This window comes from Mustela nivalis (assembly GCF_964662115.1).
Source record: "Mustela nivalis genome assembly, chromosome: 3".
Classification (NCBI taxonomy): domain Eukaryota; kingdom Metazoa; phylum Chordata; class Mammalia; order Carnivora; family Mustelidae; genus Mustela; species Mustela nivalis.
The window spans coordinates 35,654,583-35,798,761 of record NC_139022.1 but is presented as its reverse complement, the minus strand read 5'-3'; the positions used below and the strand labels follow the sequence as shown (position 1 = coordinate 35,798,761).

The 144,179-nt window shown below is 39.9% G+C and overlaps 3 protein-coding genes and 1 pseudogene across 10 annotated transcripts in view; 3 read left to right on the top strand and 1 right to left on the bottom strand.

Moving 5' to 3' along the window:
- The first annotated feature begins 8,780 nt into the window (after positions 1 to 8,780).
- On the top strand, positions 8,781 to 10,545 carry LOC309861335 (keratin, type II cytoskeletal 8 pseudogene; annotated as a pseudogene). The gene has a single exon. The product of its transcript is annotated as a keratin, type II cytoskeletal 8 pseudogene (transcript).
- A 23,769-nt stretch (positions 10,546 to 34,314) lies between these two features.
- On the bottom strand, positions 34,315 to 112,487 carry AP3S1 (adaptor related protein complex 3 subunit sigma 1). 5 transcript variants are annotated; one of them, XM_082725068.1, is made up of 7 exons: positions 112,278 to 112,484; positions 87,654 to 87,745; positions 83,865 to 83,976; positions 60,976 to 61,047; positions 43,963 to 44,070; positions 40,836 to 40,876; positions 34,315 to 35,031 (listed from the first exon to the last, which is right to left on the bottom strand). In XM_082725068.1, exons 1-6 carry the CDS (start codon positions 112,344 to 112,346, stop codon positions 40,841 to 40,843), a joined length of 489 nt encoding a protein of 162 aa, XP_082581194.1. In that variant the 5' UTR covers positions 112,347 to 112,484; the 3' UTR covers positions 34,315 to 35,031; positions 40,836 to 40,840. The 5 variants fall into 5 exon arrangements, with proteins under 5 accessions (XP_082581194.1, XP_082581192.1, XP_082581193.1 ...); XM_082725069.1 differs by lacking the exon at positions 34,315 to 35,031 and adding an exon at positions 36,318 to 36,334; XM_082725066.1 differs by lacking the exon at positions 40,836 to 40,876 and having other exon boundaries at positions 112,278 to 112,487.
- Positions 112,488 to 112,509: 22 nt separating this feature from the next.
- ATG12 (autophagy related 12) lies at positions 112,510 to 124,844 on the top strand (the record flags this gene model as incomplete). 2 transcript variants are annotated; one of them, XM_082725071.1, is made up of 4 exons in its annotated part: positions 112,510 to 112,998; positions 116,582 to 116,718; positions 123,029 to 123,091; positions 123,714 to 124,844. In XM_082725071.1, the coding sequence occupies exons 1-4, from the start codon at positions 112,836 to 112,838 to the stop codon at positions 123,771 to 123,773; spliced, it is 423 nt and encodes a 140-aa protein (XP_082581197.1). In that variant the 5' UTR covers positions 112,510 to 112,835. The 2 variants fall into 2 exon arrangements, with proteins under 2 accessions (XP_082581197.1, XP_082581198.1); XM_082725072.1 differs by lacking the exons at positions 116,582 to 116,718; positions 123,714 to 124,844 and having other exon boundaries at positions 112,545 to 112,998; positions 123,029 to 123,090.
- Positions 124,845 to 132,450: 7,606 nt separating this feature from the next.
- CDO1 (cysteine dioxygenase type 1) overlaps positions 132,451 to 144,179 on the top strand; it is a 13,249-nt gene continuing 1,520 nt past the window's right edge. Inside the window, exons 1-4 of one of the 2 annotated variants that reach the window (XM_082725064.1) lie at positions 132,459 to 133,053; positions 136,486 to 136,563; positions 138,482 to 138,636; positions 143,752 to 143,921. In XM_082725064.1, coding sequence (XP_082581190.1) covers positions 132,884 to 133,053; positions 136,486 to 136,563; positions 138,482 to 138,636; positions 143,752 to 143,921 — 573 coding nt within the window. In that variant the 5' untranslated portion in view covers positions 132,459 to 132,883. Of the gene's footprint in view, positions 133,054 to 136,485; positions 136,564 to 138,481; positions 138,637 to 143,751; positions 143,922 to 144,179 lie in introns of both variants that reach the window. The other variant, XM_082725065.1, reaches the window with a different exon arrangement.

Here is a 144,179-nt window from a genome sequence, read left to right as displayed (position 1 = left end):
GGGTGGAGCTGGGCCAAATGAAAACTGAAGTCTATTGTACCAAGTAGTACAGTTCGCAATTCCAAACAGATTATTCCCAGACCGATGTGATGCACCGAGCCTCTTGGCCTCTTGGCAATGGGGCTTACTTTCGAGAGTCATTCATAGTTCGGCAGTCGGTGGGCACCGACATAAAGGATAACGTAGCTAAATCACCTGCTAGAGATGAAGGGTATCTTTTCTCCCTCTTTGAGACCCTGGGAGCCTCTCCCTCTGAAAGGAGAAGTGCTGGAGTAGCTGACCTTGGAATTGGGCTAGGGTTCCGTCAACCTCAAATAGCCAGGAGGCAAAAATAAAGCAAACGTGTTTGTTTGAGATCAAAGAATTGCAATTCAGGGTCTACAGACTTGGGCAGCAACCCAGATAGTGTCCCCCAGGGGAGCAAAAGTCAGTGGTTTTTAAAGACAGAAAAAGGAATGCTTGTATAGTTGTTTACAAAGAATTCTGATTGGTGTTAGCAGAAGAAAACTCATCGTGGCCAAGCAGAATCGATTGCTCAGGCTCTCACCACATGAAAGTCTGCTTCTGCAGCAACTGGCAGGTGTTCTTGCAGAGTCCTTGGGGTATTTGTGGTTTGGCCCAGTTCAAAAGTTCACGGTTCCACCCCATGAAAGCATGTGGAAGGCTCATGTCTTTAGCAGCCTCCTGGCTCTGTTTTAAACCCCCTAACATAAGTGACTCCATTTTATTTCACCTTGTCATGGTGTATTGGAAAGGAGAGTAGGATCAGCGTTTGGGTGTCCAATGTTGTTACACTACAGAACTACCCCCAGCCCACCCCAGATACCATGAGCCCTTGAGGCACCGGGACAGCTGGGGTTGATCAGAGCCTCTGGCAACCTTCAGCCGGAAGGAGCTGGGACCCAAGAGAAAGAGGGCAGCCCTCACGAGGACAGCCTCCAGCTACGGAAGCCATAAGCTCTTGCAATTTCCCTGTTTCCTTCCGCTTTGCCCTCCAACCCTCCAACAGGACGGAAACAGAAGCCTCAGCACAGACAGCAGCATGGGGCTCTGCAGAGGTAACACAAGATGAAGAGAGCTTGCCAAAACCTGAGGCCGTCTTTTGCACTGAGCCCGAGACAGCTGTCCAGATGTTCACACTCAGATGTTTCCTGACTGGGGGCTCTGCATGCTCTCTTCTCCTGGGGCCACAGCTCCTTTCAGGATTCTGCGAACAGGGACTTTATTTTGAAAGGACTTTTTTTTTTTTTTTTTCAATCCCAAGGAGTGGGAGAAATAAAGTAAGAGGAGGACCAGCTTCGTTGGAATGGAACATTGAGTGTGCGGGGGCAAGAGCTTCAGGCTGAGACAGGGGCCACTTAAATCCAGGCTGACCTCGGGAAAGGGAGACAACTGTGGGCACCCCAGTAAGGCCCAAACTCCTCGGACTGTGGAGTTCTAAGCTCCAAGAAGGAGGGTGTTTGCCTCTATCGGACATATTCGAACTCATTTGTTGTATAGCATAGCGCTCTTTACTCAAAACAGATTTTTTTAAAAAAGGAGTAGACGGAAGGAAACTGCAGTTGTTGGACTTGGAAAGGAGACAACTGAAAACGGACGGCCTAAAAGATTGCTGATGGCCCGGACTGAAAATGCCCAAGGGTACTCCTCCCTTCTGCCCTGTACCTCCTCCTCCCATCCTCACAGATGGTGTTTTGTCCACCAGGCAGCATACAGCCAACTCCAGTGATTGTTAAATTTGCAAAGTGATAGTCAAACATTGGCATGGTTATTCTGTTTTGGCAGATGAAAAATGATCTGTGCCACGCTTTGTGACAGCTGGTTGTAAATGTGGCCACGAAGGAAGGGAAAATCCTGGATAAACAGGAGGAGAAAAAATGTGTTGAGGAATGGTGTACCAGGGTGTGTATATCCCGACTTTGCATAGGAGGAAAGGAGAACCCTACATATGGCTCTGTAGTTGGGATCCTCAGTGTGGTCAAGGTTTGGAGAGTTACCAAGGACGTCTCTGGTCTGCAAGATAGGTCTTCAGCCCCTTGCTGGTCTTCCTTCTATCATTAAAGACATCATCATTCCACCATGACTCATCCCAACAGATCATGGATTCAGAAACTCCCGCGGCTGGATGTCAGTAGCTTCCAAGGGTCTGGTTTTCCTCAGACACTGGAGACTCCATTGGGTAGATCCATTGGGTGCTCCTGATTCACCAGCTGGTAAAATATGAAGGTGGAGTTTCTAAGCATGCAGCTGACACAGAACCACTAACATATAAATCTGTAGCATTCCTGCTATTATCCAAATGTGGAACAAAAATGTTCTATGTAAATGCCTCTCAGGAATCAGTCAACCTATCGGCACTGAATGAACTTCATGGGAGCAACGTAACATTCAAAATATTTACCAAGTGCTCTGTCACATGAATGGACAAATCAGCATGGATGAGGGGACTGGAGGGCACCCTGGAGACCTCCTGTTTGGCCAAGTTGGTAGATGATGTTACGGTAGGATTGTCTGTCCCTCCCTCCAACTCATATGTTGAAATCATGGCTCCTAGTACCTCAGATGTGACCTTATCTGGAAGAGGATTGCCACTGTGGATGTACTTAAGACAGGGTCATACTGGAGGGGCCCCTCCCATCCAAATGACTCTTGTGCTTATAAAAAAGCGGGCATTTGCACCCAGACCTCTCCCAGGAAGAACACCGTGCGATCATGAAGACAGGGATCAGGGTGACAATCTCCGATCAGGTGACAAGCCAATGAACACCAAAGATTATCAACAAATGACCAGGAGCTAGGGGAGAGGCCTGGAATCAATCCTTCCCGAAAAGCACCTTCAGAGGGAACACCTGGGTCTCGGACATCTAGCCTCAGAATTGTAAGACAATACCTTTCTGTTACATGAGCCACCTTCCAGTCGGTTTGACCGTACCATGGCACACGAGCCGATCATTAGGCCTGATTGGAAGATCGGGGGGTGCTCATGGTCTCTCACCTCCTTGGATGCACAAAAAGGGGGAGAGAAGCATCTTTTCTGGAGAGTGAAGGAATGTGCCTGTTTTAACAGGAGGGATGGAGGGTGCCTGGGTGGCTCAGTGGGTTAAAGCCTCTGCCTTTGGCTCAGGTCATGATCTCAGGGTCCTGGGATTGAGGCTCATATCGGGCTCTCTGCTCAGCAGGAGCCTGCCTCCCCCTCTCTCCCTCTGCCTGCGTCTCTGCCTGCTTGTGATCTCTGTCTGTCAAATAAATAAATAAAATCTATTTTTAAAAAATAGGAGGGGATGGAGAAGGTTTTCACTCGGGGCGATTTTAGCTCTGTGAGTGACCAGCCCAGTTCTGTATTGTGAACCTACTACCAACGGCTCAGGCGGGCTGGGCGCTGACAGAGGGTGCAGAAGTCCAACACTCAACCTCTGATTTCCTGCAACTTGCGGTCTATTTGCAAAGATAAGATTATGTCATTTGCAAGAGAAGTTTTAGAAAGCGATGGAAACTTCAGAGCAAAATGACTCATATTAAGCTGTTGTTTGAAGAACCAGCTCAGGAGACTAACCTTGGATTAAAGATTCCCATCAGTCCTGGCTCATGGACAGCCATGAAACACTCAGGCTGACAATTCACATCTTCTGCTCCTCTTTCTCCCACTCGAGTTTGCAGGTTGCTCAGAATATTTGTATGTGAGCATCTCTCACATTGTGGACCCCTTCTAAAAGAACTGGAACAGGGGCACTTGGATGGCTCAGTTGGTTAAGCATTTGCCTTTGGCTCAGATCATGATCCCGGGGTCCTGGAATGGAGCCCCACGTGGAGCTCAGCGGGAAGTCTGCTTGTCTCCCTCTCTTGACCACTTCCCCTGCTCATGCTCTCTCTTTCTCTCTCTCTCAAATCAATAAATAAAATCTTTTTTTTTTTTTTTTAATTAAAAAACTGGAACAAATCGCTATGCTTCCACTTGGGCTGTCAATGTTCTTCTCACAATTTTTTTTTTTAAGTCTCAATCTGGACATTTTAATTCAGTTTACATTTTCATTTCATTTTCTGAGAGCCCTTCCCACTTAGGGTGGTTAGTTTGTGTTCCATTAACTTCCGCTCAAGTCGGTCAAGGTTTCTCTTGGGCTGAGGGCATGTGGATATGGGCCAGACCCATAAATGTTGGCTGTGCACTGACCCTTTCTAGCAAATGCTGCTGGGGAGTTCTCCCTGCGGCCAGGCAGGTCTGACTGACAGGAAGGGGAGGGAGTAGGCGAGGCTGAACCATAGGCAGCAACAGTCTTCCCAGAAGTGGCAGAGTTTACCAAGGGACATATGGGGACACAGGGCCTGCCAAGAACACAGTGCACTTTGTAGCTCCATTCACACCCAGGCTTGGAATTACCGCCTCTGAGTGTGAACGTGCATGACCTGGGAGGGCAGGGACATGTTCCCATCCCTCCGAGTGAACACCTGACTTGCTGTAATCAGATGCTCGTGGGCTCTGGGACTGGCACGCAGGAAAGCAACGATGGATAGAGAGAAATGAGAAGGAGGACGGAGGCACCGAAAAAAGGGAGTGACCACGGTTTTTGTTGCTTGTAGCTGGACTCTGATGATTTCTGGAAACCATTACAGCCTGTTTTGACTGTTTCCTGCGGGGCGTCAGTTTCCAGGATAAAGGACGTTTTCTTCAAGGTCATATATCACTTCTCGGTGGAGCTGGGGTCCGTTTGGACCATGCCCAGGGTGCCTCACACAAAGCTTTGCACACAGACATTCTAGGGATGTGGATCTGCTAAATTTAGAGGGATTCCTAAAGGTCGTGTGATTGAATTCCATTCTTATACGTTGGATCACACTTTCAAAGCATCTGGGGAGCACATTTCAAGGAATAATGGCCCTGGCTCATTTTGTCAAATTAATACCCACTTGCTGATTTAGTTGTTTTCTAAGCAGAACTGGGATTATGTGGGTTCCTTAAAACGGAGCATGCGGAAACTTTGTTTCCCGCCTTGGGGATTTTGGAAATTCCTTCCCGTGCTAGAATTTTACAGTTTTAGAATCCACTTCCAGTTAACCTAGAATTTTATGAATTGAGGACCCTGGCCACCTTTTCTGCTTTGAGAGATAGGGAGAAAAAAAAGTGGAGGGATGCTTCATAAGTCCTGTCCCCGTTCCATTCGTTCATAAGCAAGCCCACACTGCAGTTCCTTCCACCTGAAAGGTCAGAAAGCCACGCCCATTTCTCCCTCGGGGTAGAGCTCTACTCTGCATTAGATTCAAGGCTTGCTTTTTCACCTGCTTTCTTGGTTGCAAAAAACCAAGTTCTGCTGCTGGATCGTGGCGGGAACCACTCAATGTTCTTACTCCTTGCAGCAGCTGTAAAAGATGGTTATGTATCTTATCAGCAAAATCACACAGTTAGTCAAGATCTTGGGTGCGGGGGAGAGAGTTCTCACCAAAAAAAAAAAAAAAAAGAACAAACAAAAAAATCCAGGGAAAAAAATTAAGAATGTTTTTTTCTTTTTTTTAAGATTTTATTCATTTATTAGAGAGAGAGAGAGCACGAGTGGAAACAAAGGGAGCATGAGAAGCAGGCTCCCTGCTGAACATGGAGCCTATGCAGGACTGGATCCTGGGACCCCGAGATCAAGACCTGAGCTGAAGGCAGATGCTTAACTGCCTGAGCCACCCAGGTGCTCCTACCCTGCCAATCCTTAAGAAATGAAACAGTGTGTTGGTCCCTATCATACCTAGAATATTATCAAGGTAGGAAGTTCCTGATGACTGGCACTTGTCTCCCCAACTCCCTCACTGAAAAACCTAGTGACCTCAATGCTTGGAAATACTGAAATAACATGATTATTACAAATAACTCAAGCAGCTTAGAAAGCCCCCATAAATTCCACCCGTCAAGTACAGTAGTCTGTATGTGGTGGACAGCATTACAAGCATCTCTATACGTGTGTATCCCGAGACAAGAATTGCAGGAAGGACAAACGGACGTATGGGGGATGGGAAGAAAATCATACTACATGCTTTTGGATTTTTTTTTCCTTGCTTACATCTTTATTGTGTATTTCTTTTTTTAAATTAATTTATTTATTTTCAGCATAACAGTATGCATTATTTTTTCACCACACCCACTGCTCCATGCAATCCGTGCCCTCTATCATACCCACCACCTGGTACCCCAACCTCCCACACCCCCGCCACTTCAAACCCCTCAGATTGTTTTTCAGAGTCCATAGTCTCTCATGGTTCACCTCCCCTTCCAATTTACCCCAAATCCCTTCTCCTCTCTAACTCCCCATGTCCTCCATGCTATTTGTTATGCTCCACAAATAAGTGAAACCATATGATAATTGACTCTCTCTACTTGACTTATTTTACTCAGCATAATCTCTTCCAGTCCCGTCCATGTTGCTACAAAAGTTGGGTATTCATCCTTTCTGATGGAGGCATAATATTCCATAGTGTATATGGACCACTTATTCCTTGTCCATTCATCCATTGAAGGGCATCTTGGTTCTTTCCATAGTTTGGTGACCGTGGCCATTGCTGCTATAAGCATTGGGGTATAGATGGCCCTTCTTTTCATGACATCTGTATCTTTGGGGTAAATACCCAGGAGTGCAATTGCAGGGTCATAGAGAAGTTCTATTTTTAATTTCTTGAGAAATCTCCACACTGTTCTCCAAAGTGGCTGCACCAACTTGCATTCCCACCAACAGTGGAAGAGGGTTCCCCTTTCTCCACATCCTCTCCAACACACGTTGTTTCCTGTCTTGCTAATTTTGGCCATTCTAACTGGTGTAAGGTGATATCTCAATGTGGTTTTAATTTGAATCTCCCTGAGGGCTAGTGATGATGAACATTTTTTCATGTGTCTGATAGCCATTTGTATGTCTTCATTTGAGAAGTGTCTGTTCATATCTTCTGCCCATTTTTTGATATGATTGCCTCTTTTGTGTGTGTTGAGTTTGAGGAGTTCATTATAGATCCTGGATATCAACCTTTTGTCTGTACTGTCATTTGCAAATATCTTCTCCCATTCCGTGGGTTGCCTCTTTGTTTTTGTGTTTTTGTTTTTTGTTTTTTGTTTTTTTTTACTGTTTCCTTTGCTGTGCAGAAGCTTTTGATTTTGGTAAAGTCCCAAAAGTTTATTTTCACTTTTGTTTCCTTTGCCTTTGGAGACATATCTTGAAAGAAGTTACTGTGGCTGATATCGAAGAGATTACTGCCTATGTTCTCCTCTAGGATTCTGATGGATTCCTGTCTCACATTGAGGTCTTTTATCCATTTTGAGTTGATCTTTGTGTATGGTGTAAGAGAATGGTCGAGTTTCATTCTTCTACATATAGCTGTCCAGTTTTCCCAGCACCATTTATTGAAGAGACTGTCTTTTTTCCACTGTATATTTTTTCCTGTTTTGTCGAAGATTAATTGACCATAGAGTTGAGGATCCATATATGGGCTCTCTACTCTATTACACTGGTCTATGTGTCTGTTTTTATGCCAGTACCATGCTGTCTTGGTGATCACAGCTTTGTAATAAAGCTTAAAATCAGGTAACGTGATGCCCCCAGTTTTATTTTTGTTTTGCAACATTTCCTTAGCAATTCGGGGGCTCTTCTGATTCCATACAAATTTTTGGATTATTTGCTCCAGCTCTTTGAAGAATACCAGTGGAATTTTGATCGGAATGGCATTAAAAGTATAGATTGCTCTAGGCAGTATAGACATTTAGAAGGGAAATCATCAAGATTAGAGCTGAGATCAATGAGGTAGAAACCAGAGATACAGTAGAACGTATCAATGAAACTAGAAGCTGTTTTTTTTTAAAGAATCAATACGATCGATAAACCATTGGCCACACTAATCCAAAAGAAAAGAGAGAAAGCCCAAATTCATAAAATTATGAATGAAAAGGGAGAGATCACAACTAACACCAAGGAAGTAAAAACAATCATCAGAAGTTATTATCAACAGTTATATGCCAATAAGCTTAGCAACCTAGATGAAATGGATGCATTCCTGGAAAACTATATACTCCCAATATTGAACCAGGAAGAAATTGACAACCCGAATAGACCGATATCTAGTAACAAGAAGCAGTGATCAAAAACCTCCCAAAACACAAGAGCCCAGGACCTGATGGATTCCCTGGGGAATTCTACCAAACTTTCAAAGAAGAAATAACACCTATTCTCCTGAAGCTGTTTCAAAAAATTGAAGCAGAAGGAAAACTTCCAGACTCTTTCTATGAAGCCAGCATTACCCTGATCCCCAAACCAGGCAAAGACCCTACCAAAAAGGAGAATTTCAGACCAATATCACTGATGAATATGGATGCTAAGATTCTCAACATGATCCTAGCAAACAGGATCCAATAGCACATTAAAAGATTATCCACCATGACCAGGTGGGATTCATCCCTGGGTTACAAGGATGGTTCAACATTCGCAAATCAATCAATGTGATACAACAAATTAATATGAGAAGAGAGAAGAACCACATGGTCCTCTCAATTGATGCAGAAAAAGCATTCAACAGAATCCAGCATCCGTTCCTGATTAAAACGCTTCAAAGTATAAGGATAGAGGGAACATTCCTGAACTTCATCATATCTATCTATGAAAGACCCACAGCAAATATCATCCTCAATGGGAAAAAGCTTGTAGCCTTCCCGTTGAGATCAGGAACAAGACAAGGATGCCCACTTTCACCACTCTTGTTCAACATAGTATTAGAAGTCCTAGCAACAGACCTAGAAGCAGCTTCTTGGCCCCTTGTAGAACCTCTGTCAGGTTCAGCCTACTCGCCTCTACTCCAGCTTCCACTCCAGCCTCCACCATGTCCATCAGGGTGACCCAGAAGTCCTACAAGGTGTCCACCTCCGGCCCCCAGGCCTTCAGCAGCCGCTCCTACACCAGCAGGTCTGGCTCCCGCATCAGCTCGTCCGCCTTCTCCCGGGTGAGCGGCAGCTTCCAGGGGGGCCTGAACAGCAGCATGAGGGTGGTCGGGGGCTACGGCGGCGGGGCCAGGGGTATGGGGGGCATCACAGCCGTCTCAGTGAACCAGAGCCTGCTGGGCCCCCTTAAGCTGGAAGTGGATCCCAACATCCAAGCTGTGCACACCCAGGAGAAGGAGCAGATCAAGACCCTCAACAACAAATTAGCCTCCTTCATCGACAAGGTGAGGCACCTGGAGCAGCAGAACAAAGTTCTGGAGACCAAGTGGAGCCTCCTACAGCAGCAGAAGACTGTGCGGAGCAACATAGACAACATGTTCGAGAGCTACATCAGCATCCTCCGGTGGCAGTTGGACACCCTGGGCCAGGAGAAGCTGAAGCTGGAGGTGGAGCTTGGCAACATGCAGGGGCTGGTGGAGGACTTCAAGAATAAATATGAGGAGGAGATCAAAGAGCGTGCAGACATGGAGAATGAATTTGTCCTCATCAAGAAGGATGTGGGCGAAGCTTACATGAACAAGGTAGAACTCGAGTCCCGCCTGGAAGGGCTGACCAATGAGATCAAACTTCTTAAGGCAGCTGTATGAAGAGGAGATCCGTGAGCTGCAGTCCCAGATCTTGGACACGTCTGTGGTCCTATCCATGGACAACAGCCGCTCCCTGGACCTGGATGGCATCATCTCCGAGGTCAAGGCCCAGTATGAGGACATCACCAACCATAGCCGGGCTGAAGCTGAGACCATGTACCAGATCAAATACAAGGAGCTACAGACATTGGCTGAGAAGCGTGGGAATGACCTCCGTCGCACGAAGATGGAGATTTCTGAGATGAATCAGAGCATCAGCCAACTCCAGGCTGAGATTGAGGCCCTCAAAAACCAGAGGGCTGCCCTGGAGGCTGCCATTGCCAATGCTGAGCAGCGCGGGGAGCTGGCCATTAAGGATGCCAATGGCAAGGTGGCCGAGCTGGAGGCCTCCCTGCAGCGAGCCAAGCAGGACATGGCCCAGCAGCTGCGTGAGTGCCAGGAGCTCATAAACGTCAAGTTGGCCCTGGACATTGAGATTGCCACCTACAGCAAGCTGCTGGAGGGCGAGGAGAGCCGGCTGGAGTCTGGGATGCAGAACATGAGTATCCATACTAAGACCACCAGTGGCTTCTCAGGTGGCCTGAGCTCAACCTATGGGGCCCTCCCAAGCCCTAGCCTCAACTATGGCCTGAGCTCCTTTCAGTCCAGCTTTGGCCCCTCTGGGTCCTTCAGCCATGGCAGCTCCTCCAAGGCTGTGGTGGTGAAGAAGATTGAGACCCGTGACGGGAAGCTGGTGTCCGAGTCGTCTGATGTCCTGTCCAAGTGAACAATCACTGTGGTCCCACCCAGCCTCCCTGCTCTCATGGCTGCCATAGAGCCCTTGGGCGAAGGAGCTGTGCAGGGAAGCATTGGGAACAGGAGACTCACCTAAGACTCACTCAGCCCCAGTCCTCAGCCTGCCCCTGGGGGCGGTTCTGCTGCCCTGGGTACCCCTTCTTGTCCATGCCTCCAACTAAAAGCCAATTTGAGTGTCTTGTCCCAAATAAAGTCTCAGCCGGCTCTGCCCATCCCCCCCCCCAAAAAGAAGTCCTAGCAACAGCAATCAGACAACAAAGAGAAATAAAAGGTATCCAAATTGGCAATGAAGAAGTCAAACTCTCTCTATTCACAGATGACATGATTCTTTATATGGAAAACCTTAAAGACTCCACTCCAAACTACTAGAACTCATACAGCAATTCAGCAACGTGGCAGGATACAAAGTCAATGTGCAGAAATCAGTGGCTTTCTTATACACTAACAATGCAAATACAGAAAGGGAAGTTAGAGAATCGATTCCATTTACTATAGCACCAAGAACCATAAGATACCTGGGAATAAACCTAACCAAAGAGGTAAAGGATGTGTACTTGAGGAACTACAGAACACTCATGGAAGAAATTAAAGAAGACACAAAAAGATGGAAGACCATTCCATGCTCTTAGATCGGAAGAATAAACATTGTTAAAATGTCTATACTTCCCAGAGCAATCTATACTTTTAATGCCATGCTTTTGGATTTTTAAAATGTGTTTTAAAATATTTTTCAACTTTAGAGAGGTGTCTGAGGGACAGAAGGGTTCAAAAGACAAGCCTAGGGAGCCACCTTCTCTACAGAGGCTAAGCCTGATGATGATGGCTGCAGTATTGGGCCAGCGAGTTCTCGACTTCAGCCTCCCCTCCTGGCCAGCTTCGGTGAACCATTAGGGTAAAGAGCTCTAAATCAGGAGTCTGTAATTCTTTCCAAGTTGCTTAATTTTAAACCCGACGTTTAAATTTGTACAGAGGAGAAGTCATAGTCTGTGATGTACAGTTCCAGCCTTTGAGAAATGTATAGAGATCTGCGTCTACCACCATGGTCATCATACGGAACCATTCGCTGGCCCCCCAGATGTTGTCCCATTGCCCTGTGCTGTCAACTGTCCCCCCAACCTTGGTCAACCACCGACCTAGTCTTCATCCCTATAGTTCTATCTTCTCCAAAATGTCATACAAGTGGACTCACACAGTATGCATCCTTTTGGGTCTGGCTTATGTCACTTAGCAAAAATACATCTGAGATGCCTCTGTGTCATTGCACAAAATCACTTTCACTATTACCACCCAGGTACGACATCGACAGAGTTTGGGATTTTTGCGCTCGTGATTCCCTTGAATGCCTGGCTTAGTTTCCCATGGCTACAATAACAAGTTACCACAATCTTAGGCACTGAAGACAATACTGATTTATGAACACACAGTTTCTAAGGGTCTGGAGTCCAGGCACGTCTTGACCAAGTCTCCCATTCAGAGTCTCCCCAGGTTGTAATCAACGTCTCATCTGTTGTCTCCTCTGAGGCTTATAATCTTCTTGTAAGTTCATGGGTTGTTGGCAGAACTCAGGTCCTTGCAGTTAGCTATAGGATAGAGGGCCTGCCCCTGTCCACACTGACTCCAGGGCAGTGAAACAGATTTTGGATTTCTGACCTCTGGAACTGTAAGACAATAAAGTGGTATGTTTTAAGTCACGAAGTTCGTGGTCATTTGTGATAGCAGCAATGAGAAATGAATACATTGATGTAAACGTTCATAGGCTATGTTAAAACAGAACAGGGATTCTCAAACTCTTTTGCTTGTCAACTCTTGGCAAGAAAAACAGTTTACCTCAATATCCAGTATGAACAAATGCACATAGCTATATGTACAGGAATACGTAATTCAAAGTTTTGCAAGTCAATTAATTTACAAAGTATACTGTGGTTATTTTTTTTTTAAGATTTTATTTATTTATTTGACAGGCAGAGATCACACATAGGCAGAGAGGCAGGCAGAGAGAGAGGGGGAAACAAGCTCCCTGCTGAGCAGAGAGCCTGATGCAGGGCTCAATCCCAGGACCCTGGGATCATGACCTGAGCTGAAGGCAGAGGCTTAACCCACTGAGCCACCCAGGTGCCCCACTGTGGCTATTTTTTGTAATGTTTTATTCTATCCCATTCTTTCTTTAAAAAAAAAAAAAAAATGCCAGGATGTCTGGGTGGCTCAATGGGTTAAGCCTCTGCCTTCGGCTCAGGTCGTGATCCCAGGGTCCTGGGATAGAGTTCCGCATCGTGCTCTCTGCTCGGCAGGGAGTCTGATTCCACCTCTGCTTGCCTTTCCTTGGGCTGTGTTCACTCTTTCTCTCTCTGACAAATAAACAAAATCTTTAAAAAAAAAAATCTGGTTAGGACCCACTGAATTGATTTCATATAGTCTCCTAATGAGTATCTTGAAAAACAGTAGAGCTCAGGGAAGAGTCTAGGCCCAAAGGTGGACCAATAGGGACCCAATTGAGGTGGGATTTAAATGCCAGACTCTTTTTTAAAGGTTATATTTATGTATTTATTTGAGAGAGAAAGAGGTAGAGGGAGCATGAACCGGGGGACAGACGAAAAGAAAGGTAGTTTCCCTGCTGGGCAGGGAGCCTGAGACAGGGCTGGATCCCAGAACTGTGGGAGAAATCACGACCCAAGTCGAGGGCCGCTGCTTAACTGATTGAGCCGCCAGGGATCCCTAAAGACTTATTTCTTTATTTGAGAGACAGACAAAGGGAACGAGCGTGCAGGAGGGGGTTGGGAGGGGAGGGTGCAGAGAGAAACCGAAGCAGACTCCACGCTCAGTGCTGAACCCTATGCAGGGCTCAATCTCACAACCTGAGCCAAATCCAAGAGTCAGACACTGAACTGACTGCACCACCCAGGTGCCCCTAAACGTCAAACTCTTGACCATAGGGGACAAATGCTTCTTAGTGGCTCACAATTGTGGCACTGCCACCAGAAGCCTAAATGCATTAACAGACAGTGTGAAGTTTTTCTCCGAAACTGAATTCTCTGCTTCGCTGGTTCTCACCTGAGGGTGACTTTGCAGCCCAGGGGATGTTAAGCAGTATCTGGAAACCTTTTTGCTATTACAGCTGGGACACGGGCTGCTGCTGGGACGACCATGTACAGGCAAGAGGGACGTCCTAGGACGCGAGGGATTATCCAGCCGCAAATGTCACCAGGGCAGGGTGGACCAGCCAAGCTCTAGCTGCTGCTTCTCTTCATCAACTGTATCCAGACTGACTGGGTCGGTGTCTCCAGCTTGTCCTCCCTTACTACATCCTGGGGTCCAGAATCAGGCTTTTCCTACCTAGCACAGTGACAGTCACAAGCTCATGCGGGTTAGGTTTGTGTTGGAGTCCAAAGTTCCTTTCTCCCAGTTCTGGTGGCTGGAAGTCCAAGGCTGGGGTGCTGGTCCATGCAGGCACGTGGGGGCCCTCTTCTGGGCTCCAGACTTCTCGCGGCCTCCCATGGGAGGCCAAGGCTTGCAAGATAAAAAGCACTTATACGAAGCTCTTGTATAAAAGCAGGAATCGCATTCGTGAGGGCTGGACCCTCGGGCCTCTCACAACCTCACCATGGGGCGGGGCATTAGGTTTCAACACGTGACTTTGGGGAGGACACAAACATTCAGACCGTGGCAGCTCCTGATAAGTGACAGCTGCGTTTTTTTCAAAGTGTATTAATGAATCTGAGAGCGGTGACTGGTGCAAGCCTGGGAGAGATCCCCTCCACACGCCGCGGCTTTCTCTCAGGCCGCTGTTTCCAGGGAACTAACTCACGAGACCGGCAGATTGTTTCAAATTTCCACAGCCTCCTCTAGTCGTCTAAAATCTACTGCTTTGGGGGCACCTGGGTGGCTCAGTGGGTTAAGCCTCTGCCTTCAGCTCCGGTCATGATCCCAGGGTTCTGGGAAGGAGCCCCACATCGGGCTCCCTGCTCAACAGGGAGACTGCTTCCCCCCTTTTCTGCCTGCTGCTCCATCTCCTTGTGATCTCTCTCTCTCTGTGTTAAATAAATAAATAAAATCTTTAAAAACAAAATAAAGTTGCTTCGGAGCTTTCTTCACACACGCTTTTTTCACCAGTGTCCCTTATCCTATATGTTGCCTCGTAGGGCAGTAGAAAACCGCTTAAGGAATAGTCCATAACCAGCATCTGCTGTTTCTACAAATAACTGGTATAAAATATACCATGTATTTAGGAAATGACATCTAATTAGGGCCAACACAGGACAACTTTCTGAGGGAGGCCCGGGGCACATTCACAGGCCCAGCAGACAGGGGTATGGGTGGGTGATGGTTCCCTTAGTATCCAAGGGTAGAGTGTGAAAATAACCTATTTTAGTCTCCATATTTGGTGGTGGTGGTGGGGGGGGGGGGTGTTTGGAAAAGAAAGGTCACATGTATTGTTAATTGCAGAAGGAATGGTTTTGTGGTTTGGGTATTATTATCTCTTCTAGGTTCACAGGAACATGAAAGCACCTATAAATAAACTCCAGGAAGTGGAAGATACATTACAAAGTATCTTTGTAGGTTTTCAACGTAATAATTAGAATTCCTGCCTTCTGAATGGAGGGCGGCTTTACAGTGGAAAGGGCTCTGATCTTCATTTCTCTGTTGCCCTGTGTAGTCCCTCCCCCAGCCCAGGGTGGGCGGGGGTGGGGTAGGTTGGGGTAGTGGTGAGAGGAGGTCTTACCCAAACAAAACTTAGGAGCCTGAAGAGTGAAGGAGGGTTGTGTGAGAGGAGGGTTCCAGAAGGGCAATGTTCCAAGCAGAGCAAACCCTTGCAAGCAAAAAACATTCCTTACTAACCAGTCAGGCTCCTTCCGTATTTGTATGTAGTTCCCTCTGGAGCAAAGGCACAGAAATTAAAAAAAAAAAAAAAAAAGTGATGATTTCATTAAATGCTGACCTTGGGTTTGGCATGGTGTTAGGCACATCTCATAGATTAATTCATATAGTAACAGTAATTCAGTGAGGTAAGTCCCATTGGTATTCCCACTTACACATGGGAACACTAGGGCTTAGAGGGAGGGAGCATTTGGACTAACAAGGGGCCACTCAGGGATTAGAAATCGGACGATTTGACTCTAGAGGCTGTGCAGTTAATCATTCTGGAACTTGCAGCGCACGTGATTCTTTCCAGCCCTGTCCAAAGTGTATGTAACGGGCTCCAAGGGAAGACATTGGCCGGTTACAATAATGGGTGATGGACATGGGGATCTGTGAGTTTCTTTTTCCTTTTTCTGGCCCTATCTATTTAAAAAAAAAAAAAAATCGAAATATATTTGACCGATGTTATTGTGCAAAGTTAAGGTGTACTTGTTGACTTCATGCATTTACATAACGCAATATGATTGCCCTGGCAGTTGCCACCTCTGTCTCAATGCATAGCATTTGTTCTCTGTAGTGACAGGACAATTGTATAGTCCCACCAACAATACACACATTCCTTTTTTCTCTACCTCCTCAGCAGCACTTGTCGCCTTGATTGTAAGGGCCTATTTAGCCAGAGCGATCACAGCGGTGGAAGTTGAGGGCGTCGGGGTCTGGATTCGCGTAGGTCACGTCAAACGAGCCCAAGACAAAGACGCCCCCCAGAGATGGGGATACCGCTGCCGATGGACCCCGCGGATGGTGGACTAAAGCTAAGACTCAGAAACAGTGAGTTCCTTGAGTTCATTATTGCTTCTATTGTTAAAATATCGGTGGCAAATATAGACAATTAGGGCTTGACATACTATTGCTAAAATCAGGGGGCTCTGTGTAGCCCTAGGAGAGGAATGCTGTTTCTGGGTAAATCACACTGGAGTCATTAAAACAGTCTGGCAGCCGTTAAAAGGGGGGCATAGAACTGTCTAAAAGTCAAGGATTTGACTAATCTCCTAAGAAAAGGAGCCAGAGTGATTCCATCCGGTTAAACTACGACCTTGAATGACTTTGTTGTTTATACAGTAAAACCTAAACTGTCCCTGTCCCCCCTCCCCACTAGGGGACTTATTTAAAAACAAGTCCCGGAAACCAGTCCCAGGTAACAAAGCCCAAATACAAGGGTGGGTCAGGCCAGGTGGAGACATCCCATCAGTGGGGGGGCATACTGTCTCCCTAGCTACCAAGGAGTATGGGCCCCGCCTTTTGGGTGCCAATTCTGACCAAGGTGATAGGCTAGTTCAAATATCTACTATAGGGTAAATTGTAATTCAATTGATTCAGTTGATCACTTATGTGGGACCTAGCATGATTGTGCAGCTTTCTCTGTGTGTTACAATCTCATTGGCCACCTGTGCATGGCCAGGCCCAACCACATCGCCTTTGCCCTTAAAAGCTAGTCTGTAAGGCAGAGAGAGGTTACCTCCTTGCAAGAGACGGCCCTAGCCGGTCAGTTTGATTCTTGATGTTTGGGGAGAGATAAAGCTTTGCTTGACCTTCGCTTTGTATCAGTCTCGCTCCTTTGACCATGGACCCAACATTGATGATTGTCATTTTAACAAGTGTAAGGTGACTCTGCATTGTGGTTTTGATTTGCATTTCTCTGATGATTAGTAACATTGAGCATCTTTTCATGTTGGCCTTTTGGCTGTCTTCCTTAGAAAAATGTCTATTTAGTTCCAATGCCCCTTTTGAAATCTTTTTTTTTTTTTTTTTTTTTTTTTTGCTATTGAGTTGTGAGTTCTCTACGTTTTGAATATTAACCCCTTGTCTGGCATATGGTTTGCAAATATTTTCTCTTACTCTGTTGGTTGACTTTTTCATTTTGTTGATTGCTTCTTTTGCTATGGAGACACTTTTAAGTTTCACATAGTCCAACTTGTTGATTTTTGCCTTTGTTATTTGCGCTTTCAGCATCATATCCCCAAAATAATTGCCAATACATGTCAAGGAGTTCATCCCTCTGTTTTCCTGTAGGAATTTTATGGTATCAGGTCACATATTTAAGTCTATGATCCACTTGATTTTTTAAGTTTTAATGTAATTCCAGTTAATTTACATGCAGAGTAGTATTAGTTTCAGGTGTACAATATAGTGATTGGCACTTCCATACAATACCGGGTGCTCATCGCAAGTGCCCTCCACAATCCCCATCACCTGTTTCACCCCCCGCCCCGTAGCCATCAGTCTGTTCGCTGTAGTTAAGAGTCTGTTTCTCGATTTGCTGCTCTTCCCCCCGCCCCTTTGCTCATTTGTTTAGTTTCTTAAATTCCACATATGAGTGAAATCATATAGTATTGTCTTTCTCTGACTGACTTATTTTACTTAGCATAATACACTCTCGCATAATATACTCTGCAAATGGCAAGATTTCATTCTCTTTGATGACTAAGAAATATTCCATTGTATACATAGACCACATCTTCTCTATCCATTCATCAGTTGATGGACACTCAGGCTGTTTCCATAATTTGGCTATCGTAGACAATGCTTCTATAAACAATGGGATGCATGTATCCCTTTGAATTAGTCTTTTTTTTTTTAAGATTTTATTTATTTATTTGACAGAGAGAGATCACAAGTAGGCAGAGAGGCAGGCAGAGAGAGAGGAGGAAGCAGGTTCCCTGCTGAGCAGAGAGCCCGATTCGGGACTCCATCCCAGGACCCTGAGATCATGACCTGAGCCGAAGGCAGCGGCTCAACCCACTGAGCCACCCAGGCACCCTGAATTAGTCTTTTTTGTATCCTTTGGGTAAATACCTTGTACTGCAATGGCTGTGTCATAAGAAAGTTCTATTTTAAAATTTTGAGGAAGTTCCATATTGTTTTCAGAGTCACTTCAAGTTGATTTATGTGAGTGGTGTAAATTCCAGGGCCAAATTCATTTTTTGGCATGTGTTTATTCAGTTTTCCCAGCACCATTTGTTGAAAATGGTAACCATTTGTTGAAAACGTGGAAGAACATAACCCCATTATGTGTTCTTGGCTCCTAGTCAAATATTAGCTGACTATATATGCAAGGGTTTAATTCTGAGCTCTCTATGCTGTTCCATTGGTCCATGTATCTATTTTTATGCCCGTGCCATACTGTTTTAATTACTATAGCTTCATAGTATAATTTGAAACCTGAAAGTGTGATACCTCGGGCTTTGTTTTCTTTCTCATGATCGCTTCGGATACTTGGGACCTTTTGTGGTTCTATACAGATTTTAGGATTTTTTTTTCTCTTTCTGTGAAGAATGTCATTGGAGTTTTGCCAGGGATTGTATTGAATCTCTAGATGGCTTTGGGTGGGATGATGTATTCCTTTTTCCTTTCCCCTTTTCTTTGCAACTAACTGGTCATTCATTTCATAATGAAACAGAAGTATCTCTGCACTTGACACCAGAGCACCCAGATCTCTACCAACTGTGATTTAGAAAGTAGGAGCATTGAAACCTAAAGGGTACTGTGGATTTAAGGGAGTCAGTGAGTCTGCCGCAGCCTCGCTTGACACAACAAGGGGGAAGCAAGGGGGGAAGCAACAAATGGAGAGTACCAAACAGCGCAGACATGCAAGGGACGTAGAACGTTTGTGGAGGTCTAGCCAGCCTGATGGAGAAGCAGGCAAGCCGTTGGAGCAGGACAGAGATGAGTTCGGAGACAGAGGAGAAGGAGGATCTCAAGGAGTCGGTCCCATTCCCCAGAGTGACACTGCAGGGCCCTGGGTTTTTTCCAGCAGCAGCAACAGTGACCTCCCACACAGGAGGTAGAAAACAGGTGTGGCTGATTGACCACGGGGCTCAGCAGGTCACAGATGGAGGAACCGCTTTCTTTCCAGCAGTATGGATTTCTGAGGATGGACCTCCATTACACGGGGAAGGAGAGGAGAGAGAAGGGAAAGACACAGACAAGATTAACCAAGACTTTGAAAGAGGGAGATACCCACTGTCTGCTTCAAGATTTCTGCAGAATGTCTGCCCATAAAACTCTGGGAGTACCCCCCAAGAGAATCCCCCCTTCAGGATTGGGCACCCACTAAGCTCCAGATGCTAAGTCCACACCCTTCCACACCCCCCCCACCCAACCACTTTTCTCTATACCAGCTTTTTTTTTTTTTTTTTTTTTTAGTATCAGCTTTTTAAAATGTGCCCTCCTCAGTGCTGCCCCACAGCCAGTTCAGGTAAAGATATCAAAAACTTGAGTTATACTGCCACCTTGTGGAAGACAAAAGTTTCTAACTGCTCTTCTGCTCAATCCTAATGTCAAGGTGAACCAAAACAGGTGTGTGCTATTTCAGGAGAGACAGCAGAGGCACAAGTCATCAGATGACACTACAAAAAATCACGGTAGTATGGTATCACAAAAAGAAAATGATAATTCCCCAGATTCCAAACCCAAAGACAGAATACTGTGATCTGTTAAAGGATTCAAGTAGCAGTTATGAAGAGATTCAACAACTCACAAGAAAAGTCAGAAAGGCAATGAAATAACTCAGGAATAAAGTCAGTGAGTTTTTTAGAGGAGTTGAAATTGAAAACTGGAAAATTGAAACAGAAATTGAAAACAGAGAAATCGAAAACTGGAAAAGAACCAGAGAGAAATTCTGGAGCTGAAGAATTCAACGAATCCAGCAAAGAATGCGTTGGAGCTTAAGAAAAAATTAGTGATCTGGAGGATAAGAATTTAGAAATAATTCAATTACAATAAGAGAGAGAGAACTAAGAGTTTAAAAAAGTGAAGATACCCTCTGAGAACTATCAGATATAATAAAAAATACAAATATAACAATAATGGTCTACCAGATGGAGAAGAGAGGGGAAAGGGAGCAGAAAGTATATTTAGAGAAATAATAGCAAGAGAACTTCCCAACCCTGGGGAAGGAATTGGACATACAAGTCTAATAACCTAATAGAACAGCTTATCTCAGTGCAAAAAGACCTTCTCCAAGACACATGACAATGGCAGTATCATAGTCAATAGAGTTTATCCAAGGCACGATTATTGCTAATTGAAAAATCAACGATAAAGAATCATAAAGGTAGCTAGAGGTAAAAAAAAAAAAAAAAAAAAAAAGGAACCTACAAAGAAACCCCTCCACTAGACCGTCAGCAAATTTCTCACAAGAATATGTTCCTCAAAATGAAATGAAAAGATGCTAATAACTTACAAAAAAGTAAGTGAAAGAGCACAATACTCTAGCAAAGAGGAAAATAAACAGTAGCGTAGTATGGGTAATGGGGCTTTGAGTAGTTTGGACATGTTAACTATATTAATTCTTACAATCTGTGAACACAAAATTTCTTTCCATTTGTTTGAGTCTTTTTTTATTTCTTTCAACAAAGTCCTACAGTTTTCATTGTTTAGTTCTTTCACTTCCTTAGTTAAATTTATTCTTAGGTATTTCATTGGTTTTGAGAATGGGATCTTTTTCTTTGCTTTTCCAGATGTTTCAGTTGCTACAAATCAGTCCGACGGATTTCTATATGTTGATTTTAAATCCTTCAACCTTACTAAATTTGTTAATTAAGGCCAGTAGTTTTTTGGTTGAGTCTTTGGGATTTTCTCAGTGTAAAATCATGTTGTCTGCAAATGACAGCAATTTTACTTCTTCCTTTTCACTTTTATTTATTAAATTATTTATTTGGTCTTGCTTTGTTACTCTAGCTAGAACTTCCGGCACCATGCTGAATAAGAATGGTGAGAGTGGGCATCCTTGCCTAGTTCTAGATCTTAGGGAAACAAGCTTTTGATTTTTCTCCATTGACTGTAAGGGGTTTCTTCGTCATATATGGCTTTTATGTATGTTATTTCTATACCCAATCTATTGAGGGTTTTTATTGTGAAAGAATATTGTATTTTGTCAAATGCTTTTTCTGCATCTATTGAGATGATCATGGGTTTTTCATCTTTCATTCTATTAATGTGGTGTAAATCACTTATGGATTTGGGTATGTTGAACCCTCCTCACATCCTATGGACAAATCCCACTCAATCACGATGTATAATGTTCCTGGATTCAGTTTGCTAACATTTTGTTGAGAATTTTTGCATCTGTGTTCATCAGGGATACTGATCTATGGTTCCTACAGTTCTCCTTTCTGGTGGTGTCCTTATCTGAGTTTGATAACCAGGATAATGCCAGCCTTGCCTAACAGGTTTATAAATATCCCCTCCTCTTCAGTTTTTGGAAAGATTTCAAGAAGGACAGGCATTCATCCTTCTTCAACTATTTGCTGCTATTACCCAGGAAAGCTGTCTAGTCCTTTGCATTGGGAAGTTTTGTTTGTTTGTTTGTTTGTTTGTTTGTTTTTTAAAGATTTTATTTATTTATTCGACAGTCAGAGATCACAAGTAGGCAGAGAGGCAGGCAGAGAGAGAGGAGGAAGCAGGCTCCCTGCTGAGCAGAGAGCCCGATGTGGGGCTCGATCCCAGGACCCTGAGATCATGACCTGAGCTGAAGGCAGAGGCTTAACCAACTGAGCCACCCAGGCGCCCCTGCATTGGGAAGTTTTTGATTACTTATTCTATCTCTTTTACTTATTGGTCAGTTCATATTTTCTATTTCTTCCTGATTCAGTGTTGTGTGTTTCTAGGAATTTATCTAGGTTGTCTTATTTCTTGGCATATGATTGTTGATAGGAGTCTCCTATTGATGAAGTCCCAGAACCTAAGTCAGGTTCGGTGGGGTGAGGTTCGGAGCTGACGACTAAAGAAAGAATTCTTAAGACGTCGCTGGTGCAAACGGTGGTTTATTAAAGCACAGGGACAGGACCCGTGGGCAGGAAGAGCTGCTGCCCCGGGTTGTGAGGGTAGGCATGTTATATACCTTGCGGTTGGGGGAAGGTGAGGGGATGGGAGGTTTCAACAGAGTTTTCACATGTTAAGGAGGGCCTACAAGGTGCGGGGAGCGGGGCGGAGGCCTTGCCCTTATGGCCTGATCAATGTCATCTTTAGGTCAAGCATTAACATCAAGATAATTGGGAGATTCTTGGTGGGGCATTATGATCTGGCTATCATTTACATTCCCTTCTACCTCAGTCTCCTCCAGTTTATGGTGGGAGGGGGACATTAGGGCTTCAGGAACCAAGAGTTATTTGCCTCTGGAAATTTGTGCTATTGATAAGGTAACCTCCCTGTTTAGGTCTCTAGGACATCTGTAGAGCAAGGGGGATTCCTGTTCTGCAGGATTGCGATCCCTGCAAGTTAACTATTTATCGTTTTATGGCAGTCAGGGGTGCCTGAGGAATGCTACACATATGGAGGGGAGCGGGTGAAGAGGGGGTGCAAGGTGCCAGCTTTTGCTTTGTCCTCAGCCAGCCTCCTGCTCCCTCATCACTATGATCCTGGATGTTTTTGCAGTTCAGTTGTAATGTGTCCTCTTTTGTTTCTGATTTGAGTGTTCTGTTTTTCCTTGGTTACTCTAACTAAAAGTTTGGACATTTTATCTCTTCAAAAAGCCAACTCAGTTTTGTTGGTCTTCCCTATTGTTTTTTCTTTCCTCTACTTCATTTATTTCTTCCCATTTTAAAGATTTAAAAATCTTTAAAAAAAGATTTTATTTCTTTATTTGTGAGAGAGAGAGCACGGGGGCAGGGGTAGGAGGCAGAGTGAGAGGGAGAAGCAGACTCCCCCCCTGAGCAGGGAGCCTGACTCTGGGCTCCATCCCACGACCCTGGAATCATGACCTGAGCTGAAGGCAGAGCTTAACCAGATGAACCACCCAGGCCCTTCCTTCTCTGGTCTTCATTATTTCCTTCTTTCTACTAATTTTGGGCTTAATTCTTCTTTTGCTAGCTCATTGCGATGTAAATTAGGTTGTTTGAAACCTTTCTAATTTTTCAATGGATGCATTTAACACTGTGAACTTCCTTCTTTGAACTGCTTTTGCATCATCCCATAGATTTGGGTATGTTGTGTTTCCATTTCCATTTGTTTTAAGACATTTTTAAATTTTCCCTTTTTTTTTTTTTTTGGACAGACAGAGATCACAAGTAGGCAGAGAGCAAGGGGGGAAGCAGGCTCCCTGCTGAGGTACTTACTATTGCCATCTTATCTATTGCTTTTTGGTTGTTTTGTATACCATTGTTTATTTTTCCCTCTGTTTATGCCTACCTTTTGTTCATGGATGGATGTCTAATTAGTTACTGTTATGTAAATTGGTGATCTATTAGGTTCATGAATTTGAGTCTTTCCCCAGGTTTAGAAAGTTTTCAGCTATCATTTCTTTAATTAAAAAAAAAAATTTTTTTTTAAGGATTTTATTTGTCAGAGAGAGGAAGAGGGAAAGCACAACAGGGGGAGAGGCAGGCAGAGGGAGTGGGAGAAACAGGCCCCCCACTGAGCAGGGAGCCCAATACAGGACAGGACTCGATCCCAGGACCCTGGGATCATGACCTGAGCCGAAAGCAGACACTTAACCAACACACCCGGGTGTCCTTATTATCTCTTTATACAAACACTTTTTCTCCTTCTCTTCTTCTGGCATCCCAGTTATTCTCATATTTGTCTTTTTGATTGAGTCCCATAGATCACTCAGGCTTTGTTCTTTTTTATTCCTTTTATTTCTTTTCCTTTGTTCACTGCTGAGTTATTTCTAAATTCCTGTCTTCTAACTCACTCATTCTATCTTCCAGCATGACTCTGCTGCAGATGGTACCATATTCATCATCTCACTCATTGAATTTTCCAGCTCCAGACTTTGTTTGGTTCTTTCCTATAATTTTTCTCTTCGGTGAGAGTTCAGTTTAGTTGTTCAGGTGTTTAGCTGGGTTTCCCCCACCCCCCATTATCATTGAACTGAGTTTTCTTGTAGTTCACTGGATTTCTTCCAAACAACCACCCTGAATTCTTTCTTTACCAGTCAAATCGCAGTCTGCTGCAGCTATACACTAAGTTGTTGGGAAATTATTTATATCTCTTTGGGGTGACATATTTTCTTGATTTTTCATGTTCCTTACATTGCTGTTTTCCCCTTTGAAGCACACACCTCCCTAAATCTTTATCGTGAACTTCAGATGAGGTAGTGATCATTGACCTGGCTACAACTGGGTTTTCCTCAGCTTTTGAATGGGTTGACCTGGCTCCACTATCCCTGCCCCCTCTTGTGGCAGAATTCTTAAGCTTTTCCATCTTTTCTGATGCTTTTCACTCACCAAGCCCGCTGTAGGAAACGGCTCTTTTGTTTTCCGGAAGATGACTTTACAGTTCCAGTTTGTGGTGCCTCTCTTGCCCACAGATCCATTTTTTCCTGAGAGCACTGTGAATACTGGACCTGTTTTCACGCCCCCTGACTTGGGAGCACTAACAAGGATCTAGCCACAGAGTCGGGGAGAGGTGTGGATGTAGCACTGGGGTGGAGGGGGTAAGCAGGATGCTCCAAAGGTTGCTTCACCAACTTCCTGGTGAAGTCCAGAAGCAGTCAGTAGGAACCGTGTCCCTTCAGTGTCCTTTGATACTCTTACCTGGTTCCTTCCATCTCTCCTCCCTCCCCCCACATGTGGATGTCCTGCCTCTGGGTGCTACTGGAGGGAAATGGGTTTCTTAGGCCATGACCTGCAAAACTGGGGCAGTGGGACACTCACAGCTTTCTGTCTTCTCCTCCACAGGAGAGGCTGCCACACGTGACAGCTTAGCCCCATGCGCTGTCACCCTGGGTGGCGAGGGCTATGGTGGAGCTTCTCCCTCTCCAGTGTGTACAAACTCATCCTTCCCGTTCCAAAGGTGTGCTGGAACCTCCCCACAAGCAGGCCGGAGTTCTACAAATTGTTTCTGGCCCCTGTGCATCTGAATAGGCTAGCACACTCCAGGTTTGGTTTTTTTTCCCCCCCTTACTGGGGTAAACAGGGGTCCACAGGACCACCTTAGATCCACAGCATTTTCCAGGTGTTGGTCCATTTATGGAAGCATAGGTGGGTACAAGTCATCCCTTGGTGTAGGGTGCTGGGTCCAGTAGCACCCAGTGAGGCACTTTTGTTCATGCTTAAATTTCTAATTTGTTGTTTAAAAAAAGTGTTGGTGGTGGGGGGCTAAAGGGGGGAGCAGGAGAACGAGGAGGAACATCCTACCCATCCAGGATGCTGACATCTCCCCCCATCAATTTTTAGGGAGCAACCTATTAAAGGTAGTGCTGACACAGAAATAATATCCAAATTCTATGTTACTGCATGGGCGGGGGCCTAATAGCTACCCTTACCTCTTCTTCACCTGCAACAATCAATTTCTCTCTCTTCCATTTGATATCTCCCCCTCTGTCTCCACATCCCTCCCCATAATATATTTTCACATCTAGTTTTGGAGTTGCATTGAGTGAGCCATGCTGTCAGCAGCTGGAAAGCCAACAGCAGGGTCCTAATGAAAGCGGACAGTCTCCCAAAACAGCCCTGGTTTTCACTAGATGAGGCATGACAGCTCTTACTTCTGGTGCTCCGAAAGGCTTTTTTGGTCAGATGTTAATGAGCTATGGAGGAGCGGTGGACATGGGACTCTTTTCTTTGCCCACTGGTTGTTTAATATGAGGATATGAGGAATGATTGGAGGCAGCTATAGATTAAAGCTTAAAAGACTCTTGCAGAAGGGTTTCCTTTTTGGGAACCAACAAGACCTCTATGTCCATAGAGCCTAGAGTTGTGAGAAGAGGAAGCAGAAATCCCCCTGGTGGGTCACTGGGAATGCTATGCTTACTTATACCCCTTGGTACCTGGACCCATGCAGTACACCTATTGAGAGCAGAGTACCATATAATGATTGTTGATTTAGAGTATACGTTACATCCTGAAGGACATTGTCCTGTCTTTGCGGGGTTATCATGTCCAACCTTGTTGCCTCAGGTGTGCCTTTAGGGGGAAAAAAAAAAAAGCGCTAATCCATCATTCTATCAGTCCAGTAGCTTCTGAGTTTGACAGCAAATGACAGGATCAGTCCATCTCATTGCCTCCTTTGCTGTATGGTAGATTCTTGTATATGTGGAATCCAAAGTAATGGACCAACCAAAACCCTTGTGAGTCCTTAGATAGTGATGTTGGTTGAGGCCATGGGGCTGAGAAAGGTAAACTCATACTCAGAACATGTGATAATTCTAGTCAGCATTAATTCACTGTTTTCCAAGATGGAAGGGGTCACAAGTCACTTGCCACCAAGCGGCCACCTGGTTTCCACAAAGGAGGTGCTGTTATCAGGGGCTCAGTGTTGGTCTGTTACTGGCAGAACACCTGACACAAAAGGTAGCTAAATCAGCCTTGGTGAGAACCTCCGCCTTCCCACTACTCTGTTCAACTTCCATGGTACCAACACTGTAGTGGCCAGGATCAGAAACACACTGACACTCTGCTGAGTCATTCTGTTTGGTAGTAGAGTGTCTCTTCTGTGATGGATGATCTCTGATAGATAACGCACGATCTACAGTCTTCATGTTTTCATGCTCATTCCTGTGGATCTAGTCACATGGCTTTTCCCCAAATGTCCTCATCCTTCATCTTCCAAGCTTTATCTTTTCAGGCCTTTGGCTAATCAGTCAAACCATCAGCTACTGCCTATGAATCCTTAGGCCACTTTTCACACAATGGATGTCCATGTATACAACCCAAAGCTCTGTGCACAGGGAAGATTTCTCTTCACCATTATCTTTCCGGGGAGCTAAAGGAGAAGCACTGGTCAATAGCAGAAAATGAAATTGGGGCGAGGGCTTATGCAGCTCCTCTCTGCCGTCTGGCCCCATCCTTTCCCATGGACCACTTGCATCTTCCTACACGTCGTTGCCAGACCCACCTAATTTAATGAATCTGTGGGTCTGGCAGATCCTACTTCCAATCTGGATGTATGATCATTTCCTAGATCAGATGCTTATCTCAACCAGGGCCCAGTAGCATTCAAGAACTGTGTTTCAGGGGCACCTGGGTGGCTCAGTGGGTTAAGCCTCTGCCTTCGGCTCAGGTCATGATCTCAGGGTCCTGGGATGGAGTCCTGTGGCTCTCTGCTCAGCAGGGGGCCTGCTTCCCTTCCTCTCTCTCTGCCTGCCTCTCTGCCTACTTGTGATCTCTCTCTGTCAAATAAATAAAATCTTAAAAAAAAAAAAAAAAAAGAACTGTGTTTGAACAGATGTGTAATTTTGCACTGCAGGAGACAAAGTATGGTTGCCGGACAAGGTATGGGATTTTATTGCAGGATCTTATCATCCTCATTGTTATCAGGAAGTTTATGTTGTAATTCTCTAGCTGGGTCATGTCACAGACTCACAAGCCATCTTTTTCCATCACTGACACCTCCTATATCATTGGGTCTGTCAGGCAGTGTGGTCCAAGAGGAAAGTTCACTTGTACTGCAACCTGGAGCTATGGCAGATCCCTCTTCTGTTCTGGGCCTCACTCAAAGTTAGCTCTTTGTGTAACTGGACAGAACAGTATTCCCAGTATGAAATATGCTTCCTCCACAGGCTGAAAGGTCTACCAATCTCTCTGGTTGGTAGAATGGGGGAGTTGTGAAGTACTTATGGGCTTTGAAAGGGATATCCGGAAATATCCTAGCTCACTGGATCCCTAAAAACGTTCCTGATTATGGTTGGCCCTTGATTCTTCATAGGCCACATCTATCACCATCCAGGGCATGTATTTTCAAGGCCTTTGATGTGCTTGCAACTCCCTGTTCATCCAGCTCAAGTAACACCATGTTATCGGTATATGAACCAATGTGGTATTAGGTCAGCTGATGATCCAGACCCTTCGTGACTATTATTATTGAGGGCAGCTGAGCTAACAACATTCATGGTACACTGTTGTGCCCCCATAACATCAACTTTCTGTCCCTCCTAACAGGGGTGGAAAAAAAGGCATTTACCAGATCAGTGGGCCTTGTTAACCTTCCCAAACAAGGATACCACATCAGGCACAGCAGCTACAATGGGAGCTACAACTTGGGTCAAGTTGTAGATCATCCTCCAAGATCCATTTGTAGGAAACAGACTAGACGATTCAGGGGATATGCAATGGAGACCACCATTCTTGCACCATTTAGGGTCTTCAAGTGTGGTGCCTAAACTTTCTCATCTACCCAAGATGTAATATTGTGATTTACTTCCTATCTTGGCTGAGAGTATAGAGGCAATTTCAAGGCTTCCCTGGAGACTTCCTTTCTATAGTAGCTCTTATTCCACAGATTAAGGAACCACTCGCAGTATTTTTTCCCCAAACACTGAGTTGATGCCAGTTAGATATATTCAGGGATGGGGAAAATGACCGCCAGGTGGGTCTTTGAACCCCATGGACGAGGAGCTAGATCTGGGACAGGACTGAATTTATTATCTAGCCCCATACGACCCTGCTGTAATGCGGGCAAGGGCACATGGTGTCTGATTCCTAGTTATCATTGTCACTTTGGAAACTGTGCCTGATACTACTCAGAATATTGGGTATTTTTCCATTTCCCAATGTATGGTTACCACTAAGTCCCTTTGGGGAAGCATACCATAGGCACATGCCATGGTAAGCAGGTCCCTCCCTCCTGGAGATTTGGTATTTGTCAATGAGTGAGATCTGGGTCTGAGAACTGGCTCAGGGTCGAATCTGGATAAGAGTTCGTGGCCTTTTTTTTTTTTTTTAAAGATTTTATTTATTTATTTGAAAGAGAGATCACAAGTAGGCAGAGAGGCAGAGAAAGAGAGGGAGAAGCAGACTCCTTGCTGAGCAGAGAGCCCGATATGGCGCTCAATCCCAGGACCCTGAGATCATAACCTGAGCCGAAGGCAAAGGCTTAACCCACTGAGCCACCCAGGTGCCCCGGTTCATGGCTTTTTATTGTGGTGGGTGCTCTTGGCCTCCTGATCATCCATTTTTAAAAATTTCTTTTGACTATATAGATTGGCCAGTGCCCTTACAAGCCAACCATCTATCTTGTACCTACTGAAGCTGTGTTCCCTTAACCATCTCTGCAGACAGATGGAACTGCTCTCTGCAAATCAGGACCTTTGGCTGTCAGCTACCCTGGCCTTGTAGTTCATTAAGATAATTTAACCAGATTGCTCCTGACAGTTAAGTGCCATAATATGGATCTATTAATGCAGGATCTCATCATCCTCATTGTTACCAGGGCTCAACTCTGTAACAGCTATTTCCTACCACCAGCCCTGGCTTTCAGAAGACAGCCTGTACTGAGCTTCTAAATGGTACCGTTCCTTTAAATAGAACATTCCTTGCTGCTTGGATATATGAAGGAATCTCTGTGTTGTCTTATATTACACAGTATTATTGAGTCTAATGTACACATGCCCTTGAGCTTCTTGGATCCCTCCTTCCCCATGTCTGCCTTGGAAGTTCTGTGATACTTAGCTGGGCCAAGCTAAGTGGCTAAGGCTTCTAAGAACTACCCTAGCTGTGTATCAGCGCTGTCTCCCTTTTATCATTGGAAAATCTTTTATCATTGGAAAGCACTTACATATAAATAAACTCTCTCTCATCCAACTTTATGTTCTTTCCCCCTTGGCCCAGAATCCTCAGGATCCAGGCTCATATGTACTCTCTCGGCTCCTCTGAGTTTATTTGGGTGAGGTTCTACGGCAACTCTGGCAGGCCCAGCACCTGACTGAGTTGTGCGTTGGGTCTTCTTCACTCTAGTTATTGGCTTAGTGTAGAGCAGGTGAGGCAATCCTGAGTGGGTATATGTTATCCTGTGATGCAGAAGTTAACGCATCGTCTTCAACAAGGGAAACGAAGGCAGTGAGTGGAAACTTAACAGCAAGAAGGGGGCTACTTCTGCAGGTCCATATCCAAGAGTTTTGGGTGCATGAACCCAGATGTCCTCATCTCAAGTTTCAGGTCCTACTTCTTTCCTACTGTGTCTCTGACCTTGGCTTAGCAGATATGATGGTGCTGTAATCCAATCTTCTCTTGAGCTCTGCCAATCTTAAATGCCAATCTGCCATGGTCCTCAGCACCTTCCATCTTCCAGCTGCATGAGATGAGAGGCTTTATAGGCTGTCAAGGAGGCCCTCTGGCTTTTCATACATAGCCTTTAATGGGTGATTAATCACCTTCAACATTTCTCGAATGCACTGACTGCCCCCAACAACCAACATCCAATTCCATACTCTTTGTAATTCTACTTCTCTTGAACTTCTCCGAGGCCTCAGACATTGACCCTACCAGAGCATTCCCAGTATCCCATTCCAGTTAAGCATCGATGAAAGTTTCAACAATTACATTGCCACGGTGGTGGTCCATGCTCCGTGTTCCACCGGTAACGGGATCCTCCATTGGCAACCTACCGGTGCATGATCTGGCTCCAAAGTCTCATGGCAGAATCTGCTTCCTGAGACCATTCTTGGCTATTGCTGCCTTAGATGGGCTTCCCTGGACAGACAGACTGAGACAGAGATTGGCATGCAAGACATCCACCATGGTATGCCATCGGACTCAAAACCTGTGTCTGTTGGCAGTACGATGAGGCAGACAAAAAAAGTAGCAGTGCAGTCACGACAAAGGCCTCAGCTGACCTCATGGGTAGCACTGGAGCTGGGAGGACCTTTCAGAGTTGTCCCACCTTAGGCGAGGGGGCTGGGCTTTTATAACCTGGATGTAGGATGTGTTTGGAGAAGAGTCGGGACTTAGGTGAATGAACAGTCTTCAGTTGATGGATATTCAAATAGCAACTCCGCTGAGTGTGCTCAGCCACCAACTCTGCCAGCAGCTGAGGGAATGCGTGCTTCAGTCCTAAAGGATGCACCCAAGAACCTTCTGAGAAGTCTAGTTTCTATTCCCAAATTTCTGCCCTGTTTCCTCCCTCTCACTATTGATAATATTTTAAAAAATATATAGTGTATCCTTCCCCCTTAAAAATATTAACAATACATGTACTTTTTTTTGTTTGTTTGTTTTGGGTAATTGGCAGCCTACTGTGATGGTTAATTTTGTGTGTTAACTTGACTGGGCACAGGGGTGCCCAGACATTTGCTTAAACATTGTGGATGTTCCTGTGAGGGTTTTTAGTTGAAATGAACATTTAAGTCAGTATACTGAGTAAAGCAGAGAGCTCTCCCCAGTGTGGGTGCGCCTCACCCAATCAGTCAAAGACACAAATCAAATAAAAAGGCTGACCCTCACCCAAGTAAGAGAGAATTCCTCCTGCATGTCTTCAAACTGGGACACTGGCTTTTTCCTCCCTTCAGAATCGAACTGACTTTTATAAGAAATCTCTCATGTTATTTTAAAAATATCACCAACACCATGGTTTTATTTAAGGAGATTTATTAAAAGCAATTGGCCCACATGATTACAAAGGCTGACAAGCCCCAAGATCCACAGAGTGAGTCAGCAATCTGAGATTTAAGAGAGCCGAAGATGAAGTTCCAGTCCAAGTCTAGGGGCCTGAGAGCCAGGAGAGCCGAATGGTGTAATTCCAGTCTAAAGGTTGGCAGGCCTAAGACCCGGGATAAACTGATGTGTCAGTTTTTCTGAAGGCAGGAAAAAGCTGATATTCCAATTTGAAGACAGGTAGAAGGAAATCTCTCTTATTTGGATGTGAATCTGCCCCTTTATTCTATTTAGGCCTTCAACGGACTGGACAAGGCCCACCTGCATTAGGAAGAACAATCCCCTTTACTCAGCCTATTGATTTAAAGGCTGTTAATCTTACTATACAGTAAGTTTCCGATGTACAATGGTACAACTTACAAATTTTCGACTTTATGATGGTGTGAAAGCAGTATGCATTCAGTAGCAACTGTACTTCCAGTTTTGAATGTTTATCTTTCCCCTAGCTAGCGATATGCAGTACAATACTCTCTTGTGTATCTGGGTAGGCAGCAGTGAGCCCAAGCTCCCAGTCGGCCATGCAATCACCAAAGTAAACCAACACATTTAGGACCATTCTATCCATATAACCATCCTGTCTTTCACACTCAGTGTTCAAGAAACTACATGAGACATTCAACAGTTTATTATAAAATTAGCTTTGTGTGAGCTAATTTTGCCCAACTTTAACATAACTAACATGATGTTGAGCACGTTTAAGGTAGGGTAGGCTAAGCTTTGATGTTCAGTAGGTTAGGTTTAACAAATGCATTTCTGACTTAGGATATTTCAGCTCCTGACTAGTTTATTGAGGAAGATCTATGAATATACAGTCATCCTATTGGCTATTTCTCTAGAGAAAACCTCAACTACTAATATAATACCGTATGTATGTTTTTCCATCTTGCTGTTTTCACTTAACAGTGTATTCTAGGGAATAAATCTGTAGCAATGTACACAGCTGTTTCTCATTTGGATAATTCCATAAGATTCCATATTGTGGATGTAAACTAGCTTTCCAACCAATCTCCTTCCAAAGGACATCTGGGCCATTCCAGTCTTTTGCTATGATTAGTATGATAGTTACCACAGTTTTACCAGTTCCTTACTGGTAGGTATTGAAGGTATCTCCAGTTTATAATTTTTTGCTTTATAAAAAACTGATGCAATAAATACCTTTGTGTATACAGAAACCAAGGATGCTAGAAGACTAGAGTCCCGAGAGTGGGTCATGGGTATATGTAAAATGTGTATTTTTATTTTTAAAAATTTTCACAAAGTTGGGGGTGCCTCAGTGTCTCAGTTGGTTGAGTGTCCGACTCTTGCTTTCCGACTCAGGTCATGACCTCATAGGTCATGAGATCGAAGCCCTACTGGGGTCCATGCTCAGTGCAAAATCTGCTTGGGACTCTTTCCCTTGTCCTCTCTCCCCTTCCCTACTCCTCCCTGCGCTCATGTGCTCTCTCTCCCTCAAGAATAAATCAATCTTAAAAAAAACTTTTTTTCACAAAGCTTGGCATATGCTTACAAAAAAAATGTTAACAATATATTACATTCCCACCAGCAATGACAGTTCTCATTCCTCATAACCTCTTCAGCATTGGATGTTGTCACCTGTCCTAATTTTTCTTATATGATGAGTGAAAGTAAAATCTAATTGTCCTTTTAACTTGCATTTCTGACTACTCATAAAATTAAGTATCTCTACCTATTCCTTGGTTAGTAAGAAATAAGTAAGATGACTTGCCTCTTCTCACCATTTGTACAATGTTTTGCTTTTCTTACTAGAATACAATGGGAGATGAAATCCTTTTGATTATTTCCTGAGGTAAAACTAGTAGCTGGCCCAGAAGTTTACCTAATTTTACCTAATTTTGGCACATCCTAATCAAGCCTGAACTTAATCTTCTCACAATTTTTCCCCCAAAACAAAGGGAAAAGAAAAAGGGCAGGGGGCGATCCTGCCAGGCACTATGTGGGGTACTGTTTATAGCTCCCTGAGAGATGGCACAGTAGGCATTTAAAACATATTTATCAAATGATCGAAGACCAGATCAAATTATAAATTCAGGTTGACCACCTGAATGTTCTGCTTTGCAGAGAACTTTCACCCATCTCTGAACTGATAGGAATCCCAAACAATTGCAGACTGAATATCGATGGCCTCAACAGAAACTCAGCATTAGATAAATATTATTTAGAAAAAATAAAGTGACTTTTCTTACATCCCAGAGCTCATGAAGTAAAATTCATACATGTCACAAATCTAAGGAAATGTGCCAAATAGAACTCATGGGGAGGACTAAAGCTGTAAAACAACAATAACAAAATACCACCTTGGTCTAACTGGAAGAGGAACTCCATTCATGGTTCAGAAGATAAGACCAAATAAGAAAATGTGGGACAATAATGGGAAATCAGAATAGGAGAGTGTTAAAACTTAAGAAAATGCTTTAGCTTCAATTTTGGGATAGAATAGTCAGGTGGAGCCCCATAGGGTTTTGTGTTCAAAAGTAACTAGATATTTGCCAAAATTATTTTTCATCAACTCAGCAAGAAGGGACCAGATGAAAAATTTACACCTATCTGTATAAAGTAGGTTTTGTGATTTCTCAATATGGATTTTAGAAAAAGATTTGTCATCTCCCACCTCACATCCGTACACAACGTATTACCCCATACATACCTCTTGACTTGTGAAATAACTGATTTTTAGAATAATTAGTGAGTTTTTGAATATTAAAAAAGTATGAATTAAATAAATCAACACCAGCAGCTGTTTAACAGTGATAAAATATACTTTTATTTACTTTGTTGAGTTAGAGGGTTGTAAAAAAATTATTGCTAAAGTAGATATCAGGCAAACAGAAAGGTGCTTTAGAAGTCCAGTTACCTTGGAGTTTATTTAAACTAAGAGGAAAAGGTCATAATGTTTTCATGCAATACATACTTGGTTCTTTAAATAACCATTGTGACAAATAACAGAAAGAATTATGGAATGCTGCACTTGTGATCCATACAAAACACCAACATTTTGGATTGTACATAATTTAAAGAAACGTCTCAAACACTTTTTGAAATACTGTAGTAGCCAATACACAGAGGCATGCCATAGGTGGGCACAGGAATGCAGTTTATAAAAGAAAGAGAAACATCACACTGGAACTACTCAATTTCTTCAAAATCACTGAGCAAGAAAAGCAACATTGAACTTCCATACCGATTTTACACAACTTTTATACAGTACCTTGACTTAAATCCAAGAGCAAAAGTTAAGACTCTCCTCTATTTTTTGGTAAACAACTGCATGGTAAACTTAGATGACTTTTCCCCCTGGATTTTACCTGGGAGTGGCCTTTTTAATTTTTTATTTAAAAGAGGGCAGGTTTGGCACTTTTATACTGATGTCACCAATGTTAATATTTCTTGGGATCTCAGGAAGATTCATATTCTTTACAGCTGATACAGCACGGGCTGGAGCTCCCGCTAAGCCAGCCTGTATACAGAAGCAAATAAAAGAAAAAGAAAATGTACAACTCAGGTGTAGCTCATCAAAAAACACTAAAAATGGAGGACAATGATAAAAGATTCATATAACAAGCTTAGAGACCAGATGGTAGTTTGAATTGGTATGGGATGGTTACTTTGAAACTCTAATCTATAAAGAGAAAACAGTTGACACATTAAAAAATACAGTGAATACATGCAATGATAAGAACGTAAAAATTTCGATACAAATTAGCCTGCACTACTTAGACATCACATCCACTATTCAAATGACAAAAACCAGGTCTTCCCCTGCACCATGGCTTACTGACTTATGATATAAGCATGAAGCATATTTTACATCAGTTTCCTTTTAAACATCTCTTGCAATAATCATGATAGATTTGGGGTTTGTTTTGTTTTGCTTTTAAAACAGCATTTATCATCAAAATGTGGTATAAAATAAAAACTTAAAGTAACAGATCATACTTGTCTAGTTTCTTTACTTAGGGCCAAACCCTTAAAGCATTTCAAAAGAACAAATTTTTTTAAAAAATTATTTTAATTGCGGAGGCTCTTCTCAATTTTTCTATGGAAGTTCTAGAACACTGAAGAAAAAAAAAATCAGGCTTTTAAAGTAAAGCCTCAGTCTAAAGAGAGCAGTTCTGCCTAAAAATGAAAATGCAACAGGAGGACTTTTCCAACCTTTGATGAGTTAGAAAAAAATATAATGATTAAAAATACTTTGTCACATAAAGTAGATCCAACAACATAGGTTCAGTTTACAATATACAAATTTGGAGAAAGAACAGCATAAATGCAAAAGGTATTATTTATGTAAATAAATGAATTTTAAAACATCTAGTAGCATTAGTGTACAGTATTTCACTTTTACCTTAGGGAAATTTATAATTTGTGAAATAATTTTGAAAGAAAATATGCTTAGAAGAAAAATGCATACATATCATCTTTTTCAAATAGCTTCAACAGTCTTGATACTTTTATGGTTTAAGTTAGATTTAGATTTCATCAATTTTTATTCAGGTGACACAATCAAGGCAACATACATCTGAATTCAGTGGCATACATCATCTTGACAAAAGCAGACAATTAGGTAACAAAAACAAATCTTCCATATATGAGACAACGTCTGTGTAATTAGAATTACTAGTTTTAATGTCCCTTTTGAAATTTTAGGGTTTTTTTCTCTTATGTAATCCTACCTCTTTTGTTCATCAAAATAATAATAATAATAAAGCTGTTACCTGAGAAAAATCTTGACTGATACAAAATAGGCCAGTGTAAACTATTTGCTGAATAAAGGATACAAACATTGTTAAGCAATGAAATAAAAGCCACGGATTATCAACTCAGAATTGGAAATAATAGAAAAAATCAGTAAAATAGTATTAATAATAGCTATGGTCCACACAGGCAATGATATAAATGAAACACTCCATATCCAATTAAAGAATGAGTAGGGCTGGAGCATTCAATTTTTATGATTTAATGGAAGTAAGTTGTTTTTGACTGACCCCTACATTTATACCTACCTGAAGCAACGCAGTTGTTTTTATACCCCCCAAAGATGTTGGAGATACGAATAAATATTGTTTAGAGTAACATGACTCATAATGAAAAGGGTCTTTAATCTGATTATTTCAAGTTCAATGTAGTCCAGCTACCAAAATTTGGAATGGTTTAGGATCAAAGAAGGATCCAGTTCAAAGAAGTTTACTATCTTGTCAAGGCTCTCTTCCTTTTACCCAAAAGTATGTTGTTGGCCAAAGAATAAATTATTTTATAAACTTATAGATATCCTGGAGCTAGTATCAGTTTTCCAGGTAAAAGGATTTTGTAATTTTTCTAATTAAAAAACCAATTTGCCACTATTTTTATTTGGGTGTGTCTCTATAGGGCACAAATGATGAGTAGACTATTTAAAAAAACTACTAATAAGATATTTGAGTACAAATATTTTAACAGGCATGAATGATCAGAGGACTTTTATTATTGAGATAGAGACAGAGAGAGAGAAGGTAGATAGGTGTGTATGTTTTACTGGATGCTATGATTTTACTTTTATAAACAGTAAAAATAATTTTTTAAGTATTAAATGTCATTGACAAGCTTTCTTTTCCATAAGACCCTGTACCATGAACAGCTAACTTAACTTGAGCAAAGAAAATGAAAACAAAAATGCATCCTGTAAAATTTCTTTAGATTAAGCCGTTTCTTTGTGACCAAAGATGGTGTCGACTGTTGGCTGCTAATGAGAATACATAAAGTCAATATAGCAATTGATTTAAATAGCATATATGTGCCAAGTTCTTATAATGTAAAACAAAAAGAAGTTTCTAAGTACAACAAACTACAATTCCTCTAAACATAAGCAGCAAGCCATACACATGCAAAGGATGGCAACTATTCAGAACACGCAAATGAATTAAGAGAATCAAATTATTTCTCAAGCATGTTCAATACTTTTGTATAATATGTCATGAATTTAAATGGTAGGGAATAAAAAAATTGTAATGTGCAACTTCAATTTTTAATTAAACTAACATTTTAAGAAATCAGATTTTGCAGACTATAAAATATAAAAAATATAAAAAGAACTGTTGATCAGTAAGTAGATGCTAAACTGAGCTATCTATATATAAAAACTTATAGCTTAAAAATAAAAGATGTCTCAAGTAGTCAACACCAGAACTGCTATAAAACAAATTTCATTTTTAGACTTCCATGAAAATGAAGTCTGAAACATTTTTATGAAAGAATAAAATGTAAAAGAGGTAATTTGCCATTAGGAGGTCAGTGTGCCAAGAGAGAAGTATAAAGTAATTTTTGTCTTAGTTATGATTTTTTTCAGTAAGATATATTCAAAGCAACAAGATAACTTTTACTAATTCATTTTTTTGAACACTAAAATTTACAGAAATTAAGCTTACCTGACTTGTTAGTCGTATGTACAATTTAAAATGTAAAATTAAGATATTTCTGACAGTACAACAAAGCTCTTAAAGATTTAAGATTACACAGTTGACACAAAGCAGAAATAAAAAGAATGAAACCCTACTGGAGAAATAACTTGTTTCCATCTATGTTATTATACTCGAGCACCACCAAACTGCAGCAACTCCACTAACAAAAATAAATATATGAATCCAAAGCAGTTAAGAGTATGAATTGGATGAAAGAATGAAGTACAGTATATAAAAGAATGGCCATGTTTTCTCTCCCATGAAATTAAATAAATTAACAGAATTAAGAGAAAGAAAACAAAATGAAGTCTGCAAGTATACCAAAATGAGGCCAAACAGATAGAAGACTTATACAGACATACTCTCGGAAATTTCAAGCACTTGAATCACAAAGATAGTAATGGATGGATATGATTTGTTTTTGATTTTGTTTTTAAATTGCCAGACCCAAAAATAAACAAAATATGTGCAAGCAAAAGTGAAAAAGCAGCACTACTAAAATATATTACGAAGAATCGGAAGGCTCCCTTTTCCTCATGCAATAAGCAATTAACTTTCTTGAAGGAAAAAGGAAAGAATCTAGATGTTTATTTCATCTAAGACATAAAATACCATCCTACCATCTTAAAATATTTTTTCAAGCCTGAAATACAGAGTAAGATGGTAGTGGGAATGGTCTGTACATACTAAAACCTCTACCCACCCCTCCTGCTGGAAGTTGCTATGCACATTCATAATCTTGACCTAACAGCAAAGTGAAAGAACATCAACATTAATAAACACAGTATTAAATGGTTTCAGACTCAAAATCATTAACAAAATAATGGCAGTTTCTGAATGCATGTTTTGAGCAAAACAGTAAATTCAATTATTTTAACTTCTGAATGCAAGGCAGAGTAACTTTTAATCTCGGAATCTGTAATAGGCTTGCTCTTTAAGGGCAGTGCTTTAATACTCCAATTATAAACAAACGGGTTAGAAATGCTCATGACAACCCTCTAGGAAGAACTGTAACATTTTATAAAAGTTTTTATCAAAATCAGAATATTTAAAAATTTAAAAACCTTCCAAATTATACAATCCAGTTAATATAATCTTCAGTTATAGTTTTAATTTCCAGTACAGCACTTGCCTGTGCAAAATAAATATAGCAGACTAATAATGTCCAATTCATGGATTTAACGTAACTAATTCCAATCATTACACATGAATGCAGGGGTCCTCACCATAATTCTGGAGAAGAACAGAGTGAACTGAATGTCAAGGTAAAAAGCTGAACCAATTCACAAGCTGACTGGCCAGCATCATTGTATTAGGGCCACTTTTCTTGTTCTCTAAGCTCTTTGAAAATAGATATTGATTTAAAAAGAAAGAAAGCTAATTACTAGTTCTAGTGATGGAAGTTAAAGACCCAAGTGGTTCTTTGCTAAAAAATGACAATTTAACATAAACTAAAGACCAGAACACAGAAATTGGCAGTGATTTGGGTCAGTGGAATAAAGGAGACAATTATGTATTTTCTATTCTGGGGATAAAGTTACAGAGATCTAAGGACCAAAAGTGGTATTCCCGGCTTCACGACAGTGCCTACCATCTTGGGATAAGAAATTAAAAAGCCACCTGTATGTTGCCACTTCTCAAACACATCCAGAAAGTAATACTTAAGTGGCTAAAAAAGCAATGCCAAATTCTCAGTGGCACTTTTCTAATTAGTAAAGTGGATAATCTAACTTGTTGAATTTACAGATTTTTTTTTCCCTCTTTGGGACTCAATAAAGTATTTTCATTTTGAAATTTTTAAATGGAGGCCTATGAACATTTTCATTTTTCATCTTTGTATGGCTTTCAACAACAACAAAAAAAGCTGTTCGTTAGCATTTAGATTAAAATTAAAAAAAAAAAAAACAATTTACACAGTTAACTTAGGGTGTGAAAAAAATGCATAGGAAATGCCAGAGAAAATTTAGTTTTATAAAGCTATGAGTCTATTAAAAACATTTTCAATATGAGGCAATACGCTTTGTAAAAATGTCCAATAACAATATTTTACTGAGTCTTACTTATTACAGTGTTTAGATGTCAGAAGGTTGCTTCCCTGGAAATCCATTTTATTTTGGTCAAAATATTTAATTCCCATTTTTAGAACATTTAATTTTTAGAAGCTTTAATTCAATTTTGGAAGATTTGTTATCTTATACTTTTTCTTGGCCACTTTTAATACGGAACTGAAAACCATTATGTTAAGACTTTGGAACTGAAAACCATTATGTGGGGAAAAGTACTATTTAAAAGTCACTATTCTAAACCTTCATTGCTTTTCACTTTGTATGCAAAACTCTAAAGGTTCAGCTTTTGGTTTTCAAATTCACAGCTTCCAAACCCCAGCAGGCAATTTTATGTTAGAATCCTAATTTAGAAAGAGTGGTGGGGGGGGGGGGGGAGCCTCTCTGTGAGAGTTAAATTAATTCCACCATATTATTTTTGAAATACACTCTACATCTTTATATACAAAGTAAACTGTCATTTCTACAAATGTAATATGTCAATTAAATGACAATGTTTTAAAAAAAAGAACAAAAGAACTTTCCTTTTACAATGCAGGCAGACAAAACAGAACAAATATGACATCAATGAAACACTAGTAAAATACAGTAAGTCCAATAAAAGATGAAGAAACTACAAGGAGAAACTAGAATGAAAAATAGGCTACAGGGACTACATGGGTTCATTAACACAAAGAATTTTTGAGTCTGGCCTAAATAATTAATTGCCTTTGACATCATTTTGCTTTCCCTTTGTTAAAGTACAGTTTTCTCAAAGTCAGCAATACCTTGTCTACCTGTCCTGTCTGGGAGATTGAAAGATAAAGGTCTGTAAGAGAGAAGAATGGAAAGAGCTAGAAAGATCAGGATGTTCGGAAAAAAAGAAGACTGACTTTAAAAAAGTAGTGACTATATTCAGACCCATTTATTCATAACATGAAATACATAAAACCTAACAAGTCTCCCCAACCCCACCCCTCTACCTCCACCCCCAGGGAGTCCTTTTATTCCTAGGAAGATTCCTGAGTGCCTCTTAAACTTCCCCCAAATCCCACCAACCCCCCAGCTTAAACCCTCCTTTCCCCAGACCCCAGTGTCATAGTAAACCATTTTTCTGTCAAATCAGGATAGATGAAAATACATTCAGAGCATATCTTAGTTTCTCCTCTCTTTAAAGATCTGGGAGATCTTTGCTTCTACCTGTCTAGGTTATTAGGAATTAAACTGGTCCACTTTCCACTGTCACCAGAAATATACTACCTTTAAACCAAAATAATAAACTTTTAATTTCTGACAAAGTCAAGTCACCTAGGTATATCCATGTTGTATCTTTAAAGTTGTATTTAATTATACTCAGGCTGATTTTTTAAAAATAAATGCTATTCTCAATACCATTTAAATTAATCTTAAAAGAATGATAACCAGGTCTTTTCATCAACCATGATATTCTAAATTTTAACTATTTCTTGACAAGTTTTTGCTTGCATAATAAATTTTAACTAAAGTTTAAGGAAGACTCAGATTAATTAAAGCTTATAGTGTGTTCTCAAATAATTTTGGATTATTCTGCAGTTATATATTTGGTATATATATATCTAGTAAAAGGGAAATGGGATCCATACTGAAAACTCTTAACATTCCAATGTATCTGGAAAAAAGGTGGTAGTCTTCCAAACATATTACAAAAATTACTGAAGAATAGCACAAAGCCAACATTATTTTTGGCATAATTTTTTAAAACAGTGATCACGACTAAATGGCCTCACTTTGACTCAAAATTCTATTTTATAACTAAAATAGTAGCAGACATCACATATAGAGAAGCACCTAATTAAAAAAAAACAAAATGTTGTGGTCTATTCCCAGACTTAAAATATATTTCCTAGTAGAGGAGAAAAATTAATTTGTAGGAGGTAACAGCTAACTATACAAATTAAAAGATCAGTGGATGAAAAATATCAGTACCTTTTCCACCAGTATTAAAACCATTTTAAACATAATTGTTTCTGTGAGGAGATTTTTTTAAGTTACAGTATTCTTAAAACTATTTTCCACTGAAAATGTAAAATTTTGTATTTACTGCTCTATTTTACAGATAAGGAAAAATTAGCCAAGTGTTACTGGACAATCAGAAAGCAAATATCCATTATGCAATTATTATAGGTCCTTCATGACTTTTGTCAGTATGTTAATAGCAAACCAAGGACAAAAAAAGGAAAAAATAAAAAAGAGGACACCACCAATGAAAAGAAGTTAAAAACCTGGAATATGAACATTCCAGACAAAAGGTCAATATATTTTTTACAGATGATTACACAGAAGTCACAAATTCCCACATATCCATTCATTTCTGACTGATTATTAAAGGATTGTGTCACTGTCTGTCTCTTGGCATTTAGAATCTATATCCATAGGTTTTTGTAAAGCAAGTTTGCACAAATTACATAAAACTTCGAGTTATCACTTATGACTTTAATAGCTCAGAGGTTATAGTAAATCTTTTATTATACTAAATAAGATGCGACAAAACAACTATACTAAATAATATTGTGAGTTCTTTTCCTTGTCCTAAAACAAAACTTTCTGTATTAATCTCGTTTGTTTTCCCTTTTCAAAACCCAGTATTTTTAAAATTGGCTGTAGGACACACCAAATATTAGTAGTTATTTAAGAGTCATCATTATAAGTCTCTCCTTTAGGCAACTCACAGGGATGGTAAATTGAGTTATAGAGAAATGCAGGACTATTTCACTTTAAAAGAGAACACTGGAAAATGTTTTTCTACAAAGCTTCAACTGTTTCTAACCCGCAGGTTTTGGATTTAGCCATCTTCCTGTGTTTCATTCAATTCCAATGAAGATAGCATTATGTTAAACTGATTCTTTAAAATGCCAAAAATTAAAGATAAAAATTCTTTAGAACTCACCTGCTATAAATTAACACTAGCATATTTTTAATACCTTGCTGCTTTTATAGTAATAGTCACTGTAAATCAACCAAGCACCTGAGCTGGTATTAATCATTATAAATAAAATTTATTTTTCTAGTCTTATTTATGACTATAACTATGAAAGGTAACAAGTATAGTGCTGAATGACATGTCAAAACCATTCATCTTTCTAAACTTCTGCTAGAGTAATAAGAACTACAGTGGCTCAATTACAATACTTGTTATTGATACTCAGCCTAATACTGAGGAAAGAGTCACGAAAATTCTTAAGTAGGGTTTTACACAATGCTCAGGTGCTGGTTGATCCTCACACACCTCATCTAACAGCACAAAGCTAAGCACATGTAACTAACCAAATCTTCCTCCTATAGAAAACAGAAAAAGCCATGAACACATGTATCATTGTATAAAATATGTGATACGTAGCCAGCTTGTCAGTGACCTCTGGAAGGATCCAGAATTAAAAGATTAAAGCAATGAATTTCTTTTTTCAGTGTTCACTCAGGCTTGCAAAGCACGAGGTAGAACACTACTTCCTCATGAGAATTCCATTTTCTCTCTTTTCCTTTTCCAGATATAGTTCTGTGACACCAAAATTATATATCTTTAAAATATCAGGTCTAAGATTTCCTTGATGATTACTAAGGTTTTGTAGAGCAAATACTGATTTCATTATTCAAACACATAGTTTCTTTTTTAAGCTATTAAGAATCTGGAATTGTGTTTATTACCCAAGGCAGTTATAACCGTGGTTAAAAAAAGAGAACATGAAACTATCAGGTAGTTAGTAGTCACAGAACATTTAACATACTAAGATACATATATTCAATTTTTTAAAAAACTGAATAAGCCTATCAGCTGTATTTAAGGGTGATACTGAAGGACAAACAGTGAAAGCTACACATCATGCATAATTTATGATCATGCTTACTACCTCCATCAACTAGAGAGCTTTCCATTCTTACCTCAGATTTCTCCAGCTTATTTTGTGCATCAATTTGAGTAACAATCTCATTCATGTTGGTCTCCAGTACCATTCCCCCCATCACCATTTCTGCAAGAATATTGTGAACCTAAAGGGAAAAATAACATACTATAAAGAAAATTCAGTACAAAAATGTTTCATCATTCCAGCAGCTTTTGTTTCAAACACTGCTGTGACTACTTCATAAGTATGAAGTGTAAAATAAAAATAGTTTGGAGGGCTTACAATCCATGTTTGCTACTACTATGCAGCCTGAGACAGTTACAGAACCTCTTTAAGTCTTAGTTTAATGGGTTCTAAAACAGATATTAATAGTGTCTCCCTCCTAGACTGTTGAAAGGATTAAATGAGGTCATCCCTGGAAGTGCTAAAAACAAAGTAAATGAGTAATAAACACCAACTATTGCTGTAACCAGTTTAACGTTAAAAAAGTATCTACAATGGCCTTTTATGCCAGATTCTTGGCCAATAATTATTAAGTTGTTCTATACTCAAGGCATTTAATGAAGCTATGTGACACTGTAACAAGCTCCTGATTGAAATAAAGCAAAATTTCTTATTATTGTGGGTATTTTAATAATGTTTTTGTCCCAAATACCTCCATATATGTAATACTTCGATTTTTTTAACATCAAATATACAATCTTACAGTGACTAAAAATAGCATCTTCCACTGGGGAGAAGAAATATAATCCAGGTGTTTTTTCACAGGTAGTTACTGAATCAAAAATCACCAACTCAAAGGTGAACTAGGGTATCACAGAATAGCATACTTTGTTATAATTTTTAAAAAACAACATGGTGGTATAAAGAATGGAGACTCTGAAATTAGGTATGAATACTGACTCTACCACGCGTTAGTTGTATGCCCTTCAGCACCCATACAACTGTTACCTTATCTGTGAAATAGAGATAAAAGTAGTATAGACACCTCATCCAGTCATCATAAGGATTAAAAAAATTGATGCAGGGACGCCTGGGTGGCTCAGTCGGTTAAGCAGCTGCCTTTGGCTCAGGTCATGATCCCAGCGTCCTGGGATCGAGTCCCATATCGGGCTCCTTGCTTGGCAGGGAGCCTGCTTCTCCCTCTGCCTCTGCCTGCCTCTCTGTCTGCCTGTGTTCGCTCACTCTCTCCCTCTATCTCTGACAAATAAATAAAATCTTAAAAAGAAAAATTGATGCAAAGTATGTAGCATTGAGCCTAAAAGAAACTATGAAGTAATTTTATTTTAAGATTTATTTGTTTTAGAGAGAGAGGGTGCGCACGAACATGGGGTTAGGAGCAGATGAGAGAAAGAATTCCAAGGAGACTCCTTCCTGAGGGCAGAGCCAGACACAGGGCTCCATCCCAGGACCCTGAGATCATGACCTGAGTCAAAATCAAGAGTGGGCTGCTTAACCTACTGAGCCACCCAGGCGCCCCCAGTAATTTTATTTTAAGCAAAAACTGTTTTTGGCTAAATAGGTAATTACCAAATTCAATTTCCATTCCTTTATAAGACTGCATGCAAATGTATACATGAGTTTTAAATCCTAACATCATTTACTAATTTTCATTTTGGAAAGATGGACACCTCACATACCACCCTTGAAGAAAGAATGATAGAAATTACTCTTCCTAGCAAACAAAACCAGAAGCCACAATTGTTTTAAAAACTAGTGCTAGTCCACAATAGCCAAACTATGGAAAGAACCTAGATGTCCATCAACAAATGAATGGATAAAGAAGAGGAGGTATATATACACAATGGAATACTATGCAGCCATCAAAAGAAATGAAATCTTGCCATTTGCGACGACGTGGTTGGAACTAGAGGATATTATGCTTAGTGAAATAAGTCAATCGGAGAAAGACAACTATCATATGATCTCCCTGATATGAGGAAGTGGAGAGGCAATGTGGGGGGCTTGGGGAGTAGGAAAGAAAAAATGAAAGAAGATGGGATCGGGAGGGAGACAAACCATAAAAGACTCAATCTAAAAAAACAGACTGAGTGTTGCTGGGGGGAGGGGGGATGAGAGAGGATGGTGGGGATATGGACATTGGGGAGGGTATGTGCTATGATGAGTGCTGTGAAATGTGTAAACCTGGCGATTCACAGACCTGTACCCCTGGGGATAAAAACACATTATATGTTTATTAAAAAATTTAAAAATTAAATTTAAAAAATCTTTAAAAAAAAACTAGTGCTAAGAAAAAAAAAAACTAGTGCTGAATATCATCACTCCTAACTGCTATCCCTTTTGTGACTAAATACCACTTTTATTTAATTCTCACATTAACCTTTGTAACAGTTAAGAAAATAAACCAGCTTACTCAAGACACAAACAAGTATGTAGCAAACGAACAATTAAAACCTAAGTCTGAGTGACCCAAGTCTCATTCTTTGCTTTCTTCGGTTAAACTAATACATCAAATCGATACAGTAAATTAATTTTTAGTCATAATCTATGAAGATTCAATTAAAGGTCAAGAAGGTGATTGGATGATAAAATATAATTACCCTACAACAGCTAACAGGCTTCAATCATATGGAGGAAAAATGTTCAGAAAGAAAGCCCACGGCCAGCGACATTAAGACTTCTGTTTTATCAGAACTTTCCCTCTTTTTCTTTTTTTAAGATTTTATTTATTTATCTGACAGAGATCACAAGTAGGCAGAGAAGCAGGCAGAGAGAGAGGGGGAAGCAGGCTCCCCACTGAGCAGAGAGCCTGTTGTGGGGCTTGATCCAGGATGCTGGGATCATGACCTGAGCCAAAGGCAGAGGCTTAACCCATTGAGCCACCCAGGCGCCCCTACCCTCTTCTTTTTAAAACAAATTCTCACGAGAAAGCACAATTTGTAATGCTGATAAAAGTACAGCAACTCCAGTGAATCTTGGAGCACTGCATCAAAAACTAATGATGTATTTTAGGGTGACTAACATAACACAATAAAAATTAAAACAAACAAACAAAAAGTACAGCAACTCCACCAACCCCATCTTGTTCAGGCTTATACATTTACTACTGCCTTTCCAGAAATCTCAGAAACACATGTTTAGTGTTTTAGTGGAAGCCACATATTTCAGTATTATAGAAATGTTTACAAAGGTTAGAGGTATTAAAATATGAGTAGCCTGCAAATGTGGGTCATACTCAAGAAATACTAAGAACATATGTCAACTTAATAAGGACTAAGATGTAATTTTGTCCTCAAAGTAAAAATAACTCCTATGAAAGCAAATTCAGAAATCTCAAGAAAATAAAAAATACAAATCTCATTTGTATTTAGCCTGTGAGCTAAATCCTTAAGCATAATCTCATTTATTAGAAATATAATATATATTTATTAAAAATAAAATATATAATAAATGCCAAAAGGATATATTCTAGGTGACGAGGTAGAAATTCCAGAGATTAACAATATAGGAATGAGAATTATCAATTGGGAGATGAATCCAACATTATTAAGGTCATGGTATTCAAATAAGGTATGGAGGGATCATTTAGAAGCTATCTAGTGAAAGAAAACTTCATATTCTAATAACTGGGAGGAATTTTTAGCAGACTTAGTAAGAGAAAGAAGATGATAAAAGCTTTGCTTTTAGCTTAGCCCTAACACATAGGCTGACATATTCTAGCATTTTGTTTTATAAATTTTACCTAAAACAGATTTTTTATTTCTTTTTTAAAGAGAGAGAGAGTGCAGGGGCACCTGGGTGGCTCAGTGGGTTAAGGCCTCTACCTTCGGGTCAGGTCATGATCCCAGAGTCCTGGGACCAAGCCCCGAGTCAGGCTCTCTGCTCAGCGGGGATCCTGCTTCCCTTCCTCTCTCTCTGCCTGCCTCTCTGCCTACTTGTGATCCCTGTCTGTCAGATAAATAAATAAAATCTTTTAAAAAGAGAGAGAGAGAAAGAGTGCACAAGAGAGGGATGGGCAAAGGGAAAGGGAGAGAGAGAATCTCAAGCAGGCTCCACACCCAGCACTCCAACATGGGGCTGGATCTCACAACTCTGAGATCAGGACCTGAGCTGAAATCAGAAATCGGACGCTTAACCAACTGAGCCACTCAAGCATCTCTTACTTAAAGCAGATTTTAATGGAAATAAAAGGGTAACATTATGCTTAAAATATAATTCATCTACTAAATTGCTTTGATGTTCACCTAAGATAAAGGTTGAATGGGCTTTTTCTTGAATTTTCATAGGTATTTAATTTTTTTAAAAAAACTAGCAAATACCACATTATTAATGTATTTTTGCTTTTTTGTTTGTTTTTAACTATATATGTCCAATCTACGCAACTCCATACTTCTTCTAGGTCTCTCTATTCAAAGATAATCACAGTTCATTCTATCTTGAACAGGTTTCCCCCACTTTCCCAAAGTTCCCCGTACACCCTTCACTTTTTAAAAAGGCCTACATTCATACCTGCTTTTGCTAACTGAAAGAAATCCAAAGAGAATTTTCCCTTCTGTGAAAGGGTAATTGCTTCTTTGCTTTAAATCACTTTGGCTTACAAAATGTTTCAAAGGAACACTCTACGTTTTAGACAACAAGGGAAACCTGCATATCATTCACAAAAACTTCTTAGGCATATACTTGTTATGTGTGTGTAAAGGTATGTCTAATTTATACAAATGAGATCATGTAACATACACATAAACTCACAGTTCTGCAAGAGAATAAAGAATGGACTGAAAGAGGCAGAAGAAAATAAGGGTGTGAATTAAGAAAATAATAAAGGATACTGGTGCCTGGTCTATGTACAAGAATGATCAATGAAACTTTGTTGGTAAGAGTAAAGAAACAAAACCACAGAACTGTAAAATGGTGAATCCACACTATTTGTTTTACGTTTCTACTCAAATTCCAGTTAGTATATGGTATAATATTAGTTTCAGGTATACAGTATGGTGATTCAACATTTACTTAAAACAGCTGGTGCTCATCACAAGTGTACTCCTCAATCCCTATTACCTGTTTCACCTCTGCCTCCCATCCACCCCTGCTTTGGGGACCATCAGCTTGTTCTTCATAGTCAAGACTCTAGGGCACCTTGCTCAGCATTCAGTGGGGAGTCTGCTTCTCTCCCTCTCGCTTGCTCCCTCTGCCCCCACCCCCAATAAATAAATCTTTAAAAAAAGAAAAAGTGTGTTTCTTAGTATGTATACTATTAATTACCACACACTTAAAAACGAGACATCTAGGGGCACCTGGGTGGCTTGGTGGGTTAAAGCCTCTGCCTTTGGCTCGGGTCATGATCCCAGGGTCCTGGGATCAAGCCCCACATCGGGCTCTCTGCTCCTTGGGGAGCCTGCCTCCCCCACCACACCTGTCTACCTGTGATCTCTGTCTGTCAAATAAATAAATAAAATCTTTAAAAAAAAAATGAGACATCTAGAGATTCCTCAGTCATATAGATTATTAGATGAAAAGTGAATGGGACAGAATAATATCTATAATATGGTCCCACTGAGGTTTACAAAAAAAAAAAAAAAAAAATTACATATACGTACACACTCAGATATACCCAGAAAGTTCCTGGAAAGACAAATACTTTCTAGTCATTTACCTACTGAAGGACATCTTGTTTGTCTCCAAGTATGTCCAATTATGGAAAAGGCTGCTATAAACATCTGTGTGCAGGTTTTTTTGGTAGACTTATTTTCAACTCCTTTGGATAAACACCAAAGAGCATGATTGCTGGCTTATATCATAAGAACATGTTTAGTTTTGTCAGAAACCACCACAATGTCTTCCAAAGTGGCTGCGCCATTTTGCATTCCCACCAGCAATGAATCAGAGTTCCTTGCCAGCACTAGGTGTTGTCAAGTGTTCCAGATTTTGGCCATTCTAACTGGAGGACTGAGGGAGAACAAAGATGGGTCTTTCACTTCATCATTTTTGTTTATGTTTTGAAAACTTTTAGCATGTTTATATATTTAAAAAAAAAAAAAAACCCTTGGTAAAAATAAAAGAGTGACCATGCAGTAATTCAGAGGAATAATTTAAAGGCTATAGTCATGCATATACTGAAGCTGTTTAAGAGGCAGCACAAAGGTGTTGAATATTTGTTAGTGATAAGACAAGCATGCCATTTTTTCCATGCATTTTTTTTCCTAAAGATTTTATTTATTTGAGAGAGAGAGAGAGACCACATGTGCACAAGCAGGAGGGGCAGAAAGAGAGGGAGAAGGAAACTCCCTGCTGAGCAGGGAGCCCAACATGGGACTCCATGCCAGGACCCTGAGATCATGACCTGAGCTGAAGGCCGACACTTAACTGACTGAGTCACCCAGGCGCCCTCCATACATTTATTTTTTTTGTTATTATTTTATTTAAATTTTTTAATTTAAAATATTAAAAAATTTTTTTAATTTAAGTTTTTATTTAAATTCTAGTTAGTTAACATAAAGCGTAATACTTGTTTTGGGAGCAGAATTTTGTAATTCAACACTTAAATATAACACCCAGTGCTTATCACAAGTGTCCCCCCCTTAATGCCAATCAGCCACCTAGTCCATCTCCCACCCACCTCCCCTTCCAGCCACTGTCTGTTCTCTACAGTCAAGAGTCTCTTACGGTTTGCCTCCATTTTTCCTTCCCCTATGTCCACCGGTTTGTTTCTTAAATTCCATATGTTAAGTGAAATCATATGGTATGTTTCTTTCTCTGACTTACTTCGATGAACATAATACTTCCTAGCTGCATCCACATTGTTGCAAGTGGTAAGCTTTCATTCTCTTTGATGGCTGAGCAGTATTCCATTATATCTACACCACATCTTCTTTATCCATTCATCAGTTGATGGACGTGGACTCTTTACATAATTTGGCTATTGCTGATAATGCTGCTATAAACAGTGGGGTGCACGTGCCCCTCTGAATCAGTATTTTTGTATCCTTTGGGTAAATACCTAGTGGTGCAATTGCTGTATCGTAGGGTAGTTCTTTTTTAATGTCTTGAGGAACATCCATACTGTATTCCAAAGTGCTGCACTTTCATGCATTTAAATAGTAAAAATTCTGGGATGCCTGGGGGGCTCAGTGGGTTAGGCTCAGGTCATGATCCTAACATCCTAGGATTGAGTCCCACATCAGGCTCCTTGCTCAAGAGGAGCCTGTTTCTCCCTCTGCCTCTGCCTGCCACTCTGCCTGCCTGTGTTCTCTCTCTCTCTGACAAATAAATAAATAAAATCTTTAAGAAATAAAAATAAATAGTAAAAACTCTATCTCAAAGATGTGTCAGTGCAGAACTTGGAGACTTTTGCTTAATGCTACTCTAACTTATTTAAGATCAAATAGCCTATTATTATTATTTTTTAAAGATTTTATTTTTATTTATTTAACAGACAGAAATCACAAGTAGGCAGAGAAGCAGGCAGAGAGCCCGATGCAAAGCTCGATCCCAAGACCGTGGGATCATGACCTGAGCCGGAGGCAGAGGCTTTAACCCACTGAGCCACCCAGGCACCTGGTCTCTATATTATTATTATTTATAAAATATATTGTACATTGTGGGTATCTAAAAAATATTATATACAATTTTTTCTTCAAAATTATTTATCTCAATTATCTCAAAATTCAAAAGTTAAAGAACAAACCATATGGGTTTTTTTTAAAGCAATTTTTAGTATTCCATTTGTAAAACAAATGTTTATTAAATTTTTTTTAAAAGCTTTTATTTAAATTCCCATTAGTTAACATACAGTGTAGTATTAGTTTCAGGTGTGCAATATAGTGATTCAAACCTTCCAGACATTACCCAGTGCTCATCACACATGTTTGTTAAATACTTACTTAAAGGGCTTACTGGACAGCAGCAGCCTGGTTTGAGTAAAGCGTACGTAACCATTGGAAAGTAAAATGAAGACTAAATCAAACACATTTCACTTTTTAACAATAACAAGCCCTCTACTAGACTGAAGCAAATATAAAAAGGGACAAAGAAAGGAAAAAAGGTCAAATTATACAGATTCCTTTCTACAGTAACTTGTTTGCAGAGCATAAAAGTTAACTTTGCTATAACTTATGTTAGAAATGAAATCCTCTGCACCAAGTATTCTTACTTTCACTATCTTAATATCTGACTATGGGGTGGTCAAGTAATATGTGGCATATCATTCTGTTTAATTCTCCACCTAAGAATAAAGCTGATATGCATGTATTGATATGGTTGACCTAAAGACAGATGAAGTTAACAAAGCCAGGCATAGCACACTGTACAAAATAAAAACAAATAAAAAAAATAAAAAACTGGGGCACCCCGTGGTTTAGTCATTAAGCATCTGCCTTCTGCTCAGGTCAGGATTCCTGGGTTTGAGCCCCGCATTGGGAGCCTGCTTCTCCCTGTCCCACTCCACCTGCTTGTGTTCCCTCTCTCATTCTCTCAAATAAATTTAAAAAAATCTTTAAAAACAAACAAAACTCTATCAATCACTAAACCAAGAGAACTATGTATATCCTTGAAAATACATAGGAAAATAGTCTAGAAGCCTACCTAGCCAAATTATTAAAAGAAATTACTTCAGGGAAACAGTGTAGGACGGGGCTGAGTATATATAAGGAGGAGGACAAGGTAAGAAGAACTTCAATGTTTAATCATATAGTCTTAGTATTGTTTGACTTCTTTGTTTCTACAGAAAGATAAATATTATTATTGTAATTTAAAAATAATAAAATATTTTACTAACAGTACAATGTTCTTTAATGGTTGTATGTCTGTCAGAGACATAAACAGACAGTCAGATATCACATATCCTCCTAAAATAACTACAAACTACTTGAGAATTGGGATAAGGGCATATTCTTCATATAACCCTGCAGAGTGTTAAGCAGTAAGTATTTTGTAAAATGTGTTTTGAAAGGAACACCTCCTTTACCTCTCCTTGCAGAAAGATACCATAAGACATGATTTTTTATAAAGATTTATTTATCTATCTTAGGGATAGAGTGAGTGTGTGTGTGTGTGTGAGTACATGCAGGAATGGGAGAGGGGGAGGAAGGGAAATCCCAAGCAGACTCCGTGCTGACTGCAGGGCCCCAGGCAGGGCTTGATCCCACAACCCTGAGATCACTATCCCAGGAGAAACCAAGAGTGAGATGCTCAATTGACTGTACCACCCAAGCGCCCTAGATACCATTTTTAAATTATTAACAATAGCCATTTATGATGAAGTGATCAATTATTTTATTTTTTTCAACACAGGTTCTTGCTGGCTGTTTTTCTGTGTGCATGTTTTTTAGATTTATTTGAGAGAGAAAGCGAGTGAGCGAGAGTGAGGGGAGAGATAGAGGGAGATGGAGAGAATCTCAAGCAGATTCCCTGCTGAGCATGGCTCCCCATGTGGGGCTCCATCTCATGCGAGAGTTGGACACTTCAAGTGACTGAGCCATCCAGTTCCCCCAATGATCAACTATTTTAAATTATGTTAGAGAAGTTCAATTTATATACTTCTGTTGGTCATGTTGTTACTAATTTGATAATAAAATTTTAATATATATATATTTGCTAATAAAAATTTTAAACAATGTACCTCAAGTAATCTATTAATACCTGTAGTTATAATTCTAATTGCTGTAAAAAGAACTTTCTTCACATTTTGGTATTATACTCTTCAAGTCTAAGCTATAACTGATTATTTAAGAAACTATTATTTTGGGGCACCTGGGTGGCTCAGAGGGTTAAGCCTCTGCCTTCAGCTCAGGTCATGATCTCAGGGTCCTCGGATGGAGCCCTGCATAAGGCTCTCTGCTGAGCAGGGAGCCTGCTTACCCCTCTCTCTCTGCCTGCCTCTCTGCCTACTTGTAATGTGTCTGTCTCTTTCTCTCTGTGTCAAATAAATAAATAAAATCTTTAAATTTTAAAAAAAGAAACTATTATTTTACATACTACTAAAAAGGAAAAATACTGCCAATCAAATTATGACAAGCTATAGAATGTAACATGAATCCCAATCTCAAAAGTGTTATAATGTGAGAGAAAGCTGTAATCTTAAGAGTCTGTGACATATGGTATTTTCTCATCATTTTAAGCCCCACACAGGTTGTTAAATAAAATAAAAGCTATAATGAAGAAACTTAAGTAAAAAAATGGGGGGTTTACTGGTGTCAGTGCTAACAACATTAAAGAGAAAAAAGCTTAGCTTCAGAAATAGATCCTCTCAAAAGATACAATTTCATTAAATCTAAAAATGTTTTTAAATTTTGTTATAATTATTCTCCAAAAGGATATCTGACATATCAAAGTGTCGCACAAATCAAAACTTTGAGTTGATAATATTATTCATCTTAAAGTGTTTGCTAAGAAAATAATCAGTTTTAGAGTCTTCTGGTTAATATTATCTTAAGACTGAGTCAGTTGAGCAGGTTCTGCTGCTAAAGAGTACTATCCCTCCCAAATTACTGGTTTCTTTCCTAGTATGTTATCAAAATCATGCCATTATAATATATCTATATATCAATAATATATATATATCATGAAAGAAAATCCTAAAGTATAACAATTTTGAAAATAATTCTGAAAGGAATTGGGAGTATATTTTGTTAGTTTATCAAAATTTTGATATTATTTTTAAGACAAAAATAGAAAGGGAAAGTATATAACATATCAATAATAATGAAGACATTTGCTAATTGCTGACCAATGAAAAGCAACAGGGATAAAGTAATTCAAAGCAATACGTAAGAGTATATCTATTTTGGCACACAATGCATTTTATAAGAGCACTGAATAAGAGTGTCTCAAAACCTGAAAATTCAAAATAGTCAAGTCTGATTTAAAAACTAGAAAGCTGTTCTACTTTCTATTCTATAATCTGGGCTGAGTATCAAGAAATTTTTTTTTAAAGCTGCTTATTATAAAAGTCAGAGTTGCTCATTAAAAGATCTGATTTTTCCGTTCCTGCTTTATGTGTTACTGGTGACCTGTATTTTAATGCTACAAATTCTTTTCATATTAATCCCACAAGTGCTTTAACAGTCAATGTTCTTTCATCCTTACCCACTAATTTACATCTTTCTTTGTTCTCCCTTCTTTAACTCATCACTTCTTATATCTCACATTTCCTTCTGTGTAATGTACCTTCTTTTAGAATTTCCTTTAGTAAAGGCTTGCTGGTAGCAAATTCTCCCATTATTTTTCTCTGACAATTGTTGTAATGTACTTTTTTTGACTTGAGAATTACAGTTGGACAGTTATTTTCTTTCAAAACTAGGTCTTCTAATTTCTGTGGTTGCTGTTGAGAAATCATTTCCCAATTTTATCACTGCTCTTGCGAAGGTAATGTTTCTTTTATTTCTGCATCCAGAAATAAAACTGGCATATCAAAAATGGTATTTTGGGGTGCCTGGGTGGCTCAGTGGGTTAAGCCTCTGCCTTCGGCTCAGGTCATGGTCCCAGGGTCCTGGGATCGAGCTCCACATCGGGCTCTCTGCTCAGCGGGGAGCCTGCTTCCCCCTCTCTGCCTGCCTTTCTGCCTACTTGTGATCTCTGTCTGTTAAATAAATTTAAAAAAAAAATTTTTTTTAAATGGTATTTTAAGAGCTCTTTCTCTGCTCTTCAATTGTACTATCATGAGTCTAAATGTCGATTTATTTTTATTTATTCTGCTTATGATTCTTGTATCTGTATATTAGTATCTTTCTTTAATTCTGGCAAATTCCCAGCTATTAGATACCCAGATATTATAAATAAGCCTTGTTCTTTCTCTCTTCTTCTGAAACTAAGAATAAATGTTTATTAGGCCTTTCTTGCTGTATCTTTCCTGACCTGTAAACCATCTTCCATATTTTCAATCTTGCTTGTCTTTTTTTTTTAATTTTTAAAAGATTTTATTTATTTATTTGACAGACAGAGAGATCACAAGTAGGCAGAGAAGCAGGCAGAGGGAGCGGAGGGGAAGCAGGCTCTCCAATGAGCAGAGAGCCTGATGCGGGTCTCAAACCCAGGACCCTGATATCATGACCTGAGCCGAAGGCAGAGGCTTAACCCACTGAGCCACCCAGGTGCCCCTTGCTTGTCTTTTTATGCTCCATTATGGACAACAGGTTCTATCTTTCCTTCTATTCAGATATGTGTAACCTATATTTTTACATATATTCATAAACTGGAATTTTCCATTTTGACATTTTTTTGTCTTTGAGAAATCTTACTGAGTTGTTTTTCAAATCATCTGTAATGGTTTTTGTTTAATATTTTACTCATTGTAAATTTTGATCAGAATTGACTTTCTAACAACTTGTGCAGTCAAGGGGGATAGGGTCTGGTGTGTCTGGGGCCAAGCTTTTGGCTGGTGCTGGCATGTCTGAGACATGAGCATGTCTGGAATTAAGCTTTCCAAAGGCCCAACTAGGAGTCTGGTTAAAGAAAGGATGAACTGAGCAAATAAATAAATGCATCAGGAATAATGAGAACAAAAAGAGTGAGAATAATCAGAATAATCATTTACTGTCAAAGTAGCAAGTTGCAAATATAGAAAAGGAGAAGGCTAGAATACATTCTGTAGTGTTGCACTACATTCCAAGGTACTATGCAGAACTCAATGATTTTTGAAACATATACAAGATATAGAAAGAGATTAGGGGGTGCGTGCGTGCGCACACACACACACACACCCCTACATCTATTTCCCAGCTTGGCTCAGAGAACCAGGAATACTACTACTCTGGTAGCAATGAGTAAATATGGTAATGAGATTGTCATTTCTAAACATCATTGTCCACTAGAAAGAACCAGGGTTCCTTAAACAAATAGCTGACTCAGGGCGCCTGGGTGGCTTAGTGGATTAAAGCCTCTGCCTTCGGCTCAGGTCATGATCCCAGGGTTCTGGGATCGAGCCCTGCATCGGGCTCTCTGCTCAGCAGGGAGCTTGCTTCTTCCTCTCTCTCTCTGCCTGCTTCTCTGCCTACTTGTGATCTCTGTCTGTCAAATTAAAAAAAAAAAAGAAAGAAAAAGAAAAGAAATACCTGACTCAGGGCTGGAAAGGAAACATGGAAGATGTTCTGTCCATAGAAAACGCCTAGGAAAAAATGACCAGCCTCATAACTATGAGCACCTCCATACTATGGTTTCCATATACCATTTCCAACTAAAAGGAATCAGGGCTCCTAGAAGGAACAGCTGATAACATGCCTAGAGTAGGAAATGAAGACAGGGGTTCTGCAACATCTAGTTGTACCAGAACAGGAAAAGCTATCAGGTCCATGGAGGTGAGGGAATGGCAGAAGGACTCAGAAGACAATGTGTAGGGGCTCTCCCTTGAATAAACACAGGAAAATGTGAGCATCCAAAAGAGTAATATCTTCAGTGGACTAAAATAAATCAAGTATGTTAAAATTCCTATGTCACAGGGAACTCAAACAAGACAAAATCAAAAAGAACAATAATCATTTTGGGTGGGTATTAGGGAACTGATTGATCTGTTAGGAAAACTGACAGTAAAGAGAAATAATCTAGAATTGATCCTGTCTTTCCTATGTAAACTGTATCTTTTAAATCCATCATTTCTGTCTTAAAATAGATCGCTTCATTCAATTCATACATAGGGCCCTGAATAATAACAGATATAACTGAAATTGGTACTTTCACTTTACCATGAGGTTGATCAAATTTTATTTATATATCCACCATCTTTTAAGTCAGATGTTTTACTGTTTATAATTTTATTAATGACTATGATCTCTTTCCTTGCTCTCTTAATCAAAGAAATATGACTTTACTGCTACTTATGAAACCTTGTTATGTGAGTGAGAAACCCTTCAGGTCAGATTTTCTCAGTGTATGTGCACGATCTTCAGTCTCCACATCCAAACCCATTTTACACAGGGAGACTGTCCCACTACTTCAGGGTGACTTTTGGATTAATCAAGTCCTAAAACAGGCTGAGGGTTGTTGGCAAAATTCTGCAGCAGACCCTAAGGAAAAATGAGCTGAGCCAGTAATGATTCCTGACTGTTGTAAGATCCCGAGCTGCTTAAGAGTTGAAAATAATCCTACTTTTCTAGAAGGGCTTAAAATAAGACTAGAGTTGTTCTGGACAGAGCATGTAGGCATAGGAAAGGTCTATTTGACTGGTCTCTGACTCCTGCTATCCTAAAGCTTTTTGTCTCATTGCACTGAAAAAAAAAAAAAAAAAAAAAAAAAAACAAGTACTTAGCCCACAAAGAAGAGATATGGTTAGTTTTTGCAGGTTTTAAAACAGACACTATTGTGTGAAAGGAACAGACTATACGTACTACATACTATAATGGTCCCATTTCTCTTGAAGACTTGTTTCTGCACATACTTGTACAAAAAAATCTAGAAAAACACATACTCTAAAATGTTAACACTAGTGTTATTTAAACAATTAGACTGCAGTGGTTCTAACACCCCAACACCCTAAGTAAGCAAACCAAAACATATGCCTATAAAGGACTCAAGGGTAGAAGTCAAAACCTAAAGACAACCAATCATAGTCAATTCAGCTCTCCCAAATAATACAACTGCTTGAGTTATAATCAATCAGATAATCCCTTTCTTTGCTTCTGCCTCTTTTCTATAAAAGCCTCTCCCCGGCTCCTGTTGGGAAGGATTCCTAACTGTCCATGGTTTTGTGTTGCCCAGTATGAATCAATTTTTGTTCAAATAAACTTAGAAATTTTTAATATGCCTCAGTTTTTCCACTAACATTAGGCAATCTTACAATTGAGATTACTTTCATTTATTTTCCACTTATGTGCATTTTTTTATTTTTCTAAAATGAAGTTTTCTAAAAGGAAGTTTTAAAAACACTGTGTCATGTATGAAAGCTGTAGATGAGTGGAGCTTAATTTCTCTACTGAGGAAATCTTTTATTCTCTAGGAAAAATGTGAAAACTTCACTCTTACTACAACATTTACCAGTGATTCCTCAATCTTCTTAAGAAATTGCTTGACTGCATAAGCTAATGATCTCTAAAGATCATTTCATTTCTCTTAAAGATTTTATTTATTTGAGAGAGAGAGAGAGAGCAAGTACAAGCTGGGGAGACAGAGGGGCAGAGGGAGAGGCAGGCTCCCTGCAAGGGACTTGATCCCAGGACCCCGAGATCGTGACCTGACCCGAAGGCAGATGCTTAACTGACTGAGCCACCCGGGTACCCTGAACAGTCGTTTTATTTTTTTATTCATTTTGTTTTATCTTTAAGATTTTATTTATTTGAGAGAGAGTGCAAGCAATCACAAGCAGGAGAAGAGGCAGAGGGAGAACGGGAAGGGAGAAGCAGGCTCCCCATTGAGCAGGGAGCTGGACGTGGGGCTCCATCCCAGGACCTAGAGATCATGACGTGGGCGGAAGACAGATGCTTAACTGACTGAGCCACCCAGGTGCCCATGAACAGTCATTCTAAAAAGACCTTTTTAAAGTATTTTAATCCTGTACCAAAACCTAACTTTGAATACTGCAAACCCTAATGCCTAAAAATAACAGTGTGAAAAAGTGTAAGACACAATAATGTGAGAAAAGCAGTAGAAAACTCAAAATCGATTCTTAAAAATATCAAATTTAAGTTCTCTGTCCAAAATGAGTTGACACAAAATCAAATCATTTAGTAAATGAGAACTATGATCGAGAGGATTGGCTAATAATAAAGACATTGTTTTGATGGTTCACAAATAATAAAATGCATTCCTTCCTTGCACTGCATCTTGACCATGTTAGTAGTTACATCAACTCTATGCATCTGCCAAGACTTAGTTATAACGGTATGCTCACAACTGCTGAATTCTAACATGTGTAAATTATACTTATGTATATTTACATATATAATTAACATGTGTAAATTAAAGCTGATTTTTAAAAATCAGATTTTCTGCTAAAATTTTCAGCATATTATTTGACTACTTTATTCAATGGCTTAATCATTCCAAAACAATCCATTACATTACATAAACTTAATACAGAAAAAAATCTGCATATGTGGACGCTCTTCTTCCAAAATTCCTTTTCACCAGTACCCAGTAATACTGGCTAGAAAGTTCAGTCACCCTTCCCTCCTCTCACCTCCAGCTTTCAGCAGACCACCACATCCTGTCAAGTCACTTTTTTTCATCACTACTATAATGCTTTAGTTCACTTCTTTCTGGACTACTGCAAAAGACTTCTAATTGATACCCTTGTCTTTAATCTCCTACCTACCAATCCAATCTTCATAATGTAGGGAAAAAAAACTATCTGGCAAAAAACAAAAACAAACAAACAAACAAACACCCCACCGATGTTCAACAAAGCAACAATAAATGCCAATAAACACTTGATTTAAAATATTAAAGTGCTTCAGAACAAAGCCCCAAATTCATGGTGCTGGGTGCCTGGGTGACTTGGTTGGTTGAGGGTCTGACTCTTGTTTTCAGTTCAGGTCATGATCTCAGGGTCTTGAGATCGAGCCCCGCGTCAGGCTCCACACTCAGTGTGGAGTCTGCTTGTCCCTCTCCCTCCCCAAGACAGTGTGCATGTGTTCACTGCTCGCTCACACATGTGTTCTCTTTCCCCCTCTAAAATAAATAAATAAAATCTAAACAAAACAAAACAAAACCTGTCCCACTAAAGGCACTTTAAAACTAAGCCACCAGATCAATACCAATTCCCCCTCCAAAACCTGTATTTTCTTTCACTGCCTCTAGAGTCATCCTCCATTTCCGACAGTGAAATACCTACAATCCTTACAAAATCCAACCTCAATGTAATTTCCTCCATTCACACTCTCCCAGGCAAAGGCAGGTAGGTCAGCTCTGTTCCCATGAACACTGAACACACTGCTCCTTATTAATGCCACTGTTTCATCCTCGAGATGTGGCTCTTCTGGGCAGGGTCTGAATCTTCACCAGGCACAGTGCCTGGCTCATAGCAAAAATAATTTATGACTTATACTAAATAAATAAAGGGATAAAAATAGCATTATTTGCTAAATCCATTTTTACCTTGAGAAATATAAATTACCATTTTTTTCTCAGATAAAAAGGTTTGAAGATTTGACAATATAGAAAGTACCTTGTCTACATGGAAAATTAAATCCAGTTCACAGACATTTTCAAAACACTTGTCTAATGTTTCCACAAATACCTGAAGAAAAAGAAAAGAAAAAAAAAGGTTAAATGCTCTTGAGAACTGTATAAATTCATTCAAACCTATCATCTAGAAAGGAAACAATTCTTAACTGTGAACTAACACTTTTCTAATCTATTATCATATTTCTGTTTTTTTAATTTTTTCACAATATTTTGATATTATGAAAACCATTCTTTTTTTTCCCATTTCTGTTTTAAATCAGATATTGTATTAAGTATAACAGGAGTAATTATTCTTCATGATAATTACATTTCAGTACATTAACACACAAAACAAAATAAACTTTGCTGAAAGTAACTAAGAACTAGAAATTCTTAGCACCATTACTTTAAAAAACACTGAAAAATACTCAAACAGGCTCCTTATCTTCATGTGAGGAGGAAAAAAAAGCTTATTGGAAATATTTATCAGTATAGATGCATGCAGTCCACGTATCTACCACATCTAATGCTTTTAATTAGCAATTCAGCATAAAAGATCACTCAAAATTATTTATGGAAAGAGCAAAGACTTTGGAATCAGCCTTATCTGGGTTCAAACTCTGGCTTCAATACCATGCAGGGCCTTATGTGGGAAAGGGTTAACTCAGCAGGCACAGGATGCTCAAAACCTACACCTTCCCCCCAGATGGCCTGTTCATAGATGAGCCCTGGGCTCGCTCCTGAGAACCAAGCTCCTGGGAATTGAGCTTGGAACCCTTGCAAAGTTCTGTCTGATAAGAGTGTTTGGCATGCCTGAGTCCTTGGGCGGCACCAAATACTAGTCTGAGCAGAGAGTTTATGCTAACAGTGTGATTTAGGATGAACATCTCCTTTTCTCTGAGATTCTAAAGCTGAAGTAAGCAAGCAAGGTCAGTCACAATGGTGACATATACCACTGCCTATATGACTGACCACCAACAAAAATCCTGGGGACACAGGCTGGGGGAGGGTCCCTGATTGTGAGCACACTGTACACCTTACCACATGTCACTTCTGGGGGAATTAAACACATCTTGTATGACTCCACTGGGCAGGGACACCTTGAAGCCTGCCTTTGGTTTTCTCCAGACAACCCCTCATGGGCTTTTGATTATCTTACCGTTTATTTTCACTGTAATAAACCCAAACTATGAGCACAGCAACTTCTGAGCCCTGTGAATCCTAATGGCTCAGTGAGATTGTCTTGAAGACCCCTGACATAAGCTTTCAAAACTTAATCTCTTAAATTCTACCTTGCATAGGTTGTCACTATCTCTTCTATGCCCACCGCCCTTCTCAAATTTAACTGTCACAGACAGAATGACCACACAATTTATCAGACAAACTGGGGCATGAAGAGTAAAAGGGAGCAGCTAAGATCGTGTAATTATTATAATAGTATGCAATGGTATCATAATTTCGTAACAGCCTGGAACAAAAGATGCAAAGCAGGGCTTTTCCTAGCAAACTGAAGTGTACGCTTACTCTATTCACAAGTGACCCCAAAGGACCAAGAGTAAAATGGAAACAGCAGGCTTCTTGCTAAACTGGTCCTACCTCAGGCCAATTTATACAGAGCCCCCCAGACCAAGGTTCCTTCCACCAGTGCAGAAGTGTAAGATGGGTGAAACAACATCAACACTATATAGCCATAATCAGTATTGCCTTAGACCAGGGGTTGGCAAGTTTCCTCTGCAAAGGGTCAGATAGTAAATATGTTAGTTTAGAGGGCAACAAAAAGCAGATAGATACATAATAAACAAGGTGCAAATCTCTGCTCCAATAAAACTTAACAAAAAGGTGTAGCAGGCTGGATTTGACCTGCTGTCATCTGCTGCTCCCTGGCTTAGAGCAAAGTCACTAGGAGAAATAAAAGGTCTGTAAGTAACCAAAAATATACAGTTTTACTCAGTGATTTCATTCAAGAGAAGGCAATTCTTCAGATGACCAACTGTGGAGCACACACAAGTCAGCCTCAAGGGAGTTTCTAGTTTAGTTCAATTCTGAGGTAGGTGGAAAGTAAATAACAGCTATTCAAATTCCCAACTTTATCTATTTCTCCTTAAGGCCTTGATGACGTGTGCACACTGGAATGATTCCACTCAGTCTACTTGAAACTAATTCAGATCATTTCCTTCTTGTTAAAACAGACTCTTGTTATAAGCACTGAATGGGATAATGCTGTTTGAGCACAGAGTTGAACAAGCTTAACAAATGTTAACTTCTGAGGGAAAGTAGGAATGTGAGAAGAAGAAAAAACCTTTCGCACTGAAAACGAACAAAATACTTGTTTAAGTTGGACATGGTCTGATTTCCAATTTGTAACATCACAGTTAAATAACATATGGGAAGGGGTGCCTGGGTGGCTCAGTGGGTTAAGCCGCTGCCTTCGGCTCAGGTCATGATCTCAGGGTCCTGGGATGAGTCCCGCATCGGGCTCTCTGCTCAGCAGGGAGCCTGCTTCCCTCTCTCTCTCTCTGCCTGCCTCTCTGCCTGCCTCTCCGTCTACTGTGATCTCTCTCTGTCAAATAAATAAATAAAATCTTAAAAAAAAAAAAAACATATGGGAAGAAAAGCCATTTAAGTTCTGCCGCCCCTTCAGAAAATTTTTACTGAAGTATAACCTACATACAGAGAAGTACACAAATCACAACAAAGTATAATCTGATGAATTCACAAAGTAAGTACATCTGTGTAACCAACACCCAAATCAAGTGTCAGAATAGCACCAGCACACAAGAAGCCCCTCGTACTCCACCAGCCACCATCACCATCACAGGTAACCACTACCCTGCTCTCCAACACTATAAGCATGTTCTACCTATTTCTGAACTATATTAAATGAATTCACACAGAATATAATCTTTTGTGAGTTGCATCTTTTAGTCATCATTATTTTTGTGAGATTCATTTATTACAAAATATGAAAGCTGATTCATTCTCATTTACAGTATGCAATTGTTATGAATATACCACAATGTATTTACCTGTCGAGTTTGGGTTGTTTCCAGCACAAGGTCATTAGCACTGCTAAGCATACTTGCATCCATGTCTATTACTGAATGTATGCACACATACCTACCCAAAGCATGCAGAGAACTGTGGGGTGACAGAGGAGCAAATATTCAGCTTCAGCAGATAGCACCAAACAGATATTCTTTTCTTTTTTTTTAAAGATTTATTTATTTACCTTAGAGAGAGAGCAAGCAAGTTGGGAGAGGGGCAGAGGAAGAGAGGCCTCAAGCAGACTCCCCACTGAGCAGGGAGCTGGAGGACAGAGGGCTCGATCCCAGGATCCTACGACCCTGAGATCACGAGCTGAGCCAAAACCAAGAGTCAGACACCCAACCAACTGAGCCACCCAGGTGCCCTACCAACAGATTTTCAAAGTAATTATAAAACTTCATACTCCAGGGATGCTTGGGTGGCTCAGTCGGTTAAGCCGCTGCCTTCAGCTCAGGTCCAGATCCCAGAGTCCTGGGATTGAGTCCTGCATCCGGCTCCTTGCTCAGCAGGGAGCCTGCTTCTCTCTTAGCCTCTGCCTACGACTCTGCCAGCTTGCACGCATGCACTCGCTCACGCGTTCTCTCCCTCTCTGACAAATAAATAATTAATTAAAAAAAAAAAAGACTCCATACTCCAAACAGCAGTATATGAGAATTCCAAAAATTATGCATCTTTGTTAGCACTTTATGTTGTCAATCTTTTCATTTTAACCATTCTTATGTGTGTGTGGTAGTATGTCATTATAATATCAATTTGATTGTCCCTGATGGCTAATAAAACTGAGCACTGTTTCAAGTTTATCAGCTATTTGGATAGCTTTCTTCAGGATGTCCATTCAAGACTTCTGTTCATTTCTGTCCCTTCCTTCTTGTATCTAGAACTTCTTTACATACTCTAGACATCTACATGTATTACACCTATCTTCTCCTGTTTTGTGGCATACCTTTTTATTCTCCTAGCAATATTTAATGTTCAATTTAAGAAATCTTTGCCTACAGCAATGCTAAGAAGATATTCTCCCAGAAAAAAACAAAAGCTTTGTTTTATTTCTCATGTTTGAACTGAATCTAGTAGAAATATGGCGTGAGTTGGTCTTCTTTAATTTAAAATCATGATTAGGGGTGCTTGGCTGGCTCAGTTGGTACGGCATGTGACTCTTAACCTCAGGGTCATGAGTTCAAGCCCCACGTGGGCATGGAGCCTATTTAAAATAAAAAAAATAAATAAATAATTAGACTTACTCATCAGAATAAAGTTTCTAGTATGCCTGTACTTTTCCACGGTTACTTTGATTATCCATGTATGATAGTTACACATTCTTTTTAACCATCAGAAGATGACTATCTTGGTGAAAATGCTGTCTAAATAATTTCCCGTCATTTATGAATAGTTATAAAAGATCAGTGGAATCCAGTGAATCAATGTGCACATGATGCTGGGCAAAGTGAAAAAGAAATTCCCTCCGTAGCTTTAAGCATACCACTGGTGAACCATGGAGTGGCAAAAAAAAAAAAAAAAAAAAAAAAGGGCTGCCAAAGAGAAAGTATGGTCTAGTAGTGAGGAAACCAGAAAGACCTAGCTTCGAATTCCTACTCTGCTGCTACCTAGCTACATGAGCTTGAGCATCATTAACACCTCTAGATCTCAGAACTATAAAATAGTGATAAAAATACCTACCTTTCTGGATTATCTTAGAGATTTAGTTAAATAATTTAGGGGCGCCTGAGTGGCATCAGTTAAGCATCTGCCTTCAGCTCAGGTCATGATCTCAGGGTTCTGGGATAGGGGCCAGGGATAAAGTCCTGGGATTGAACCGCAAGTTGAGTCCCTCAGCTCATTTGTGTGTGCACCTACATGCTTCTCTCTCTCAAAATTCAAAAAAAAAAAAAAAAATTAGTTAAAGTGCCCAAAACACATCTAATAAAAGGGAACCAGTACTGTTCATTTGGCTGTTCAAAAACATGCAAGTATTGGGCACCTGAGTGGCTCAGTTGGTTAAGCATCTGCCTTTGGCTCAGGTCATGATCCCAGAGTCCTGGGATCAAGCCCTGTGTTGGGATCCCTGCTCAGTGGGAAGCCTGCTTCTCCCTTTCCCTCTCCCACTCCCCCTGCCTGTGTTCCCTCTCTCGCTGTGTCTCCCTCTGTCAAATAAATAAATATTTTTTTTAAATGCAAGGATTACAAAATTAAAATAGAAATAGAAAATTCTAATTCTTCTGATAAACACTGATAAACACTGAAAAGCAAGGTAACCTGCCGAAGTTGCCGGGCCCTCATGATGTGCTCATTAATACAGAAAGGGGGGCACCTGGGTGGCTCAGTTGGTTAAGTGTCCAACTCCTGGTTTCAGCTCAGGGCATGATCTCATGGGTCCTGGGATGAAGCCATGTAGGGCTTCATGCTCAGTACACAGTTTGATTCAAAGATTCTCTCCCTCTGCCCCTCACCTACTAACACACATGGGCATACCCTCTCTTTAAAATAAAGAAATCTTCAAATAGAAATTAAATTCTAAAACGAATATATTAATCTAAATCTACATATAGGGGCACCTGGGTGGCTCAGTGGGTTAAAGCCTCTGCCTTTGGCTCAGGTCATGATCTCAGGGTCCTGGGATAGAGCCCTAAATCGGGCTCTCTGCTCAGCGGGGAGCCTGCTTCCCCCTTTCTCTCTGCTTCCCTCTCTGCCTACTTGTGATCTCTGTCTGTCAAATAAATAAATAAAACCTTTAAAAAAATAATAAATCTACATATATATCTATATACCTATAGATATATAGATATAGATATATATGAATTCAAATGTTGCCTATATTTAAACCAGAACAATATCACCTTTGGAAAATGTAAATACTTAAAAAAGGGGGGGAGTCCTGCAGCAAAATGTCATAATTACATGTTCTTAATTAAGGAAAAGAATTCCTAAGATTTTTTTTTAAAGGAATTCTTAAGATTTAAAACATTCAAATGCTAAGTTTGGTCTAAAAAAAAAACCTCTCTGCAAAAAAAGTTCCCCTGGGGGCCTGGCTAGCTCAGTGACAGAGCAACTCCTGATCTCAGGGTTGTTAGTTCAAGTCCCATGTTTGGTGTAGAGTTTCCTTAAAAAATAAAAAATAAATCTTTAAAAAAAAAGTTCCTACTAGTTTTCTTTCGATTTAGCAAAAATTCTTAATGTAATTAGAAATCCAGAGCCTTGTAGATAGATAAACATACTGATATGCATATGGACAAGGCCACGACAAAACAAACTAAAGAAATTAAGAAAACCAAATTAAAGGACCTATGGGGTTCTAGCAAAAACAAAAGTTAATAATGAAGTTGCTGTTACATTATATTTCACAAAAAGAAAAATAAAAAGAGCAAAGCACTAAAGGTGAGTGACATGGTAAATAGTACTCTCTTATGTTTCAGTTTAAAAATGATAGAAAGTTCAGGGGCACCTGGGTAGCTCAGGTGTTAGGTGTCTGACTCTTGATTTCACTCAAGGAAGGATCTCAGGGTCCTGAGATCCAACCCCACCTTGGGCTCCAAGCTCAGCAGGGAATCTGCTTGAGATTCTCTCTCTCTGCCCCCACTCCCTGCTCATGAGCACATATACACTCTCTCTAAAATAAATATATCTTTGAAAATTTAAAGTCAATTTCAATATAACAGTTATCTACTAAGGAGCAACTGATTAACCTCTGGACTTCAGAAATTCAAGGGTTAATGGGAAAAATAAATTTACTAAGAAAATCATATTTTAAGTTTTCCTTTATTTCAATAATTAACTAGTTTTCCAAAAAGAAATAAAAATGAGCTATCTTCCCCCCTACCCAAAAAAAAGCCACAACCGCATATAAACAATCTCCCTTCTGGGGTTGCCTGGGTGGCTCAGAGGGTTAAGCCTTTGCCTTCAGCGCAGGTTATGATCTCAGGGTCCTGGGATCGAGCCCCACATCGGGCTCTCTGCTCAGTGAGAGCCTGCTTCCTTCCTCCTCTCTCTCTCTGTCTGCCTCTCTGCCTACTTGTGATCTCTGTCTGTCAAATAAATAAATAAAATCTTTAAAAAAAAAAATCTCCTTTCCCAGTGCCTTTCTAACAACAAAACTTTCTTCTGTTGCCTTTAATTACAGATCTGTGCATCTGGGCCACAAAGGTAACAGGAATCTGTCATGAAACAGCTTAGTATTTAATAGTGCTTAATACTTAAGGGCACAGGCTTTAGTAAGCATGTCTCTATTAAAATTCCAGCTTAGCCTCTATGAAATCTAGGGCACGTTGTTTCACTCTAAGCCTCAGTTTCTTCATTTGGGCATAATAATAATAGTATCTTTGGCATAGAGTTGTTTACTGATTAAATTAATACACATAAAGGCCTTAAAACAATGTTTCCTCCTAATATGTTGGCTTGCATTATTATATATACCTATGGAGAAATAAAAATATGCACTAGGTAAAAGAGATGCCACAAAATATCCTTAAACAGTATCATTTATATGGCAGACCCCCCCCCTTTAGAGTTTCTAGGTAAAAATATAATTTTTTTTCTGGGTTTGGGGATTTCTATTAAATTTTAAGAGGAGATCTGTAACATTAAATGAAATACATATAAGTTAAATTGATTTTTTAAAAGATTTTATTTATTTATTTACTTGTTAGAGAGAAAGAGAGCACAAGCAGGGGAAGTTGTAGGTAGAAAGAAAAGCAGGCTCCCCACCAAGCAAGGAGCCTGATACGGGACTTGATCCCAGGACTCTGGGATCATGACCTGAGCCGAAGGCAGATGCTTAACTGAGCCACCCAGGAATCCCTTCAATTGACATATTTTAAGACAGAAAAAATTATAAGCCCAAAAATAGAAGGCATAAATTTAAAAATGTTAGTAGTACACCAAGAGATCTTTTTAAAAAAAAATTGTTTTTAGTCAGCAGCAAGATGTCCTAGAGAGATGCTGGTTTAGCTCATGCCAAGACTCAAAAAATACCACTAAAAATGTACTAGAAGAGCTAGGGAAGGCAGACTAAACTTAAAATCAGATCAGCTACCTTTGAAGATGATCAGAGTATGACTGGGTTCCAGACCAAATTTCTACAAAACCTGACCTGGAAACTAATAACTCAATGGTAACAGTCTTGGGAAAAACAAACAGGTATGTTACACACATTAAACTTTCAACTGCAGCATGAAGAAACTAAGAGTTGATGAAAGGACAATCTGTCTTCTATTACATGTCAAAATGATTCAGAAAGAGCTCACATCAATAATTATTTTTATGTGATTTCTTTCTTTTTTTTTTTTTAAAGATTAATGATGGGGGCGGCTGGGTGGCTCAGTGGGTTAAGCTTCTGCCTTCAGCTCAGGTCATGATCTCAGGGTTCTGGGATCGAGCCCCACATCGGGCTCTCTGCTCATCAGAGAGCCTGCTTCCCCTCGCCCTCTGCCTGCCTCTCTGCCTACTTGTAATCTCTGTCTGTCAAATAAATAAAATCTTAAAATAAATAAATAGTTAATGATACCAGAATCTATTGAGTATATATTATTATGGCACTGCTATTGTTCCAAGTGCTTTAAATATATATTATGTTATTTTATTTATTTATTTTTAAAAATATTTTTATTTATTTATTTGACAGAGATCACAAGGAGCGGAGAAGCAGACAGAGGAAGAGGAGGAAGCAGGCTCCCTGCCGAGCAGAGAGCCCGATGCAGGGCTCGATCCCAGGACCCTGGGATCGTAACCCGAGCCAAAGGCAGAGGCTTTAACCCACTGAGCCACCCAGGTGCCCCATTAAATATATTATTTTATTTAATCCTTCATGATAATCTCACAAGACAGGTACTTTTATTATCAACCACTTGCAGAAGGGTGATGAAAGGCAAAAAGTCAACTAACTACTAAAACAGTGAGGTAGGACAAAGTCTCTCTGCAGAACCCAAATTCTTATTCACTAGGCATACTGCCTCCAACAAAAGAATAGTACTTGATTTTTAATGTAGTAAGAAGTAGGTATTTAGAAACTTGGGAAAATACAGAATAATATAAAGCAAAAATTTTAACTTTCCATACTTCTACCACCCACATGAAAATCGTAATTGTGCAAAGCAGAAACTACTTGTACTATAGGAAATTTAATTACTTTGGAGACAATCCACTAAACGGACTTAGTATTTTTTATATGCTGAATTTAGAAGTCTAAGGAAGAACCAGGAGTTTGAATGTACAAGGCTGCTACATCAAATATGAATTTTGAAAATGAAAGTAGCCTCCAAATTATTTTTGTGCACAAAAGCTACATGTGAGATTTTTAAAAACTTGTATTGACACAAATTGTTAAAAATTATATTTCAAGTATCTTCTTCAATGTATATGGTACAATTAATATTTTGAGCACTGTTAAAACAAAAGAAAATTAAGTGCAAATCGTACAAAGATTTTCCTTACATAATTTCAGCCAATCAATACAGAGAGTGTAATGGAAAAATCACCATTTGGCAAACACCACAATAGTCATTCCTTCAGGCAAGAATCTTCGAGAGATGCTAAAATTAATGACCAAAGCTATGACTAGAAAAAAACACACTTACATGGCCTCAAAATTATTCCCCATGAGATACTTTAAAGTAAAAACAGACCATGGAAGTTTAGAGTACAGAAACCTGGTAGGCACTGTCTTACACAAAGGATCAGAATAAACATCACAAGTAACAAGACAAAATGAGATCCCTGATATGATGCCCTGTGAAGGTCATAAAAGCACTTCTGTGGTACACCCAAACAGAGAAAAGTTCTACAAAATAACCTGCTAGTACTCTTCAAAGTATCACAATTTGAAGGACATGGAAAGCATGAAAGACAAAGATGAACTATTAGAGAGTAAAGGAGACTCAGGAGACATGAAAACTAAATGCAATATGTAATCAGAATTAAACCCTAAACAAGAAAAATGACATCAATGGACCACTGGCAAATTTTGAGTAAGATCTGTAGATTAGATAATAATATTCTATCAATGCTGATTTCCTGATTTTAATCACGTGTACTGTGGCTACATAAGTTAAATTTAGGGAATGTGGGAGAAGGCATGAAATGCAAGAATCCTTTGTATTGTATTTGCTGCTCTTTTTTAAGTCTGAAATAATTTCCATATAAGTTTTAAACAATTTTAAGGAAAAAGAAAACCTGAAAAAACAAGCTAAAAGGCCCCTCTCCTCCTTTATACCCAATTCCTCCCTAAAAACTTATCATTCCATTATGGGAAATAAGGAATTCACCTTAAATCAAAGAAAAACACCAACATAAGTTGAGTTTTTCCTCTCAAACCTGCTTTAGAAGAAGAAACAATAGAGGCACGTGGGTGGCTCAGGTGCATCTGTTTCTTGGTTTCAGCTCAGGTCATGATCTCAGGGTTGTGGGATGGGGATCCCCATTGGGCTCCACACTCAGCATGGAGTCTGCTTAAGATTTTCTCTCTCCCTCCGCCCATTCCCCCCAATTCTCACAAGCATGTGCACTGCATGCTCTAAAAATAAATAAATAAAATCTTTTTTAAAAGGGGGGGGGGATAAATTTTAAGTTACTTCCCCCTCCAAAATTCTGACTTTAAGTACTTGAGTTCCAAAATACTTCCTTCATTTCACCTCTCTGAATTAAATACTATGTCTACTATATTCTAGGCCCTATGCTAACTATATACATTAGCTCTAATTCTTAAGACAATGTTGATAGAGTAGCTATGTGTATTGGTACCTACAGACAAGAGAATTGGGAATGGATATGAGTAAGTAATGTGCTCAGAGTAACTATCAGATGACAGAGCCAGTATTCAAACCCATGCCATCTGACTCCAAACACAAACTTGGCTCTGTGATGCCTCCCAAGAGGGCAGCTGAGATGTGAACAAACATGTAAATTAGAATAGGCTCATCGAATTCAATACCAGGATTTATCAAGAAGTAGAAATGTAATCAAGAGAAAAGTGAATACTACATTTTCACTTACTGGAAAAAAGACTTCTCAACAAAAATAAAACAGGAAAAGAGTTTCAGGAATGATGAATCACTCTTAAGTGTCTGACTCAAATTGTTTGTAGAAATATTTTTTGGTTTCCCACATATATATAAGAAGTGAATCTTTTTTTTTTTTTAAGTGAATCTTACTAAAAAAAGAAAGTTTTAATACTCTGGTAACAGTATGGTATAGCAGGTAAAATCTTCCTAAAATGATGCTGAGCATTCACTCTGGAGTGCCTGGAAAATAAGCCAACTGGGCCAGGGCACCTTCTTTCTCCAGCAAGAGGAACTGCACCAGAACTCACCCTCCCCTGGGACTAAGGGTTTATTCCCCATGGTTCCCAAGTGCCAGTCTGTTGGTCTTCCCAGATAATTCTTAAAAATAACATCAATGAGGGACGCCAGGGTAGCTCAGTTGGGTAAGTGGCTGCCTTTGGCTCAGGTCATGATCCCAGCATCCTGGGATCAAGTCCCACATCTGGCTCCTTGCTCATCAGGGAGCCTGCTTCTCCCTCTGCCTCTGCCTGCCACTCTGTCTGCCTGTGCTCACTCTCTCTGACAAATAAATATATAAAATCTTAAAAAAAAAAAATCAATAAGGGTGCCTGGGTGGCTCAGTGGATTAAGCCTCTGCCTTCGGCTCAGGTCATGATCTCAGGGTCCTGGGATCGAGTCATGAATCAGGATCTCTGCTTGGAGGGTAACCTGCTTCCTCCTCTCTCTGTCTCTGGCTGCCTCTCTGCCCACTTCTGATCTCTCTCTGTCAAATAAATAAAATCTTAAAAAAAAATAACATCAATGAAACTAGAAGCTGGTTCTTTGAAAGAATTAATAAGATAAGATAAACCACTGGCCAAACTAATCCAAAAGAAAAGAGAAAGGACCCAAATCAATAAAATTATGAGTGAAAGGGGAGAGATCACGACCAACACCAAGGAAATAGAAACAATCATCAGAAATTATGATCAACAGATATATGCCAATAAGTTAAGCAACCTAGATGAAACGGATACATTCCTAGAAACCTATATACTTCCAAGACTGAAACAGGAAGAAATTGACAACTTGAATAGACCAATATCTAGTAATGAGATTGAAGCAGTGATCAAAAGCCTCCCTCCCCCCCGCAAAAAAACAAGAGCCCTGATGGATTTCCTGGGCAATTCTACCAAACATTCAAAGAAGAAATAATTCCTATTCTCCTGAAGCTGTTTCAAAAAATAGAAACAGAAGGAAAACTTCCAGACTCTATGAATCCAGCACTAATCCTGATCCCCAAACCAGGCAAAGACCACATTAAAAAGAATTTCAGACCAGTATCCCTGATGAATATGGATGCCAAGATTCTCAACAAGTTCCTAGCTAATAGGATCCAACGGTACATTAAAAGTATTATCCAGAGCGCCTGGGTGGCTCAGTGGGTTAAATCCTCTGGCTCAGGTCATGATCCCAGGGACCTGGAATTGAGTCCTGCATCAGGCTCTCTGCTCAGCAGGGAGGCTGCGTCCCTTCCTCTCTCTAGGACTGCCTCTCTGCCTACTTGTGATCACTGTCTGTCAAATAAATAAATAAAACCTTAAAAAAAAGTATTATCCACCACGATCAGGTGAGATTTATCCTTGGGATGCAAGAGTGGTTCAACATATACAAATCAACTTGACAGAACAAATCAGTAAGAGAAGAGAGAAGAACCACACAATCCTCTCAAATGATGCAGAAAAAGCATTTGACAAAACATAGATAGCATTCATTCCTGATTAAAACTCTTCAAAGTATAGGGATAGAGGGAACATTCCTCAACTTCATAAAATCTATGAAAAGCCCACAGCAAATATCATTCTCAATGGGGAAAACTGACAGCCTTCCCTTTGAGATTGGAAACACAACAAGGATGTCCACTCTCACCACTACTGTTCAACATAGTACCAGAATTCCAAGCAACAACACTCAGACAACAAAAAGAAATAAAAGATATTCAAACTGGCAAAGAAGAAGTCAAACTCTCTCCCTTTGCAGATGACATGATACTTTATATGGAAAACCCAAAAGACTCCACCCCCAAACTACTAGAACTCATACAGCAATCCAGTAATGTGGCAGGATACAAAGTCAATGCACAGAAATCAGTTGCTTTCTTATACACTAACAATGAAAATAGTGAAAGGTAAATTAGAGAATCAATTCCATTTACTATAGCACCAAGAACCGTAAGATACCTTGGAATAAACCTAACCAAAGAGGTAAAGGATCTGTACTCAAGAAACTACAGAACATTCATGAAAGAAATTGAAAAAGACACAAAAAAATGGAAAAGCATTCCATGCTCATGGATCAGAAAAATAAACATTGTTAAAATGTCTATACTGCCCAGAGCAATCTATACTTTCAATGCCATCCTGATAAAAATTCCCCTGGCATTTTTCAAAGAGCTGGAATGCTTAAACAACCCTAAAATTTGTATGGAACCAGAAAAGACTCCAAATTGCTGAGGAAATGTTGAAAAAGAAAAACAAAGCTGGGGGCATCACGTTGCCTGATTTCCAGCTTTACTACAAAGCTGTGATCACCAAGATAGCATGGTACTGGCACAAAAAAGACCCACAGACCAGTGGAACAGAGTAGAGAGCCCAGATATGGACCTGCGACTCAATGGTCAAATAATCTTCGACAAAACAGGAAAAAATATCCAGTGGAAAAAAGGACAGTCTCTTCAATAAATGGTCCTGGAAAAATTGAACAGCTATGTGTAGAAGAGTGAAACTCAACCATTCTCTTACACCATACACAAAGATAAACTCCAAATGGATAAAAGACCTCAACGTGTGGCAGGAATCCATCAAAATCCTAGAGGAGAACATAGGCAGTAACCTCTTCAACATCGGCCACAGCAACTTCAATACATGTCTCCCGAAGGCAAAGGAAACAAAAGCAAAAATGAACTTTTGGGACTTAAGATAAAAAGCTTCTGCAGAGCAAAGGAAACAGTCAACAAAACAAAGAGGCAACCCTTTGTTTGGGAGGGAATGGGAGAAGATATTCGCAAATGACACTACAGACAAAGGGCTGATATCCAAGACCTATAAAGAACTCCTCAAACTCAACAACCCAGGGCGCCTGGGTGGCTCAGTGGGTTAAGCCGCTGCCTTCGGCTCAGGTCATGATCTCAGGGTCCTGGGATCGAGTCCCGCATCGGGCTCTCTGCTCAGCGGGGAGCCTGCTTCTTCCTCTCTCTCTCTGCCTGACTCTCTGCCTACTTGTAATCTCTCTCTGTCAAATAAATAAATAAAAAATCTTTAAAAAAAAAAAAAACCTCAACAACCCAAAAAACCAGATAATCACAACAAAAAATGGGCAGAAGACATGAACAGACACTTCTTCAAAGAAGACATAAAAATGGCTAACATGCACAAGAAAAAAAATGTTCATCATCATCAACCATCAGGGAAATTCAAATCAAAACCACATATACCAGTTAGAATGGCCAAAATTAACAACAAAAGAAAGAACAAGTGTTGGAGAGGATGTGGAGAAAAGGCAACCCTCTTACACTGTTGGTGGGAATGCAAGTTGGTGCAGCCACTTTGTAAAACAGTGGAGATTCCTTAAGAAATTAAAAATAGAGCTTCCCTATGACCCTGCAATTGCACTACTGGGTATTTACCCCAAAGATACAGATGTAGTGAAAAGAAGGGCCATATGTACCCCAATGTTCATAGCAGCAATGGCCACAGTCGCCAAACTGTGGAAGGAGCCAAGGTGTCCTTCAATGGATGAATGGATAAAGATGTGATCCATATATACAATGGAATATTATGCCTCCATCAAAAAGGATGACTACCCAACTTCTGTATCAACCTGGACAGGAATGGAGGAGATTATGCTGACTGAAATAAGCCAAGCAGAGAAAGTCAATTATCATATGGTTTCACTTACTTGTGGAGCATAAGGAATAACACGGAGGACACTGGGAGATAGGAAGAAGTGAGTTGGGGGAAATTGGAGGGGGAGACAAACCACGAGAGACTGTGAACTCTGAGAAACAAACTGAGGGTTTTGGAAGGGCGGGGGTGGGGGGTTGGGTGAGCATGGTGGTGGGTACTAAGGAGGGCACGGATTGCATAGAGCACTGGGTGTGGTGCACAATGAATCTTGGAACACTGAAAAAATAAAATAAAATTATAAATAAATAAATAAATAAAACCTATATAGCCCAGTTTAAGCAGTGTACTACTTAACAAGGCACTTTCAAGCCTACCCTTATAACAAAAGAGAACAATGACATATGGTGGAAGGCAGTGAGGCCTTCACCAGCACACCATTCCCTGTCCAGTAGCACCCACCCAGCATCATTTCCTATGCAATAAACGGAATCACAAGATCTTTTGTCAGTTAAGAATTCTTGGCTTACAAGGTCCTCCTCCAATCAGGTCAGCTTCTTAGCAGATAACTCTATCACCATATAAAATTCATCCCAAGCTATTACACAACACAGAGGATAAAAAGATTAACAAATTCTCATAAAAATGAAAAAAAAAAGATAAAAGGACTTCTTTATCCTATTCAATTTGCATACTAATGAAATAATACTTTATATGCCTTCCTTATAAATATATTATTTAGTGATAATGTTAACTAAAAACCACTGACTGACAACTACATGTCAGTCATTTAGCCATGAGCTCTATGTACAGTATTGTTTTTAATGCTTGCACCTACTCTATGAACTGGTATTATTACCGACACTCCCATTTTACAAGTGAGGAAAATGAGAGAAAAAGACATAAAATAACTTGCCCAAAGTTACACAGCCAGTACGAAGCAGAGGCTGAATGGCTTTAACCACGACTAGCTTGCTTGATTCACTGATCTTTCGAACAACCCCATGAGGTTTTATAGGCAGCATATTAAAATAGGCATACTTTATTCAGGTGAAAAAAAAAAGGTCTATTGAGATTAAATGAGATGCTCAATATCATACTAAATTGGCATTCACAACCATTAAGTAAAATAATTTCATAAAAACCAGTCTAAGGCTCAGGACTGTGGTAACAACAGATGCTATACATGGAGCTCTAGTTTAACTCCATATGGTAAGGCCATGGTCAAACATCTTTTTAAACCTAAAGAGAAGTTCAGTTGTTAGTTCTCCATTTTGTTCCTGACCACAACTGAACAAGACTCATGCTGATGTAATTGTTACATGTGGTACAGAAAACTGTAACAGAATTTGGAATTATCTAGTGAACTTCTAAGCCTCTCTTTATTATTAGCTTGGCATAATAAATTAATTGAGGACAATATGACTCCTTATAAATAACTCAAACAACCAACGTTAATATTTAATGAACTTCTCATTCTCACTCTGTAAATATTTTAACACTTCCAATGAAGACATGCTACAACGGAAAGACTAAAAAAAGCCAGCCTCCAGCTCTGAAATGCACCTTACATGGTTGTTGATACCACACTAAAATAGTACATATCAGAAACAAAAAAGATCACCTTTTTTCCAACTTATTTACAAAGAACTAAAAAAAGAAACAAAAGAAAACAGAAGCTGATTACTCACTTTGGTGACAGAGGGGTATAAATTTCACATGGAATTTGCTAATGACGCCTTCTCTCAGACTTCACACAAGAGATAAAGTCAGATCTGGGACAACATATGCATACCTTAGAAACACAAAACCTTTGCATATAAACACATAAAATCATGTTTCCAATGATCATTTGAACGGCACCATTTCAACATTTAAAAAAAAGCAAAACTTCACATATGTTTATCATTTATATATTGATGTTTAAGTTTTCTTGATCCATTCTTGGAAGAAATGCAAGACCAAGAGGTTTTGATCTAAACTCTCTTGCTTTATAATTTTCTATTTCTACTTTTTATATTATACTTGTCTTCCGCAAAGCTAAAAAGATGGACAAAGCAAGAAAATCAATTCTAAATTAGCTCTGATTAGCTATTTCATGAAACCAAAGCAGAAACAGTGAGCTAGTCCCTTCCCTCTTTCTTCATTTGACCAATATTTTTAGAGTGACTGACTCACACATGCTCAGCACTCCCTTGTAATGATTTAATGATCCATGGTGATCACAGGGAAAGGGAGCAACTACAGAACTTCCAACCTGTTTGTGGTAGTGATAGAATTAGTCCCTGTAAGGTAAATTACATAACTTGTTTTAAAGACATCATCTATCAACATATGATAACTCAACTGCATCCTGTTATAAAAATAGTTCTGGCCTACATCAGTAATGGAAGATGACACAATTCTCCCGAAACCCTCTTTTCTGTGTCTTACCTAATATCAAGACTAATGATCAACATTTGAACAGCAACGGCTAAAATATTTTACAAAACACAAGACCTATTTTCCACTTTCCACAAACACATGATAAAATTTACTTCAGATACAATGTAGGATATTTGTTCTCTAACAACTACCCACACAATTCTCTTCTGAGATATAACAATCATGCTATTGCAACAATTAAGATGACCCACAGCATCAAAAAATAATAAAAGACAATGGCTTAAATCCCAGGATACAAGCATAAGATACAGCCAATTAGTCTCTAGGAAAATCCACATTTGTTTCAGTCTTTCTTCAATGAAATCTTTCTCTTCAATACAGATAGGGCATTTTAAACAGATTGTTTTTCTTTTTTTCCTCCTGTAACATTAGCAGCTAGCTCAGAAAAATTCAGTGTTTTGGAATGTAGTGTGAATGCCCACCACTCCCTTCAGCTGTGGATAACTGAGAGAGAAACTGAAAGCAGTTTCATATTAAAAATCATTTTCTAAAAAACACATAGCTTCTATGAAATAATACTGCAGTGAATTAACTACTACTTTATGGGATAAACCAAGAAGTGTGTTAATGAACAAAGATAAATGGATACTATATAGGGTTCTGATAAACCCTATCACTAATCCATACTTAAAGGTTTGCTTTTCTTTTTTCATTAGAAAAGCCTTTGGGAAAACGAAGCACAACTTAGCAGTGGTTCTCAAGGAGGCCCCAGGAAGAGAGTATCTATCCAAGGGATCGTGAGGCATATTCATCTCAAACTTGAAATTTCTTTGATGTCTGCCTTTACAGGTTTAAACAGTATAAAAATTTCTCTTCTACCATATTATACACACATTTATCTTTTTACATATACACACACATACACATACATATATATTTATCTTAATGGTATTATTTTCTCACCACCAATTAAACAATGGAAAACAGTAAGAATGTCTGCTATGATTACTTTGTGGTTTTTTTTTTTTTAATTTTTAAAAATTTATTCATGGGGTTCGTGTATGTAGATAGCTAGTCATGTGACTCTCTTTTAGGAATGTTTTAATAATTAAGGACTCAGAAGTACTTGAATAAAGATCCAGCTTTTTGTAAAGAATTTCTCCCTTTTTTATTTTTTTTTCCATTTGTTCTTTAAATTTAAATTCATCAATTAATGAAAACTGTTACTACTAGTTTCAGAGGTAGAGGTCAGTGATTCATTGGTCTTATATAACACCCATTGCTCATTACATCACGTGCCCTCCTTAATGGGTATCACCCAGTGACCCTATCCCCCCACCTTCCTCCCCTCCAGCAACTCTGTTTCCTATGATTAAGAGTCTCTTATGGTTTGTCTCCCTCTCTGGTTTTGTCTTGTTTTATTTTTCCCTTCTTTTTCCTATGATACTCTGTTTTGTTTCTTAAATTCCACATGTCAGTGAGATCATATGATAATTGTCCTTCTCTGACTGACTTATTTCACTTAGCCTAATACCTTCTAGTTCCATCCACATCGTTGCAAATGGCCAGATTTCATTTTTGATGGCTGAGTAAAATTCATGTGTGTCTGTGGGTGTGTGTGTGTATACTATATCTTCTTTATGTAGTTATACTCTGTGGTTTCAGGTAGCTCAGATACCTACCTCTTTCTCAAAACCTAGGTTAAGAATTATAGATTGAGAGTATTCTGGCATATTAATAGTTCCATTTATCACTTGTCATCTTTTTTCATTGTCTTTTTTTTTTTTTTTTCCCCATTTCTAGCCACTTTTACTATTTCTATGCTTTGGTACTCAGAATTACTACCAAAGTTTTGTGCTTTGGTTAATTCCTCATTTACTCCATCACACTAACTACATCACAAGGCATGCCCCCTTCTTGCTGATTTCAAAACCATGAAACTTGTTTGGCACAAAAAATTTCCTTTTTATGTGCAGCTTTCTCCAATCTGCTACAATGTGCCTATACCATATGCCTGTTTTTGCCCTGTCTGGGGTCAAGAAAGAGAAAAAAAACAAGCACACAGCATTCCCTCGTGATAATCTTAACCCAATACAATCACTTGTAGCAGTTACATTTGCTTATTGTGTCAGAATTAAATGTGTTAATTTCTTTTTTTTTTTAAAGATTTTATTTATTTATTTGACAGAGAGAACTCACAAGTAGATGGAGAGACAGGCAGAGAGAGAGAGAGAGAGGGAAGCAGGCTCCCTGCCGAGCAGAGAGCCCGATCCCAGGACCCTGAGATCATGACCTGAGCCGAAGGCAGCAGCTTAACCCACTGAGCCACCCAGGTGCCCCAAATGTGTTAATTTCTTATGGAAATACCACAAACAGAAAGCACAGAAATCTCAACTGTATACAGAGCTTCCAGATTTTCACCAATGTAACTAGTGCTCAGATAAAAACACAAAACAAAATATTACTAGCATGTAGCAACTGTATTTTATTTTTCTAACTGACTCTCCTGCTTCTACTCAGTCTTTGGGTTTTGTTGTCAGTTGTTTACATAGAACGCTAAATATCAGGCACTAAATACATTCATTCAACAACTGTATGTTGAGGACCTACTACGTGCCAGTTGCCATTCTATGTCCTGGGGATAAACCAGTGAACAAAATAAAAAAAAACCTGGCCCTCACTGAGCTTACATTCTTGTTAAGGGAAAATGACAATGAACAAGACAAATTAAATCAAATATATAGTATGTTAGATGGTGATATGTACTCAGGAAAAGTACTAAAGTACTAAAAAGCAAGAGAGGAGTTAGAAAATGTGAGAGAGGGAAAATTTTTAGAAAGGACCAAAGAAAACCATATTGAAAGGTGACATCTGGGTCAAAACCTGAAAGAACGGTGGAGCTAGAGAACGATGGGAATAGCAAATCGAAGAACGATCTAGATAACAAAGACCAACAAATACAATACATTCTTCTCTGAGGGAGAAGAATATCTGGTGTATTTGAGAAACAGCAGGGGACTCAGAGCTTTGTGGGGCCTCATGGGTCATGTGTAAGGAAGCTGGCTTTTCCTTTGAGTGAGAGCAGAAGCCACTGATGAATTCAGAAAGTGAGCTATGACCTATTTCATCACTATCACTGGCTTTTTTACTAGGCAGAGATGAGAGGGGAAAAAGGTAGTGGAAGGAGGGAGAACAGTCAGGAAACTGCTATAATAATAGTCCAGGGGAAAGCTGGTGGTGGCTTGGACTAACATTCTTACGGCCATGCAGAGAGTAGTATGAGGTCAGATCCTCTGTCTCCTCTAGGCTGCTGAAGAAGAGATAAGAGAGACCATGACACTGAAATTAAGCAACTGAAGAGGTCCACAAAAACCTGGCAAGTACAACATCCTAGAAACCAGAAGAAAAAAGTATTTTCATGAAGAGATGAATAAAAAGTCTTAAAAAAAAGGACTGATGAGAATCTTTGGATTCAGCAACAACAGAGCAGAAAACCTGAATCGAGTGTGTTTAAGAGCAAAGGGGAGAAGAAATATTTGAGACAAGTGTGCACAGACAACTTTTTTAAGGCATTTTAACATAAAGGATGGGAAAGAAATGAGCCACAGGCTGGAGAGGGAAGTAAGGACAGGACTTCTCCTTTTAATGGGAGAACATAGAACAGCTAGAGGAATGACAGGAAAAAGGATATAGAAGAAAGAAGGAGAAGTGTCAGAGCCATGAGGAAAAGACTAGCATATAAATGGGTGATGTTCTCTTCTGCTGGCTTCTATTCTCCCATCGAAGAAGGAAGCAAGATGCTAGAAGCACCAGAGGGTTGAGAAAGGAGAACATATCTCAGCTGTTGTCTAGGAGTCTGGGACGGAGATGGACCAGGGAAATAGGATTACTGGGTAGCACTAAGGACTCACCAAGTTTAGAGATCATAAATACAAGGTGAGACCTATAGTATGGTTACTTTTTTTTTTCTTTAACTACATTTAGAAGTATAGGTACAAGGAAAGTGCTGAATATATACAAGACTATGATTACCATGACTGATGATGGGATTTAGACTGGGTAAGGAAAGTAAGACATCAGGAGGACAAGGGAGAGTGGAAAAATGCTTTATTTAGAAGACTGAAGATCCCAACAGGCCCAGGAAATTAGCGGAGTAACAGAAATTGTGATACAAAAAGATAAGAGGTGGTAGACAGAAAGGAAACTGCAACTGAGACAATGGAGGGATGACACTTTGGATAAAAACAAGGTCTGGAAATGAGTAGCAAGGTGGGGCAGAGGGCAAAAATTCAATGAAGAGGAATTCTGGGTCTGAAGACACCAAAATACTGGAAGAATTATCCCCAGGAAAATTGAATAGTCAAATCACCACGAATTAGAACCCAAGCAGTACTGGAGTGAATGCCAGTGAACTAAGACCACAATCTGACAGGAGACAATTCTTCATCACTCTGACATTTCTGCACATAAGTGAGCACAGGTACAATGACTGCCATCATTGCAGACTTTCTCTGCAAGCAAGCTTATATAAATAAGCAAACAGCCCTGAAAAATAGAGAGTATCTCTCTTCAAAGCAAATGGCAGGTTTATCTACACCCATGGAAGATACACTCTTCCTCTAGGACATGAGCAGACATGATTTGTGTCCAATATAAAAGACTGTAGTTCTTCTCCTATAACTCAATTCACTGTGGGTACAGGTATCTCCTGGTCCTCTTCAAGTCACACCCTTTGGTGACTGTGGGAATTGGGACCTGGGGAACCAGTGAAGTAAGCAAATGCTGTTACCGTGTCTGCTGCTTGTGCTATTCAGAATAAGTCCTTTGATTACGACCCAGAAGTCTCCTGTCTTCTGCCAGCATCCATGACATAACACTGTGGTAGTTAATGTACAAGTAACTTGCAAGAAAGGTAAATCTCAGACCTTTGAAAGTTTTTGATAAAATCCCCAATGAATATGAGGTGGGGATGAGAGATTACTGAAACAGGGTGGGTAGAAGGTGTATAAGTTTAAACACAAGAAATAAAGTTTGGAGGCATTTTTGAAGAGAGAATGGTCTGGAAAAAGCAACAAGAAGTGAAGAAAACACCTCATGGGCTCAGCACTACAAAGAAAGCAGGATAACCGCTACTACTTGAGACAGTTACAGATAGTGTCAGTAGGGAAGCCCAATTCAATTTAAAGCAAAAAAGTGAAGGCAAAATAAATAAAGAGGCTGAATATAAAGAGGAATTTGATTATGACTGACCCTGAGTTCCAGGGACATAATGGTAGATTTTCAGGAGGCAGGGAGGGGTGGGTTTGGGGATCAGATCTGGACACACATGTAAGAGATCCATCAATCTGAGACTTCTTGCGTGACTTACATGAACAGGAAGAAAGGGCATGATGAAATTTGCTGTGATTAGTCTTAATCAGACTAAACTTGCCAATGTGTTTCAGCATCCCTAGACCTTGTTTTACTCATCCAATCTCTACTACGGAACAAATTCTTTCTTACCAAACAGAACATCGTTTTAGAAAGTTAAGAACATACAAGTTTTAAAATATATAAATGCCACAACTGTTATTAAGAGAGTGTTAACTTACTTGAATTAGATCTAAAATGCCAAGTTCACTTTCTGAAGAATCCACACAGAAGACAAAATATAATGTTGCATAATGTCTATAAATCAGTTTGTTATCAGATCCTCCAATTAACCTAAACGACAAAACAAAAATTGGAATGTTATAGGAATAAAATGAAACACATTTTCATTAGCTCAAACTGGCAATTTGTTTAAAACCTTTTATAAGATGCCTGAACATAGCATGTAAAGCTGTAACATTCAAGTGAACTTAGAGACTTAAGTGAATTAACATGGCTGTTTTCTTCAGAGATAACAAAAGAAGCTGGTGCTTAATATTAGTTCATCCGTTCATTAAACCATCCACTAAGTACCTACCATCTGCCAGCTACTGACAGTGGATAAAGGAACAGTAACAAATAAATAAGAAAAAATGGTCAGAGTAGAAGGCACTACATGGTGATTCCAAACAGGATGATTCTGTACTGTCGGATCTGCCACTTAAGATGAAATCTTAGGAGTGACATTTAGACTGAGAGCTAATGATAAGGGATTAGCCATGAAAAAGTTTAGAGAAGAGCATTTCAGGCAAAGGTGATAGCTAATAAAAAGGCCAGGTCATCAAGAAAAAAATATATATGTTCAAGGAAGAGAAAGAGGGTGCACGGAAAAGAAAAGATTAGTAAACAAACAGAAGTAGGCCGGAACCAGGTCACAGGGCATTTTAAAATGCTTATTAGATTTAACTCTGTAAGTCACAGTAAGTTATACAGCTTACAGCTGACTATTAACTGGGGAGGAAAAAAAATAATATTACTTAAGTTTTAGAGAAATTTACCTTCAAAATCTCCTCCAAAAATACATTTTATTTTGAAATATAAATGCAAAAAACTTAGGTAAGAAATATTCAATTCTTTCATCAAACATTTTTATTTACACTGACTGGAATGTCAGCATTTTAAAAATAGTAATTTAGGACTCATTCCAAACACCTTATGTTTTTCTAGTTTAGCTATTTCATAGTTACATTTACAGTAATTAGTTTACCTTCTCAAAAGACCTTTAAACCTAATATAAAATAAAATCAAGGCCAAATGTAATCAAAGCTAAGGGAAGACTCAAACAAGACACAGGAAAATAGCACCTATTTCTTAACTCTGTAAAACTAACACTGAAGGGGCGCCTGGGTGGCTCAGGTCATGATCCCAGGGTCCTGAGATTGAGACCCACATCGGGCTCTCTCCTTGGAGGGGAGCCTCCTTTCTCCTCTCTCTCTCTACCTGCCTCTCTGCCTACTTGTGGTCTCCCTCTGTCGAATAAATAAATAAAATCTTTAAAAAAAAAACAAATAACTAACACTGAATTCACAAGGCCAAAGAAACAACTTCTGTAAGTACCCACTTCTTTCATGGCTTCTTATAGCAAAAGTGGAAGTGATTTTTGACAAGAATTAAGAATGACTACTATGCTAGACAAATTTCTAGAAAAGATATTCTATTAAAAATATGTATGTGCAATTTAAAGAATCTCTGAGATGATTTTTATAGACTATGATGGCAACGGTTCCTGAGAAGACACAAAAAGAACACTCACAGCAGGATTCAGTTCATCCTGAATCAGCAATTTAGTGATTATCTTAAACTTTTGTTCAGCTCTACCATAAAAGAAGAGCAAACTATTGAGAACTGTAAGTTTCAAAATGACAACCCATGCCATTAAAAGAAAGCAAAGACTTAATACATAGCACAAGTACATACTTTACCTTTTAAAATGTAATTTTATCTTCAAACTAGAGTGCAACACTGATAAATACTGATTCAAATTCTTGTATGGAAGGCAACATACCATATAAAACCACAGAATTTTAAAACCCGCCCCTACTTTAAATATCTCATGTTACGGGGGGGAAACCGAGGTACAAGAAGTGACCTGATCAAGAAAACCAGATTTGTTAGTCACAAAACTAGGCCTGAATCAGCTGTATAGCCTCATCTCTGATGTAATATTTGCCTCCAACATTTTGTAAGCCTGGAAAAGAAGGATCACAGACTTGAGCCCTGATTTCTAGATCGCACAGTGCCCTGCCTGGGAAGAGCCAGGTTCTTTCATGCCCATCACCTTCGGTGCCCTGTGCTGGGTGACAAGTCCCTGCAAGAGAATAAAATGCTGAGATGAAGAAAAGTGGTAATGGCAGAGACCACTCAACTCCTGCAGAAGTGTGGCAGACATAAAGCACAATTAAAATACAAAAAACACAAAGCAGGTACACCTGTCTCAACGATTAAACTGGGAGGTCTGAAGGCAATAGCAAAATTTATAAATTTTAAGTGTGTATGTGTAGATTGAACCACAGCACGATCTAACCCTTTAAGAAATGCAAGTAAACTTTCTAAGTGATAAACAGTGATGTATGGTCAAGTAAGAATGGATTTTCTATTATCCAACCTACTTTTCAAAATAAATATCATACACATTAAAATATAGAAAAGTATAGGTCTCTCTAATATATAATTTTTCATAATGGGGCTCAGCTAAAGTTTAGTTCTTAACTTGTCAATGAAGAAATATCTTATTAAGAAATCGATTATAGGAGCGCCTGAGTGGCTCAGTGGGTTAAAGCCTCTGCCTTCGGCTCAGGTCATGATCCCGGGGTGCTGGGATGGAGCCCTGCATCAGGCTCTCTGCTCGGCAGGGAGCCTGCTTCCTCCTCTCTCTCTGCCTGCCTCTCTGCCTACTTGTGATCTCTGTCTGTCAAATAAATAAATAAAACCTTAAAAAAAAAAAAAGAAATTGATTATATTAACATGAGCAGGAACATTTATAAAACTGCTTTCATGGAACCCACTAATTTAAAAGTATTTATTTATAATAGCTGGCAAGCTAATTATAACTGATTTTTATTTATTCATTTTATTTTTATTTATTTATTTATTTTTTTTAAAGACTTCATCTATTTTATTTGACAGATATCACAAGCAGGCAGAGAGGCAGAGAGAGAAAGAGAGGAGGAAGCAGGCTCCCTGCTGAGCAGAGAGCCCGACGTGGGGCTCGATCCCAGGACCCTGGGATCATGACCTGAGCCGAAGGCAGAGGCCTTAACCCACTGAGCCACCCAGGTGCCCCTATTTATTCATTTTAAAAACAGTAAACTCTTTAGCTGAATTCTACCTATATGCAGATATACCTATATATAGATATATATACATGCACACAGATATTTATTTGAAAAGCAGATTTCAGTCTGCTTATAATAAAAGAATTTGTAAGTTGTTATGAACAGGTCTATTCACTCCAAGGAATACCCTCTAGTCATTAAAAAGAATGACGTAGCTCTAAATGTGTTTATATGCAAAACTTCTAAAAATATTAAGTGAAAATGAGCAACATGCAAAGCAGCATACCTAGTGTGATCCTGTAAATAAAATTTTTTTAAGGTTGTATCTTTATATGTTGGTCAATGAAAAATTAATTTTCTAGAAGGATACACAAGAAAGTGAGAAAGATTAAAGTTAGGAAAGGGAGACTTGGTCTATGATTAATTTTACACGTCTCTAACGTTTGAATTTTTGCCACATGAATATAGTACATTTAACATTTACTGTAACATGTACTGTAACATTTTTAAGGAAAAAAAAGGACTACATATCTTTAAAAAATTCTTTAAGTTAGACTTATAGCTAACAAGGTGATAATTAATCTCTTTATCCAATTAATCAAAATTAGGAAATTTTTACCGTAACCAATAACTAAACAGTATATATTTTAATCATATAGTCAAAGATTAGAAATGTCCATGAAATGCTTTACTTACAATCCTCCTTCTAGGAAATTACAAACATTTTCATCTCTCTTAGATACCAAATGGAATGTCTCCCTGATGATTTGCTGTTGTGTATCTTCACTCTGAGAAAGAATAATTTATATATGTTAGGATTAAATTTCTAGGTTTAACAGCATTTTAAGAATTTTAAAAGTAGAAGGCAGTATTAACTATCAGGGAAATTAATCTATGAGGGAGGTCCTTGGAGAGCTAACATACTACATCTCACAGAAACAAAACCCAACACTTTTCAATGTAAAAAAAAAAGCAAAAACAAAACAAAACCAACATTTTAGTTTGCTACTAAAATAAAACTAACACTTCCCAATTTCAAAATCCAGGAAGAAAAATATTAGATGAATTAAAGACTACTAGTAAAAGGGACACTAGATAGTAACAACTCAAAGGTGACTGTTTTACAAATGAGTAACCTGAAACAGAGAAGTAAAGTTATAAATAATTCATGTAGCTAATCTGTATTTTATTAGAAGGAAAATATAGAAGTTTAGAGCTTCCAATTAAGTTTAAATGCAAACTGAGATAAGTCCATCCATATTAGTCATATAAGCATAGCGTAAAACCAAAAGTTTGCTCAGTAAGTATTAAATTCCCCAAGCAATTCACATGCTAGTAAAAAAGAGTCAGCTTCTCAAACACTTCAATAGGAAAGTGGGCAAAATCACAAATAGGAATTTCACAGGAAAGGAAATATGATGGTCCATAAACAAATGAAAAGACATGGAAGGCCTGGGGTGGCTCAGTTAGTTAAGCCTCTGAGTCGGTTTTGACTCAGGTTATGATCTCAGGGTCATGAGATAGAGCCCCACTTCAGGGTCCATACTGAGCCTGGAGCCTGCTTAAGATTCTTTCACTTCTGCTGTTCCTCCCAGCTTTAAAAAAAAAAAAAAAAAAAAAAAAAAAAAAAGATGTTATCCCTCACTGGCAATGAAATGAAATACAAATTAAAGTCACAATGAAATAACACCCCATGCATCACATTAGCAAAGTGTAAAAGTCTTACAATACCACATTGTAGACAAAGATGTGGAGCCAAACTCATCCCACCAAGTGGGAGCGCAAATGGTATCATCACCTGAGAAAACACCTAAATATCTTCCAAAGTCCCAATACCAAATACCATCAAACTGGGGGTTAGGGTTTCAACATATGAATGGGGGGGGGGGGATAGGAAGACACTTCAGTCTATAGCAGGGGGAAAAAAGCAAGTCAACAAAATGACATGTAATCATTCAACAATATAAATTTCAAAAATATGTAAAAGTAATAAATAAAATCTTTTTAAAAATATGTAAAAGTAAGTAGTATTTGATACACATATATGTAATAAAAATAAAACTGTGAAGAATATCAGGGGAATAACACCAGGCATGACCAATGATTTAAGAAACAGATCATTCTAATCTTACACAACTCTTCCAAAGCACAGATAAAGAATTAACATCCTCAATTCATTTTATGAAGCTAACATTGACACAAAATCAAACAAGGAATGTATGAGAAATGAACACTGCAGACCAGTCTCACCAAAAAGCATACATACAAAAATTAATATTTAAAAAAATTAATACATCATGACCCAAATGGGTTTATCCTAGTAATGTCTGGTTGATTTATTATTTATAAACAGATTAATATAATTCTCTACATTAACAGATTGAGGGAGAAAACATAGGTCACTTCAACAGATGTGGAAAAGGCATCTGATAAAACTGAACATCAATTCTTGAATTTTAAAAAAAGCTCTTGGCAAATTTAAAAAAAGAGAACTTCCTCTAATTAAGAGTATCCAAAAAATACCTTTTGCAAACATAAGCACAAACAAAATGTTTAAGCACTATCTTCCGTTAAGATCAGAAACAAGACAGGTTAACTGATAATGGTTTTCCTATTCAGTGCCGTATCAGCCATCGTCAGTATAAGAAAAACAAGAAAAAGAAATAAAAGATAAAAGAATTGAAAGAAATAAAACTGTCATTCACAGACCACAAGATTTTTCACATGGAAAATCTAATATAATTTACACAAAAGTGTTAAAATTAAAAGCTATAACAAGACAGAGCCAGCACACAAAACTGTTGCAATTCCAAACTTCTCCAACTGTCAGATGGAAGATATAATTTTAAAAAGATACCGAATATAATACCATCAAAAAACATGCAGTGCCTAGGAATAAGTCAAACAAAAACATGCAAGACTTCTGTGGAGAAAATACAAAATTTTACTGAAAAAATTATAGAAGAGCTCAGTAAATGGAAAAATGTAGTGATTATAGCCTGAACGACTCAACAGTATGAAGATTCTCAATCTTCCCAAAATGCTCCAAAGGATCAAGGTAATTCTAACCAAAATCCCAACAGAGAGAGAAAAACTTAATAACCTGAATCTGATTCCAAAACATATATATTAAATCAGAAGACAAGAATGACAAGACACTCTCGAGTAGACTGTAAGCCTGTTTGAGCAGGTAAGAATTATGATAAAGCCACAGTAATTAAGATAACATGATACTGGTGTAGAAATAGGGAAACTGACTAATGGAACTGAACCATAAACACATCCACACAAATATAAGTTAATTAAATTTAAAACACTGAATAGGCATTATAGAACAATAGAGAAAGAAAGGACATTTCCATGAATGGTGCCGGAATAAAAATTGTTGTTTTCATTTTACTACAATGAACTTAGACCTCTGACATTATACTAAAAAACCACTCCCAGGTTAGTTAAAAATGAATGTCAATGCTCAAATTATAAAGCTTTAAAAGTATAATAAAAATCTTTATGACCTTGTAATAGTGCTAGACTCTTAAGACACAAAATAAAGCTAACCATAAAGAAAATGACAGGCAAATCTGATCATATCAAAAGCAAGCATTCCTAATGCTCAAAAGACTCCAGAAAAAGGAAGGGGAGCCACAATCACAAAGAATATAGTTGCGGTACATAAAAACTGGCAAAGGAATAATACCCAGCATATAAAAAAAACTCAGAAGACATCAGTAAGAAAAAGATAAAATCTCAAAATAGAAAGGACTTGGCAAAAGAGACCATAAGAAATCATCAAGAAAAGGAAATTGGAATGGTAAATAAACTATAAAAGATTTCAACTTCATACAGGAGAAAAAGAAAAATAAAAAAAGGAAAAAACCCTACTAGTTAAAAACTACAATAACAACATTAAGTACCCATACTATCAATGAAGATATATAAATATGTCTAACAATATCAAGTATTGGCAAGAATACAGAGCAACAAAGCACCCATACTATAAGAACTGAAATTGGTACATCCACTTCTGGAAACAGACCAGCATCACCTAGTAACATGAATATACCCAAGGACAAGGGCATTCATTCAACTCCTAGTTACACACTAAAGAAATGCAAAAAAATGTTTACAAGATTGCTTATAGCAGCACTAAAGTTCGTAACAACAACAAAAAATTACAATGTAAAATGTCCATCAATGCAAAATGTATAAATAAACTGTTATATTCTTGCATGGAATATCACACAGCAATGAAAATGAATGACTATAACTATATAATACACCAGTAACAATCTAAGAAATGTTGAATTTTTCTTAAATCAAGTCACAGAAGAATATAAATACTATGACTTTACTTTTTAAAAGTTCAAAAATATGTAAAATTAAACAGTGAACTGCCTGAAGACAAAAACGTAGTAAAACAAAAATGAAAATGGTTTTTAAAAATTCAACATGATGGTTATCTCTTAAATACACAGAGGAAAGGATACAAGATGAGAGATGCAGAAAGACTTCAAGGGTACTGTTAATTTTTGTTTGAAAAGGGATAGTGAACATGCAGCAATTAAAGTATTAGTTCCCCTATCTTGCAAATAGTCAATATATACACTTATTTTTCATCTATTCAATATTTCATAAAAATATGCAAAAGAGTGAGGGAAGAAGAAAAAAGCACTGTATAATAAAGAAAGAGCACTGTATAAGAAGGCTGCCCTCTTCCTTTCTTAGGTTTACTTGATCATCTATCTCTACCACCTCCTTCCAGTCTTCATTTAGAGCTAAACAATGCCCCTTGGATGACCTTACTTCCTCTTGTGGCTTCCACCATGCTATCTTCCTAATCTTTCATTCTCCTATATCGCTAGTACTTAACAGACTTCTATCTTCTTTTCTGAACTGGTGACAGATATTTTCAGCTTACAGATATCTCCAGTTATAATCCATAAAGTCATATAAAAACTTACATGTGAAAGACAAAACATCACATTTCTTCTCAAACCTGTTTTTCTAAAAAAAAAATAAAAAAGTAAAAACTATTTCAAAAGTAAAACCTGTTTTTCTTTCTTTTTTAAATTCAAGTACAATTGATATATGTTACATTAGTTTCAGGTGTACAAAAAGTGATATGGCAATTCTATACATTGCTCAACACTCAACACAGTAATTATAGTCACCATCTGTCACCTTCAACATCACTACAATGTCACTGACCACATTCTGCAGGCTGTACTTTCATCTCTGTGACATATTTACTCTAACTAGAAGTTCGTTCCTCTTAACAAAACCCATTTTTATTACTGTATTTCTAATCTCATTTAACAGTATTACCATTCATCCTATCTCTTAAGCCAAAAATCTTGATGATTTCTTTCCTTTCACTTTCCATGTCTATTGGGTCACCAAGTCCTGTTAATTCAACTGCAGAAACAACAGTAAACCTGGATTCAGATACTATCTCAACTCAGATTCTTATTCTTACCCAGAATACTGTAAGAACCACCTACCATTAACTCTGCCACCTGTCTCTCCACTCCAAACCATCTCACCCATGGGACCAGAATTCCTTCCTAAGTAACAGTATTTGTTACTTCCTTTCTTAGTTCCCTGGATTCCATCTGACCTAACATCCAAACTCCCTCCAGGCCATAAACAAAACCTTCCAAAGCCGATTCCTGACCTACCTATGAGTTTTCATCATCTATCTCTTCTCTTCTACATAATCCACTTCAACTGCACTGAACTTCTCACCATGCGCTTCCTTCCTATTCTCCTACTCTCTCACCCCATTCTCTAGCAACAGCCTTTTAAGCCTCAGATCAAACATGATGGTTTGTCAAGTGTTTTTGTACTTTCCCAGGAAAAAATTATTTCCTTCTTCCTCAGTGCTTCCATGATACTGTTTTTAATCCTAACATATACTTTTAACAGTGTGCTCAAATTTCCTTTGTAGATATCTGAGTTCTATCAGACTCCAACCCCCTCTAAATCTTTAAATGTGAAATGCTCAACACAGTGGCTGGCATAGAGTCATCAATGTAAGTACACTGAATAAATGAACTTCAAATGTAGAAGAAGGGATCCACATTCATTCATATTTTCAAACATCAGGATTACATGACACACACCAAAAAAGGGAGGCAGTAAAGTAAAGACAGTATGGTGTAGTATTTAAAGGTATGAGCTCTGTTCTAATTAAGACAATAGGTTAAATGTACAAAAATATCTATTTTTGTGGCCTTCTCAAACCCAGCTAAAACAGTATCAACCCCTCCCCCCTTTTTTAAGGGCATAAACCATAAGGATGAGGAAAATTAGAAAGAAGACAGGGTAACAAAATTTAGTAAGTGGCTAGAATGAGTGGTCAAGTATCAAGTGAATCTCAGAAAACCTAATTCCAAATCGGTGACAGGGAAACCCAAGAACTAACCCAATCTGCATCACAAAATGGCCAAATGCTCAAGAATTGGTACTTGTAGGTACTTCTGGAAAAGAGGAATGTAAAATAAGGAGGACTGTTTCTGAGGTAGAATTTAGCCACTAAATTCCCTCTGCCATCCCCAAGAAAAGTCTCTAAACTTATTTCAAGGAGTAGATAAAATTTGGGGTCTTTTGGAGGGCAAGGGGTACTGGCTCACCAAAAATGACATCCTAATCCCTGGAACCTATGAATATATTCCCTTACATGACAAAGAGGACTCTACAGGAGTGATTAAAGTAATGACCTCGAGTTCGAAAGATTATCCCAGATTATCTCATAGACCCTAATTAATCATGTGGCTCTTTAAAATCAGGCAGTCTTTCCTGGGCCGTGGTCAGAGGAAGATGTGACCAGAGAATAATCAAAAGAGATGCCATTCAGTTGGTCAGATGATGGAGGAAGAGGGCCAAGAGCCAAAGAATGCAGGCAGCCTCTGGGAGCTGGAAAAGGCACAGAAATGGATTCTCTCCTAGAGCCTTCAGAAAGGGATGCAGCTTTAATAATATGTATATTTGAGCCCTGTAAATCCCTTATCAGACTTGTAACTCACAGAGCTGTATGATAACAAGTTTGTACTGTTTTAAGCCACTGAGCTTTTGGTCATTTGTCAGAGCAGCAATAAAAAGCAAATACAGACAGTGTACTAAAAACAGAGTATTTAGGAAAAAGTACCCATACCTGTTGCTAGTCCTTTTTTCAATCAGTTCCCAGAATGCCTAAACCAGGTCTTCTTCGCCCTCTAGGCAGGAACCTGGCACAAACTTCTCCAGGAGCTCTACTTAGATCTAAAGATAATGACGTTGGGAGTTCCCACAATGGCAGAATCTGTTATCTGTTCACCAGAATGTAGTTCCTTTACTTCCCAGACACACAATTCAACAATATTTTTCATTTTTTCCTTGAATTAATGTAGACCAACACAAACAGGCTCTGGCCAATGGAATGTGGTTGGTAGTTGCAACGGAGTGCTTCAGCTGACACAACTGGAAGACAACTGGGCTTATCTCTTCCCAATTCTGCATTCTGTGACATCATGTTGAGAGCCTGACAACTGGCCATCATGGGAGTACTGACACCACATAGCAAAGGCTACAAATTATAGCTTTTTCCTCCCAGATGAGCTGGTTAAAAATATAAAAATGCTGCCTGATCTCCCATGTTAACTAGATGCAGAAGTGCCTTTGACCTCACCCTCAAGAAAAAACAAATGCACACAAAGATGTTTCTAGCTCATCAGAATCACCAATATTGGACTTCATGTGAAAAATAAACTTTTATTGTGTCACGCCACTAAGATTTGGGGGATTGTTAACAGCAATTGCCATTTTCACACCAGCTAAACTGCCTAGTCTGATAATCTCAAGTACAGCTCACATGGGCAATCCCCGATCATGGATTCAGAGCTTCTAATTAGCTTTAAGAATCCTAACCTTAGACAGAAGCAGTCAATCAAGGATTACTGGACATCTGAAGACAGCTCTCACATAAAGACAAAATATGGATGAAAATAACTTAGAGAAAACAAACCAAGTATGGCACAGAAAATTTTTTTAATATTTATCATTAGTATCAGAGAAGTAATAAAGAAATTGCAACTATAAAATAAGAACAGCATACTATAAGATAACAATATCCAGATATTTTAAAGGGAGATCATGGAAATTAAAAATTTAAACAGAATTTTTTTTTAACTCAGGGAAACACTGGAAAATAAAGTTGAGAAGTCAACCACAAAATAGTCAAAGGGCAAAATGACAGAAAACAGAAGAGGAGGAATAAGAAAAATAGAACAGTCAAGAGGAATGCTGAATAAAAAGAGATTCAAAAGGAGAACAGAGGAAATGGAGGAATTTTTAAAGCAGAGAGAAAAAGAATGTCCAGAAAAAAAGAGCTCATCAAGTACTCAGAACTGATAAAACAGCCTCAGAGCAAAGGGTCTATGAAACTTTAGAAATCTCGGAAAAACAAGAGTCTACATACTTTCTTGACAGTAAAAACAGACCATACACAAAGAAAAAATAATCAAAATTGCCTCAAGCTTTTTGATAGCAATACTGGAAGCTAAAAGACAATAGAGCAATGCCATCAAAATTCTGAGGGTAAATTATTTCCAACCTAGAATTCTATAGACAAGACAATGTGAAGTTACAACAAGACTCTTCACAGACAAGCAAGGTCTCAAATAATTTATCTCCTTATGGCCTTTCTTAAGAAGTTACTGGAGAAGTGTTCTCCAGGGTAAGGTAACAAACCACACAATCAAGAAATAGGAGGTCCAACATAAAAACAGGCTAAAGATATTCCAAAGATAACAGAGATATTTGCCATCCAACAGGTCTAGACTGGGCATAGTCAAAAGATTCCAGAAGAGATTTCTTCAGGAACATGACACTGAGAAAGAAGCATATGATTATGATGAATGACAAAGATGTCAGTTAGTGGTAAGTAAATAAAAAACTAGATCAAAGAAAAAGGCGATTGTTTATTTCCAAGGAAAATGAACTGTCAGGAGAGAAAAAAACTAAGCACAATTTATAACATGGTTCAGGTGAGAAAAGCATTTACACAGGAAATTAATGAAAACACCAGATACTGCTCTAACCAGTATTATGAAATAACAGTGAGAAGACTGGGAAGGATGCAGATGTTGGGTGGGACACAGTAAGGAGCTAAAGAAGCATTGTCAATAGCAGAAGTAAACAAATCATACCTGCAACTGAAAAAATAAGGCAGCAAAACAAACACATTTAGAGACATGTGAATACTGAATAATCAGCTAAAAGTATCTACTTGTGGGAAGGGAGAAATGAAAGAATGTTATTTTTCATAATAAGCCTTACAGAAGAACTATTAGATCATTTAACCTATGTGTCTGTAAAACTTTGTTAAACAAAGTAAAAATAAAGAAGGAAGGGAGGAGAGTATAAAATCTGCAACCAGACTATATGGGTCTATTCCTGGACATGCTCTTTATTAACTGTGTGACTTTGAACAAGTTTACTTAACCTCTCTGTGACTGAATATCGGAACATTTATAGTATGAATAATATAACAATATTTACCTCGCACAGTTGTTGCGAGGATTAAGTTAAAATTCATAAATCTCTGGGGCACATGGGTGGCTCAGTGGGTTAAGCCTCTGCCTTCAGCTCAGGTCATGATCTCAGGGTCCTGGGATAGAGCCCCACAAGGCGCTCTCTGCTCAGTGGGGAGCCTGCTTCCCTCTCTCTCTCTGCCTACTTCTGATATCTCTCTCTGTCAAATAAATAAAATCTAAAAAAAAAAAAAATACATAAAGCTCTTAAAAACAATACCTGGCACATAATAAACATGGATTAACAATGACTTACTTAAAACATCTGTCTCTGAGACTGTCTATAAAAGAAGCTCTAAAATTCTAATGACAGGTGTAAAATCTTGTAAGGAGTTTTCTTTTAAGAAAAATTATCCTTTTTGCACTGTTATTGTTTATAAACAAATTACAGATTATATAAGCTAAACCATAACTATGTTTTATTATTTTATCAGTGAAAATAATTTCTCATATAAACTTCTAAGACTGCCTCTCATAAGCACCCACCTTTCTTAAAATGTCAGCAATACTCATCTAAGCAAATCAGTATCAGGAAGAATGCCTTAAGATTTTAATCAAACATCCAAAGTTTGAGATTAAACAAATCAAATCTCTGCTGACATATGACAATTTCCCTTTCTTTATTAATCAATTTAATTTAATAGCTTTCATAAAGAAGCCTAGAGCTTGCTTCAGGCAGATCAGATTTCCTAATACTATAGCTTCATCACAGAAGTCAACAGATAAATTTCAGCTGGTCACAACTCCTAGACTACATCAGTCTAAAGACAATTAGAGTTATATAAAGGCAACAACATTTGTTGTTTTAGTTACTTCTCTTAAAAATAAATAAACACTTCTTTTAATGCATTAGTGAAAATTCATTTTAAAGACTCAGCAACCCACTAACAAAACTTTTCTCTCTTCCTATGCTCATTTCCTGTTATATACGTATGTCATAAAGGCAACTTTAAAACCAAAACATCCTCTAGTCAAATAGTAAATACGTCATAATCCTCATCCCTCCTCCCATACACACTCAGAGAATTTTTTTCTTAAAATGCATTCAGACTCTGCTAGCTGCTAGAATATCAAGGATTACCAAGATGAAAGAAAAAGAGATCTTTTTCTCTGAGAGTTTAAAACAAAAAATAAAATGAATATAACCATTTCAAACTTTTATTCAGTGTTCTGTGTCTTGCCTTTTTTAATATTCCCAAAGAGAAATAGATGTCGTTGTAATAAAAGTTAGAAAGCAATTCCTGACATAAGCATGATACAAATAGCATACTACAAGAGGTGAAGCGGAAAAATGATTTTCAGCAGCAAGAACATCATCTTCGAAGAAGAGACAGATGTCTAGAAAGAGACTTATAGAATAAGTAGAATTTAGAAATTCAATGAAGAGAGAATATGAAGTTGCATGGCATTCAAAGCTGAAAAAAAAACCAAAACAGGCAAAACCATGGGATCAGGAGAGCAAGGTGTATATATGAGAAACAAAGTTCACTTTTCATTAAAAGCAAGAGAGGTATGAAGGTTAAGCCTCAGAAAAACCTAACATTTCAAAATAATGAAAAAGAAAAGGAAAGGAAAGAAAATTCAGTGTGTGTGGGTTTTTTGCCAGCAGGAAGTCTGCACAAAGCCTTGGTGCTATGTAAGTAGGCCTCACTTAAGCCCGAGTGCATAATGGACAAGCAATGAGAATGCGGCTACCTTAAATCCCAAACATGGAGGGAAAAGTATTAGTACTTGCCCAGATCCTTCATTAAATTTCTTTAGAGAAAAACCCTCTGGTATCTTCCCTTACAAAAATGTATTAAAGCTGCTTAGCCCAATACAGTGCTCAATAAATGATAGCTATTATTAACACTCTACAACTACCATTCACTATACTATCTCCCAGTTTTAGTAGCAAAGACCCTTTTTTTTTTTTTAACACATAGCTGAGGTGACAGACTGAGTTTGAAATATTTAAAGAGATAATTTAACCACAGTGACAGCTGAAAGGTTTGAGAATTCAAGAACAAGGTAAAATTGGAAGGTGGGGGAATAGTTAGAGGAAGAGACCAAGACAATTTAATGAATAAAGAACAGCCGTCTTTTGAGGAACCTGGGTGGCTCGGGTCATCATGTCCCACATTGGGCTTCCTGCTCAGCAGGGAGTCTGCTTGTCCCTCTCCCTTCCCCTTGCTTATGTTCTCTCTCTCTCTCTAATAAATAGGTAAAATCTTTAAGACAAAACAAAACAAACAAACAAACAAAAGAAAAAACCAGTCGTCTTTTCAACAAATGGTGCTGGGAAAACTAGACAGCCACACGCAAAAGGACCAAGTTAGATCCCCACCTCAGGTCATATATAAAACTAACTCAAAGTGGATCATAGACCTGAATGTAAGAACTAAAATTACAAAATTCTTGGAAGGAAAGGTTTCCTTAATCTTCATGACCTTGGATTAGACAAACCCTTCTTAGATATAAGACCAAAAGCACAAACAAGAAAAACAGATAAAGTGGACACCAAAATTAAAAATCTTTTTAATTATAATAAGATTAATAAGTTAATAAGTGCTACAAATGATATCAGCAGGAAAATGGCAACAACCAACAACCAGAATAGAAAGAAATATAAGCAAATCATATACCTGATAAGGCACTTGCATCCAGAATGCATAAAGGACTCTTACAACTTAGTAATAAAAATACAACCCAACTTATAAATGGACAAAGGATTTGAAAAGACTTTTTTTCAAGGAAGATATGCAAATAGTCAATAATAACATGAAAAGATGCGCAACATCATTTGTCATTAAGAAAATACAAATCAGGGGCACCTGGGTGGCTCAGTGGGTTGAGCCTCTGCCTTCGGCTCAGGTCATGATCGAGCCCCGCATCGGGCTCTCTGCTTGGCCAGGAGCCTGCTTCCCCCCTCTCTCTGCCTGCCTCTCTGCCTACTTGTGATCTCAATATCTCTCTCTCTCTCTCTCTCCGTTCTCTCAAAAGAAAAAAAAAAAAGAAAATACAAATCAAAATCACAACAGATAGATGCCACTTGACATCCACCAGGATGGTCAGAATCAAAAAAGAACAATAACAAAATAAGAGTTAATTAATGAGGATATAGGGAAACTGGGACTGTCATATGCTTCTGATGAGAATGTGAAATAGTACAATTTGGAAAACACTCCGGCAGTTCTTCAAACAACTAAAGATAGAGTTATCATAACAATTCCACATCTAGATATATGCCCAAGAGAAATGAAAACAAACGTTTACACAAATATTTGTATATGAATGTAATGTTCATAGCATTATTCATAGTAGTCAAAGATGGAAACAACCCAAACATCCATCACATAACAAAGAAATAAAAGGTGGTCCTCTTCGATATCAGTCACAGCAACTTCTTTCAAGATGTGTCTCCAAAGGCAAAGGAAACAAAAGCGAAAATGAACTTTTGAGACTTCATCAAGATCAAAAGCTTCTGCACAGCAAAGGAAACAGTCAACAAAACAAAGAGGCAACCCATGGAATGGGAAAAGATATTTGCAAATGACAGTATAGACAAAAGGTTGATATCCAGGATCTATAAAGAACTTCTCAAACTCAACACACACAAAACAGATAACCATGGCAAAAAATGGGCAGAAGACATGAACAGATAATTCTCCAATGAAGACATATAAATGGCTATCAGACACATGAAAAAATGTTCATCATCACTAGCCCTCAGGGAGATTCAAATTAAAACCACATTGAGATACCACCTTATACCAGTTAGAATGGCCAAAATTAGCAAGACAGGAAACAACATATGTTGGAGAGGATGTGGAGAAAGGGGAACCCTCTTACACTGTTGGTGGGAATGCAAGTTGGTGCAGCCACTTTGGAGAACAGTGTGGAGATTCCTTAAGAAATTAAAAATAGAGCTTCCCTATGACCCTGAAATTGCACTACTGGGTATTTACCCAAAAGATACAGATGTCGTGAAAAGAAGGGCCATCTGTACCCCAATGTTTATAGCAGCAATGGCCACGGTTGCCAAACTGGGGAAAGAACCAAGATGTCCTTCAACGGACGAATGGATAAGGAAGATGTGGTCCATATACACTATGGGGTACCATGCCTCCATCAGAAAGGATGAATACCCAACTTTTGTAGCAACATGGACGGGACTGGTAGAGATTATGCTGAGTGAAATAAGTCAAGTAGAGAGAGTCAATTATCATATGGTTTCACTTATTTGTGGAGCATAACAAATAACACGGAGGACATAGGACATAGATGGAGAGGAGAAGGGAGTGGAGGGAAATTGGAAGGGGAGATGAACCATGAGAGACTATGGACTCTGAAAAACAATCTGAGGGCTTTGAAGGGGCGGGGGGTGGGAGGTTGGGGGAGCCAGGTGGTGTGTGTTAAGGAGGGCATGTATTGCATGGAGCACTGGGTGTGGTGCAAAAACAATGAATTCTGTTATGCTGAAAAGAAAAAAAAAAAAGGTGGTCTATCTATACAAAGGGATATTATTTGGCCATTAAAAGGAATGCCATACTGATACATAACATATATATACCGATATATAACACAGTGAATATTAAAAGCACCACTGTAAGTGAAAAAAGCAAGTTACAAAAGACTACATATTTTATGATTTCATTTATATGAGGCATCTAGAATAGAAAAACCTCTAGACACAGAAAATGGATTAGTGGTTGCCAAGGAAAAGGGGCAGTGGGATCTGGGGAGTGACTGTTAATAGGTACTAGGTTTCAACTGTTTTGATCAAAATGTTTTAAATTTAGATAACAGTGATGTTCATATGCACAACTGTGAATACAATCAACTGTACTAAACTGTATATACTTTCAATGGGTGAATTTTATAACATATGAATTGTAACTTTTAAAGACTAGGTCATTCTTTAAAAAAAAAAAAAGCCAGGGCAAGTATTATAACTAACTTTCTCCTAAAAAGTCTCCTTATGAAACTGCTCCTCTGGGAGAATTTTGGATGATTTAGTATTCTGTATTAAGAAAGAAGTTCATTCCTTGGGGCACCTGGGTGGCTCAGTGGGTTAAAGCCTCTGCCTTCACAGTAACCTCTTCGACCTCAGCCGCAGCAACATCTTCCTAGGAACAACACCAAAGGCAAGGGAAGCAAGGGCAAAAATGAACTATTGGGATTTCATCAAGATCAAAAGCTTTTGCACAGCAAAGGAAACAGTTAACAAAATCAAAAGACAACTGACAGAATGGGAGAAGATATTTGCAAACAACATATCAGATAAAGGACTAGTGTCCAGAATCTATAAAGAACTTAGCAAACTCAACACCCAAAGAACAAATAATCCAATCAAGAAATGGGCAGTGGACATGAACAGACATTTCTGCAAAGAAGACATCCAGATGGCCAACAGACACATGAAAAAGTGCTCCATATCACTCGGCATCAGGGAAATACAAATCAAAACCACAAGGAGATATTACCTCACACCAGTCAGAATGGCTAAAATAAACAAGTCAGGAAATGACAGATGCTGGCGAGGATGCAGAGAAGGGGGAACCCTCCTACACTGTTGGTGGGAATGCAAGCTGGTGCAGCCCCTCTGGAAAACAGCATGGAGGTTCCTCAAAATGTTGAAAATAGAACTGCCCTATGACCCAGCAATTGCACTATTGGGTATTTACCCTAAAGATACAAACATAGTGATCCAAAGGGGCACGTGCACCCGAATGTTTATAGCAGCAATGTCCACAATAGCCAAACTATGGAAAGAACCTAGATGTCCATCAACAGATAAGTGGATAAAGAAGATGTGGTATATATACACAATGGAATACTATGCAGCCATCAAAAGAAATGAGATCTTGCCATTTGCGACAACATGGATGGAACTAGAGCGTATCATGCTTAGTGAAATAAGTCAAGCAGAGAAAGACAACTATCATATGATCTCCCTGATATGAGGAAGTGATGATGCAACATGGGGGCTTAAGTGGGTAGGAGAAGAATAAATGAAACAAGATGGAATTGGGAGGGAGACAAACCATAAGTGACTCTTAATCTCACAAAAGAAACTGAGGGTTGCTGGGGGGAGGGGGGAGGGGAGAAGGGGGTGGGATTATGGACATTGGGGAGGGTATGTGCTTTGGTGAGTGCTGTGAAGTGTGTAAACCTGGTGATTCACAGACCTGTACCCCTGGGGATAAAAATATATGTTTATAAAAAATTAAAAATTAAAAAAAAAAAACCTCCATTCTTACCAATGCTTTTGAGAAACCATTGATAATCATGTCTTTTTTTTTTTTTTTTTTTTCTGATTACCCATTAATTACTTTCTTTTCTGAGAACATTTTTTTTTTCCTCTCTGGCTACTCCTCTACTGCATTTTTTTTTTTAAATCAGTCTTTCAAATACTGTATCATTCATGAACACTTGGTGTTGTATGTAAGTGATGGATCACTAAATTCTACTTCTAAAATACTAATATTACACGGTATGTTAACTAACTGGAATTTAAATAAAAACTTGAAACAAACAGAAAAAAAAAAAAAAAAGCCTCTGCCTTCAGCTCAGGTCATGTTCCCAGGGTCCTGGGTTCAAGCCCTGCCTCGGGCTCTCTGCTTGGCAGGGAGTCTGCTTCCCTTCCTCTCTTTCTGGCAGCCTCTCTGCCTGCTTGTGATCTTTGTCTGTCAAATAAATAATAAAAATCTTTTATTATAAAAAAAAGAAAGAAAGAAAGAAATAAGTTCATTCCAAAACAAAGCCTACAAAGAGATAATTTATAATGCAGAAATGCAAAAAATATCTGCGATCTCTGGAATATTCTACAGTTCCTTAGCTACATAATCTTCCAACCAACAGTAGGAAGTAGCAAGTAGTAGTAATAATAAAGGTAACTGTTATTATTAATTTTGTTATTAGTCTGTATTATCTGTAAGTATTTTCTTATTTAGCCTTTATAAAAAAAATTGCTTATTCAAAATAAAACTCCACAGTGGTAGGTTAGCTAGATAAATTATGATACATTATACAATGAACTATTATGCAATCACTATAAATTATTTTCCAGATATGACACCAAAAGCACAGGAAACCAAAAAAAAAGATAAGCTGGGCCTTACCAAAATTAAAAGCTTTTACGCATCAACGGACATTATCTTTTGAAAAAAGAAGCCATTGCTTAGGTGAAAAGACAGCCCATGGATTGGAAGAAAATATTTGCAGATCATGTATCTGATAAGGGAATGATATCTAGACTACATAAAGAACTTCCACAACTCAACAACAACAATAAAACAAGCAGGTTAAAAAATGAACAAAGGATTTAATATATACTTCCTCAAAGATATATAATCAGTAAGCACACGACAAGAGGCTAACATCCCTGTCATTACACAAATGTAAAACAAAATCACAATGAGCTACTACTTCATAGCCGTTTTGACAGCAATAATAAAAAAACTGAAAATAACAAGTATCAGCAAGGATGTAGGAAAATTAGAACCCTTGTGCATTGCTGGTGGGAATGGAAAATGGCACCGCTACCATGGAAAATGGTACAGCAAATTCTCAAAAAAATTAAACATAGAATTACCACATGATCCAGCAACTCCACTCTGGGTAGAAAAAGAAGTGAAAGCAGGGACTCAAACAGGTATTTGTACACACATGTTCCCATGTATACCTGATGACCCATGCTCGTAGCAGGATTATTCACAACAGCCATAAAGTTGAAGCAATCCAAGTAAACCATGTAGCATACGCGTAACATATAATGGATCATCCAGTCTTAAAAAGGATATTTTGATACATGTTACAACATCAGTGAATCTTGAAGACATTCTACTAAGTGAAATAAGCCAGTCACAATAGGACAAATACTATATGATTCCTCTTCTATGAGGTTCCTAAAGTAGTTGAATTGAGACAAAAAATAGAATGGTGGTTGCCAGTGTCTGGTAGAAGGCGAGAATAAAAGTCAGTGTTTAATGTGTACAAAGTTTCAATTCGTAAAGATGAAGAACTTCCAGATATGGATAGTGGTGTCAGTTGTACAACAACGTGAACATACATAGTGCCACAGAACTGTATGCTTAAAACAGTCAATTTTATGTGTATTTCTCCACCTTAAAAAGCTCAGAACTGTCACGCTAAGATATATTCATGACAGGAAATAGCAGAATATATCTGTGGTGGGATGAACTGGCAATGTTACGCATTTAATTATATAGCACAAAGAAATCAAAACAATTCAAAGGGTCCCGGCACATTGAAAAAGAGCCCTTTCCTCCTGGATGACAAAGAGAACAATGACTGACAGCCGGTGATTCTTGAATTACACCAGGCTTCAAAAACAAGGCAGGAAAGATGTAAACGCTTCTCAGCACAGTAATAGAGGTGGTCTACCGGGCTTCACATAAACAGTGCTCACCTATAATTAAGGTTCTGAGATGTCTGAGAAAAATAAATGCTTTTCTCCATGACTTCACAGGTGATTTAGGAAATGGAACCAGCTTGATCACAGGTCTCATTAGTACTAGGCTGCACAGAATTGGAGCAGTCACTTTGACCTTCTTTTGTTGGGCTAGCACTCCCACCTCTCTCGAGCCTAAGGATGACTGGGGTAGAGCAGAAAATGAGCAGAAGAAAGCATTACTGCCTAATCTGTAAAGGCCAGAGGCACTGTCCAATTGCGCAAACTACAAGTAGGATTTAGGGCAAAATACCTTTCTTGTGAAGAGCATGTTGGGGATGATGTCATCAGACTGAGAGATGAAAACGGGGCTGTCCCGGTCCTTCTCTCCAGCCTCATCTCTTGCCACACTTCCCTGCGATCACTCAGCTTGCCTTCTTGATATTCCTCAACAGCTACTTTGGTCCCTTTTGAGGGATCCTGCACCATTTTCTGCCTGAAATATTCTTTCCTCAGTTGTTCTCAAACACATCCCTTACCTCATTCGGTTCTTTTCTTAAATTTCCTGAAAGAGGCTCTCCTTGAGGATCTCATCGAATAGTCCCTCCCCCACCACTTTTTATCCCCTTCCACCATTTCATTTTTCTTCAAGCTAAACACAATTTTACATGCCTTGTTTATTGTCTATAACCTATCACCAGAATGTAAAACGCACAGTGCAGGGGTGATACTTGTCTTGGTCATCAAATTACCTGTGCTTTGAACAGGGACACACAAACAACAAATATTTGTGGAAGAAATAAGGGCAGGGCACAAGGGAAAGGAGAGGACAATGGACAGGTCCGGGAGTATCCAAAAAGACCACTTCTCCTCTCAAAGCCATCTAGAAGTACCTCCCTTTGAAGTCTGCAGAACTTACCACCCATTAGCTAGAATGCTGGCCTTTACTCCTCCCATACTGCAATATCCTTCTGAGCATTGCATGATCTCTCTGTAAAAAAATTTGTTTATCTATACTTCAGTTCAAAGGATTTGGGAAGGGGAAGGCTGATAAAGCAAAATGGGCAAGGAAAGAACAAGTGCAATTTGTCCCAATATGAGAGTTTTATGTGACAAGAAGCTGGAAGAAGACTGGCTCCTCTAGGGGGACAACAACTCAGAATCACCTTGGTTTAGCATGAACAGTGAAGAAATCCACAATTCCCAATGAATCTTGGAACACTGAAAAAGTAAAATTAAATTAAAAAAAAGAAAAAGAAATCCACAATTCACAAGTACAAAGACAAGTCCAAGTGCTAAAGACAAGAAAGAATTCTTTGACTTTCCAAAGAAAATTAGCAAAGATTTCCCTTCGGGATGAGAAAATGGAAGGGCCCTCATACACTCAGGTCACACATGTAAGTCCAATTTCGTAAAGAGACAGGCATACACAGAGAAAACAATAAATGCAAATGACTAAATGCTATTTACATTAATGTATTTTAAAACATTTTAACAATAGAATTGCCAGACATTAACATATTTCGTTAACTGAAAGCCACAAATATTCTATAAATCCACCAACATTTTCAATGCATTCATTTTATGTTATTAGTGTCTAAAAGGTGTATATTCTTCACTGGGACCTTATGGAAGGAATTAAAGTAAATGTTAATAGTTAACTATGAATACTGAAATCAAGATGACCTTAGTGATCTTAACACTTTAATATTTTCCACATAATCACAAAAAAGGAAATGTATTTAAAAATTAAGTAATTTAACAGTTAACAACTTTACTAAAGAAACATAATACAGCCACCCTATACAAGACCTTCTACTTCTTTGAAAGGCAGAGGAATGACCTCTAATACTGTCTTATTTACAACCTTTCCATTAAAATAAAAAATCACTATAATTCTGAACATTTTATTTCCTTCTTTACAATTGTCAGCAGCTTTAATATCAATTTTTTAAAAACAAGACTTCAAGGATACATAATTTTCCTTACAAGGAAAATAATGATATTAGAATTTGAATTTTTCAATGATGCTTTAAGGAATACCTTTAATCGATGATTAGCCCCGTAACATGGCAACAATAAACTTCAGTTTTTTAATATTTGTGGTACATGTTCAGAACCACGTATTATCAATATGTTTTTCCTGGTATTAACCACCTCAGAATCAATGTAGAATTATGAGAGAAGAAATAATAGTATCTATTCAAAAGAAATGTGCATGACTCAAGAGGGAATAGTGACACCTGTTTACCTACCCAACATCCACTCCTCTCTTACACGTTTCCAACAGAATAGTAAATTCATTCATGAGTCCACCCTCAGTTCCAAGGGTGGATACTGATTACTGTAAGCTGTTATTTATCTTAGGCAGAGCTAACCAGACTGAAGGGGAAGACATAACCTAGCAGGAACAGATCACACTCTGCTTAAAGACTGAATTGGTGGGCGCCTGGGTGGCTCGGTGGATTAAGCCGCTGCCTTCAGCTCAGGTCATGATCTCAGGGTCTTGGGATCGAGTCCCGCATCGGGCTCTCTGCTCAGCAGGGAGCCTGCTTCCCTCTCTCTCTGTCTCTGCCTGCCTCTCCATCTACTTGTGATTTCTCTCTGTCAAATAAATAAATAAAATCTTTGAGGAAAAAAAAAAAAAAGACTGAATTGGTTACCACTGATTTCAATGAGGAAGCCAGCCTCTGAATATCAACTTCGTGAAAAGCAAGGAAGAAAAAGAGAAAGAAACTGAAGCTGTGATGAAGTCATTAATTTGCTGAATGAAATAATTTTGGAATCTACTATTCTGCACTTCCTATGTATCCTAATACAGTTCTTTTCAAGCAAATTTAAGTCAGGCTAAATAAAACCCTATTTATGTAGTCAACAGCATCCTAATTAATATGGAAAGAAATCAAATCATTTGGAATTCTCTTCTTAACAAGACAGCTCAAATAGTATATGTTACCATGTGTTAGCACCTTAATCCTTAGAACTGTTGATAATGATATTTTGGTCATGAAAAGAAATTTAACTATCCCATCTGCCACACTGTCTGTCTTAAAAGTCACTAAGAAAAGATATTGGTAAACATGGATGTATCTTTCTTAGAGATTTAAAAAGAAAAAAAAATACATATTTATAAATTTTTGCTTTTTATGTCAGCAAATTCAAAAAAGGAAAGAACAATCCTAGGTCCATTCTAGGGCATGCATTTAATTGACAATAATAATCAGATTTAGTTTATAAGAAAACTGAGACAACTCATATTTGTAACAGTTTGTAATTCATGTATGAACAGTGCATTTTATATGTGCACAGTCTTTTGTATCTGTGGAAACAACTACTATAATTCATATAAAAGAAAAACATGCTCACTTTATTTATAGTGATACGTCATGCTTAATTAATAACATAGGAATCAAAACCCAAGGGTTTTGTTTGATGGCTATGTAAAAATAAATCTGGCTTATTAACTACATGTCTCATTAGTTCTTCATGGCAATACACAAATATTGCCAAGCAAATACTAAAAGACTAAAGTTAATTGTTGCCAAGTTGCTGGGGCTAACCATCAATTAAAGAAACAATTAAACCAAGGAAAACATTCAAACTTCTGTAGTCATAGCTCAAGGAAATAGAGGGCAAAAACAAGAGGTGACAATATTCTGAGTCCACCCTTGAATTCTTAGTATCTGACTCTAGCGGAATGAACCAAAAATTTCAGTTTAGCAAAAGAGATGTGTGACTTCGTATATATCAAACCTCACAGCAGCTGGCAGGCACAATTAAACCTTAAAAATCTATTACAGCAGGAAACGGAAATCTGCACTACCAAAGGGTAAAGATGAACATATAAATTGTTGTGTCAAAAGGAAGAATAAGGGCGTCTGGCTGGCTCAGTTGGAAGATCATGTGATTTTTGATCTCCAGGTCATGAGTCGTGAGTTGGGTATAGAGATTACTAAAAAATAAATAAACTTTTAAAAAAGAGGAAGGATAAATGAGGAATGGAAATCCAATGCAATAAGGGAAATGGCTGGCAAATGGTTCAACAATTTTCAAACTGCTCACTGCTAAACCATTATTGTTGGAATCAAATCTCTGGCATCTTACAAGGACCACACTCCTGGGGGCTGCTTAATAAATTACACTCAAAACTGTCAGTCTTGAGAATACAAACTTCTTAGAACTTCTACTTAAAACAGAAACAGCTACGAAGTAACAACTATCCCACCACTGCTTTTATCCTGAAGGCATGAATTCTTAAAACATCCAGTTAATGAAGGACAAAATTTTAAAAGGTGGAAGGAGCCTTAGAAGTCACTTCTAATCCAAACTCCGTATTAGGCTCGGAGAATCGAATAAATACATTAAGCAAAGACTTTTGAGAGCTTCTATATTCAAAATTCAATGTTGGTTGCTAGGGGTGACACAAATACATCTAAAACCTGATACCGTCTCTCAAGGAATCTATAGGATGCCCCAAGGAATTATAGGCTGTGCAACCGAATACTGTACCATAAATAACGATAAAAATAATATCCTAAGAACCAAGATCCAGCAAGATAAAAAGCTTCAGGAAGTGCTTAAGTGATGTTTGAGTTAAATGTGGAACAAGAGGTCAAATCTGGACATTTGGCAATACAAGGGAAGGACATTCCAGGCAGTGAGAAGAGAATAACTCTGAAGCCCTATACAAACAGACCTCTTTTCCAAATACTCTTTCCTTACATAGTTTGCTCTGGCCATGCTATTTCTTGGTGTTGTTCAAAAAGGACAGAATCTTCAAATAGCCATTCCATCCTCAGGGCCTTTGCATCTATTGCTCCCTCTGCCTGGAATGACCTACCCTCAGATACCTCCAAGTCTGGCTTTCTTACCTACTTCAAGACTTTGTTCGAATGTCACCTTCTCGGTGAGGACTTACTTGACTATCCTATTTTAAACTGGCATCCCCCTACTCCACTTTATTTTTTTCACAGCACTTACTACTATCTGACGTAGTATACGTATTCTACTTCTTATTAGCTTTGATCATCCCCCCACCCCCGCCAAAAGAGCATTAGTTATGTTTGTTCATTTCCAGATTTTAAAACCCTGCCTGGACATGGTAGGCATGAAACGAATATATGCTGACAAACTGGCTAGATGGCGTAAAGGAGTGGAAAAGATTTCTCCCCTCAAATCAGTTATGTTACATTATTCTTGACCAAGAAAAACAAATATAGTTGGCTAATCCCAATTTAGGAAAAACTAATAATTAATAGAAACAGTTCCTGGCATTCCCACTTCTACATGTCCAGTGAACACTAGGTTCTTCTTTTTACACTTCTTAGCTCACTGTCACTAATGCAACGGCCAAAAATGACACCAGAATTGCCACTGATGCCAGGACTGCCTCCTCCCACAGTCACCTTCACTGCTACTCCCAAGTAAAGGTAAAAGGCACTTCTCCCATTTTTCCGACAGGAGAAAGATGTATTCCTGGATTCCCAAATTAAATACATCTTTCTGTTGATGCTTAAATTCCGAACTACATGAGTGGGTTACACTGATACCATGAAGTAGCCAGGAAACTTAATATTTTGAGTACTGATATTAAGTGTAGCTATGAAAAAACACATCTTTGATTTGTTTCAGTAACACAAAACACCTTTCCTACCCTGCAAATGGGGAATAGAGCTAAGAAAAAAGATTCCTTCAGTAAACACCAATACTGCATTTTAGGAAAATGGGTAACAGCGTACAGTTAAGGGCATTTTTCCCCCACTCATCAGGATCAACTACGATTTTATTCTGGGTTAAAAAAACAAAATCTTATCGAGGGGCGCCTCATTATGATAAAAAAAAAATCATATCGAGGTGGCTTAGTTGTTAAGCGTCTGCCTTCGGCTCAGGTCATGATCCCAGCATCCTGGGATCTAGCCCCGCATCGAGCTCCCTGATCAGCGAGGACCTGCTTCTCCCCCTCCCACTCCTCCTGCTTGCGTTCCCTCTCTCACTGTCTCTGTCAAATAAATAAATAAAATCTTCAAAAAAAAAAAAAAATCATACCGAACTCAGAAACAACAGCGTTAGTATTTGAATTACACCATACCAAAACCAAATGGGGACAGAGGAAAATATTCCTTATCACCCACAGAAGCAAAACTACTTAAGGAAATGAGGAATAAGCTCAAGATTTCTCACTTCGGCTAACACCTCCACAGACTGCATTATCATTTTAAGCCAAGTGACATTTTCACATTTCATTTTCAACGGCAGGCATCATTTCCATCTGGGGTTTATCTGCACAGAAGTGCTAGCCTTGGCACCATTTCAGTATTTAATTGAAAGTTCATTTCTGACTCTAAGCAGAATGCCCCCACACGACCCAATAGTTAATATCCCTACAGGAATCCTCACACCGACAGCTCCATTTTACGTTTTACCTAGCGGTGAATTTTGCCCTCAAACAGGCACCTACGTCTGTAACCCTCATTACCCACCCCACCCCCCTTAAAACCTCCTGCATTTTCTGCAACACCATTTACACTGCACGGAGAGTCTTAACGAATATGACCAAGAAAAGCTACAGACGAGACCCCATCCCCTTAGGGAGTGAAATGCCAAACCAGCAGCTGCAATGGGAACTTTCAGGTTACGGACCGTCACAGCTGTGACGGGTCCAACGTCGCCGGCTACTGCAGGACCTCCTTCACGGCCACTAGGGGAAAAGCTCCATTTAAAAAAAAAAAAAAATGTTCGGTCCTCACTTTTTTTCCTCTAATAAGGAGGCACCTGAAAGTCACACCGGGCGGCCGAGAGCTGGACCGAGCACCCAGGGGAGACGGTCCAGAGCGAGCGCTCAGGCGAACGCAGGAAGCCCCACGTTCCTGCGCGACGAGGGGATTACCGGGAAAAACAGGAGCCCATCTGTCCATGCGAGGGGAGAGAGAAGTCGGCCGGGAGAGGCTGCCAGTCAGGGAGGTGGGGCCGCGAGCTCCAGCCCCTCAGCGCGTCCCGAGCTCGGGCGGCGGACAGGCCGGAGCGCCGGGTGGGTTCGTGGGTGCAGGTGGGCTGCGGCCGCCCGGCCGCCGACAGCCCCCGGCCCCGGGAAGTCCCCAGGGCCTCGCCCGCGCCTCGGGGAAGCCGCCCAGCCCACAGACCGGCGGAGGAGCCGCCCGGGTAGAGCCACGTCGGAGGACAGGAGCGCGGCGGGAGGTGGGCACCTCGCTCGCCCCGGGCGGGAGGCTGACAGCCCGGGAGCGCGAGGCGGCCCAGGGCGCGCGAAGGGCCGCGGCGCGCCTCAGGGGGTCGCCCTGAGGGCGCTGCCAGCCGCCAACGACTCCCCCTCGCGCGGATCGGCGGCGGCGGGATACTCACGTAGGGCTGGTAGAACTTGGAGAGCCGCGGCTTCCCGTGGTTGTTGAAGATGAGGATAGCCTTGATCATGGCTGAGCCGGGCCGACCGGGTGGGCGCTGGGGGCCAGGGCGGGGGCGGGCGCGCGAGCCTCGCCTCAGGATCTCACCGGCGATCCTTCCCCACCCGCCCCCTCCCGCACGCGCGCGCGCGCGCTCCCGGGCCGCGGGGCGGGGCCTGGGCGGGGCCTGGGCGGGGCCGACGCGAAGGGAAGCGGAAACATCTCCGGTCCCGAGCCCGCTAATCAGAGAGGAGTCTGCGCACTACGAGGTGCGCGGGTACGTGGTTTGCAGACTCCTTCTGGAGGACTGTTGCCGTGCAAAAGCGTAATTGCGGGATTAGTAGTCAGGGCTCTGTGGCATGTTCCACGTAGAGGACCAACTGACAACTCCAACTTTCACCGTTGGGTGGAGTTCCCCCGGCCACCACACCGGAGCCTCTTCAGTGACGCCCCCTGCCGTAAACTCCGCCCCTTGAATACGCTGAGCCACCACTTCCGCCCTCGCCTTCTACTGAGCAAGATGGCTGAGGAATCGGAGTCGGCGCTGCAGCTTCCTCCCTCAACCGCTGCTGAAGGCGAAGGACCTACGGAGGTCTCCCCAGAGACAGCCACTCCGGATCCCCCTTCTTCCGCTGCGGTCTCCCCGGGGACAGAGGAACCTGCCGGCGACACCAAGAAAAAAAGTAATTTTGAGAGCAGTTTCTCTCCAGGCAGAGGCGGGAGGTTTAGATTGCGTCCGACGGGGTTCCTGGCGGCCAATAAAGGAGCAAACTGTCGAGGAGGCTGGGCCCAGTGGTGGCTTTTGACCAGTGAGGAGAGAGGAAGTGTGGTTTTCGGCTTTCGGGGCCTTTGCGTTGGGTAGCTCTGGGGAGGGCGGGCTCCGGACGCGCCCTCGCGGTGTGGTGTGGGGTCCTTGACCGCCACGGTACTTCCTGTACTGCGTTCCACTCCTCCTTTGAATTGGCCAGACTGCGGGCCGGTTGGAGGTGGGGGCTGAGTGGGATCTCGGGTAGCTCCAGGTGCTTAACAGGGGACGTAATGACTTGATGACGAATGGCTTAAGGTTAAGTTAGGGATGGTCGGTGGCAAGTCTGGATTAGAAGAAACGCCTTATATCAAGTGCCTGTGAATTCACTCTTTGTACCAAAAACAAATTTTATCAGGTTTGAAGAGTGTCAAGAGAAAAACCAAAGGCATAGGATCTCCTCCTCCTCCGCCCCACCCCAAACCACCCCCAAAGGTTTGGAACCTTTATAAGCGAGTCATTTCATTGCTTAAATTAGTCCTCAAACCCTTCATTGCTTGGGAATTAGTTCGCCGTTGATGGAAAATCCTAAGGAAGTCACTTGGCCTTGAGCATCCTCTGTAGAGTTGCCTGTGAAAAAAATCCTCGCATCAGCGATTACAGTTCGGATTGGTTGACCCTAGGCCTCAGTTTTTATCAGTCCCGAGTTTTAAAATCTAGGTATGGCATGTCTTCTAGTCCGTGATCTCACAGCCTTTGGATAGAACATCAGTTTCTGCTGCTTTTGGAGAATGGTCTCCTGGTACCCGCTCCGTTTGAAGTCAGACCGGCTCTACATTTGGGGGAGAAACACACTCTGTTATTTCCACACGATGCTCTAGTAGAGTAACAGAAACCTGTGATGATTTCTGTAAAGAAGCAGTAGAGTCTTTCAGAAGAATTCCATGATTCTTTTTTTTTTCTCATTTTACTATAAGCAGAAACAAACTTCAAAGGTTTATTTTATTGTTGAGGGTTTTTTTGTTTATTTGTTGGGGTTGGGGGGACCGACCTAGAGTGGGCTTTGACAGCCTCAGTCAAAAGCTTACTACTTGACCCTGAAGATACCTGAGGAAAACAGAGGGGAAAAAATTAGTGGCCCATAACCCAGATATGGCCTCAGGTTATATGGGCGTGTTTTCTTCAGTCTGCATAGTTTTTCTTTAAACCACCATTGAGAAATGGTATTTTCATTTTCTGGCTCTTGGGAGCATTTGAGTTCGCCTCTGTGATGAGGAGTTTCTAGCTGTTTCTAGCTGTTGAATATATACCCTGAAGTTGTCTTTTTTTGAGGATCTCTTCTGATGGAAGAAGCTTCAGTATTTCATATGCTCCACCTTTAGTTTAAGCTACAGAAGAATACAGATTCTTGAAGCTGACCAAGGTTGTTGGTCCTTAGGTACTAATTAGGATTACTTGGGAGAGCTTTTGAACTTACCAGTGCACTACTTCCAGAAGATTCTAAATTAATTGTTGTGGATTCCTATATTCTTGTAAATCTTGATTCTAATATATAGCTATGGTTGAGAATTCCAAGCAAATCACCTTTAGAATTTAAAAAAAGAAAAAAAGTTACAGCTATAACTACTGTAAGTAACTTACCTAGCTTCTTGCCTTCCGCTCTTCTTCCTTCAGTAGTATATATAACTCACAATATTTTCTGCCTCACTTTACTGAAATACCCAGTTATAGTTGAGTTATCGGTAGGTCCCAAGGGTTAAGGGAGGTATGTGGAAGCTGAGTCAACCAAAATCTTCTCTGTTATCTCCCAATTCATTTATATTTAACTAACTAAAGTTACAATTATTAAATGGAGAAAGGAAAATAAACTTTAGCTGGAAGATAAATTTTATGTGTCCTGTGTTCTGGGTTCATTCATTCTAGGGGCAAACCTTGAATAAACTGCAGAGACCTGGTGGGAATCTTCAAATGTTGAAGACCAAGGAATGAGACAAGGAAGATGTAGTAGGATAGAATTGACTGTAGGGGGCAGCAGTACACCATTTTACTTTCAGTGTTAACTCTTAATTGTAGATATCTGGATTTTTTTTTTTTTTAAGATTTTATTTATTTGTCAGAGAGAGCGTGTGCACAAGCAGGGAAGCAGCAGGCAGAGGGAGAAGCAGGCTCCCCGCTCTGCGGGGAGCCCAATGGGGGACTCTATTCCAGGACTCTGGAATCATGACCTGAGCCAAAGACAGACCCCATAACCACCTGAGCCACCCAGGCATCCCTGTCTAGATATTGAAACTTGATTTCTCTATCTGAAGTCTTTTGGCTCCTAGTTGTATTTCCTTTTTAATACTTTTTATTAGTTTATTAAGTTTATTGTAGAAAACTTGGTGGTTACAAAAAGCACAAATAAAATCAAGTGATCGTCTCTAATGTCACTACTGAGAAGTAGCATTTTGGTCCATAGTCCTCATTTCTGTGAATATGTGTTTGTGGTGGTTTTAATGAAATTGATATCCTGTCGTACATACTGTTTTGTATTTAGTACATTTTGATAACTTTGTCACATTGTTAAGTATGTTTTTATAATGTTTCTCTAGTGGCAGCTTAATAATCAAAGGGTTCAGTAAGTATGAGTTATGAGCTGATACTGTTCTAAGTACTTTTCGTGTATTAACTAATTTAATCCTCACAACCTTGTGAGGTAGATGATATCCTCATTTTACAAATGGAGAAACTGGTACAGGGTGATTAAAAGCTTGTCCTGATATATAACCTAGTAAGTGACAGAAGCAGGATTTTGATCCCAGGGAATTTAGAATTTTGTGCTCTACTGTGTTACATAAATTCTATCATAGAATATAATATCCTTTATTTAACCAATCTTCTAAATATCCTTGCTGGGTATTTAGGTTTACCAAGGTTGTTTTTTTGTTTTTTGTTTTTTTCTGTAAAAATAAAGTCTTCAACAAAGGTGAAATCCTTTTAAGTGACTCTTTTCACATCTCATATTTTTCTTAGACTAGATTCCTAGAAGTGTTACTGAGTCAAAGTATATCTTGAAGTATTTGGATATCTATTACCATAATATTCCCCAGAAAGGGTGTACAATTTTACTTTCCCAACAGTAATACTGTCTACATTGTTGTTATTATAACTTTACTAGTTTGGCCATTGAAAAAGGACATAACATTATCTTATATATTTTTTTCTTATTTTCTTTTGTACTATCTTTTCCTCTTCTATCTTCATATCTTCTCTTTGGAATTGCCTGTTACATGCAAATGCATTTTAAAGGTCAGTTTCATGGGGAGGTCTTTATGGGACTGTAGGGCCAAGGGGAAAAAATCCACAAAAGCATGATGAGAAAGAATATTACCTAACGTTTATACATCTTAGACATGCCTCCAGTATCATAAATACATAAACTGTATGTCAATTAAAGGTTTAAGTTTTCTGAAGTCTTTTATATCACATTTACTTTGGATGGCTCAGTGTAATTCCCAGTGTTTTTTTTTTTTCTTTGACAGTTGATGTCCTGTTGAAAGCTGTGGGAGACACCCCTATAATGAAAACAAAGAAATGGGCTGTAGAGCGAACCCGAACCATTCAAGGACTCATTGATTTCATCAAAAAGTTCCTTAAGCTTGTGGCTTCTGAACAGTTGGTATGAAAGTAACAGTGGTCATTTCCCTACATAAATTCACAGTAGTTCCTAGGCAACTGTGAATAACTCTTGTACACAGAAATGAATATGGAGCCACATATGTTCCTTTAGTAATGTCTGTATTTCTTTTGTTGATGGAATTTCTGTACTTCATCGAATTCTCTGGGGAACTCAGAAATGAAACAATTTTTGATTTGCTTTTACAGTGCAGACTGCTTTTTAACCTACTGTGTTGGGTTTTTTTTTTTTCCTCAGTCACTGAAAGCTCATGCAGAAAGAGCTCTCTTAGAATATTAGTACAGAAAAGTTCTGGGTTTTTTAAAATTTGTTTTTTACTATCAGTGTTCCTTCCCAATCTTCTTGAGGTAAGCAGTATATTTTTTGCGATGTCATGGAAGAACTAAGGAAGATAACCTATTTCATAATACAGTACATGGTAAACACTTTGTGGTGGCAGTTGTGAGGATAATATTTTAAATGCCACTGGTTTTTGACTTGGTATCTCACTACAGAATTTTATTTTATTTTTTTTATTTTTTTTTTAAGATTTTATTTATTTATTTGACAGAGATCACGGCAGGCAGAGAGAGGGGAAGGGAAGGAAGCAGGCCCCTGCTGAACAGAGAGCCCGATGCGGGACTCGATCCCAGGACCCTGAGATCATGACCTGAGCCGAAGGCAGCGGCTTAACCCACTGAGCCACCCAGGCGCCCTCTCACTACAGAATTTTAAATGGCTACATATATTTGTTGTTGTTTTTTGTCACATTATAAGTAACATATCAGACACCTTTATCTGCAGATCACAATTGTGGTCTATACTAACGCAGGTAGTATAAGAAGTAGTTGGTAAATGAAGAATCAGTAAGTGTTTTTAAAATACGAATTAAGATTTGTATGCATTAGTGTTAGTGTTATAGTTGCTTATGAACTTAAGGATACATAAAATGAGTGAATTAATTTATTAAAGTGGTATGTGTTGGAATTTCTTTCTTTTTGTTATTGACGGGGAAGAAACTGACCTAAGAGTTTGGCTGTAAGTGACTCTCGTGAAAGTTATAGGTACAAAAGTAAGTGCAGGGTAGGTCAATAAATAGAAGGTGTTTGAGGCAGGAATAGCATAGAGCCAAAGAATCTTCCAGAGGAAGTTACTTTTGTGATCATTTATAGAGTGAGAAAAGCGTGTTTTACAAGATGGCCGTATAGAATTTAAAGAAATGCCAAGGATACGTGGCAGGTTATAATGTCATCGACATGCTTATGGTAGCTAAAATCACAGGAGCAGAGGACTTTACTAGCATCCAAGACTAAATGGAAACATTAGGGGACTGAGAACACAGACTTGGGAGAAATGAGCAGAAGCTGTCTGTACAAAGGATACAGCCCAAAGAGTTGGTGAAATAGAAAACTGGAAATAATAGAAAACTGCCAAATAATTAAAGCATTACTATCAGAAATTTCTGAGTAGAAGGTGAAATGATGCCGTGTCCCATGTTAGAGTCTTGACTCTTTGTGTTGCCTGTAATCAGTAATCTGAAAACACTTGCTTGATACCAATGTGTATTAGCTTGAACCATGTAAAACTGCCATCAGTCAACCATTATAACAGGTAAAAATAGCAGTTTCATATGGTTCAACTTCAAACCTTTGTGGTGAGTCTGATGAGTTCTTTCCATGGAAGCAGTAGGAAACAAACAAAAGTAGAATCATTTTGTCGCTTCCCTTGACTGAAGTAGAACTCATATCTGACTTTCATTTAGCTGTACTCCACAGTATTTTAAGCAAAATGGATGTTAAGGAAAATACAATGCTAGGGATTCAATGAAGATAGTGGTGTCAGAGATTGGATCTTCACATTACCACAAAAAATGCTGTTGATTAGATAGCAAAACCAAAGAACAGTGGGTGAGTATTTATAACAAACTTAGTTGAGGGAGTATCCTCATGAACCCTAAAATGCATGGCATCACCAAATGTGCTGAAAGAAGCGACAGGTTCGGCAGCTGGCAGCACTGAGAGAAGGAGAGCCTAAAAATAGCCAGCGTGTATTACTGGGAAGTAGAGCAGGCGGTAAGTATGGTAGCCAAAATTGAGAGGATTTGTTCCTCTGCAGTAGCAGGTGATTACAGTGCTTCTGCCCCAAGGAGGGCTGAAGGGGCTGGGGCAGTCTAGCCCCAGAAAGCTCTCCAAACAGACTCAGTAGGGCTCCATCACGGGACAAGTCCCCATACTGAGGAGGAACTTCTAGAAGTGAAACAAAATTGAGCACGTTAGTAACATGAAAGAAGAAGGAAATAGAAATGCCAGGTCAAAGTGGAGAGAAAGAGTAGAAAGCTAAAGTTGAAGAAACTACATATAAAAATAAGCAATGAGGGGCACCAGGGTGGCGCAGTTGGTTAAGTAGCTGACTCTTGGTTTCTGCTTGGGTCCCAGTCTCAGAGCCCTGTGATAGAGCCATATGTCAGGCTCTGCCCTTGGCACAGAGTCTGCTTGAGATTCTTCCTATCCCTCACACCCTCCCACTCTTGCTCTCTCTCTCAAGAGAGTAAATAAGTAAATCTTTAAAAAAAAAAAAAACCAAGGTTGGGGGGCAATGGAGAACTATCAAGGTTAAATCCCATACAATGTTATAAGAAAGAAAAATAACATTCCTGAAGACAATGAAAGCATGCCAAAAAGATGTGCCTGTGATATAGGTCAATAACTAACTTAATATTCCAGAACAAGCTAAAAGACATTAAGAAAAATAAAAAAATATGTGAAAGAACATCAGAAATCAGCATTAGGAAAACTCAATTGAAGTGACACAGCTCAAGAAAAGAATTATAAATTTAAAAAATTATTCTGGAAATGAAGATTTAAGTAGGAGAAACATAAGAGCAAATAACCAATAATGCCTTGGAAAAAATAGGAGGCAAAAAAACCTGTTTTGTGGTGGTGGTTTTTTTTTTTTTTCCTAGGAGAGGGGCAAAAGGGAAAGGGAGAGAGAATCTTAAGTAGTCTTCAGGCCTAGTGCAGAGCCTGACTCAGGGCTTGAACTCATGTCACTGAGACGAAATGAAGAGTTAGATGCTTAATTGACTGAGCCACCCAGGAGTCCAATAAAGGCCAATTTTTTTAATCAGAAAGAAAGGTAGGGGTGCCTGAGTGGCTCAGTGGGTAAAAGCCTCTGCCTTCGATTTGGGTTGTGATTCCAGGGTCCTAGGATCAAGCCCCGCATTGGGCTCTCTGCTTAGGAGGGAGCCTGCTTCTTCCTTCTCTCTCTCTCTCTGCCTGCTTCTCCCCCTATCTGAGATCTCTGTCTGTCAAATAAATAAATAAAATCTTTTAAAAAAAAAAAAGGAAAGAAAAAGTAAAAAATATTTCAGAAAAGGAGGCAAGTAATTGAGTGTGGATAAAGGACAGTGAACATATGGATAACAGGAGTCCCTGAAAAGGCAAAAGAACAAAATGAATATTTAAAAGTATTAAGGGAAATTTCTTAATAAGAATTGGAACTACATAGTGAAAAATTATCTGACCATATCAACAAAAAATAACAAGCACCAAGAAGTATTCTGGTGAGATTAACTAGGGTTGAAATTTAAAAAAAAAAAAAAAAAAAAAAACTCCTTTAGACACATAGGGAAAAAAAGAGAACATGACTTTGAAAGAAAATTATCATCAAATGTTGATAGCAAAGTTATAAAGAAAGAAATTGAGATAAGAATTTTCTATGCAACAAAGCTGGCTTTATTTATTTGTTTTTTTTTTTTTGTCGGTGGTGGGGCACGCATGACCGAGTGCATGCAAGCTGGGGAGAAGCCCAAGGGGATAGAGAAGGAGAGAATTTCAAGGTGACTCCATGTTGGAGCACAGAGCCTGACTCAGCTGATAGCAAGATCCTGAGATCATGACCTGAGCCAAAACCAAGAGTTGGATGCTTTACTGACAGAGCCACGCAGGCACCCCCAAAACTGACTTTCAATAGACATATACTGTTAGCAATGTGCAAGAACTTGGAATTGTTCCCATTAACCCTTCCTGAGGAAGCTACTACAGACAGTTTCATAATGATGAGAGCGAAGTCTAGCAATTTAAAAATAAAATTATTTTGAAAATAATTTTATCTTCCCACGTTGTAGTATCATGAACATTTTTACTTTCATGGAATTTTAAATTAGGTGTATTGCTTTTCTTTATTATTTGCTTTCAATTGCTAACTCCTGTTATACAAACCATGTTGAGTTCCTGTATTTCTCTACTACATCTACTCTACTGTCCCCTCAACCCTCACAGTCCTTACTTTTGCCCATTTGCCTCCAAAGCCCTTATTCTCTTCACCTAGTAAATCCTGTTTATTTCTCGAGTATCTCCTTCAGGAAACTTCTCTGACCTTTCTGCTAGGCTGAACTGATGCCACATTTCTGTGTACTGTATACCTTGTCACAGGCACTTTCCCCATCTGTATTCTTTTATATTTGTGTATCTGCCTCTCCATTAGATCAACAACTCATTGAGGGAGATCATAATAATCTTCATAGTTCCACACTTTGTGCAGTTTCCAGCACATAGGAAACACTCAGTGACTATTTGCTAAAATAAACAGTCATCGAGAGCCATTCTTCTAATTTAAAATGTACCAAGACTAAAATCTCTGTCCAGTCAAAACTGCCAGGAACTAAACACAAATTATTATGTATGTATTATAGGAAATTCACATTAAAATGCACACTGATTTGTGTTAAGTTCTTGAGTTTTTATGTTAGAACATTAGTCTTAACCATGAGTTGATAATGACACATGGACTATTTTGAAATAATTTAATCATCATAACTAGTGTCTATTGAGTACATATACCAGGCACTGATCCATCATGTGTCCTATCTCATTTTATCTTTCCTAGCAGCCCCATGAAGCACAGGTATTGTTATTTTCCACATCTACAAATAAGGAAATAGGGTGAGAAATGTTATTTGTATTTGGAGCCAAAATTCAAACCTAGATCTATCTCTTAGAGAGTTTCTCTTCTCAATTACACTGTATTGCCTTGGGGAGACATGGAAGCTATATTTATTCTTGTTACGGCTGGTAACCCACGTAGTATCTCTCAAGCAACTATTCCAGTGCTGTTGTTTTTTTTCTTTAAAGATTATGTTAAGGGGCACCTGGGTGGCTCAGTGGGTTAAAGCCCTGCGTTCAGCTCAGCTCAGGTCATGATCTCAGGGTCCTGGGATCCAGCCCCGCATCCAGTTCTCCGCTCAGTGGGGAGCCTGCTTCCCCCACTCTCTGTGCCTGCCTCTCTGTCTACTTGTAATCTCTGTCGAATAAAAAAAAAAAAAAAAAAAAGACTATGTTAAGCCCAGGAAGTTTTAGCCTTAGAATTTGATTACAAAGGAAAATTGAGTATGTTAACCTGCAAATAATGTGTTTTGTTTTCTAAAAAAGAAAATTATCAAAAGCCACTTTGATACTGTGGCCTTTCATTTTAGGGTCTTCAAAAATTTTTTTTGTTTTGTTACTGGTTTTTTTTTTAAAGATTTTACTTATTTATTTGAGAGCGAGAAACAGACTTCCAGCTGAGCAGGGAGCCTGATGCACGGCTGGATCCCAAACCTGAACTGAAGGCAGACACATAACAGACTGAGGCACCCAGGTGCTCCCAGAAATGTTTTAAGTACTAGAAATGTTTTCATGAAAATAGATCAAACTGAATCATTGAAGAGTGAATCCTTTAAAGAACAAGGCTATGTTACTTTTTTACTTCAATTATGTTACTTTTTTTTATCCTCACATGGCTGAAACTGACTTAATAGTAGTGGTACTCCATCTGAAGTGCTGTACCTTTGAGAGTTTTCCCGGGTGATAACAAGGTATATATCTCCAGCCATGTTTGTCATCTCCCTCCCCCCAACCCCAGCAAAGTACACATATAGCTCAAATATTAGATTTCTTGATTTGGGGCTATGTATAGCATTTTATCAGAAGAAATTCTGTCTTTAATTATAAGTGGGAAAATGAGTTTTTCTAGTACTTACTTTCTTGAATGAACCTTCAAATGCTATTTGTAAAGACAATATTTAAAAGTTTCTTAGTTATAAAAAGTTGGGAACCACTATTCTAGGACCAGAAATTCTGTTACTTTTAGTCCTCCAGAGAAAAGAGGTGATTGATCTTTGAGAGATCTCATTAGTTAAGTTACTGGAATTAGAAGGAGTCTAGGGAAGTTTTTTACAATTCTGAAAACAATTCTGAAATAGCTGACTGAACCCAGAAAAGTGCAGATTAATCAGAATACCATTAAAAATGAATCCTCTTTTTCTTTCTTGCAGTTTATTTATGTCAATCAGTCCTTTGCCCCCTCCCCAGACCAGGAAGTTGGAACCCTCTATGAGGTAATAAACATCAGTGCTTTGATTCCTAATGAAGTATGCACATCTGTGTGTATTATGTGATCGTGAACTGACAACATTTTAAGAGATGATATGCCATTCTTAGCGGTCATGAAAGGAGAGATTACTTTGTTACATCTAACACTTAGAACATAGGTGGATCTCAGACTATAGTAATGGAAGAATTAAGAAATAAGTAATACCAACAGACAATGATTTTGAAGTACAGTAATCCAGATCTGCCTCCGAAGACATTGAAAAGGAAAGCTACATAATAAGAATGACTGTACTCAACATTCTCAGAGTTTAATGGCTGTATAATGGCTGTAATGTACACACTAAGCACCACTACTAGAAAACAGTACATACCTTATCTTCAGAGATGTAGGAAAGGAACAAAATAACATGCAAGCCCACCCATGCCTAAAATGCTAGGTTTTATTAAACATTTATGATTACTGATCTGAATCGGAGAGTAATCTGGATCTGTTAAATAGTCTTATAGGTAACTTACATGGTGGAGGATATTTTATGATATATGTGACATTCTTTTCCTTAGTCTCATCTAGGAATAATAATTAAATGGAGTTTAATTTATTGCCTTTTTTTTTCTTTCTTTTTGTAGTGTTTTGGCAGTGATGGTAAACTGGTCCTGCATTACTGCAAATCTCAGGCCTGGGGATGAAGTACAGAGAAAAAGTTCTTCCTACCCAAATGAATCTTTGCAAAGCGAACAGCTCTGGAAAAAGTTGATACTTGTGACAAGAGACTTGTGTATGTGCTTTACACAGCATGTATCTACTATGAATCGTGTTTATGCATAAAGAAATTCATAGAGTAGATGGACTCACAAAAATATGATTTGTATTAATACACAAATCATAAAAGTTTGGCTTTACAATATACCCACGAACTACAACTGTTCCAGTTGGACACCAACTAGTTGAAAAAGGAGACTAAGACTTCTTAGAAAGGCTTCTTTTCTACCAGTTCTCAGTGACTGAAATTGTTTACTTGTAGAAAGAACACTCTGCTGCTTTTTTTCCCCACTGTGAAAGTCAGTTTTCTGAAGGATTCTTTCTGTGTGTATTCAGGGAAGTTCAGTTTGAGGCATGGGTATGCCTTTTCTCATGTATAGTTAGGAAATAGTTCCATCGTCCTGCTGGGTTTATGTCTTACACAGTCCAGTAGGTGGTAGCCTAGCTGGCAGACCGAGTTAAGGAGTTTGGTTTTATATCTTTGCCAGATGATAGTGGAGGAAAAAAGCGATTCCTGCTAATTTTTAGCAAACAACTAGCCAAGAGAGCACGCGTGTTGATACACTGGAAAGCTGCTTTAGATAATATGCGTGCTTTAGAATATTTTATTGGGAAACAAGGAATTTTACAAATTCTGGACAATTAAGTCATACAACTCTTTTCAGTCCTTTTGTTTAAATGATTGTGAGTCCTAATGGTTGTAACTGGTGTTATTTTATGTCTTATTTTTACACTGTCAGAAGCACTCAGTAAACCTAGCAACATCTTTTGAGTTTTTTACAATGTTTTTTAAGTTGAAAACACTTGAATAATTGGAGAGCCTTAGATTCTATATATATTTCATGCTATGACTAAAAGTCCCATTTTTTCTGATGCTGTTAGACTGGTAATTGAAGTGCAAGTCTGTATTATACCATTCTGTATTGTAATGGTAATACGGTATTTCAAAAAGCATTCCAATAAATTGAATGAAATGTCCAAGCAGGATCTAAGATGTATACAAGAATTCTGAGTGTTTATTTTCAAAGATAATAGGAATACATGATTTTGTCAAAAACCTTTGAACTACACTTTAGTCCCTTTAATCCCACAATGTACTTTATGGTTAATGATCTGCCCTGTATTAGCCTTAGGGTATGCTAGGGAACAATTCAGTTTACAGTGAAGAAAATCTCAGGTTAGCTAAATATACATACCTTTTTGTTTGTGTTGAAGATTTTATTTGAGAGAGATTGAGAGCATGAACAGAGGGAGCAGCAAAGGCAGAGGGAGAAGCAAACTCCGCACTGAGTAGGGAGCCTGATGTAGGGCTCGACCCCAGGGCCCTGGGATCATGACCTGAGCTGAAGGCAGACGCTTAACCAACTGAGCCAGGAGCCGCCATACTTTACCTGTTTTCGTCTCTGATAACCTTGAAGAATATATAGGACTTTACATTTTTTTTTAAACATTATTTACACTATTATCTCTTAAATCCTTACCCAAAGGATTTTATCATTCCATGCTGACTTTGCAACTTTTACTTTTAAGCCTGGATCTCACAAGTTATTAAGTGACTAGAAACTAAAATACACTTCACAAATATTTTTGCAGCTATCTGGTTTAACCTGTCTTAATTGTAATTGAACCTGGAGGTTGGAGGGCACTGAACCTTCCAGTTATATTTTAAGTTTTCCGTGTTTATGAAAAAATCGATGTCTGCTATGTTGTTCTTTATCCTACTGTGCAACAGTGACCCAGAGCCCACGGAACATAGATAATAATGGAGTACAGTGCTTCCACCTCTGACTATCCATGCCAAGGATCTCATCAGGATTTCCCCATACTTAGGGTATAAGGTAAGCTAAAAATGTTTATTAGTGACCCAAATAAGATTTGATACTGTGTGGCATCTATGATTTCCTAGACGTTTTACCCTCAAGGGACCTTAAATACGTAATCTACTCAGATTAGAGAACTGAAAGTGCTGACCATGCCTAAGATTATATGGCTTTTGTCAACCTGATTCATCTGTGCGTAACCCAAAAAGGGCTGGTCTGTGGTGTGCAAGGGGTATGAAAATGAAAATCTCCCTTCCTGCAGCTTCTGCTTCATTTTCCAAGGTTTATACTATCCTGGGCAAGCTTCTGGCACTGGTGAAGGCAGCTACAGGCCACATAATGGAAGGAAAGGATTCAAAACAATTCAGCAGGTGTAGTCTTACTCTTTCTCTACAACATGAGCCAGCCCATGCCAGATAATGCACTGTTCCGTGAATGTGCCTTTTCCTGACACCTGCTCATGCAGCTGACTTCTGGAAGTGTACCTAGAACTCCCCCCCCGCTTCACATCTTACCTCTGCCTAATTCTGATTTTAACTTTCCTTAAAGCCTGTATAAATCATTCAGGATACTCTCTGCTTCATAAGAACACTCACAGTGAACTTCCACTATCACAGCCCTACTGCATTGTAGATAAGTGTGCGTATCACAGCCCTACTGCATAGTTTATCATAAACGTTCCTGAGCCTAGGTGGCTCAGTTGGTTAAGTGACTGCCTTCAGCAGTCCCGGAATAGAGTCCGCATCATGGTCCCTGCTCAGCAGGGAGTCGGCTTCTCCCTCTGACCCTCCCTCTTCTCATGCTCTCTCTCTCTCTCTTCCCCTCATTCCCTCTCTCAAATAAAACCTTTAAAATAAAATAAACGTGCATATAATAACCTTCCATGATTGTAATGTGCCTGAAAATAGGATCCTTTTGGTTTTTTATTTGCTACCCACACATAATATTTAGTACATTTTCTTAATACATTCGTAGTAATTCATTATACATTAAATGAACTTTTTAAATGCAACCTGCAAAATATTTAACGTGGCAAAGCAACATTAAAGAAAATAAATCTTGGGACGCCTGGGTGGCTCAGTTGGTTAAGCAGCTGCCTTCGGCTCAGATCATGATCTCCTGGGATCGAGTCCGGCATCAGGCTCCTTGCTCGGCAGGGAGCCTGCTTCTCCCTCTGCCTCTGCCTGCCATTCTGTCTGCCTGTGCTCGCTCTCTCCCTGATAAATAAATAAAATCTTTAAAAAAAAAAAAGAAAAATCTTAAATTTTTATATGGCTTAAGATAAAGCAAAATATGCTCTTAACTTCTAGTGTGTATGAAGAACTCATACCAGTTGGAGATGAAAAAAACCAGAAAAATGAGCAAAAAATATTAAAACGCAGTTCATAGAAGAAAAAGTGTGGGGGTGATGGGTGAAGTCGTGATGGGGATTAAGGAAAGCCCTTGTGATGAGCACCAGGTGACGCATGGAATTGTTCAATCACTGTATCATACACCAGAAACTATCATACCACTGTTAGCTCTACGGAAATTAAAATTTTTAAAAAATTTATAATGCAGATGCCTACTAAAACACAAAAAATGCAGAACCCCCTTACTTACCCAAATAACTGTGAGATGCTAATTGTCACCACATTAGCAGTTGTAGAAAGCATGATGACTGTCAGTATTGGCAAAGTTGTGGGGAGGGAAGTCCCGTCATATTGTTGGTGCATGAAATATGAATGGGCACCACATTTTCAAGGGGCAGTTAAGCAAAATCTATCAAAAGTCTTGAAACAACTCTTATTTGCACCTTCCATTTATTCACTCACTAAGTGCCTATATGCCCTCAGCTTTGGTATATAAGACAAGATCCCTATTCTCAGCACTTTGGTTCTCATTAGGCAGGTTTTTAGATTTAAACTGAAATCTTGAGTGGTTTTTTTTTTTTTTTAAGATTTACTTATTTATTTGACAGACATCACAAGTAGGCAGAGAGGCAGGCAGGGAGGGAGGGAAGCAGGCTCCCACTGAGCAGAGAGCCCAATGCGGGGGCTCTATCCCAGGACCCTGAGATCAGGACCTGAGCTGAAGGCAGAGGTTTAGCCCACTGAGCCACCCCTGAAATCATGGGTGTTTTTAACTTGAGTTTTTAGAAATAATAGAAAGGAAAAAGGTTTGGTACCAGATACTAGATGTACCTGTTTTCTTACACAATGTTAATGAAAAATAAACTATGTATGTCTGAGTAGGTTACAAGAGTCCTTACAAATCTGCAGTTCTGTCTGTGTCCTCACAGCGGATACATGGCCAGTGTATGTTGACTGCTCAGAGCAGTCACCATAAAGAAGGCCCTACCGTTTTGAGACGGCTCTGTTCCTTACTTCCTCCTGCCTCTTCCAACTATTTGCAGTTTGTTCTACTACATAGACCTTTAAAGCTTATCTTTTTCCTCATTCCCACCCCAGTCACCCTAAATCTTCTTAGTCAGTGACAAATCTGTTATAGTCATTGTGACTCTTTTTTTTTTTTTTTTTAAGGATTTTATTTATTTGAGAGAGAAGAGAGTGAGCAAGAGAGAGAACGGGGGGGGGGGGCAAGGGAGAGGGAGAAGCGGACTTCCTGCTGAGCAGGGAGCCCAACACAGTGGCTCAGCTCCGGGCTCCATCCTGGAACTCCAGGATCAAGACCTGAGCCAAAGGCAGACACTTAACCTACTGAGCTCCCCCCTTCCCCAGGCACCCCGCTGTGGCTCATTCTTTTTTTTTTTTTTTAAAGATTTTATTTATTTATTTGACAGAGAGAAATCACAAGTAGGCAGAGAGGCAGGCAGAGAGAGAGGAGGAAGCAGGCTCCCTGCTGAGCAGAGAGCCCGATGTGGGACTCGATCCCAGGACCCTGAGATTATGACCTGGCCGAAGGCAGCGGCTTAACCACTGAGCCACCCAGGCGCCCTTGATCCCTCTCTAACAACCCACTTCCAAATCTGCAAATCCTAACAGCTTTACCTTCAAAACCTGTTACAAAAGCAGCCATTTGTCCTCTCTTCTGCCAGTACTCTGGCCAAAGCCACTGTTATCTCTCACTCAGATGGTTGTTAATAGCCAAATAATTGGCTTCCCTTGATCTGCTTGCTCTCGGCCAAACTCCCTCAGTGATTTACATTGTTCTGTGAGGGCCTATTTGATTTGTAATCCCTACTTCCACTCACTGCTGTCCCTATCTGTGTTCATCAATCACTTAATATTTCCTCCCTGGGCTTTTGCATTTAACTGTTTACCTGTAAACTTCCCCCAGACGGCTACAAATCTCACTAACTTCCCTTCAGTCCCTGCTGAAATACCACTTCATCAGGGAAGTGTTCCCCTGAACACCTGTAAAATGACAGATCTCACCACCCTCTCTATCCCGCTTCTGCTGTTTTTGTCTCTATTACACATTTGTGTAATTATGTGTCCATTTCTCCGCACATACTGTCATATTCGCTGGCGTGTCTATCTTCCTCTACCCCACTCCAGAGCATAAGCCCTATAAGGGCAGAGCCTTCATTTTGTGAAGAGTGCCTAGCATATAGCACATGCTTCTTTAAAACGTGTTGAATGGGGCACCTGGGTGGCTCAGTGGGTTAAGCCTCTGCCTTCTGCTCAGGTGGTGATCTCGGGGCCCTGGGATTGAGCCCCATATCGGGCTCTGCTCATCGGGGAGCCTGCTTCCCTCTCTCTCTCTCTGCCTACCTCTCTGCCTACTTGTGATCTCTCTCTCTCTGTCAAATAAATAAATAAAATCTTAAAAAAAAATAAAAATGTGGGGCGCCTGGGTGGCTCAGTGGGTTAAGCCGCTGCCTTCGGCTCAGGTCATGATCTCAGGGTTCTGGGATCGAGTCCCGCATCGGGCTCCCTGCTCGGCAGGGGGGCCTGCTTCCCTTCCTCTCTCTCTGCCTGCCTCTCTGCCTACTTGTGATTTCTCTCTGTCAAATAAATAAAATCTTTAAAAAAAAAAAATAAAAAAAATAAAAATGTGTTGAATGGATGGAGAGACCATTATTTCCAGATCTTTAGTAACTCTTATTCCCTTCTGTGGATATCTACCCTACGTCAGTGTCTGAAAATATGATAATCATTGCCCTGGGCAATGCTGAGTACAGTGGAAATACTACTTCCTTGGGTCTAGGTATTCTACTTTTTGTTAATAGAGCCTATGATGCCAATCATTTTCCTCTTATTCTAATTTCTTCCTCTTCCTCCCGCACCTCCTCCTTCTTTTCAGCAGTGTAACTGTTCCGGGAAGAATTCAGGTGTCCTTTGCACAGAAACCAAAAAAAATTGAGAGAAGTCTGCTGGATTTGTATTCACTACCCCAGGATCCCTAAAGAACACCAAGCAATCGAATTACTCTAGACAATTACTTCTGTTTTTCCTAACTTTGCCCTTTAAGCATACACAGGGCACTGTGTGCTTGGCACTGAAGGGGATATAAAAATAGAATGTAAGCAGACACTGTCCTAAAGGTTCTGTGTTTCACATTATGACTCCCATAAGCAACTATTACATGCTCTGATGTAGTTAGTGCCCTAAGAAGGATACTGGTTATCACCCCAGTTCAGGGGGAAATATAGTTCACTCGAGAGAAAAGCATTTGAGCTAAGACCTTCTAGAATCTAGTCAGGAAGAAGAAGCTTAATCAAAGGATGGATTGAGTAAACACAAGATAGTTGCTACTTCCATTTTGCTGAAAGATCTACTTGTTAAAAAAAAAAAAAAAAGTAAATAATGGCAAAAGGTGGAGAACTTTGAATGCCAGACTGACAAACTTGTGTATTAGAAATAAGAGTTACTTGGGCGCCTGGGTGGCTCAGTGGGTTAAGCCGCTGCCTTCGGCTCAGGTCATGATCTCAGGGTCCTGGGATCGAGTTCCGCATCGGGCTCTCTGCTCAGCAGGGAGCCTGCTTTCTCCTATCTCTCTCTCTGCCTGCCTCTCTGCCTACTTGTGATCTCTCTCTGTCAAATAAATAAATAAAATTTTTAAAAAAATAAAAAAGAAATAAGAGTTACTGAAAATATGGGGCTGGGAAATGACATCATGAGCTGTTGCCTTAGGATAAGAATCTAAGTGGCTGTGAATAAAGAATTTACCCCAACGGCAGAGGGAGAGGAGAGGAGTTTGCTGGAACCAAGGAATGCTGTTTAGGAGATCTGCAACAATCTAGCCAACATAGACGCTGAAGCATGTGTAGTAACAATAGGAATAGAAAGGCAGGAAATCATAAAAGATACAGAGGTATAAAATGTGACATTTGGTAGAAGGGTTTGAGAATGAAGCAAGGAAAGGAGCTGACCATGATGGATGTGGTTTTTGAGCCTAGGTAGCCTCACTGCAGAAGAAATAGAATCTCCAGGAGTTAAAAAGCATGGCTGGCTTGAAAGGAGTTTCAAATATGTTGCATTTCAGGTGCCAAACGATGTTAAATAGAACTGGTCTCTGTATATAAAATTAGGGAGAACTGGGTGACATCCACATAGAAACAACCAATGAAATTGTGTTTGTGGGAAGATGTAGAGAAGAGAGGCAATGAATATGAATGCGTGAATACGGCTATATTAGGTTAGATTCTTGAATTCTTTGAGGGTCAAGAAGAAGAGCCAGTGAAAGAAAGCAGATTAGGATAGCTAAAACGAAGTAATTAAGAGACAACAGAAAACCCACCAAAAAAAATTAGAGTAAACAATAAAAAGCATGTACAAAGTAGTCTGCCCCAGATCAATTAACCACCTCTCAGCAACCTGTATCACAAAGAAATAGGCTTCTGAGGTGCTTTCCACTTCTTTCTGAACAATGGCGATCCAACCGTCCATCATTTTTACCCCCTAACAATATTGTTAATATTTACAGTGTAATCAGTTTAAACACTGATGTTTAAAATATAACTTTAGGGCACTTACTACATGGCACAAGTAAATTTAAGTATAGAAACACACGTACAGTGAAGCAAAATGGGGGTGGGGTGGGGGCAGGGAAAGACCAGTCTTGCAGAAATTTAGGCCTGAAATCCGAATTATTCCCTGGGTCCGTTTATAATAAGGAATGAATCTGTTCCTCACACTTATTTTCATTCACACTCAAGTCGTGTCGTTCGGAATGCGTGCTGAGCGCCTTGCACAGCACAGAAACACGTTTCCCCAAACAGTAGGCTCGTTCAAGTGCACGCTTCGATTTGATCTTAGTAGTCCAGTTAGAACCCTTTAAATTAACTGCTTTAGGCGCCATCAGTGATCCATCCGGTCTTTGCACCGAAGAGATTTTAAAGGAATTGTTGATTTTAAAATCGAAGAGGGGTCCCTGGCCTTCCGTTGTCTCCCTAGACTTGCTCAAGACCCAAGTGTCCTTTGTGAACAAGCATTTTCAGTACAATACATTTAGGTTTGGAGTCCACCACCCCCCCCCCCAAGAAAGACTTCCAGTTCTTTCTGTTTTGCTTTTCCACCCAGCCTGGAGCATGTTATGGAGACTTTTCAGTCGACGACACAGGAGCTCTTCAGCCAGGGAGTGGACTCTGTCGTCAACCTTCGCAAGCAATTCACAATTCCTCAGCCCTGTTTGGAAGGGTGGGTCCCCTTCCCAGCTCGTCAGCGTCCCCCCAGCCCCGCAGCCTTCCCCCGACCCCCTTCGGTCTACGCCCTCGCGTCGCGCAGCCCAGCGGCGGGGGGCGGGGGGCGCGGGCGGAGGGGCCGGGATGGGCGGACACAACGCGCCGCGCCGAAGCGGGCGGAGGACGGCGCGCAGCCCACCGAGCAGGCGGGGACGCGGAGTCAGGGGCCCCCGGGAGCGCCGCGGTGCCGCGGGCGGGGGGTTCGGGGCGGCGCGCGTGGACCTTGTCCGCACGCTCCCGCCGCCCCCGCCACGGTCCCCGGGTCGCTCCCCGCCTCTCCCCACCCTCCGAGGGCCGTTGGTACAGTCCCGCCGACTCCGAGAGCTTAAAAAGGGCCCGGGCCGCCGAACCCAGCAGACTCGGTCCTGGTTCGGGTCCGCGGCGCGTTCCTTCGCGATCCCGGATCCTCTTCCCTGCTGCGGGGTCGGAGAGCTCCTTAGTCTCGGACGCTCGCGTTTGGGGGTTGTGTGTGTGTGCGTGCAGCTGTCCAGCCCGCCGCTAAGCTCCTTCGCCCCCAGCTCCCCTGCGCTCAGCCCCCGCACCGCACGCAGCCCGCTGAGAGCCGCGCGCGCCGCCAGCTCCGCGAGGGATGGAGCAGACCGAGGTGCTCAAGCCGCGGAGCCTGGAGGATCTGATCCGCCTCCTGCACCAGCTCTTCGCCGGCGAGGAGGTCAACGTGGAGGAGGTGCAGGCCGTCATGGAAGCCTACGAGAGCGACCCCGCCGAGTGGGCAGCGTACGCCAAGTTCGACCAGTACAGGTGCGCGCGCCCTAACCTTGACCGCGGGAGCTGGGGCGCGGGTCTCCGAAGCCCGGCGGCGCGGGCTGCGAGTCGGAGCAGGAGCGGGCAGTGGGGGAGGAGGGGGCTGCCCTGCGCCCGCCGCCAACGCGCCTCGCCAGCACCCCAGTGCTGCGCCTTCTCGCCCTCCAGCCGCGGGGCTGCCCGGATGCGGAGGCCACCGCGGGGCTGCAGACTGTTTTGTTCTCTTCTCGCCGGTCCACCTGGACGCTTCCGAACCTCTGCTCGGGAGCTGTGCTCTTCCTTCCCGCTGGGGCGTCTGCCCCTGGCGCAGCGGTGCAGGGAAACCCCGGTGGCCCCCAGCGCTCAGGCTGTACGCTGCCCGCCGCCCCTGGGGGACAGATGGAGCCTACTCCCCGGAGAGAATTCCATCAGCCGTCCTGAGAAAGGGGGTGAGGGTGGAGGACACATTCCCCCGAGCCAGTTCTCCATCAGTTGGCCGCCCGGAGCCGGGCACCTGCCAGCAGGCGTTCTTGCCACTATAAAAGAGCGTCGTGGGGTTGTGTGCTGCTGCTTTTCAGCTTCTGCTGCACCTCCCAAACCCATTTAACTTGCCGGACTGCGGGGTTATTTTCAACCCACTAGCAGGGTTATGAATGCAAGGACTGCTTCCCTTTGAGCCCCTAAGCAATACGCCCTCTCCTGTTCTTAGTTCTGAGGCTCTGGAGTGTAAATTGTAACACAAGACCCCTGCTTCCCACTTGTGCTAGAGTGAGATGGTCCTTTGCAGCTCTGGCTTGGTGATATAAATAAAAATGAATCTCTACTAATCCTCCAGAGCCAGAAATAAAACCTGATCCCACCCCCCCACGTCCCCCCCCACCCCAACCCCCCCCCCCCCCGCCCTGAATGGTGAGGGTTTCTTTCCCAAGGGCTGCTAGCGATTCAGCCTTTGTGGTTGGGCTGAGGCTGGGCAGAGGAAAATACCTGAAAAATAAGAATCAACCGAGATTGTTTTCCTTGGGAGCAGTTCCTTTTAGTTACCTTACCTAAACATAGGTAGTATGTTTGTAGGCAGCGGCTGTTTTTTCTGCATTTTAGGATTTGAAATAAAGCGAAGCTTGCTTAAGATCCCATTTTGCACTTGGAAGTGGCTCCAGGAAATTCCTTTGGTTCCTATCTTTCTGTGGCTGCCAATAAGGCTGCAAGAGTCCACTTTCTAATTTTGCCGTGAACTCTAAATGAGGTCTTACTCTGGCACAGGTCCCTTTCCCGTCACTTTCCTGGTGTATTAACTCATTTATCTCATGATAGCTCTGTGAGATAGGCACAATCCCTGTTTTACAGATGAGGAAGGTAGGCAATAAAAAGGTTGGAGCACCTGCACTGGGTCAGACGTACATCAGGTAGCTCCGAGATTCAAATTTGCATCATTATTCCGAGCCCTCACTCTAAAGGACCACTAACCATTCAGCAGATCCCTGGTGTCATGGTAGTTTGCTCTAAGTCTAGATACTGACCAAGTGAAATTAACCAAATGGCAGTAGGCTTGGGCTCTTAATCTTTAGAACAAGGGCATTTCCAGGGGCTTTGAATTCCTCTTGACTAACAGGCTCAGGATCAGCTGAAATGCAGACATTCGTGTTGATCTGTTGCACAGGTATCCAGAGGTGCAACTAAGGAAGATGATGGAGTCCTGGGTGGGCACTTGGAGCAGCGTGGAGGGAGAGATGTAGGAGAGCGCAAATCACTATGGTAGAATTTTTTTTTTTTTCCACACAGAATAGATGTCCCAGCACTGCGAAGGATTCTGATCTCTGACCTTGGGGAAACCAGTGCAGAAAAAGCAAGACGGGGGACACCTGGGTGGCTCAGTTGGTTAAGCAGCTGTCTTTGGCTCGAGTTGTGATCCCGGGGTCCTGGGATCGAGTCCTACATCGGTTCCTTGCTCAGTGAGGAGCCTGCTTCTGTCTCTGCCTATGCCTGCCACTCTGTCTGCTTGTGTGAAGGAGCTCGGGCGCGCGCTCTCTCTCTCTCTTTCTCTCTGACAAGTAAATAAATAAAGTCTTGGAAGAAGGAAAAACCAAAATGGAATATGTTCTAGTGTGAGGCAGATGGCAAATTCTCTGGAAATAGCCCCAGAGAGGCAATGATGGAGGTGATCCCAAGACTGGTAGAGGGAGAATGAGTATCCTGACACCAGAGCGGAGTTTATTGGGAATTAAAGGCTGTGTGCACAGCCCCTTGCTAGGTCATCAAGGGCTACCCAATAAGGATGACTGACATCTAAAAAGCATTTTACTGATCCACTCTCCTTTGCTGACCCTGCCCGGCCAGCACCTGGCCTCCTGCTTGGGGAGGAAAGGGGAGGAATGGGCATTCAGGACGTATATGAACAGATGATCCTGTGATCAAACACTCCCCCAACTATGGGATAAAGATTCCTTGTCTTAAAAAAATTTAAGTGAATGTCATAATTATCAGACTTGGCTAATTAGTTGCTGTGAATGGTATACCTCTTTAACCAAGAGAAACTTTAGAAGTGGTTTGTTTGTTTTGTTTTTCTGATGGTGTGCTTGTGGTCATTTATATCTGGGATTTTTTTTGTGGCCAGTTACTGATTTCTCCTGGAAAAGGTTTTAGAGTGTTACTTACTTCCTTATGGAATTTCATTTGTTGTGTACTTAAGTCAGTCCCCACCCTATTTGTGGAGGAATTTTCATTATAAGTCCTTTTGAATGTGGTTTGTGTCTAGGCTAGGACATCAAGTAAGGAGAATGCCAGAAACAGCTATTTAATGAAACCTTGTTTCTAACGTTATGGTTTAGCTACAGGGAGGGGAAAAAAAAGATAATAGCAACATTCTTGCCTAGTAAATGCACCTTGTAAATACTTCTTTAAGAAACTTACTGTTTTTATTGGTTTGAGGCTGTCAGGAGGAAAATTAAGGAATTTGCTTTATTTTTTTTTTCCTTTTATCTTTTTGGTGCAATGAATTAAAACAGAGCAGTTACAAACATGGTAATACAAACTACAAAAATGTCCAAAGTGAACTGTGGAAAAATGACTTGTTTTCATTTGTCCTGTATTTTTCTTTTTTTTCTTTTTTTTCTTTTTTTTTTTTTTGTCAGAGAGAGCGAGCAAGAGCGAGCACAGGCAGACACAGTGGAAGGCAGAGTCAGAGGGAGAAGCAGGCTCCCTGCGGAGCAAGGAGCCCTATGTGGGACTCGATCCCAGGACGCTGGGATCATGACCTGAGCCGAAGGCAGCTGCTTAACCAACTGAGCCACCCAGGCGTCCCTGTCCTGTATTTTTCTAATGTAGAACCACATTTATAAGTCGTGTAGAGGTAGAAATGTTAACCTGTCAGTGAGCCATACTTTGTGACGTACTTCTTTTTCCCAATGCACATTTCATCGACCAGATTCAAATTTCTGAATACCTTCCTTTCAGGTATACTCGAAATCTTGTGGATGAAGGAAATGGAAAATTCAATCTAATGATTCTATGCTGGGGTGAAGGACATGGCAGGTAATACAGCTAGTCATTTGCAAATCCTTAGTAGATCTGTTCGAGCCCAAGAAAAGGACAGTGCCAGAATGGCCACAAGTTTGGGAGCATTAAGAAATCTCACCTTACAGTTGTTTGTTCAAAATGTCCCAACAAAAATTCTCCTGGGAATTAACAGAAGGGGTTTAGGCATAAACCACGTATATCAAAACCAGCCCCCCAAATGAGTAGTAAATCAAAGGAGGTAAGTAACCAGTTTAACTTAATATCTCTCTCTGTGTCTTCTGTGGAGTTAAATGTATATGGAATTTTGCTAAAACTTGACCTTGGTGGTGCTTTGAAGTCCATAAACAATTTCGGGACCAAAGACCCAGTGTCCACATTTGGACCTAGAAAAGCAATTCACAAATTCAGAGAATCTCTTGTTACTTCAAGTTAATTGTTTACTGTCTTTAACCTTTTTCATTCTTTTTAGCTTTTTTATGTAGAGGGCTAGGCGGCTTAAACTAACACCAATTCTTTGAAACTTGGTTTCTTAATTTGTCCTTAGTGTATACACTTGTGAGTATTGTTAACTCCGTAAACAGATCCTTCTTGGGCCTTTGAGAATGGTAAAAACAATACTTGCAGACCCGTTTTTGATGGAAGAGAGGAGACCTGCATCGATGAGATTTAGGGGGAGTTGGGTCTATAGAGGACTTTTCTCATAGGGAATGGCCTTGTTTGCATTTATTCTCTCCATATTTTTTGAAAGCAGATTATTTCAAGAGTAGGACTAGGCTTGGGCACCTGGGTGGCTCAGTTGGTTAAGCGACTTGATTCTGCTCAGGTTATGATCCCGGACTCTTCATAGTCCCGCACTAGGCTTCTAGCTCCATGGGGAGTCTGCTTCTCCCTCTGACCTTCTCCCCTCTCGTGCTTTCTCCCACTCTCTCAAATAAATAAATAAAATCTTAAAAAAAAAAAAAAAGGACTAGCCTTTATGGATTTAGGAGATGAGTTCTTATGGTTTTACACATTCAACATAGAAGATAACGGCTAATAACATACAGGTTCATCCTTTTATTACTCTTAGGTTTCCATGAATAAATGCTTTCTGCAGATGCAGGATACTTTCTTTCTCCCTCTATTGTTGGGAACTAATCACAGCTGGCTCTGAATCTACAAAATATTGGCATGATTGCAGTGAAATCTCTGGGTGTTAATACCCACACACATACCTTTTGTCCCCCAAAGGGAGAAGATAACAGAAAAGTCCTGGGGTGGAGTGGGGGGGGGGGGCAAAAAAACACTATGTTAAGTGATCTTACCAGTCTGATGCAATTTTTTTTTTTAAGATTTTATTTATTTATTTGACAGACAGAGATCACAAGTGGGCAGAGAGGCAGGCAGAGAGAGAGGAAGGGAAGCAGGCTCCCTGCTGAGCAGAGAGCCCCATCCCAGGACCCTGGGATCATGACCTGAGCCGAAGGCAGAGGCTTTAACCCACTGAGCCACCCCGTTGCCCCAATCTGATGCAATTATCAGAGATCATTATCTTTATCCTTTCTCCAATTTCTCCAAAGTTTCATAATTGAGTTGTGGCTCAGCTTAATTGAGTTCTTGAAAGCTGTGTCTTGCAGAAGAGAAAAGGTGGCTGGTTTTGTGTTTCTGTTATCAAAGTAGTATTACAAACCCGCTTTTTAAAAACAGAGTGTTCTGTACTTCGGTTATACATCCAAATTGCCCTGCATGTATGCACTGATATGGAAGACCTAGTATGTTATATGTTGCCCTGAATGCTGTTAATTACAAATTGATGATACTTGCAAAGCCAGCTGAAATGGTTTGTGACCTGTGCTCTTGACAGTATGCTGCTGGTAAGCTCTGGGCAGAGTGTTAGGTGGCCCGAGGTGCTGGACTGTCCACTGAGTTCCATTGTTTTCTTGTCTATGTGTAGCAGTATCCATGATCACACTGACTCCCACTGCTTTCTGAAGATGCTGCAGGGAAACCTGAAGGAGACCTTATTTGCCTGGCCTGACAAAAAATCCAACGAGATGATCAAGAAGTCTGAAAGAATCTTGAGAGAAAACCAGTGTGCCTACATCAATGGTAACAACCGATTACCTTTTTCAAAGAGGAAGGGGGAAAAGCCTTCAACTCCCTTCTGAAACACTGCAGAATTGGGTTCATGGAATCATGGTTCCAGATACTTAGAAAATGATCTAAAAGCAGTAGGTTGGTGTTTTTTTTTTTAAGATTTTATTTATTTATTTGATAGAGATCACAAACAGGCAGAGAGACAGAGAAGGGGGTGGGAAGCAGGCTCCCCACTGAGCAGAAAGCCCAATGGGGGCTTGATCCCAGAAACCATGATCATGACCTGAGCTGAAGGCAGAGGCTTTAACACACTGAGCCACCCAGGTGCCCCAGCAGTAGTTTTGTTGGTTTGTTTGTTTTTTAAAGCTTTGCATCTGAATTAGGATCACTTACTCAAAAGTACAAGTCGGAGCCTATAGATTGGTACCCACTGACAAGTTATTTCCTGCCAAGTCCGAGGACAGTTAGCATTGAATATGAATGTACAAAAGTAGATTCTTCTTCTTCTTCTTTTTTTTTTTTAAAGATTTTATGGGGCTTGAACCCCACACCGCTGAGGTCGAGTCTCATGCTCTACCAACTAAGCCAGCCAGGCACCCAAAAAGGTGATTCTTAGGGAGTGAAGCCAGGTTGGAAATACTAGTCTTTGTGTTAGAAAATGTTCCAGAAATGATTAGGAATGCTGGCTTGTCCCTGTTTTTGTTTTTGTTTTGTTTTGTTTTTTTGGTTTTTTTGGTCCCTGTTTTTGTAATATGCATACAGCATACCCTAAAAACATGTTCTCAAGGGAATCTTTACAAAGCGCATTATTTAGTAATGATTTATAGATCTCCTACCAAGAATTTGTTCTTCCTCCTAAATGCCATCTGGGAGAGCCATATGCTTTTCAGAAGAGTCTGTGATTAACATCTGTATTTCTAAAGGGGATAGTAACTTTCCACAAAGCCTGCTAAAAATGACGGGAGATCATTTACGATTCCCATTTATGGATGAGATTGTCAACATATAGGAACAATAAATAACTCGTCTGAGATCTGTCAGCTTTTATGTGCCGGGCAGCATTTGAACTCAAGCCATTTGATTCCCAAGTTCCTACTCTTAATTGGAATGCCATCCCACTGATGTAAAATAAAATACCATAGAGTCTTTTTTCCTGGCTATGCAACTTTCCTCTTTTATCTTAAAGTCCCATATTAGTTGTGATACTTGGTCTCAGTTTATTCATTAGTTTAAGAATGTAAGCCACTGGGGCGCCTGCATGGCTCAGTCAGTTTTGTGTCTGCCTTCAGCTCAGGTCATGATCTCAGGGTCCGGAGATTGAGCCTTACATCAGGATCTCTGCTCAATGGGGAGCCTGCCTTTCCATCTCCCTCCCTGCTTCCCCTGCTTGTGCATGCACACTCTCTCTTTTCTCTGCCAAACGAATAAATCTTAAGAAAAGAAAAGAATGTAAGCCAATTACAAAGGTCAGATAGTATGGGAAGTTCCTCCCCCATTCACAAAGCACAGAGGTGTTCATTTCTTATGTGGCAGGAAGCTAAATTTTATTTGAGGGTTGCTGTATATATAAGGCACACCAAATTTCCTAGAAAAACTTTGTTGCCCAATAAGGCCAGAAAGGATTTCAGCTAGAGTCCTAGAGTCTTTATGAAACTAGATTTGGTCTTAAAGAGGAGGTAAGCTTTATTCAGGGGTCTTCAGTGCAAAACCTCCAGGAGCCAAGCAGGTGCAATACAGGCCAGGAGTAAGGCTGTGGGGTACTGGTGTATGCAGGCCACACTGTCCAAGGGGGTTAGTGACGGCCACTCAGTTCCAGCCACATAGTTCGAATTCTTTCCACCAAAGTGGGAAATTCTGATTTCTATGGGAAATTTTGCCAGTCGGTAAAATATGTGGGGGGGGGGGGAATAAACTAAATATTTCTGTAGCCCATAAGATCAAAAGCCTCAAAGATCAGCCTTTGATTTTTACAGATGCAGGAGGAGTACAGATAGGTACTGATGCTGGGAATGATGTTTCAATAAAGGGAAGAGCGTGCAGCAAGGGAAGGCACAATCTTTGCAAAGAATGAAAAGTTCTAGATGGGTCTCACTAGACAGAAGAAGGGAGAATGGGCTTGGATAGGAGTGGTAGGAGAGTAGAGTGAGATCAAGGCCTGGGCCTCCCAAACCAGCTGAAAGTAAGAGCTGGCTTAAGTCCATAGAATTTTATTGGGAGTATCTTGATGGATTCCATAGTGGTGTGCAACATAGGGTGGAGGAAAAGGGAAATTGGGGCAAGGAGATCAAATTAAATAATGTAAAGGCAAATGGTAGACATGCCTGGACCAAACCGGCATCTATAAGTATTTCCAAGAAAGGTCCAAGGTTTTTGTGACAGATGGTACACCATAGGCATAAAGGAAAGGAGGCAAAGATGGATGGATGTGTGACTGGATGGAAGGATGGATGGATGGGTGGACGGATGGATGGAGAGAAGGTAGGATGTAGGAATGGATGGATGGATGGATGCTGGGATTATTAACACTAGGTATCAGGCACGAGTTTCAGGGGCTTCTCTAAAGGATGGTGGCTATGTGGGGTCTATGCCTGCAGGATTGTGCAGCTTGCAATTGGAGAAACAACCAGTTTATATAAGGGCGGCCATCTCTTCAGAATGTGGAACCTGGGTTCGGAATTGTGCCTAAACCAGTCTGTTATGAGCAGTAAGCTATAGAACCAAAGAGTCTGCCTTTGAGAATTACGTCCCATTTCGGGAAATGAGGAAAATGTCTAAAGATCCCAGAAGCTGTGAGTGGTTGGAAGGTGGTCTGACTATAGCTGGGATAGAACTACAGTCTTCGCCTTCTAGGCTTTGCCATTGTCTTGCGTGAGCTCACGGAGCCAGATCATGAAACGTAAATCAGAATTTGGTGCCTCCCTTGACTACATTAATTAACACAATTCCTTCCTTGATTATTCCTCAAACTCTCTCCTAACTAGAAATTTTTTCTCAACATGTTTTTGAGGATTTGGTCTTCCCTCCTTCCCCTCCCCGCCCCTTCCTTCCTCTCCTCCAGAGGCCTTAGCTTGAGTGTGAATTGGTCAGTCACTCACCTAGGGCTCACCCGCCATTCCTGAGGTCCTCTCCCACCATGCAGGCTTTCCCTTTGCTCCCTCCCGTTGCTGGTCACCTTTTTTTCCTGATCTCTTGTCTGCTTCATTCTTGGCTCATGCTCTTATTTTGGTGAAGGATATCTTCATTAGCTCTATGAGAAAGGGCTCATGGAAAGTATGTTTTGAGACCTCATGTATCTAAAAATGTCTATTCCATCCTCTTAACATGGTTGACAAGTTAGCTGGATGTGGAATTAGGACCTAGGATCTTCTCTCCGAGCTATGAAGGTAATCCCTTGACTTATCATTTCCAGTCTTCTTTTTGAAAGCCTGGTGCCATTCTGTTTCTTGATTCTTTCTGTGAAATTTTGTTTTCTTTCTAGAAACTTTGGAATGTCAGTTAACCTTTTGGTACCTTTTCCTATCCCCAGTATTACAGTCCTCTCTCTTGATTCATGACTTTCATTCATTGTGTTGGGTAGTCTGTGGGTTCTTTCATTCTGGAAATCTGCATCCTTCTATTCAAGAAAATATTCTCAAGTTATTTCTTTGGGGTTTTGTGGGGGTTTGGTGTTTTGGTTCTGTTTCTGAACCTCTCATTGCTCAGATATGTAACCTTCTGAACAAGTCGTCTGATTTTTTTTTTTTCTTTCCCGTTTTCTGTTTTGTCCTCCTTTGTTCTCGGAGTCTTTTCCAGCTTGCTCAGTTTTTCTTTAAGCCTTTCTATTCGGGTTTTTATTTCTCAGATATTCCTTTCTATTTTCTGAGAGCTCCTTTAACAAGGAGCCTGTTTTCTCATCTCTTCTCTGAGGATATTAATCATAAAGTTGCTTTTTTTTTAAAGTCTTCTCCTGAGCAGTGTCTGATTCAGGGGTCTGTATTTTGAGGGGGCATGGTGCTACTACTAGCCTTGCTCGGTTGTCTGGTGGCCTTGGCTATATGCTAATACTTGAAAACTGAGAACAAAAAAAAAAGTTAACATGGGTGGTGTGTGTCAACTAGACTCCCTCTAGAGTAATCTGGCAGACCTTTCTCCTTGAGGAACAACTGATGGAGACATCTTAAAAAGCTTTGTTCTGGAGCCGATCAGATTCCCTGAGAAGGTGCTTCCCATCTCCTGTCTGGTAGGGAACAAGGAGGAATCCCGTCTGGCAGCATTCTGGCAGCTAAGTGGGGAAGAAAGCAGGGATCTTACCATTCAGTAGGTAAATGATCACCTGTTAAAGTCACTTGTTTTTTACCTGGTATCTGCCAGTCCTGAGTTCATGTATTGAGCTCTTTATCTAGAGTATAGATCTCAGACTTATACTCAAGGGAAATGAGGGAAAGAAGTAAAAGGGATTTGAGCTTTTTTTTTTTTTTAAAGATTTTATTTATTATTTGACAGAGAGATCACAAGTAGGCAGAGAGGCAGGCAGAGAGAGAGAGAGGAGGAAGCAGGCTCCCTGCTGAGCAGAGAGCTCGATGCGGGACTCGATCCCAGGACCCTGAGATCATGACCTGAGCCAAAGGCAGCAGCCCAACCCACTGAGCCACCCAGGCGCCCGGGATTTGAGCTTTTAACCAGTTCCTGAATAGGCCTTGAACCAGTTCCTGGATTTTTCACCCCATCTTCATCCCCGTTTCCAGAGCACCTGTGTTGCCAGTCCCTGAGCTGTTGTTGTACACAGATAAAGATGTGATATCAAGATAGCAGTCAGGTTAATTTTTGGCTTTTCCCACGGATAGCTCAGGATTAGCTTTCTGTCCTTGGCCAAGTGGATGTTGGCTCTTTCCCCATTGGTGGTGGTGGTGTTTTGGTCTTGGTGGACTGATGCCCTTTGAAAATTGTTCTAATACAATTGTAGGGGGGTTTCTTTCAGGAGAGAGTAGAGGGCACAGCACTTATGGTCTTTAACTGGAAAGTCCCTTTGAAGTAACTGCTCTCTATAGCAGATTGATTTATGCTCTCAGGTGGTTAACAAAACTTTTATCGGCACCTGTCAGTCATCTAAGCTCCTTCATCCGCTTCTCCTTCTGGGGTCTTGTGTAGATTCCATTGGCTTACATCGAGTCGAGAACATTAGCCACACGGAACCTGCTGTGAGCCTTCACTTGTACAGTCCACCGTTCGATACGTGCCATGCCTTTGATCAAAGAACAGGACATAAAAACAAAGTCACCATGACATTCCACAGCAAATTTGGAATCAGGACTCCATTTGTAAGTAGAAGTTCTCTCTCCTAGGATTAAGTGCTTTGTGGGTCAGTGACATGACACTGTACACATAGCTTTTTTGTTGTTGTTCCAGATACTATCCAAATGTCTCGTGGTTAAGTATGGTTGAAATGAAGAGTGGGACGGACCTTAACATGGGGAAGAGGGTCCTCGTATCCTAATTCTTTTTCTTTTAACTTGGGAGAGGATATTTTCCATTTATATATTCTTTATTTTTTTCCATTTATATATGCTTTAACAACA

What these genes read in the sequence shown, in the direction of transcription:
- AP3S1 (XM_082725066.1), bottom strand. Translation starts at nt 112,346, where the DNA reads ATGATCAAGGCTATCCTCATCTTCAACAACCACGGGAAGCCGCGGCTC. An exon ending in CCAAGTTCTACCAGCCCTAC is followed by an intron (nt 87,746 to 112,277) that starts GTGAGTATCCCG and finishes ATTCTTTCTCAG; the next exon opens with AGTGAAGATACACAACAGCA. An exon ending in GCATTTTAGATCTAATTCAA is followed by an intron (nt 61,048 to 83,864) that starts GTAAGTTAACAC and finishes CTTTTTCTTCAG; the next exon opens with GTATTTGTGGAAACATTAGA.